The 140,112-nt window shown below is 32.8% G+C and overlaps 17 protein-coding genes, 1 long non-coding RNA gene and 1 pseudogene across 20 annotated transcripts; 9 read left to right on the top strand and 10 right to left on the bottom strand.

Moving 5' to 3' along the window:
• Positions 1–12,246: 12,246 nt before the first annotated feature.
• On the top strand, positions 12,247–14,519 carry LOC123909413 (UPF0496 protein 1-like). 2 transcript variants are annotated; one of them, XM_045960248.1, is made up of 3 exons: positions 12,247–12,496; positions 12,644–12,704; positions 13,162–14,519. In XM_045960248.1, exon 3 carries the CDS (start codon positions 13,188–13,190, stop codon positions 14,337–14,339), a length of 1,152 nt encoding a protein of 383 aa, XP_045816204.1. In that variant the 5' UTR covers positions 12,247–12,496; positions 12,644–12,704; positions 13,162–13,187; the 3' UTR covers positions 14,340–14,519. The 2 variants fall into 2 exon arrangements, with proteins under 2 accessions (XP_045816204.1, XP_045816203.1); XM_045960247.1 differs by having other exon boundaries at positions 12,263–12,496; positions 13,007–14,519.
• Positions 14,520–19,402: 4,883 nt separating this feature from the next.
• LOC123911328 (calcium uniporter protein 2, mitochondrial-like) lies at positions 19,403–22,576 on the top strand. The gene is made up of 2 exons (XM_045962733.1): positions 19,403–20,071; positions 21,803–22,576. The coding sequence occupies exons 1-2, from the start codon at positions 19,484–19,486 to the stop codon at positions 22,274–22,276; spliced, it is 1,062 nt and encodes a 353-aa protein (XP_045818689.1). The 5' UTR covers positions 19,403–19,483; the 3' UTR covers positions 22,277–22,576.
• A 1,980-nt stretch (positions 22,577–24,556) lies between these two features.
• On the bottom strand, positions 24,557–25,726 carry LOC123909940 (elongation of fatty acids protein 3-like). Its single transcript, XM_045960884.1, has one exon. It carries the CDS (start codon positions 25,680–25,682, stop codon positions 24,795–24,797), a length of 888 nt encoding a protein of 295 aa, XP_045816840.1. The 5' UTR covers positions 25,683–25,726; the 3' UTR covers positions 24,557–24,794.
• A 1,679-nt stretch (positions 25,727–27,405) lies between these two features.
• Positions 27,406–28,776, top strand: LOC123908822 (E3 ubiquitin-protein ligase RNF185-like). 2 transcript variants are annotated; one of them, XM_045959551.1, is made up of 2 exons: positions 27,406–27,593; positions 27,853–28,776. In XM_045959551.1, exon 2 carries the CDS (start codon positions 27,873–27,875, stop codon positions 28,569–28,571), a length of 699 nt encoding a protein of 232 aa, XP_045815507.1. In that variant the 5' UTR covers positions 27,406–27,593; positions 27,853–27,872; the 3' UTR covers positions 28,572–28,776. The 2 variants fall into 2 exon arrangements, with proteins under 2 accessions (XP_045815507.1, XP_045815506.1); XM_045959550.1 differs by having other exon boundaries at positions 27,809–28,776.
• Positions 28,777–34,704: 5,928 nt separating this feature from the next.
• Positions 34,705–36,604, top strand: LOC123908821 (probable galacturonosyltransferase-like 1). The gene is given in 2 exon segments (XM_045959549.1): positions 34,705–35,022; positions 35,025–36,604. Coding segments are annotated over 2 exon segments (987 nt in total). The 5' UTR covers positions 34,705–34,982; the 3' UTR covers positions 35,972–36,604.
• Positions 36,605–41,001: 4,397 nt separating this feature from the next.
• Positions 41,002–47,463, top strand: LOC123904167. Its single transcript, XM_045953858.1, has 5 exons — positions 41,002–42,107; positions 42,805–43,462; positions 44,081–44,472; positions 44,632–45,685; positions 46,442–47,463. Exons 1-5 carry the CDS (start codon positions 41,058–41,060, stop codon positions 47,461–47,463), a joined length of 4,176 nt encoding a protein of 1,391 aa, XP_045809814.1. The 5' UTR covers positions 41,002–41,057.
• Positions 47,464–56,060: 8,597 nt separating this feature from the next.
• LOC123908309 lies at positions 56,061–56,777 on the bottom strand. Its single transcript, XR_006809600.1, has 2 exons — positions 56,670–56,777; positions 56,061–56,397 (listed from the first exon to the last, which is right to left on the bottom strand). It is a non-coding gene; the product is annotated as an uncharacterized LOC123908309 (long non-coding RNA).
• Positions 56,778–60,162: 3,385 nt separating this feature from the next.
• On the bottom strand, positions 60,163–65,415 carry LOC123908308 (seven transmembrane protein 1-like). Its single transcript, XM_045958912.1, has 12 exons — positions 65,130–65,415; positions 64,985–65,027; positions 62,959–62,985; positions 62,664–62,762; positions 62,440–62,552; positions 62,178–62,343; positions 61,575–61,679; positions 61,374–61,466; positions 61,241–61,261; positions 61,093–61,151; positions 60,757–60,847; positions 60,163–60,484 (listed from the first exon to the last, which is right to left on the bottom strand). Exons 1-12 carry the CDS (start codon positions 65,351–65,353, stop codon positions 60,380–60,382), a joined length of 1,146 nt encoding a protein of 381 aa, XP_045814868.1. The 5' UTR covers positions 65,354–65,415; the 3' UTR covers positions 60,163–60,379.
• A 7,694-nt stretch (positions 65,416–73,109) lies between these two features.
• LOC123904166 lies at positions 73,110–76,534 on the top strand. The gene is made up of 6 exons (XM_045953857.1): positions 73,110–73,118; positions 73,278–74,789; positions 74,997–75,172; positions 75,262–75,511; positions 75,607–76,352; positions 76,501–76,534. The coding sequence occupies exons 1-6, from the start codon at positions 73,110–73,112 to the stop codon at positions 76,532–76,534; spliced, it is 2,727 nt and encodes a 908-aa protein (XP_045809813.1).
• Positions 76,535–79,361: 2,827 nt separating this feature from the next.
• LOC123904165 (probable pectate lyase 4) lies at positions 79,362–81,086 on the top strand. Its single transcript, XM_045953856.1, is given in 6 exon segments — positions 79,362–79,505; positions 79,508–79,843; positions 80,056–80,327; positions 80,368–80,451; positions 80,543–80,678; positions 80,841–81,086. Coding segments are annotated over 6 exon segments (1,218 nt in total).
• A 5,450-nt stretch (positions 81,087–86,536) lies between these two features.
• On the top strand, positions 86,537–89,174 carry LOC123909439 (lysM domain receptor-like kinase 4). Its single transcript, XM_045960280.1, has one exon. The coding sequence runs from the start codon at positions 86,885–86,887 to the stop codon at positions 88,844–88,846; it is 1,962 nt and encodes a 653-aa protein (XP_045816236.1). The 5' UTR covers positions 86,537–86,884; the 3' UTR covers positions 88,847–89,174.
• Positions 89,175–94,621: 5,447 nt separating this feature from the next.
• On the top strand, positions 94,622–96,146 carry LOC123911090 (probable pectate lyase 4). The gene is made up of 4 exons (XM_045962436.1): positions 94,622–95,080; positions 95,197–95,552; positions 95,668–95,803; positions 95,922–96,146. The coding sequence occupies exons 1-4, from the start codon at positions 94,622–94,624 to the stop codon at positions 96,144–96,146; spliced, it is 1,176 nt and encodes a 391-aa protein (XP_045818392.1).
• A 1,658-nt stretch (positions 96,147–97,804) lies between these two features.
• On the bottom strand, positions 97,805–103,381 carry LOC123909502 (pentatricopeptide repeat-containing protein At5g66631). The gene is made up of 2 exons (XM_045960344.1): positions 100,850–103,381; positions 97,805–100,752 (listed from the first exon to the last, which is right to left on the bottom strand). The coding sequence occupies exon 1, from the start codon at positions 103,167–103,169 to the stop codon at positions 101,211–101,213; it is 1,959 nt and encodes a 652-aa protein (XP_045816300.1). The 5' UTR covers positions 103,170–103,381; the 3' UTR covers positions 97,805–100,752; positions 100,850–101,210.
• LOC123904164 (serine/threonine receptor-like kinase NFP) lies at positions 98,105–99,892 on the bottom strand. The gene has a single exon (XM_045953855.1). It carries the CDS (start codon positions 99,890–99,892, stop codon positions 98,105–98,107), a length of 1,788 nt encoding a protein of 595 aa, XP_045809811.1.
• A 447-nt stretch (positions 103,382–103,828) lies between the features above and the next one.
• LOC123909012 (cytochrome P450 71D8-like) lies at positions 103,829–105,957 on the bottom strand. Its single transcript, XM_045959779.1, has 2 exons — positions 104,979–105,957; positions 103,829–104,655 (listed from the first exon to the last, which is right to left on the bottom strand). The coding sequence occupies exons 1-2, from the start codon at positions 105,906–105,908 to the stop codon at positions 104,044–104,046; spliced, it is 1,542 nt and encodes a 513-aa protein (XP_045815735.1). The 5' UTR covers positions 105,909–105,957; the 3' UTR covers positions 103,829–104,043.
• A 3,182-nt stretch (positions 105,958–109,139) lies between these two features.
• On the bottom strand, positions 109,140–111,159 carry LOC123908890 (cytochrome P450 71D8-like). The gene is made up of 2 exons (XM_045959615.1): positions 110,205–111,159; positions 109,140–110,088 (listed from the first exon to the last, which is right to left on the bottom strand). The coding sequence occupies exons 1-2, from the start codon at positions 111,129–111,131 to the stop codon at positions 109,477–109,479; spliced, it is 1,539 nt and encodes a 512-aa protein (XP_045815571.1). The 5' UTR covers positions 111,132–111,159; the 3' UTR covers positions 109,140–109,476.
• A 647-nt stretch (positions 111,160–111,806) lies between these two features.
• On the bottom strand, positions 111,807–112,835 carry LOC123904163 (uncharacterized mitochondrial protein AtMg00810-like). The gene has a single exon (XM_045953854.1). It carries the CDS (start codon positions 112,833–112,835, stop codon positions 111,807–111,809), a length of 1,029 nt encoding a protein of 342 aa, XP_045809810.1.
• Positions 112,836–118,973: 6,138 nt separating this feature from the next.
• LOC123904162 lies at positions 118,974–120,638 on the bottom strand (annotated as a pseudogene).
• An 815-nt stretch (positions 120,639–121,453) lies between these two features.
• On the bottom strand, positions 121,454–124,758 carry LOC123909061. The gene is made up of 4 exons (XM_045959835.1): positions 124,591–124,758; positions 122,811–123,089; positions 122,253–122,357; positions 121,454–122,155 (listed from the first exon to the last, which is right to left on the bottom strand). The coding sequence occupies exons 2-4, from the start codon at positions 123,006–123,008 to the stop codon at positions 121,595–121,597; spliced, it is 864 nt and encodes a 287-aa protein (XP_045815791.1). The 5' UTR covers positions 123,009–123,089; positions 124,591–124,758; the 3' UTR covers positions 121,454–121,594.
• Between the last annotated feature and the right edge of the window lie 15,354 nt (positions 124,759–140,112).

The raw sequence follows: 140,112 nt of genomic DNA, 5'->3' as shown, positions 1-140,112 counted from the left end.
AACAATCTCCCCCTTTTTGATGATGACAAACCTATTGAATAAATCTTATGTTTTATGGATGGATATAATAACAAATGCAAGAATGTTCATAGATATGCAATTAAGCTCCCCCTAAACACATGCAAGAGTTTAATGTTTATCATTTTAATTAAACTCCCCCTAAATACATGCAAGAGGTTAATTCATAACATTCTTCATTGATTAGTTCCATCTCACATTTCTCTCCCATCATATATATCTCTCCCCCTTTTGTCATCTATCAAAAAGTATTAAAAATAGTATGAAATTTGAAGTGCAATGATAGAGATCAAAAGTAAGAATATATTGCATATAGAAATCAGATAATTGGGAAGTTCTTTCACATATCAACTTATCAAGTTTGCATTTAAGCATTAAAGCACATATCATGTACGATGATTAATAATAATTTCAATCAATATTTCAATCATAACTTGAATAATGATTATATTATATGTAAACACATGCAAGCAATTGATTTTAAAAAAAAATAGATGCTATACATTCTCGATTTTTAGAAAAAGTGGTTTTGATCTCAATGACAATGAAAGTTGTAAAGAAACACACATTTTAAAATTTAGAAAACTCCCCCTAAATTTTATGAGATAGATATTCTCTAAATGTTTCAATTTCTTGGGTAGAGGTAACATTTCCTTTAAAACATGATTATTCTAAAAATGATGAACAAGACTATGTTGTAGTTATTTAAAGAATAAAAGATTATTTGAAAATTGTCCATGAACTTTTAAAATTAGAAAGAAAATGACGCATATTAGGAAGCTGTGAAATCAGAGTAAATTGAAAACATGTCAAAAACGATTTCTCTCTTTTTCGAATATTCTCACATTGAAGATGATTATTTTTCAAAGCAAAATATTGAAAGAATGATCATTTGTAAAAAAAAGTTTGTTCACGTGTCAACTTTGACAACATAACACACAAGTCTAGAAATATGATCAAACATTAAAATCAACACTTTGATGTTAAGAAATAGTCAAATTGTGAGTTTAAAAAGATAATGTGTAACAATTTTTCTTCTTAGACCAAATTGTAATCTTATGAAGAGTAGAAACATAAGTTATTCTCATGAAGACCGGTCATTTGGTCTTTTGTTAAAATCCTTCAAAGAAAAATCCAACAAAAAATGGATATTCGTTTAAAATCATTGAAAAATGATCTTTTGATAAAGCCATATCAAAATCTCAATTTTTTGAAAACCATATTCAACAAGTTACACTTGCATCAAGCAATGTATATATATATATTAATCAAGATGTGTAACAAAAATGGTTTCATCCAAAGCTTTATATTGAGATAAGTGTTCATACATAAGACTTGTAGAAATAATATTTTTCATAAAAGGTGTACTATCAGTCAAGCTTATGTAATAACGAAATACGACATATACAATTGATTATCAAAATCATGAGTTTTTGTCATTTTTATTGTTTTAAAATTTTTGGCCTATCATGAAGGATAATTAAGAGACTAACTCCAAAAATTATTCATTGATCATTAAGAATAAGTTTTCATTAAGCACATAACATGTCTTGCACTTAAAAAAATATTAATCAACGATGTAATTAATGCACCAATTTTTTAAAACATTTTTCTCAAGACAAAGAAAAAAAGAAATTAGACAAGTGTTAATTTAATTGTCTTTTGGCAAGTCAAAATAAAAACTGATCATTTAAAAAAATGACCAAGTATATGGAGAAAATCTAACTTGGTAAAACAACAAAATTTAGATAGCAATATAAGTATAATCTTTTTGAAATAGTATTGCTTATAAGGGTTTAAAAGGTGATTTTGCACAACAATGATGTTTATTCATTTCTCACTTATCATGATAATTTAAAGAGATAATTTTGCAATGTGTGAACAGAAATCATAGTATGTATGAATCAAGATTGCAAAACTTATTGCATTTAAGCTATGAATTTAGCATATGCATATACAAATCATGACAAAAAATGATGTATCATTTAAGCTTTAAAGTTATATATATATGCATGGAGAAAATTCATGATGCATTATAGATATCAAGATTATCCAATCAATCACATACTAACATTGCATAAAGATATTCAAGCTTATTATGATGCAACTGTTATAAGATTCAAAAGTGTACCTCATTAGATGGATTTCCTCAAGTGAGATTCAATAATGAGAGAATCTTTAATTATTTTGTAATTCCACCATATGCTAATAGAGGACCCTTGATTGATGATTGAGGAGAGAAGATTTATCCTTTAATGCATTCTCCAATGTTGAGTAAATTCATCCTCTTAGATATTCTCTAAGAAATATCATCCTTGTAGAGTAACTTTAGGTAATATGGATGACTAGGACCTTAATTTTTAGAACAATTTACTCATGACACAATGTTGTAGCCAGAAACATTGTGATTTCATCACCATTTGATTTTCCTTAAGAACGTTGTGATTTTTCAAGAATGACATCCATATGTATATTCATCTTTTACTTTATTCAAAAGAAAATTTAGTTCTCATTCCATCAATAGTGTTTTTAACCAATTCCTTTAAAAGTTCAAAATTGAAAAAAAAGATTCTAAAGATTCTTGGGTAGAATTCACCAATGGTGAAAAGAGTGATTGGTTAATCGGGTAGGTTGTAAAAGTAAAACCTTCAAATGTCATAGCAAAGATTTGAAAAGAGATTAATCCAAGATTAATGTCAATGGTAAAATCAATGAGATGCAAAGGTAAAAGAATGGTAGGAATGAAATTGGTTATCTTCAAGTAAAACTTCTTTGTTTTGGTAGGGAGAACATTCTTAGAATGATCTGCTGGAACACAACTTCAAGTGACTCATTCAAGTTACTTTCTTTTTCAAATTATTCTCCTTTTTATATATATGTATATATATGAAAAACATTTTCAAAGTCAAAGATAATGCAAGATTTGATCATTTCCTTCTTGAGAGTTGACGAGGAAGATTCTTTCATTTAAGTACCAAAAGCATTAAACATTTCCATGATTAATTAATTTCTTCAAAATTTCAAAGTGTTGTACCAATACCATTTCCAATGGAGAAGGTTATTAAAATATGGAGATATGATATTATAATATATTAACACCATTAACATGTCTTATCTTATTGTTTGACTCATCAAAAATAATATGCATTTGTTTTTCAAATATGAGTTTTGAGATTGTATATTCTATAATCTTTAGTGAATGTAAAGAGGGTAGTATCCCTAAAACTATGCTTTTGTTATGTTAAAACAATTTTCTCAATGTTTTCTTTACTATGTAAAAAATATAATTACATCAAAAATATAAAATTATGATATGATTGAATTTCTATATTTTTAAAATGGCATGGATTTTACTCAAGATAGAAACATGATTCAAAAACATAGCATGCAATATATATGGTTTCTTTCAAAAGTGTTTTTCAAGTCTAGATTAAAAATATTTCAATCAATTATTTTTTATCTATAACAACTATACTTTTGTAGAGTTTTAAAGCAAGAAAAATAAAGTGAAATACTTATTTTGATCAAAACATGTTTTGAAAGAAGGTTTTTCAAAATCTCCTCATGATCACTATTTATACAAAATGACTTTTGAGATTAAAATTTGAATCATTTTTCAAAGAGCTCAAAAGGTATAGAAGACATCACTCTTATGCGTTAAAAATAAATTCCAAGTGAATCTTTGAATAAATTCTCAAGTATTACAAAGTCATAAGACTTGTAGTTTAGAAAAGACAAGATAAAGTAGTATAAAGTAGTTTCAAGAATTTATGGTTGAAAACGAATTTTTGAAATGAACACTACTCTTGTCATAATAAATACAAGTTTCATAAACTTAATCCTTTTCTCAATCAGTTTGTTTGAAAAATATCTTACTAGACCAAATTTGAATAAATTTGCTATAGTTTTCATACTTACTTGACAAACTCTTTTTATGCCAAAATCGTTTGTCTTTTTCAAAACACATGAAAACATGATTTGGTTTTAAAATTCATCTAATTATATAAACAAAGATTTTTAAAAGAAAGATCATGATCAGAAGAATGAATGTGAAATAACTTCAATTTTAATTTTGATAACATGTAGAGAAGTTATGTGTTTGAGTTTTAACCATATCAATCATCTTTAATTTATGCAAAAATAATTTTACTAATGATACATGTACCTTTGGTTTGATTTTGGTCAATGATTCCAAAGGCCGCAGATTCACCGTTACTCCTTTTTAAATATGAGGAAATATTGTCTTTCTAAAGTCATACTCATTGAGTATTACTTTTCCAAGCTTCAAAGTTTTTTCTTGATTACTTGGAAACATTCCTGCAACACAAGTTAGTAATGATTTTGGTACCCATAATGATTTGGGTCCTTGGAGGTTAGTGTTATTCTTCTTATAAGATTTCTTCTTATGATAATAAGTTGATCTCTTATAGGAAGTTTTGGAGTAAGAATGTCTTTGTAGAATGTTCTGAGAATGTTCTTTTCTTTTGAATTTTTTCTTAAAACAAAAGGATTTAATATGACCATATTTCCAACAATATGATCATTTGTATATTTGTATTTTTTGATCTTTATGATGAGCAATAAAATTCTCAGATGGCTCTTGTTTTTGAAAAGTTCAACAACCTAAACTAGTTTTTCCAAAAGTTACTACTTGTAATTCCTTTATGTTTTAAAAAGTTCGTATAGAATTTATAAACCTTGTTGTGTCATTTTTCAAATCTAAAACATTTTCTTTCAAAACAACAATCTCTTCATGGATTTTAGAACATTTTGGAAGTTGATTTGAGAATTGTTTCTCATTACTAATATTTTGTTGTTCAAACATTTTCAAATGAGAGTATTGCAATTCTTGAATAGTTTTAAAATATTTATCATTCAAGATTTGTAGTTTCTCAATTTCTTTCTTTATCTTAAACAATTGATTTTCTAAAAATGTACATTTTTTTTTTTTATAAACAGATTGAGTCTTTTAGAAGACTATCAAATTCAACATCCCTTTCTATACATAAAAAACAAGGTTTAGAATTTGTTACCTCTTCATTTACCATTAGACACGTGCTTTCTTTTTCCTCTTGATTTGCAGGTTTAGACATTACTTCCTTCCTGAATCTTTTCCTCAAGCACTTGTTAGATGCTTAGCTTTTAGAGGCAGTGCTCTGATGCCAATTGAAGTAACAATGTTTGTCACAAGAAAGGGGGGTTTGAATTGTGACCTTTTAAAATTTAACTGCAAAACAATTAAGCACAATAACACACTATGATAGTAAATGGTTAGACTAACCGGAGAACGTTCTCCTTGAATGTAAGTGCAATAAAGTGATTTGTGTGAGTTAGTGTTTGCACAAATAAAAGAGTAAGGGAAGAGAGAATCACACAAAAAATTTATCCTGGTTCACCCCTTAATAGTATGGGCTACTCCAGTCCCCACTTGCGTGAGATTATCCACTATAATCTAGACCAAGATTACAGAAACTTCCCTTTGATCTAAGCCCAGATCAAAGACCCTTTATGATCTAAACCAAGATCACAAAGTAACCAGCTATAACCAGCTGCTCTACCTTTACAAGGTAACCTCAATCAATTATACCCAATTGATTTGAGAGAATCCTAAGGATTTATCAATGGTTTCTTGGATCTAAGCTTTTAATCACACCTAACCGGTTGTGAAGCTTACAAATGAATTACACTCAAAATACTCATGAAATATAGATCCTATTTTTCTAGAGAGCTTGGAGTATGAGTGAAAAAGAAGAGACAAAGATACAACCACTTAAAAGTGAGTTGTGTACCAAAGTGGTCTCTTAAGATATTTGCTTTGTTGAAACTCAAAGGTTAGTTTGAGAAGCAAATAAAAACACTCAATATACCAGAAGTATAGATGAGAATGAAGATCTTTGAGTGTAGAAGAGTTTTATGACTTGTAGACAAAAACAAGTGTTTTATGATTTGTAGCTTGAACTCTTTCTCTTCTTGTGCAACCAACCATGCTATTTATAGATGGAGATGTCCCTCTGTAATTTGAACATCAATTATAACCGTTGAGAGTATAGAAATAGCTGTTGTGAGAGAAACAAAACAGTCCATGTGAATCTGTCCTTTAGATGCTTCAGGAGATCATTCTTCCAATGGTCTCTGACTGTCACATTGTACTTGTTGGTCAGAAATATTCTTCCACCAACTGTCAATGAGTTGTCTCTGAGTGTATATCCTTTGCAAATGTATTTCCCATGTGGGAAAATAAGATTTGAATTCATTTGGATAAGATTGCCACCTAAGTGCAGAAACTGGGAGATCATTCTCCAGGACGTTGGAGACCATTCTCTGAGATGGTGTGGATAAGGTCCAACGAAAATATAGCTGTTGCAAGTTGTTGCAAGTTGTCAAACAGCTGTAAACTCTTCATCAAAGGCATAGAGTAGCCACTGTTCACTTGTCCTTCAAAGGACACATGAATAGTGAGATAAGTACTCTTTTATGGGAGAATGTAGCCACCCATGTCATAAGCTTGTACTTGGATCAGATGTGAAACTTCTATGCAAGCTGTATGTACTTGTTGCTGAGTTCTCATTGGTCTAGATTAACTTCTTTAATGATGTTCTTGGAGAACATAAAGCCTTGTTGCAAGATGTGAAGTTATTATTCCTTAAAGAAGCTTATTCGAGTAAGCTCAAGAACCAAAATTAATTCCTTGCCTTAAATGACTTATTTGCACTGTTATGATCCTTTAATAAGTCCAACTTAAAAGTTCTTTCTTGTCTTGTACCAAGTTGACTTATGAAAAGTGATTATCCTTGAACACGCAAACTTGGGAGACCGTTCTGAGAACGTTCTACTGACTTATAAATAATTCAACCTTTGAAATGATTTCTTCTTCAAAGTTGATTCTTGTAATTGTGCTGAACTGATATGAATGCTCTTGAGGAAAATAAACATGTTCATGATGAGAACATTGTTTCATAAGAGTTGATAATATTTCTTTTCTTTATGAGAAGATAATATCTTCTTTGGTCAATCAACTTTGAATTCTTTTGTTGTTGCAAACTTCCCATAATTCCTCTTTGACGTTTTGCACACATTGTTGTTTGTTCAATGAGTATCTTTAAGATTATTTAGTGGAGGCGTGAGTGTACTCATCATTGAGAATGATTGAACTTTTATGCATTGTGCATAAGCTCTTTTGAAAACATCGTGGAAGATTATTCTCAAACATTGTCATCTTGACAAGCTTTGGTAGGATGATACTTTGAGTAGCTTTTGACGATCTTTCGTACATGCATCATTCCTTTTGACATTAATTGCAATTGTAATTCTTCAAAGCATGTAGTACAAAACTCAATGTAAGTTTTGTCACACAACATCAAATATATTCTTTTGTAGTTTGTGATGCAGGTTTTTCCATCTTGATTCTTCAACTACGATCCTCTCAATCTTCCTTGAATATTTAATTCTCATTGTAAACCTTGTGGTGAAGATGAAGACTATTAACCATGAAGTTCACTTTCTTGCTTGAACGTTCGATGAATCCTCGTATGATTCAAACAACAGTCTTTAAAAATCTTCATGAAGCTTGTGATACTATTGTTGTAATTATCTGATGATACTCCAATTCTTTCATTGTTTGAGTATATAAAATGCACTTGTTGATGTGAGTGGCATCTAGCTCGTCCACTTTTATCATTATCTGTCTTTAAACAAAAACTCAAGTGCAACCATCAGTAGATCACCATTCATAAAACTTAACATTTATTCCATAAGGTTTGTTGTCATTAAAACACATATCAAAAAGGATTTTGCTTCAACAACCACCTCAGAGCTTGAATGATTTTGTTACAGGAGAGGAGCTTGACCAGCTGCATAATCTTGCAGTCTATGTAGCTACTGAAGATCCAACATCATTCAGTGAGGCTGTTAAGTCTAAGGTATGGATAGAAGCTATGAATCAAGAAATGCAATCCATAGAGAAGAATCAGACCTGGGAGCTCACTAGTTTACCTGATGGAGCCAATGTAATTGGTGTGAAATGGATTTTCAAGACTAAACACAATGAAAAGGGAGAAATTGATAAACAGAAGGCAAGACTGGTGGCAAAAGGGTACAATCAGAAGCATGGTATTGACTATGATGAGGTATTTGCTCCTGTGGCAATTGGGACACAATTAGATCAATACTAGCTATAGCAGCAAGAGAAAGTTGGAAAGTGTTTCAGTTGGATGTAAAAAGTGCATTCTTACATGGAGAATTAAGTGAAGATATCTATGTTGAACAGCCACCAGGTTATCAGAGAGAAAAGAACAAGGTGTACAAACTTAAGAAAGCATTGTATGGCTTAAAACAAGCACCAAGGGCCTGGTACAGTAAAATTGAAGCCTACTTCAACTCTGAGGAATTTGAGAAATGTCCTTCAGAGCATACATTGTTCATAAAGCACAAGCCAAATGGTAAGATTCTGATAGTCAGTCTATATGTTGATGATCTTATATACACTGGGAATGATTTGTCTTTGATGAATGAGTTTAAATCATCAATGCAAAAAGAATTTTCAATGACTGATTTGGGCAAAATGAAGTTTTTTCTTGGAGTAGAAGTAATCCAGTCTGAGGAAGGTATATACATCAGTCAACAGAAATATGCAGCTGAGATCTTAGGGAGGTTTGGTATGGAAAATTGCAACAGTGTATGTAGCCCTATAGTGCCTGGTTGTAAGCTTGACAAAGATGAAGATAGTGATGCTACAGATGCAAGAGAGTATAAGCAGATAGTTGGGAGCCTAATGTACCTGTTGGCTACAAGGCCTGACTTGGCTTATTCAGTGTGTCTGGTAGCTAGATATATGGAAAGGCCTACAAACATGCACCTTACAGCAGTCAAAAGGATATTGAGGTACTTGAAGGGTACAATTACAAATGGAATCATGTATAGGTGTGACACAGATAAGGGTTTTGAGCTAGTTGGATGGTCAGATTCAGACTATGCTGGTGATGTGAATGACAGAAAAAGCACCACAGGGTTTGTATTCATGCTTGGATCAGGAGCCATATCTTGGTCTTCTAAGAAGCAACCTATTGTCACTTTGTCCACCACAGAGGCAGAATATGTTGCAGCTGCTGCATGTGCTTGCCAAGCTGTTTGGTTGAGAAGTATACTAAGCTACTTGCTTAAGAATCAGAAGATTTGCACTCAGATTTACTGTGATAACAGCTCTTCCATCAAGCTGTCTAAAAATCCTATTATGCACGGTCGTTGTAAGCACATTGATGTGAGGTTTCACTTCTTGAGAGATCTCACAAAGGATGGTACAATTGAGCTCAAACATTGCAAATCACAAGACCAGTTGGCTGACATTATGACTAAACCTTTGAAGTTGGATGCTTTTCTGAAATTGAGAAGTGGCTTAGGAATGGTGATGAAATGAATGCTTGATCAAGGCTTGGTGCTGCTGAGCCAAGTATCTTGCTGCAGATTGCTTGGATTGGCTGCAGAATTCCTTCAGTTTTTTGCTTTGCTTATTTCAGTTTTTGTGTGAATATTGTTTAGCTTGTTTGTCAAGTATCCTTTAATTGAACTCTTAGGATTGTTCAATTAGGGGAGAGTTTGTTGTGTATAGTGTGTTTGTAATATTGGGCCTTGATTAGCTTAAGCCCAATATAGTTGTGTTAGGCCCAATTATAATGACTTGCTATATAAGCAAGGTTTGTGTGATCAATAAAATTGACTTGGCCATTTGTTCATAACAGTTAGCTCTAACATTGACATGAGCGTGGGAGGTTGGCATATTGAGCACATCTGTGACTGTTTCAACTTTCAATGACAGAGTTGTTAAAAATTTCAATTATTAATCTTGGAGGAAATTTCAATTATTATATTTGGTGAAAAGTATTTATCATTTTTGTGGATACTTTGATTATGAGTGTTTGAAGAGTTGATGGCGATTGGAATAAATTATAGACACTACTTATTTTTTTCAAAGTGAAGCATTTTATCCCAAGGTTGGGTATAGGCATTGCAATGAGGCAGGGCGGGGACGGGTTTTGCCCTCTCAAACTCAAACTCATAAAATTTGGGTTTTCCCAAACCCATCTCAAATTCGAGCGGGGATGAAAAGTATAACCCCAAACCCATATCCAACGGGGATCGGGTATCCCAACGGGTTTCAGGTATCCCGTTACGTCTTTTTCCACATGAATTTATATTGTATTTTAGTATTTTTTTATTAAAAAAAAGAGTTAAATGTACAAAATTATATTCTCTCAACAATATTTTTTTAAATAAAGAAAGAAATAGAGAAAATGGTTTGTTTAATACTCAAATTAAAAATAAAAAATAAACATATGAATGTAATTTAAGAGATTGTTTAAGCGATTCTAATTTAAAAGAGATGAAATATAATTTTTAATATAAGTGGGGGCGGGTTCGAGGACGGGTTCGGGTTGGGTATCAATGTACCCATTACCCGCCCCAACCCTATCTTTTGAAATTGGGGAAAACCCAAACCCGAACTCAAACTCAGTCAACTCGAGTTTTCCCCGTAAAAACGGGTATAGTTTGGGCGAGTACCCGCGAGTATGAGTTTTATTGTCATGCCTAGTTGGGTAGGAATTGTATACAATGACTCAAAAAAAAAAAGGTGTTAGATTGTCACAAAAAATTGTGTTGGTTGTCGAATATATTTCGAATATAATTGGCATTTATTCCTCAGTTGTGTGGATTGTCTAACTTGTTGGAGGAAAAAGAACATCCGACCTAATTAATGTTTAATGCAGAAAGTTTCCGACAGTTTTTTTATATCTTTTTATTGCATAAACTTGATGAATATATTTTGGTGATTTTTGCCATGACAACTTGAGCCTTAACACAACGCAAATGCAACCTATAACTTGGCAACATTGATGTAGCAGGGTTCATGTTGGAGTAGAAAGTGAGAATGGGTGTCTGGCAGGAGATTTTATTGCAATGTTTTCTTGCTATAACAATGTTGTTATGACGCCAGCCGAAGCGGAAGCACGAGGCTTCGTTAGTTCTTTTAGAGTTTGCACATAAATTAAAAAAATAATAAATATTGATAACTTAAGTTTTTTTTACCCTTGCTTTATTACGAAAGAGAAAATTTTATTTGATAAATGTTTTAGTTTTTGTAAGGGTGTAAATGCATTGGTAAAACATCATTAGTTGTATCTTGATTTATTAAAAGAAGCAAAATTTTGGGACCAAAATAAAAAGTTAAAATGACCAAAGATTAAGGACGTAACGGAAGCAATAATATATATTTTGCCATTAAAAAGAAAACAACACAACACATTGTAATTATAGAAGACCAGCCCAATTTATCGTTTTTGTTTAGTGAATTACGTGAACTACAAATGAAGGACATTCAACTAAGATATTGAACTCAAGTGATTATTATTAAACTTTTAAAGGATGAATTGTTCGGGAAAACTCGATATAAATTTTTAGTAAAAATAGTTTTTGACTAGACTTTACTTATCTTACGATGAACTTTTAATTACCAGAACATCCTAATAAAAAAGTTAACACACAAAAAATGAAGGATACTCACAAAATTGAGAGAACATATTCCCTCTTCCTAAAAACTCATGTATTCGATATTCTACGTTTGTCATCCATGTATTGGTGTTTGTTGGCCTTTTGTGCCCAACCTTAATTGTTTATAACCTCTTTTTTTTCCTAATTTTTTATTTATTTTTACAAATATATTTAATAACAAGCAAAATTAAAATGCTAAATGTTATTCAATATAAGTTAATATATATCAATTCAATAAACAAAATATAAATTATTTATTTTGACATGTCTCAATAAAAGACTTTAAATTTTTATAAAAATATACAAGAATAATCTATATGTTATAAACTTTTAATTCAACACAAATTTTATAAAATTTATATTCGTTAAAGCGTTATTGAGTGTGTAATATTACTCAAATGTTCTAAATATATATTCCGTCCCAAAATAAGTGATCTATTTTGACTATATACACTATTCACATATCTTATTTTGACTCTATTTTTTTATTAATAAATAAAAACAAATATTTTCATATAAGATGTTGTTGGATTCATCTTGATAAGTATTTTTCAAAATATCATATTTTTATAATTTTTACTATTATACAATTAAAAATATTAATCGTTATAATTATGTAATGGCATGCGTGACGCAGGTCAAACGGTAAACCAAACTAAACTACCCCGTGTGGCTGCGGAGGGGTAAATTTAAAAAAAAAAAGAAAAAAAAAGAAAAAAACAGAACCAAAGAGAACATGTTCACCTTTTCCGATTGCGAATGTTGTTGATTTTTGACGAAACACGTTTTGGTTGGGACCATAAAAAATCTCAACCCAAAACATAACTCACTCACTGTTCCATTGTTTACTCACTTTCCGAACAATTTCCTTAACTCACTGTTCATTACTTCATTTGTTTGCTTTGAATTGAATCCATAGCACAATCTTAGCACACATGTAATTTTCTTCCTCTTTTAGTCAATGCTTCTATTAAAGCTCTAATTAATAATTACTACTAATTGTGATTACTTTTCTATTATTAGTCATAGATCTCTATCTAAGATTCTATTAATTCATCTTCTCCTTTTACTTCAATTTTTGCAGTTCTGTTCTCTTGGAGAACAAATTCAAGTGACCCAGTTCTCAAATTCTGGCTGAAACCAAGGTAATCAAATCTTTTAGGCTAACCCCATTTGTATTTAGATACATAAAAATTGAAACTTTAATTTTGGGATTTTTTGTAATTTATATTCATCGACACCTTTTGTGTTTTCTCAATTTAAGAAATGAACATTGTACATGAATATTTTTATTTATTTCATAATTGATTAGAAATGAACTTATTCATTCATTCATAGATACCCTAGTAGCCTAGTACTTAAAAATTGAAACTTTGATTTTGGGATTTTTTTTTATTTTTTTTGTAATTTATATTCATACATACTTTTTTTGTCTTATCAATTGAAGGATTTCTCTATGGATGAAAATCAGCATAATGTTGTGAAATTTTGAGACTTTACATTTTATGGGGTTTGAGGTTTGAGAGTTGAGACTCGTTGCTGATTAATTGAGAAAAAACCATTGCAATTTGAAATTAGTATAATATTTTTTGTGTTTCTTAGCTCTCTGTTGGGACTGTGAAGTTGAGATGGGATGTCAGCCCAGCAAGGAGACTGGTTCCAGTACTGATGTCCCAACACCGATTAAAATGGGCGCGCATTCTCTTTATGCGGCCGATTTAAGCTCTTATGAAGCTGCGTGTGTTGATGATCCGAACTTGCGATCCTTCGATATTACCATTCAGGAGCGTACTAACAGGGTGATCAACTCTCTTGCTCAAGGGATTGAGGTTCGTTCTATATCGCTTGAGTCACTAGGTGAAGTTACCGGCAGTCTTCTTGACATGAACCAGGAAGTTGTTAAAGTAATTTTGGAGTGCAAGCAAGATATATGGAACAAGAAGGATCGCGACTTGTTTGCCTTGGTGGAGGATTTTTTCGATAATAGTCTCCAGACATTGGAGTTTTGTAATGCTCTTGAGAAATGCTTGAAAAGAGCGCGAGAAAAACTTGTTGCAGTTAATTCTGTAATGACTTGTTTTGAGGAAGAGGTTCAAAATGGAGTTGAAGGGTCGACTTATTTGAAGACATTGAAAGGGCTTAAAGATTTTAAGGAAACCGGGGACCCTTTTACCGAAGAGTTTAATTCTTTGTTTCAGAAGGTTTCTACTCAACAATCATCAATGCTGATGAAATTGCTGATTAGAAAGCAAAAACTTGATAAGAAACTGAAATCTCTCAAGACATTGAAGAGGGTATCAAGTGTTATTTTCGTAGCTGCTTTTGTGGCTGTGTTAATTTTCTCGGTGGTCGCAGCTGCAATTGCTGCACCACCTGTTGTAACGGCTTTGGCCGGAGCGTTGGCTGTTCCAATAGGCTCAGTTGGAAAATGGTGTAACTCACTTTTTAAGAAATACGAAACAGCTTTAAAAGGCCAAAGAGAAGTAATCAGTTCAATGCATGCTGGTACTTATATTGCATTGGTGGATATGAATAACATTAAGGTACGTATCGATCAATTGGAAATAAAGATCGAATCCATGGTGCAAGTTGCTGACTTTGCTCTTGGAAATGAGGATGCTGTAAAGCTTGCGATCGATGAGATTAAGAATAAAATAGAAACTTTTGCGGATATTATCGAGAGTTTGAGTATGCAAGCTGATAAATGTAGTCGACAGACTATGAAAGCAAGGACAGTAGTTGTACAAAAGATAATTAAATACTCTATAGTTAACAGTTGATTGATTAATTTTATGTAGCTGGTATGTACCTGTGTTCTTACTACAAGGTACTTATTAATCAACTAGCTTATATGTATGATGTACTTTATGATTTTGAAGAAAGAGAAAAGTATTCATGTGTATAACATTTGTAGATCTTTGTATTTTATCAATAATTATACAACCAATTTTCCTGCTTAAGATTCTTTTATACTCTTGCTAGATGAAATTGAACATAACCTGTAGCTATAGTTATTATGGCATCATTGGAGGCCTAATCAAAGCTGGAACCAAGTTAGGGCAAGTTGATAGTAAAAACATGAAATGTATATATGCATTGATGCTCCCTAAACTTCTTTAAGATTGCAGTAAATAAACTTTTGCAGCATTGATTGAACAGAAATGACATTTTGATACATAAATTTGACATCGGAAACTGACCATAATTTTGATGGTTAATGTCATTCTGCGGTAATTATATTTTTAAAACCTGCAGAATTTATCTCCCTGTTTACCATCAATTCATACACCGCAAGCCCATCATGAATACACACCAGCAAGTATGCATGATTGTACTGCAATTTGGCACTCCGAATCAAATATGAGAGTTGACAACAGCAATAGTGTAAGATCTTGCAGTGGAAGAGATAGATGACCATTGATCCCTAAACGACGCCATTTTGACAACTGCTTCAAATCGTATTGCTCTCCAAAGTCTGAGCACGGGCGATGGAGGTCAGGAAGAGATTTTGGGGGTTCGAATAGGTGGTTGTTTAAGAAGACGATGGTTCTGAAGGTTTTGAGTTGTGGAATAGAGCATTGGTGAGGCTGAGCACATGTTTTGCCGTTAAAATGAAAACGACCACTGACCTTTCTCATAAGTTGATGTTTCTTCGTCGTTTATATGCAACTAAAGTTCGGGGGTTCATCATTTGTTTTATTTATTCTCAATTGCTGGATTAACTCAAGGATTAAGATATTTATCATAGACATTGCAGCACATAACTCCGCTCTTAGGATTCGAATACAGACTAGAGTGTTATATCATATACACAAGATCAATGTATGTCCAATACCAAACGAATTTCCTTTCCATGATATTCTCCCACACTGTGTTGCATGAGTTCTTAATCATAGTATAAGATACAATTAAACTTTGGGTTTGGTGCAGTCTTGACTGCAGATAATCACACACATCTCGACTGTCTTATCAAGATAAGAATTTGCTTTAAAATTTAGACCATACAATTTTAATCGGACAACTAAAATGCACGTGAGTGTATTTAGTTATAAGGTTGTGGTTGCACATAACTCGAAGTTTTAAACTTTGTAGCACAAAGATACAAATTTGAATTGGGTGCAATGCGACTGCACACATACACATATCTTAATTAATCATTAGCTTAGGACCAAACGAGTCAAATTTTAAAGCTCGTTTTAATTTCTTTTTCAATGTAAAATATCAGGTTTCAAATCCAAACTATTACTAGATCTTAATCAAAAAATTGAAATACCACCAGAAGAAAAGTTGTAAATACCTGATCTAACCTGTTGATCAGAGTAGGTGATGGCCAATCCGTTGAGCAATTCGTCCACCGGAGGGGGGGTTGTACCTGCAGGTGCTCCGATGCTTAAGTCAGCAAAGAGTACAAGAGACACTAGAGAGAAGAGAGAGAGAGAGAGTAAAGAATTGAATCCCTGGTTCTCCTGTATAGGAGAGCTTATATAGTTGCCCCTGACGCTGGGCCAAAGACTGGTCTAACAGGCTATAATGAACCGGCCCAATAGACTCAACTGCCAAGATAGTCCCTGTATCGTAGGGGAGGCGGTTATTCGCCCCTATCTTGGTTGGAGCCGTTCTGCTATTAGTGGATAACAGATAAGCTCCCTGGATGAAGTCGTGGCTGGATGGAATAGCACGCGTTTATCGTGTACGAATCCGTTACGTTGAGGAGGACGCGTCATGGGCTGACGTGTCGGGAAGACCTCCCTTAATTGGGTTGTGACCCAAATTTCGGGCAGGAGGGTAATTGGGCCAGCTCTTGGCCCAGTCCAGAACAATACTCAAGACATTAACACTCATAATTCTATTTTTAGTCCCTAACTTATTTTTTAAGTGCATGTTGTTGTTGTTGATATGTCAACTTTCAAATGTGTTAGTTTGATTTGATCCATTAACTGGACAAAGTTACTACACTCTACAAGTCATTTTCTGTTAAAATACACATAACGACATTAGTTTGGTTGATGTGGCGAATCCAATCTCACATGAGAAAAAGGGTTAATTAGTCTCCCTTTCTTCTTTCACGTGAGAGTAATATTATATCAATAAAATGTTCTATGAATTTAATCTACATACTATTGGTATAAAGACTTTTTTATGTATGTGTTTCACTTGGGGTGGCAAAACGGGACAGGCCAGTCGGGTCAGCCCGTTTAACACATCATTTCTAGTGGGGCGGATTTAAGTTTTTGGCTCGGTGTCTTAAGTTGGTCCGTCCTGACTAATTCGCTAAAAGAATAGGACAGGCAAGTTGGCTCGCAAGCATTTTTGTTTCCCGTTTTTTCTAGGACTTGACTCTTGAGATGAAAATGGAGGAAAGAGTTAAACTTTGCATATGAGTTTAATCCAATTTTTCTTTTTACATTTTTAGACCCAAAAAAAGAAAGGGTTAAACTAAACTTTACTTGCATTGTTTTTATTCCTAATCCAATTCATTTTTATTTTGATACTTATTTAGGTGATTGAGGGCTCGTTTGATGGTCAGGATATGATAGAAACAATATATAATATGAAGCTGGATGGAGACAAAATATGATATAAGGATAAACACGTATTATATCATGTGTTTTATTGCCACAAGAATTAAAAAAGGGAATAATTTATCCTATAACATTGGTGCATCAAACACGAGATTAAAATAGGATAGAAAATATTTATCATATCCCGACTCTCTATCCTGGCCATCAAACGGGCTCTGAATTTATTTTGAGTCTTGTTTATTGTTGTTGGATTTTTTTTTGGTGTTTTATTTTATTGAGTCTTCTTTATTTTAATAGTTTACATAAAGCAATTTGGTGTTCCATGTTGAATTATTAATATTTACTACATGATTTGAGTTTGTTAATTTTTTAAGTTATTTTCTATTACGCGTTGTTGAAAAATATACATTTTTTCATTAAAAAAAGTAAATAATACTGGTACTATAGTAAATCTATAATTAGAAATAAAAAAGAAGTATGATGGGCCGGCCCACAAGCTGTCAACTCGTTAGGAAACGGCGGTGGACTTGACATTTAAACTCGGATGCCTAAAGTGGCCCGCCCCGCCCCGTTTTTTTACGGGCTTTAAGCGGATCAACCTAAACGGGACGGGCCGCCCGCTTTGCCATCTTTCACCACATAAAATATTTATATATATTTTTTTAAGAAAGTACTATAAATTTGGTCTAAGAAAAAAAAAGAGTTAAATAGTCAGATGAATTTGGTCTAAGATTTAGACCAAATACATTCGATTTTTTTTAATTATATTTTGAATGGAGTACTCCATATGTGCCAAAATATATTAAAAAAAATTTGATCTAAGTTATAATGTATTTGACTCAAATTGTTAACTAAATACATCTATTTTCTTAGACAAAAAATTTCTTATATTTTTGGACATAGTAACATTAGTGAAATTTATTAAATAAGCACTTTTGTTTTTTTGGTTACAGCACTTTTTGAATTTTTTTTTTTGTTGTACAATTGTATAAAACTTTTTTATATATGCATTTAATTAGATCTTATCACATATACTATTTAGTCAATCACTATTACAAATAAAAGTAATTTTTTAATTTATTGAATAATGTATTTGATCTATATTATAGACTAAATACATTGATATTTAATAAAATTTAAAATAATTTTTGTTTATAATAATAATAATCATTTGTCAAAAAAATAAAATAATAATCAAAGAGCATAATTACTTATTTAATGATTTTTATTTATAAATTGAAATCATTTCAATATGAGATATTTATATGTCTTTGAGAAGTATTTTTGTCTCATATATATATATATATATATATATATATATATATATATATATATATATATATATATATATATATATATATATATATATATATATATATAAAAGACAATTATACTCGAATTCTTATTTCATTTGATCTCAAATATAAGAAATTATTTTTTATTTCTAAATTCATTGAATGATTTTAATTTATTTGGGCTATTTTTCTAAGTTTATTGAATGATTAATGTATTTGGTTTAAATTTAAACCAAATACATCAAAATCATTCGATGAATTTTAAAATTCAATGAATTTTTTTTTAAAAAATTGTTGCTTATACTTGAAACAGAATCGAGTATATTATATAACATCGTGTATGTGGCGACACGTTTTTGTGTTTTAAGAGATGATTTAATAAAATAACATTTTAAGATAATTTCATTCAATGTTTGTAAAAAAAAAAAGAGATAATTTCATTCAAATCAAAGAAATTTAAAATCTCAATATATATTAGTAGTAATTAATATCATATTGTACATTTTATAATACTAGTTTTTGTTATTATCCTTTTATGTAAAAAAAGCACATTCCAAGTACCAAAAATAAAAAGCACATTCACATTCACATTCCAAGTTTCCATATATGGCAACGAATAAAACCTAGTCTTGATTAGGTGTATGTGGCGACACGTTTCTCGTAGACGCAGCAACCAGTAATCGCAACGCAACAACTCTTTCCCACTTTTCTCGCTTTCTTCTCACTTCTCATTACACGCTAAATTCACATTTCTATATTTAATTTCAAACTTATCTGTTAATGAGATTTTCATATCTCAATTATAAATTTATAAACCAATCCTTGTCATAACCAACACATCACAACACAACTTACACGTTTTTCATTCACTCCTCAAATCCAATCCATCGGTTAAAACTCCGCCACGTGTCCGATTATCTTTTTCTCGTTGATTATTAATTATTAATATATACTATTATCATATCATCTCGTGTGTTAATATTAATTAGTACACGATAAATTGAAATTATCACGTGTGTGTCTTATCCATTTGTTTCGGAGAACTATAAATATCGTTTCTATTATATCCATCATTTTCAATCTCTTTATTCAATTTCATTTTCTTCTATGAATTTATCATCATCAACAATGGCGTTCAAGAAAACCCTTGCTCAACGGTTATTCAATATAACCAAATTATCATCACAAAATCTCACGAATTGTCGCATTTCGTCTTCCTCCGTTCGCGGTGGTGTTTCATCGAAGTCGACGGAGTCCGACATTTCACCGGAACCGGGAGATAAAACTGGAATATTCCGGAGATTTTTTCACAAACGAACCGGTTTTGAACCGAAACAAACCGGGTTCAAATCGGAGCTTCATAATGGAAATCTGGTGGAGAAGCTGAGGGAAATGGATATTGGTCGGAGTAGGATTAGTTTGGAAGGACTGAAACCACCACCGGTGACGGAGAGGACGGCGGAGGACGGTGTTAGTGTCGGTGATGTGAAGAAATTGTTGAAGGTTGCGCAGTTGGAGTTGGTTAAATCGAAGCTGAGAGATACCGGGAAAAGTTGCATAACGGTTTCGGAGTTTATTCGGATCTGCTCCGAATATTGTTCGGATCATGATCAAGCGGTTAAGATTGCAAAGATGCTTGATGATTCTGCGGCTGTGATTGTCTTAGGAGATGTTGTGTTTCTTAGACCTGAACAGGTTAGTTACTTTATTTTATTTATTTATTTCAGTCAATTCAATTTAATTTTGAGCAAGAATTACTATATGTTTATTATTGACTTATTGTTATTATTATAATATTATTATTATTGGGTATTTTTTATTTTAATTTGTGGGTTGATACAGAGGGGTTAATGATTAATCATTAGTTAATGTAATGATGGGAATGAATGGTGGAGATCAAAGATAGGTTCATACATTTTTCATCAAGTGATTTTAGTTATTTGGAGGATTTGGATACTATACCGAAAACTGATAATCTTTTTTTATGATTATTTTTCGTTTTTTTTGTTTCACAGGAAATTGAAACATTGTTGTTAAAGGATTCATTCCACATTTGAGATGGTGAATTAGGGCTTTAATGGATTGCTAAAAGCCCACCTGCTTTCATTCATTACTATCATTCCGGGACTTAATTAATGGGAAATTTTACTTAAGAAAACTAAGATTTTTTTTAGAGTAGGATTAGAACTAGAATTAGGTTCAATGAGGCGTTAGCTTAGCTTAGTTGGAAAGAACATCACATTTTATATGCAGGGGCCGGGGTTCAAACCCCGGACTCTCCACTTATCCATCTTAAGGGTGAAATTTCTTACCATTAGACAAAAAAAAGAACTAGAATTAGATTACCAAATGGGGTTGAGTCTAGTACTCTAGTAGAAGATGTTAGACTCCCGCAATGCGACAAATTAAAGTTCAAACTCAACTGAAGGGGGGCGTGTTTAGTGTCTTAAAGTGTTTCGGATAGAATTATATTCAGCAAGAGAGAACTTGTGAGAAAAATAATGAGTTAGAATGTTATACGATTATTATTAGTTATTTACCTTTAGTTGAATGTTGGGTCCTAAGTTCAAGCAAGGAGGATTGATGATTGGGGTTTAATTTTACAATCATGTCTTGGACAACCTTGTTAAGAATATAGTACATTGTCACATCACATGCCTTGGGCAAAAGGTTATGGCATGCTTGTCCTTTCAAATGGACTTTATCGAGTACCTTCTCCTTAGTTAAATTCAAAGTTTCCCATGAGTAAGAAAGTTTGGGGTGTAGTGTAGTATTGAGTTCAGTTTTCTTAATAAATTAATTGATTATCGCATAATATATGCAAGAGTCGGAGTTCGAACCCCGAACACCCCATTTATTCACCTTAAGGATGAAATTTATAACCTCTAGGCTATTTGACCAAAAACAAAATTGATTAGATAAGTTATTATGAGAGTGGATGAAGGTGTGGCATTTGGTTCTTAGGCTTTAGTCATTTTGTTCTCCTATGTTCCTTTTGGGTACATTGCTAAGTGTTTCAATTTCACTACAAGGGTATGTTTGAATCGACTTATTTGAACTTATATACCGACATAAGCGTTTGTGATAATGTTTGGAAGAGCTTATGAAAACAATTTATAACATGATCATAAGTTGTTTTCAACTTCTTTTCATGATCTCTCTAGGGTAGATTGAGAAAACAACTTATATTTTATACAAAAACAGTTTGATTTGATTTTTTCTCTTTTTTATTTTATTTATAGAAATAGCTTATACATAAGTACTTATATGATAAGTGTTTATGCTATAAGCACTTAATTGAATTGTTATTCAAATAGGGTTTTATAGTTTGTGTGATTCCTAGGGGAAAAACCAAAAGTAGAAAGGAAGAGGAAAAAAAAAAAAAAGATAAGTTTTACCCAAACTCTGTAAAATTTTGTGTTACAGGTAGCAAAAACAATTCAAAGTCTGTTTCCTACACAAGCAGCGAAGGTGCCAGATTCAATAAGAAAAGAATACGAAGAAATGCAGAAAAAGAAGCTAGCTATTGACAAAAAAGCCGACACCTTGGTTCGCCGCGAGCTTTGGGGAGGTCTAGGTTTCATGATAGTGCAAACAGTGGGATTCATGAGACTCACCTTTTGGGAGCTTAATTGGGATGTTATGGAACCCATTTGCTTCTATTTAACATCCATGTACTTCATGGCTGGTTACACATTCTTCCTCCGCACCGCTAAAGAACCTTCGTTCGAAGGTTTTTATGAAGCCCGTTTCAACTCGAAGCAGAAGCGTCTCATGAAGCTTCACAATTTTAACCTTGAAAAGTACAATAAGCTTAAGGATGTTTGTTCTCCCAACATTCCTCCAATGTTTGATTCATCCATTGCTCTCACATTTGGAAATAACTCACAATTTAATTGATATAAAGGTAATTGGCTTAAAACAAATTAAGATGTAGAAGGTTACAAGACCTCGGCTACATATTTTTATTCATGAAAACACAAAAAAAAGTTGCCCCATTATGCAACAAATTTTGGGTTTTTTTTTTACTGAAAAATTGGGTTTAAAATTCCCATCATTTTGTATTAGACGCGGTCATTAAGAAACATGCTAAAGATGTGTTAGACTTAGATGCGGCTTTGTGTAAAACGAATGCAGAGTGTTCATTACCATTTTTCTTTTGTAAAATCACATTATTTACATTATATTTTGACTCATATACCATTTTTGAGAAATCAAAGTTTGATTACAAATTGAGGGTGAAGGTATAGGAAATGCTAATTTAATTATGCTGGAGCTATTCAAAGTTGAATCTGATTCATATGAGAAAAAAAAAGTGAACATAGTGGAAATGTTGATTTTTCATTTCAAGAAAAAACTTTTTTTTTGTGACTAATTACAAGAAAAAACTTAGATACCATACTAGCTAGAGTGAGTCGCACTCTACTAAAAATTTGTATATTTAATACATTAAAAACTAAAAAATTATCTTTCTAACAATTATTTTATCTTTTAATTCCTTTTAAGTATACTTAACAATAACAAGTGCTCTGACACTGTTTAGTATAATCCTATTTTTATCGGTAGGGACTGAAATCGGTACAACAAATGTTCATCAACCACTTATGGTAAACTCGAGTGCGGTGGTGGTCACATTTTCCTAATTAGTCATTTCATTTCCTAAGAAAAAAAAAATAAGTGAAAAACAAAAACTAAATGTTTGGACAATTACATGATGTATGATACACATTTAAATTGTTGTAAATAGCTTTTAAAAACCCTATTCTTTAAATTAAATTGTATATTTTAATCAATAGAAAAAAAGTTAATCAATTTCATAATTTAAAACAATCCACACATCACATCTACTCTTATTCTTATTATTTTAAAAAACCGATTGAAATTTATTCTATACATGACTTTGTCTAATGTGCAAGAGTGCACTATCTGATACATGGTGCACAAGTAAATATTAACCCTTTTATAAAAAAAATTATGTTGATGGATCACACGAGAAAATGTACAGGGGAGAAAATCTTCCCATGATAGAAAATATGGATGATGATTTAGAGATTGAGAGCATGAATAGGAAGCACTCCTAGTCCTGTCATACCACATTCACATTGACGGACACTAATATTACTTCTCTCTTTAAATATAGACCTTTTTGATAAATTTTGTTGTATTTTTTAGGATTTAAGTTTGTTCTATTTATCTATATTAATATAAGACCTCTTTTTGGGTTTAAGTTCAACAAAACACTCATTTATCACGAATAAAACTGTTAAATATGTTGAGAAGAACGACGATATTGTCAATTACTCGTTAGAGTCGTTAGACTTTAGATTGTGAAATATTACACTCTAATATAATCAATCCCATAATACTCTTGAAATGGTTCTTATGCATTTTGAAGTATATCATTTGCAAATTGTTTCAAATTCATTTTGTGGTAACGTTGGAGCTAAATATCCCAACTCTGACCAAAATTGTGAAAACTATAACCCTCGAATTGTCTGCCGTCACAAGAATATGAACAATTATATTAGTTTATTTTTTAACAATTTTTACCTTAAAATTGACATAAAATGACATAATTTGAATAACATATATCATAAACAATTAAACTAAATTTAGAATTTTCACCACAATTTAATTTAATTACTTCCACCACCATTTATGAATCGCACTCAAACATCACTCCATCAAAGCCCTTTATCAGAGGCCATATGCATTGCTTTGAGAAGATCATACGCCTCACCTTCCAAAAAATTTAGGTGTTGGTATATAAGGTTGCTTATACAAATTAAAGAAAACAATTAATATAATTATTTGAAGTTTTCATAAAATTATTTGTCTTTTTTAGTAATACTATTGATTGTTCATGTATCCCATGCCATGATACAATTTTTTCCACAACAAGTAGTACATGTCATATTACCCTATCAAACATTTATGAGTTATATAACATGTACTAAAATATAAATCCATCATTGTTTAATTTTTCATAAAAACAAATTAGGGAAAGAATTATGAAATTTTTTGTTGTAAAGAATGTCATGCTGCTGTAAACTTTATTTTTATGTGTCATGAATTTTGAAGCAAAATTTTTCATGCTAGCAACAACATATAAAAGCTCCTTCAATGTAATACACTCATAATGCAATGTAACTTAAATTAAAAGGTAGAACAAACTGCGGTAATTGAAAAAACTATGTTTCATGATAGAGATCAATAGTGATTATACAACAATCTCTCACAATATTATGTACTATATTATTAAGCACTCAGCCAAAATTCTGACTTCGTTTTCCTATCAATATATACCATTTCCTTATAAACTTTACACAACTTTTTTTTCAAATAAATAAAGTTGTCCAACACCAACAAAATCTAATTACATACATTTTTTTTTTAATGTAAGCACTTTTTTGTTGCTTCAATTAGACTTCAATTTGTTGGCATCTGCTTCCTTATTGACACCGTTAATCTTCTTTCTTTTGCCAAGATAAGCCCTCACATAAAAATTAACAAATAACAACAAAATGGCCCCATTCAAAATAGAATTGAAAACCCAAGCACCAATTCCATTACACCCACCATTAAAAAAATGCAACAAAAGAACTCCAACATGACAAACAATGTTACATCCCAACAACACCATTTGAAAGTTCAACACAACTGGGAAGAAACATGCGCCGCGCAACCCAAACGCAGTCCAAAATCTATAACCATACATAACGGAATATGCAAGAGTGGTGAAAAGAATCGCAAGCACTTGAAATGATTGCGAGAATTCTAGCCACAAGAAAGACATGAAAGTGGAAATGCAATGATAAAAGAGTTGAAAGAAAACTAGTTTACGACGTCTTAGAATGACGAAAAATGTTATAAACATATGAAGGAAACGAGATAGGTAGAAAATATAAGACCAAAAGAAAACGCGGCCTGAAGGACGAGTACCTAGTGGAAAACAAAGGAGCCATTGAAGAGGAGTTTTTGACCGATGCCAAAACCAACGTGTTTCTTTGATTTCAACAACGGTGGAGAATAATATTCCAAAAAATATGATGGTGGATACGATGGAGACGGTGAGATAATGAAGTGCAGGTAAAGGACCAAGAGGAACGGGTTTGGTATGGCGAAGAAGAAGAGTTAATAAAAGGTGGAGAAAAAGAGATGTTATAATGTAAATTGTTATGGCGGTAATGAGGAAACACCATGTGGAACCCCAACGTTGTGTGTCGCTCCATCGGAATCCAACGATGGAAGGGTGTTCGGAAAGGTAGAAATTAAGGGTTTGAATAACCTTTGAAGAATTATCCATGGTGGCGGAGAGGGTTCCGCCGGAGGTGAACCTCTCCTTGTTTTCCAGTTATTATTACTTCATAGAATTTTCTATTTTCTGATTTTATTTTATTTTTTTGTTTCATTTTTGTCGCCATAAGTTTAAATAGATAGTTAGATAGATAGAAAAAGAGAAAGAGAGAGACTAAATCTGTGGCCAAAAAAACATGTAATTATATTGTTGGTACTATCTGTTGGTGGTAAAATATTGTTTACCTAAAGGATGCAAATTTGAGAGTAGTTTGTTTGTCAAATTGCCACGACAAAACGTAAAATAAAGAGCCGATAGATAAAATAATTCTACAAAACATTTCGTCAAAAAAATATAAAATAATTCTACAAAACATAAAAATATTTTTTCTTTTTATTTTTCTAAACACTTGATTAAATAATAATATCAACTAATATAACTCCAAACTCTAAGGCTCACATTTTCTTCTCAAAGATGACAACAATATTAAAAAATTTAAAATTAAATTACCCATCAAAAGAAAAAAGAAAAGAAAATATGATTAAATCAATTATAGTTTAATCACGTTTTAACATTAGATATTATTTTTTTACATGGTAACTAGCATCACCATATCCTACTTAATTCTTTACTCTAAAAAGGGCAATGATAGAACAACTCGAAGAACTTTTTCTTCTTTCGAATTATAGGGTCAGATATCTCCTTCAAAGGTTCACAGTTCCAGATACAAAATCAGAAGTAAAATCTTCTCCTATTTTAACCTCTAGAAGAGAGTAAACCTGGTTACTCGAGGTGTTTTATCTCCTAGAGCTCACACTTATGTTTTTGGATGCTGAGCGGCCGAGTCGGCCCATCATTTATTATCTCCTGTAGCATTGTTGGACCTCTGTGGGATTTAGTTCGTTCGTGTGGTTTGGCATTCATTTGGTGGAGTTTACTACATTGCGTGATCACTTTGTCCACTTTACATCTTCAGCAGGTGGATCTCGAGCGAGTCGATCTTTTTTGCATGTCATTTGGCTTACTTGTGTTTGGGTTGTTTGAACGGAGAGAAATTATTGTTTGTTCATTGGCTCAACATGCACATGCCATCTTTTGTTTGAGCTTTTCTCATTCAGGTGGTTGAAGACGACGAGTACTACGTTAGCTTTAAACTACCATAGTTGGCGGTCTAGTCCTTTACTTTGTTTGAGCCTTGTATGATTTGACTTTGGTTTCGACTTTTTGACTTTTTGTAAACTTTTGTAGTCTACCTCGGTACGTCTTGTGCTAGGCTATTTGTGTTAATATATCTTATTTTAGCTTGTTATAAAAAAAAAAAACCTCTAGAAGAGAACGATCTACATCATCCGTTGTCAAATGTGGAGATCCAAACTCTAAATCCACGACTACGGGTTTAACTTGGTTCACTACATCCCTTCCATGGTTTATTATATTTACTACTAACTTGTGATCAATAATTAGTGAGTTCAATGAAAAGATTTGATGATATTACATAACCTATATTTTTATCTAAAAGAACAATGAAAACTTTATGCTCGAAGCCAAAAAGGAAAAAAAAATAGATTCTTTGATTTATCCCTTTTTTTTTTTTATTTTAAGGATTGATATATTCCTTTAAAATTTATCTTATTTAATTGATTTTTTAAAAAAAACAAAAATCATTTATTTAATTGAAATAAAGATAAGGAACGGACTTTTTGTAGATTAAAAATATATATTATTTTTTTCTTTCAAAGAAGATAAAAAAACAACCTAAGAACTTTGACCTGTTTAGGGGCCTAAAATTCTAGAAAAAACCTGGAAACTTCCACGAGCTTTCTCTTACCATCATCATCAATTTTAGGGCTTTTCTTCACTCCAAATCAACCATCACATGTCCAATCGAACATTTCCAATTGCATCTTCCTCAACGCAATCGTAAGTTTCTTTCTCAGCTTTTTTTTCCAATGTTTTAATATATTTTTTATCGCTTACTACAAATTTCCACTTTCAATAGCTAGATTTTTTCATAGATTCGTCAATTGAACAATTCTGCTTACGATTATGCGATAATAGATTAATAGTTTCCATGAATTTTTGTTTTTAATTGATTTATTCTATTTTTTCAAAAAAAAAATTTGGTGAAATTTTAGGGTTTCGTGATTATACCTTATAATAATTTTTGTTACATCTGAAGATCTGAGGAATCAGACAAAAATGTCGAGTGGTTTTGGAGAATCGACACGAGCGTCTCAACCGAATCCATTGAATCCATCATGTTCTTCAGGGAACAGTTCCAACAATGATGCTGGTGATTTTGAATGTAACATATGTTTTGATTTGGCTCAGGATCCTGTGATTACACTTTGTGGTCATTTGTTTTGTTGGCCATGTCTTTATAAATGGTTACATTATCATTCTCAATGTCAAGAATGTCCTGTTTGTAAAGCACTTGTTCAAGAAGAGAAATTGGTTCCTCTTTATGGTAGAGGAAAATCACAAACTGATCCGAGGAATAAATCGTATCCTGGAATGGAGATTCCTCGTCGTCCTTCTGGACAGAGACCACAAACAGCGGATTCGGCTCCTCCTCCTCCTGATGCGAATTATCACACTGGACTGGCTGGAATTGGATTGATGGGTGGGTTTATTCCGATGGCAACTGCTAGATTTGGAAATGTTGCGCTTTCGACAGGTTTTGGTGGGTTTATCCCGTCTCTCCTCAATATTCACTTTCATGGTTTTCAGGATGCTACTGTTTATGGGACAACGTCTGGTTATCCCTTAGGGTTTAACGCATATCAGGGTGGGAATACTAGAGCTTTTATTTCGGAGCAAGTGCTGCGTAATGTTATGAAGAATTTGCTTCTGTTGATTGGATTTCTTGTCCTTCTTACGGTTATTTTTGTTATGTAATGTCGTTACTCATTGAACTTTCACTACTTTTAGTTAGTTTTTAATCTTCAATGATAAATGGAGTTATTTTGTTTGTAAATATTTTAGTTAGTTTCAACGTTTCAAACGGAAGTTGTATGCTTGAGAATGTTGCCTTTTAGGCTTTTTTTATCAACTGTATTATATACATCTGCAGTGAACTTGAATGTTCCATATTCGATCTTTATTCACGGCGTCAATCTCACAACAGGGGAATAGGTTCCTAGAGTGAGGGTTTAGTTAGATTTATAGTTTTAAGTTTTAACCATTCATTACATATAAGTGAAGATCGTGATAAGATGTATGCTTATGATTAGTAAATATAGGTTTTCAAGTTGCAACTGATTATAACTCTGCATTTTGCAACACATTCATTCCGAGGAGCCAAAGAGTTGATTTTCTAGTATCTTAATTGTTAGTAGCTTTACAAAGATTAGAATACTAAGCTCATCAGCAGCATAAGTTTTGGTATGACAATTTGTTTCTAATATTTAGAGACTTATTGTGAATCTGTGATCGATAGGTGACTATCTTATTTGGTCTCCCATTGGCTAAAAAGATATCTGTTTTTACAATTGGCAAAGTTGTCTAAGCTTATACTCATTAAAGCCTAAAAAGATGTTAGGAGTAGAAGGCTTGATAGCGCTTTTAGCCAACGCATGTTTTTTGTGACAATTTGATTCACTACCGTTGTTTATTACGGATTATTCTCTTCTCCTCTGCAAAGTTCTCAATATTTTACAGTTCCCTCTGCTCAATCGTCTTCAACTCTTTACCATCCTTGTATCTTAGATGAAGACGATTGAGCAGAGGGTACTGTAAAATATTGAGAATTCTGTAGAGGTAGTTGTTATGAACAAGAACTCGCATAAGAACTATATCACAGATGGTAACAATTACTTCATCGAGGGAGTTGTTATGAACTTATGATGCTTCAGATTTCAGATGGGACGAGGTTGTTTTGATTTCAGTAGCTGTTGTTTTGCCGTAGCTAATCCTTTTCTGCATCCCGAGGCACCACAAGCGAAAAGCTACTACTGTTAGCTTTGGATTCAATGCACGGTAGGTGTTGCGGATTCAGTGCACGCCATTGTTCAATGCACGGTGGCGTTGCAGATTCGATGTACAACGGTGCAGAAACGCATAAACAAACACAGGCTTAGACTTTTTGTTTTTGATTTGATGTATCGAGTTGGATTCTGTGATCATGTGGGAGAATTATATGCTTTGCTTAGTTTCTACAACATCTATCTCTCTTTTTGGTAGGGTGATCTGCAATTTTTAACTAATCAACCTTATTAAATGTCATTCAATTATTTAATGCAGGAATTGACATCCAATTATCTATAAATATAATTCAATCAATGTAAGCCACTTAACTAAGCATAGCATTACATATTCACATGTTGTGGGGTTATTTTCCTCTAAATAATTAGATATGGAATATTGACATTTGGAATCCACATGTTCTAACAACACAAATGTATACCAAAGCACATGCAACTAGAGCTGTCAAAATGGGCTAGCCCGAATGGACCGGCCCGCCAAGCCCGATTTTTTTCCGGGTTTGGACTTTGAAAATCCTAGCCCGAATTATTTCCGGGCTTTTTAGCCCAGTCCGATAAAGCCCGATTAAAATATGGGCTAGCCCGAATGGGCCGCGGGCGGCCCCAAGCCCGAAAAAATTAAAAAAATAAAATAAAAATAAAAATAATTTGTTTTGGATGATTTGAAATTAGTTTGTAATATAAATTATAAAACACCGTCCGCCACTTAAGTATAGCAGATGAGTAAAAATAGGGCACCCAAGAAACTCGTAGGTAGCGGATGAGTAAAAATAGGACGCGCGAGAAACTCATACGTAGTGGATGAATAAAAATACGGCACACGAGAAACTCGTACGTAGCGGATGAGTAAAATAGGGCACGCGAGAAAGTCGTAGGTAGCGGATGAGTAAAAATATGACGCACGAGAAACTCGTAGGTAGTGGTTGAGTAAAAATAGAGCGCGCGAGAAACTCGTAGATAGGGGATGAGTAAAAATACGGCATGCGAGAATTATTATATATATATATATAGCGGATGAGTAAAAAATAGAACGCGCGAGAGTTATTAATGCTATTTACATGATTGAATTTGAGCATTAGAAATAAAATTTTTTTTTTAAAAAAACCGGGCCGGCCCGAAAGCCCGACTACCCGTACCGGGCCGGGCTCGGACACTAATTTTGGTAGCCCATTTTTTATCCGGGCTTTTTAGCCCGGCCCGATGAAGTCCGAAGCCCGACCGAGCCAGCCCGAAATTGGTAGGGCCGCCCGTTTTGACAGCTCTACATGCAGCATAATAAAAGCAATAGCATTGGACATAGTATCAAGGGAAAAATACAACTAGAAAGAATATCTAGTAAGAAATAAGAATACACATTGACTAATGATCTATAAAAATATATACTGTATTTCATATATTATTTTTTTTACATGATGGTGAAACGAAATATTGGTGCTATAAGGAGTATAAGCTACAAGTCCTTTAGACACTTAACCTTGACTGAAGGTAAACTATTCCTGTACACTTAAAAAGTGTCAATAGGCATAGCTTGAAATCAAGGCCGAAGTTCAATGGTAATTTATATACAACACTCACATACACAATCTTCAATTTAATGAAACGTCTTTTAAAAAAAATAAAATTGTGAGACTCACAAAGTTTAAAACCAATTTGTTGTCATTGTGTCTGATATACTAGTATTTTTTCTAAAAAGTTCTCCTTAAGTCACCAATATGCTCTAAGGCCACTCAACATATTTTGAAAATTTGGATGGCCTTAATATGGAAAATATTATCTTGTGCCCTTAAGACATATGTTAAGAAGATAAATGTGAAAAATATTTATTGAACTTGTGTTGTATTCAATTATCTAAACATTAAATTCTTTGTATCATTAAATGTTATATATTTCTATTTTTAGGTAACTTAACATATGCCCTTAGGGCACAAGTTAACATCACCCAATATATATTAGGGACTCAAAAGAGTTTTTTTTTTGATAATTTTTTTTGTATTTTTTTACAGTAGGTGTATAAGGCCAATTTGTTGAAGTTAACCGACACCTTTTCTTACCCTTTTTATTCTTTTATGGAAAATGTTAACTTGTGCCCTAAGAGCACATGTTAAGGAGATAAATATGAAAATATTTTCTTGAAAATTGTGTATTCAACTTCTTAAACATTAAATATCTTATAACATTAAATGTTAAATTTCTATATTTAGTTATCTTATCATGTACTCTAAAGGCACATGTTAACTAGACCCTTCTTTTATTACATGATATGATATTATATTTCATGTTTAGGTGGCACCATTTTAGGGGTCTTATTTCTTCAAAGTTCAAACAACGTCACTATTCATTGCAACTATTTTGCAACCGTCCAATTAAATAAAGATGTATGTTTTGGCCAATTTTGTACTCACAAAATCTGTGCAACTGAACTACCAAGTGCTGATTCATCACTGCCTTCACAGTGTTTTAATTAATGACTCCTTTGTATCTTAGATCCTCAATCAAAGGGATTCTTCATTCTTTTAGTATTTTTTTACCCCTAAATTAGTGTGTGTTTAATTTGTTATAGTAGTATAGTATACCCTTTCATGATATCCAAACTAACTTTTCAGAACCAAATCCTATGTTTGTGTTACTTCTCCGGTAACCAACATTGGAATTTGTCCTAACGCAAACCCTTGGTTAAGTATTAAGTAATGTTATTTAATTTTTGTAAAATGTGTTTTATTGAATCAAAAGGATAAATTTTAAGCCACTAAAATTGTTTTAGTGTTGACAGATTTTAGTGGGTTCGACTTTTATCTTCATTGTATAAAAAAAAGAAAAGAGATTAAGTTTTATCGGTCTTAATTATAATTAAAAAAAAAGTGAGAATTTAAAATATACTGAAACAAAAATATATTTTATCTATGAAGCATAGACTCCGACACGGACACCGTGACACGACACAGACATCGCGACACTGCTAATGTAAAAAATATAAGACACTGCTAATGTAAAAAATATAAGACACCGACACCGCTACATAGTTATGAAACTATATAATTGAGAATTAAAATATATTCATGTAAATTTAATTTGAGCAAGTTATTTTTTTAAAAAACTTTTAAAACAAGATATGATAGTATTTTACCTTTATTTATCGATTTACGATCGAAAAAACTAAAAATATTGTAATCTAAATGTAATGTCTTCAATCCTTCATTGATCAATATTGTTGTTTCTACACATCTTTAATCTTGTAGATATGTCTGATATGTGCATAAGGAGAGTATACGCAAAGAAAAAATAATTATTTTTGGGACACTTGTCCGACACGTGTCATATGAGAGTCTTACAGGTGTCGGACATCGGTCAAAGGAGTGTCAAACTAAAGGAAAAATTGAATTCTTTCCGACGCCGATATGAGTTATCCGACACGTGTCGAACAAATGTCATATAAGTATCGGACACCAACACATGCCTAAACAATGAGGTGTCGGTACTTTCTAGTATTTTATTGATATAAATGAATTAAAATATAGTTATGATGATAAACGAAACTATCAGTTTGATGTGTATATATATGATTTTCGTCATATGTTTGTTGTATGATAGGAAGTTGAAAATTGATTTTCCTTGCTAAAGTTATATTTGTAAACACTTCACTGATCTTTCAAGATATGGACGGATGACCTAAATTAAAAGATAATAAAATGAAAAAGAAGGAAACTGACCATAAAAAGAGGGAAAATGTGTTCGTATTTACATTTGATTATATTAACAAGTACTACTAATATACTACTAGTAGTAATATACAATATGACCGACGTTTCGGTCAGATCATGAAGTAAAACGAGTTCCACATTGTCTGACGATATCATCACCTCATAAAAGTGTAATTATTCTTTTTGACTTTGTTAGAAAAGAAGAAACAAGTCCCCGTGAGCTTAGCTCAGTTGGTAGGGACATCGCACTATATGTGCAGGAGCCCGGGTTCGAACCCGGGACACTCCACTTATTCACCTTTAAGGTGGATTTTCTAGCCATCAGGCTACTTGACCAAAAAAAAGAAAAGAAGAAACAAGGAAAAATCCATATGCTTTCAAGTTTCATCGATCATTATGGATGGATATATACTCCATATGGTCCTATACATAAGAAAAAATTTACTTTTTAAATTTATTATAAAGTTGATAAAAAATAAATTTTTTCTTAAATATAGGACATCAGATGGAGTATATATTATTTAAGGAGAAAGAAAGCATTTTTTCTTGACCCAAAAATAAAGAAAAAGCATTTTCTAAGTGAAAAAAATTGAGAAAATAATATGGACATTTACACTATTTAATTATAAATTACAGTAATATTTAAATTTACAAAAAATAGAGAAAAGTTAATTAACGGTTAATACGTAAAAATTCAGAGTTTTTTTTTTTAGATGGCCCATTCTCATATTTAAGGCATACCTAATTACCATGCTTTTGACTTTCTTAAATTTTTTAAAAGCTGCATAATTTTAAATTGCTGAAGTTAAAAGTATATAAGTCGCATAAATATGACATAATATTATAAGGACTTTGTCAATATAAAACTCTCAAAGTAAGTTTTTTTGCAAAATGATCATTAAAATTTTAAGCACAGACACCTGTATGATTAGGCGTGTCGCGGTGTCCTTGATATTTGTATAACACATGTCAGATAGCTTAAATCAATATTCAAAAAATTCAATTTTTACTTTAATTTGACATATCGATGTCCGACACGTGTAAAACACTCTTACTACACGATATTAAATCGATTTTTATATTCAATGAATCTAATATAAAGAAGAGAAAGTGCTAATTAATACCAGTATCATACATGCCACAGTTTCATAATATGAAATCCAAATAATAAGGACGTAGTAGTACACACTGTAAAAATCCAATTTCCGTGCAAACATTATTACTAAGCAGAATGAATTTCCGTGCAAACATTATTACTAAGCAGAATGAGAAACATCATACGTTGAAGAAAATATCATTGACTAATGACTTTATGCATAGATCATACAGTCACCTGTTTTTGAATTCCAACCAAAGATACATACTTACTTACTACTTCCTAGCATCTCTCTCTCTCTCTCAAACTCAACAAAATTAATCTCTCCCTTCCTTCTCATGAAATGCTCTTATAGATCAATCAAATAACCAAACCAACCATAACATCAAATCATCACTTATATATATACCAACCATAACATAACCCATTAAATATATTACCATTACCATGCTAACATTAAAATCCATACTCTTCACCATTTCTCATTTCTATCTTCAAACTCTCTTATTCTTATTTCTCTTCTCTACTAATCATGTCACATGCACCACCACCACCGCCGCCACCACCACACAACGCTTCAAACAAGCACCAAAATTCTACAACTCACCAAACTGCCCCACCATAACCTCCCTCACATGCTCCGACGAAGCAGTCCACGTAGCAATGACACTAGACATCAAATACCTCCGTGGCTCCATGGCCGCAATTCTCTCCGTTCTCCAACACTCTTCCTGTCCAGAAAACACCATCTTCCACTTCGTAACCGCCGCATCAAAAACAACCTCCACCATCATCCTCAACACTACACTCACTAACTCATTCCCTTATCTAAAATTCCAAATCTACCCCTTCCAAGACGACGTCGTATTAGGTCTAATCTCAACTTCAATCCGTTCCGCACTCGATTGTCCTCTCAACTACGCGCGAAATTACATGTCTAACCTTCTGCCGAATTGTGTTCGCAAAATCGTTTACCTTGATTCCGATCTTATTCTCGTTGACGACATTGCAAAACTTGCGAAAACGAATCTCGGAAACGACGCCGTTTTAGCTGCGCCGGAATATTGTAACGCGAATTTCAGTAACTATTTTACACCTACGTTTTGGTCCAATCCGTCGTTATCGTTAACGTTTGCGACCCGGAAGGCTTGTTATTTTAACACCGGAGTTATGGTGATTGATTTGGAGCGGTGGAGGATCGGAGAATATACGATGAAGATTACTGAATGGATGGAGCTTCAGAAGAGAATGAGGATCTATGAGCTTGGTTCTTTGCCGCCGTTTTTGCTTGTTTTCGCCGGGAAAATTGTTCCGGTTGATCATCGGTGGAATCAGCATGGGCTTGGCGGTGATAATTTTCGTGGGCTTTGTAGAGACTTGCATCCGGGCCCGGTGAGTTTATTGCATTGGAGTGGGAAAGGTAAACCGTGGGCCAGGCTTGATTCTAACCGTCCTTGCCCATTGGATGCTTTGTGGGCCCCATATGATCTTCTTGAAACACCCTTTGCTCTTGAGGCCTAAGCCCAAGCCCAAACCCGTATCATAATTTACAGTTTTTTTTATCTCCATTTTCTATTCAAAAAATTAAGTTATCTCTTATTTTTTTATTGGAGTATATTTGATATCACGATGGATTTATCAAAATCACATATCAAAGTTTTTTCAAAATTCCAGTAACTTGCTGTGATTTTGCAAAATTTACTATTATAACAAACAAGGGTATGTATTACGGCAGCTTGTCATTGAGGAGTTGGCGCTAAAGTCACTCACGGCTTAGTTTGCTATTTATGACTAGTGTTGTATTTTGACACTATAATATATATTCAAAATTACCGTGGTTCAATGTGATTTCGCATAACTCATGATGATAATTGGTATAAACATGTGTATGTAATGTGGCGGTTTGCGATTGGGGTGTGGCGGCTTGCAATTGCGGAGTTGGCGCTTGAGTCGCTCGTGGCTTGGCTTGCTATATATGGCTAGTGTTGTATTACAGTAGTACTGTACATTCAGTTAGTTGAACTGTGGTACGTTTTTCTTCTTTCCTCTTTTGATGAAGTGAGTAATTGTTGTTAGCCTTACAATGAATATAATGGAAGGGATTTTTATGTATTACTATATCAGAAATTAATTTTGTTTTTGCATTGTCCTTTATGTTCCAGTACAGTTCATACATATTGAGAAACATTTTCTTTATGGAATTAATTAAGTGGTTGCTTCGAACAAAATGTTTCATGCAAAATTATAGTAGTCAAGTTAGTGGTTAATTAATTTAGTAATATAGATGATTAATTCAATTATTTTGTTGACAATCCGAATTATGTTTGAACCTATAAAATTGTAACTAAGAAATAATTGAGCTCAAATGGTTAATGAGTTTTCTTTTGGACGGATCGTTCGGAGTTCGATTTTTGGTGGAAATAATTTTTTGTCAGACTTTTTTAACCCCGCGATCAAACTTTGGATTACGCCATTTCCCATGAGAACCGGAAGACTAATGAAGAAAAAAAAGTTATACAATCTTGGTTAATTATATAATTAAATAAGTTACAGTTTGACTGTAAGTCAAATTAATCTATCTGATGTAACGCATTTTTAACCTCATGTCAAAATGTCTAGGCAAAAATGAATATATTTTTTCTTACTAAAGGCAAAAGTGAATATATGAATATGCCAAGAAATGTACTGCGTCGGTGACTTGGGTTTCTTATTGTAGGCACATGGATCTTGAAAAGGATAGTATGTGTATATGTCAAAGTAAGACTTTAAGTTTATCTCCATTCATGCTTCTTTTGTCTAGCCAAAGCCAAACATTACTGTTGAATATTTAATTATAATGATGATGATTGTTACTTATGTCTTCTTTTTTGTAATATGCATATAAATTTTGTTGGTTATTTGAATATGACCCTCTCTCACTTTTAAATTTAAATACAAATGTTGCACAAGTTACGTGTCTATGTGATAGGAATTTCAATCTCTTATCATTACTTAAACTTTCTCTAATCACTATCCTAATAGTATTAGTTTCAAACAATTTTAGAAATTATTAACCCATTTTTTCAAAAATTAATTTAAAGCAAGAAAAAATGTATAAAAATGGGATGCCTTGTTGAACAGAAAAATTATAAAAATATATGTAGCAGCCATGTAGTTACAGAAAATAAAACAAAACCAATCAAAATTAGTTGATTTACATTGGGAAATAATTTTTGTGGTTACATGATCAAAATATTATATTTGGTCACGACCAAACAAAACATGAGAATAAATAAAAAGTAATTAAAATAATATAATAAAAAACAATTTTGAAGTCCACAATTAATCGGATGAGTGTGTGACCAAATGCAAATTTTTAGTCTAAAAACCATGCAAGAATATCTCTTAGTGTGGTTTGATATTTGTGTCCGAACCAAATCAAGCTTATAAAAAATTACTGTAATTGGTTTGGTTCCTTACTGTCAGATAGAGTAACTAATTAACCGTGTGTCTCAACTTTTTCTACCTCACACGTTTAAAATCCCTACATGGTGAAATGTACATTTGAAAATTAAATAATAGAAGAAGCATGAGTCAAGCTTTGAATGAATGAAAAACCAAAAAATGTGCTGTATTAGGAGCCTTTGTTTGAACTTTGAATGCAGATATTTTGAGTAGTCTATGTCAAAATGTACGTTGTCGTACTCATTAATTCTACGCATCCTCCAATTTCCACTTACCAGTATGATTTTCTTTTGTCATTTTATTGAACATGTCAGATTTATTTAAACCTCCATATGTAAACACAATACACAAGATATTTAGTGGACCAAATTAAAACAACAAGTACATCATGTACATGTATGATTTTATTACTTCTGTAAATCATTAGTTGTGATTTTCCATGGCAAACAGTAATTAGTTTTTATCTTGTTTAAATTATTTATTTTTTAAAAAAATAACTCTATAAAAAAAAAAAAAATGCTCATTTTATTCTAAAATATGAGTAAAAAATAGGTTAACAAAAGTTAATGTATTTGATATAAATTTTTTTTTGACACATTGATATAAAAATTTTGTTTACATATTTTTATTTATATTTTAGAAAAAAAAGAGCAAACAACATAGTTTACTATAGTAAATTCGAAAAGCTTATATGGTAGCTACAAACATTAATGAAAGTAATAAAAGCTAACAACAAATGTGCCAAGTTTGGCATTGGGTGCATGCTGTATAGGTGTGTTGTTGTTTGTGTTTTTCAAACTGGTTAGTACTGTGTTGTAGGTATATGTAGGTATATGTAATGTATTCTTTTTGTGATAAAATATAAACAAAATTTAATTTTTAGGTTCATTGTATATTATCTATATAAATTAGATATATTAATTATTCAATAAATCTAAAAAAAGTAAATTTTGATTATTTTTATCATAGAGAGAGTAAGTAATTTCATGAATACACGGATTGTTATTTACTCGTATCTTTATCATTTTCATGATTCTTATAGTTGTGCTCTTGTTGAATTTATCGAGCTGGATTGAAAAAATACAACATTTATTTTGAATTTATTAATCCGAACTTGATAAAAATATAATTTTCGATTCAAGTTGACAAATCAAAGAATGTGAGTTTTAATTAGAAAACAGTAAAGAATAAAAATAGTTGTAAAAAATTATTATAATATCTAAAAAAAAAGGTTTAAACTACTACAAGGTTCCAATTAATACATGGCCATCTTCACGCCCAAACACAAATATAATACAAGTTTGTTAAGCACAGCACTACAGGCAATACTGAAAACTAACCTGAACATTGTTGAGGCAAAATGCAAAATCCCAATTTGATGTTTTAAAGATAACAAACATCTTAATTATATTTTAAATGTAATTCTGATCTCATTGTTATCTAACAAGTGCTCTTGAGTGTTTTAATTAGTCAGGAACAATTAAGCTTCTAATCTCAATGATATTCATTATGTTTTGGCAAAAAGAGAAGCTTCAGGATCAGTCTGAGAATGATCTCTGGTTTAATTGCAATATTCTCCTCATGAACAAGAATAAATGCAAAAGCACTTATTTCATTAAGTCAACCATATACAAGACAAAGAAGCACTTTATCTTGGTTTTAACTCACAAGATCACAACAGTTCATGAACAATTAAGGCAAGGAATAATTGGAAGAAAAGTGACTTTCCTCTTTTGACAAAGTTAATGATCAAGCATGTGCAACATGATAATTTCTCAAGGCATCATCTAATCAGGTGTATCAAGAGTGTTTGGACAAGAATTACATAGACCAATAAGGATGAGACAACACACATTCAACTCATAGTTGTCATGTACCTTCAATGTCATTATTTAATGAACATTCTCCAAGAGATTAATTTTTAATCAAGAAAAGGAAGTACATGGAAAGGACAAGTGAATAGTTATGCAAGGACATCACAGCTGCATTCCCTTCACACTACAGCTGGCCACAGTTCTGCATCATTCTCCATTTGAAGATCAAGTGCAAAATTCGCCCAGATTGGAGAACGATCTCAGAATGATGCTGAGAATGACTGTCCTTTGCTTTTGAAGTTGCAAGCTAATCTACAGCTGGCCAAAACGTGCCTAATTAGTCTATAACGGATATACTTGGTGAGGAAGCAATGAACAACTATCTACAGCCCATTGCAAGCTGTCATTTTGGCCCTTTTAAATGAAAATATGAAGAACAGCAGGGAGAACGTTCTGAGAAAGATCAGTTTGAGCTTATCCACTCAACAATTCAGCATGAGCTGTCTATTTTGAATCAACTAGCCGTTGGAGAACTTCCTTTGGGACCAAGGAACTGAAGACTCAAGGTTCAACTATAAAAGGAAGGCTTTGGCAACATTGAAGAGCAAGAGTTCAATTTACAACAATCAATCTACTTGTCTTTGTGACACAAGTTTTTAAGCTCTTCTTTAAAGATCTCTTTCACTCCATATTTTGTAAATTATCATACTAGGATCAGTATCCATTTTGAGTGAACAAAGAGAGATTTTATTGTAACTAGCCTTTCAACTTAGTTTAAGTGAGAAAGCTTTAGATCCAAACCATTATCAAAATTGTAAAGATTGGCTCAAGTCAATACGTAACTATTGATTGAGTGACACCTCATAAAGTCTAGGAAAGACTTAGGTAGATCAAGCAAGTGAAGCTTGGAAGATTGTGATCTTGGATTAGATCAAAGAAGAAGTGTATCTTGAGATCGGTAGAATCTCTTAGTGGACAATCTCACAGGAGCGTGGGGACTGGAGTAGCCCATACTATTAAGGGGTGAACCAGGATAAAATTATTGTGTCTCTTCTCTCCTTTAAACTCATATTAATTTTGTGCAAACACTAACACACACAAATCACTTATTGTTTTTGTTTGCAACTCAGAGATTGTTCTAAGATCATTCTCCTAACTTATATTATTTATTCTGAGATCATTCTAACGTATGTTTTGATATCTAATTTTTAAAAGGACAATTTTTAAAGGTTCACAATTCAAACCCCCCTTTCTTGTGAAAAACTTTGCTACTTCAATTGGCATCAGAGCTCTGCCTCTAAGGTTGAGCATCTAACAAGTGCTAGAGGAAAAGATTCAGGAAGGAAGTAATGAATAAAAGCGCAAAGTTTATATCAGAAGGAGGATCTTCACATAGGCCACCACTATTTGAAGGAGATGACTACTACTATTGGAAAGACAAGATGGAACTATTTCTTAGATCACAAGATACGCACATGTGGACAGTGATTGAAGTTGGTGACTATACTCCATTAGTAAAAGACTCTACTACTCCAAAGACAAAAGATGAAATGACAACTCAAGAAGCAGATAGGGTACTTCTAAATACTAAAGCTCAATTATTTATTAAAAGTGCTTTGTGTAGGGAAGAATATGACAGGATCATGGAATGCAAAACGGCCAAAGAAATGTGGACAACACTCCAAACTCACCATGAAGGAACAAGTCGTGTCAAGGAAACAAGAATTGACATTGGTGTTAGAAAATTTGAGCTATTTGAAATGAAGGAAGATGAATCAATTGATCAGATGTATGGAAGATTCACAATTATCATAAATGAACTTAACTCATTAGGGAAGAAATTCTCTATACATGAAAGAGTGAGAAAAGTGCTTAGATGTTTACCAAAGAGTTGGAGACACATAGTAACAGCAATCACAGAGTCAAAAGATCTCACTGAGGTTAAATTAGAAGATCTCATTGGATCTTTAAAAGCTCATGAGTCCATTCTCCAGGAAGACAAACCTATGAAAAACAAGATGATTGCATTAGATTCACAGACTAAAGAACGTTCTAAGAACAAAGAAGCAGTGGAGGAAGACAACAAGTTTCTTCAAGAAGATGATGAAGAAGAGTTAGCATTTTTATCCAGAAGGATACAAAAGCTAATGATGAGAAGAAATCAGATTAAGAAGAACTTTTCACCAAGAAGAAATGGATCTAAACCAGAAGTAGATATCAGCAAAATACAATGCTATGGATGCAACCAATTTGGACACTACAAGAATGAATGTCCTAAACAAAAGAACTCTCCTTACAAATCCATGATGGCAACCTGGGATGAGTTAGATGAAGTACAAGAAGCAGAAGAAGAACAAGAAGCTAATGTATGTCTCATGACAAATGCAAACATTGAAGAGGTAACTCTAGATCCTTGTTCATCTTGTCAAAAAACTGAACATCTCTTTGATAATCTTTTATATGACTCTCAAATTCTAAATTCTAAAAATGGTCAACTTAGAGATGAAGTCACTAAGTTAACTAAAGAAAGAGATGAATATAAATCTGATAATGATATAATGAAACAGATAATCAAAAATATGCAACTTGCACATGATGGACTTTCTAAGCAAATTAAAGAACTTAGAGACAATAATAAAATGAAAGAATGTTCTATGATTCAAAAAGAGAATATCACTTTAAAACAAAAAGTGTCTAAACTTGAAAAAGATTTAACAAAGTTTGTCAGCACCACAGAAACTTTTGAAAATATATTGGGATCACAAGGTAATTCATATAATAGAACTGGATTGGGATACAAACCTTTTCAAAATAAGAAACTAATTGAAAATATTTTTGTTCCTCATAAAGAAAAAAGATTTCAAAAATATAAATGCTCATTCTGTCACAAGGATGGACATCTTGAACCATTTTGTTTTAAAAAGAAATCTCTTTATAGATCAGAACATTCTCAGAACAATCTAAAAAGAAATTTTTATTCAAAACCTCCTTATAAGAGATCATCTTATCAATATAAGAAGATGCCTTATAAGAGCACTAACCTTCAAGGACCCAAAAAATTATGGGTACCTAAGAATTTATTAAATTCAAATACAGGAATGTCATCTAGCAATGAAGAAAAAGCCTTGGTACTTGGACAGTGGTTGCTCAAGACATATGACAGGAGATAGACAAAGCTTTCTTTCATTTGACAAGAAGGAAGGAGGAACAGTTACCTTTGGAAACAATGAAAAAGCAAGTATAAAAGGTAAAGGTACTATTGGTAAGAATAATTCTGCAAAAATTGAAAATGTTCACTATGTAGAAGGACTTAAACATAACTTAATTAGCATTAGTCAATTATGTGACAATGGTCTTGAAGTTATTTTTAGATCTCATACTTGTGAAATAAAACAATCTGACAAAACTCTTTTCTATGGATCAAGAATAAAGAATGTATATGTCATATACTTAGATGAACTGCCTACTGAATCCTGCTTTGTTTCTCTTGAAAAAGACAAATGGATTTGGCATAAAAGGGCTGGACATATAAGTATGAAGACTATGTCAAAACTCTCTAAACTTGATCTAGTTAGAGGCTTACCTGATATTAGTTTTGACCTAGATAAAGTGTGTGAATCTTGTGCAAAGGGTAAACAAGTTAAAAGTAGTTTTAAACCAAAAGATTTTGTTTCAACAAAAAGACCTCTTGAACTACTTCACATAGATTTATTTGGACCTGTCAAAACTACTAGTCTTGGTGGCAAAAATTATGGTTTTGTCATAGTTGATGACTTTTCAAGGTTCACTTGGGTGTTATTTTTAAAACATAAAGATGAATCTTTTGAAGCTTTTAAAACATTCTGTTTACAAGTTCAAAATGAGAAAGGTACCAATATTGTCTCTATAAGAAGTGATCATGGAGGAGAATTTGAAAACTCTCACTTTGAATCATTCCTAAACAATAATGGTATATCTCATAATTTTTCTTGTCCAAGAACTCCTCAACAAAATGGAGTTGTTGAAAGGAAAAATAGAACTTTACAAGAGATGGCAAGAACTATGATAAATGAATCAAATGTTGAAAAATATTTTTGGGCTGAAGCCATCAATACTTCTTGCTACATCTTGAACAGGGTTACCATAAGAAAATTTTTGAATAAGACACCCTATGAACTTTGGAAAGGAATTAAACCAAATATTTCCTACTTTCATATTTTTGGATGTTATTGTTACATTTTGAATATCAGAGACAACTTAGGTAAGTTTGATTCCAAATCAGATAAGGGAATATTCTTAGGTTACTCTCTAACCTCAAAAGCTTATAGAATATACAATTTGAAAACACAAGCTCTAGAAGAAAGCATGCATGTCAAGTTTGATGAATATGAAGATATATCATATACCAACACCTTTAATGATGAAGAAGAAGTAAGGAATGAACAAAGTAATGATGAGAATCAAGAACCTACAGCTCAAGGACCTCCAAAGACTTGGAGAACTGTTGGTTATCATCCACCAGAACAAATTATAGGAAATACTGAAGATGGTGTAAGAACTAGAAGGGCTTTACTGAACAAGGAGAATAATCTGGCAATGATCTCTCAGATAGAACCAAGATCAATAAATGAAGCTATCACTGATGAATCTTGGACTGAAGCCATGAAAGAAGAACTCCTGCAATTTGAAAAGAATGAGGTTTGGAATCTAGTACCACTTCCACAAAATCACTCAATCATTGGAACAAGGTGGGTCTTCAGAAACAAACTTGATGAAAATGGTAAGGTAATAAGAAATAAAGCAAGACTTGTAGCTCAAGGATATAATCAACAAGAAGGTATTGATTATGATGAGACTTTTGCTCCAGTGGCTAGATTAGAAGCCATTAGAATTTTACTTGCATATGCTTCACATAAATGTTTTAAACTTTTTCAAATGGATGTGAAAAGTGCTTTTTTAAATGGTTTTTTAAATGAAGAAGTTTATGTACATCAACCTCCTGGGTTTATTGATCAACATAAACCTAACCATGTTTTTAAATTAACCAAAGCTCTTTATGGACTAAAACAAGCCCCAAGAGCTTGGTATGAAAGATTAAGCTCATTTTTACTTGAAAATGGTTTTTCTAGAGGAAAAATTGATACTACACTTTTTAAAAAAATTGATAAACATGATTTACTTATTGTACAAGTATATGTTGATGATATTATATTTGGTGCTACTAATGAAAAGTTATGTGAAGAATTTTCTGAACTTATGCAAAGTGAATTTGAGATGAGCATGATGGGAGAGCTTAGTTTCTTTCTTGGCTTGCAAATCAAGCAACATGAAGATGGAATTTTCATCAGTCAAGAAAAATACATAAAAGATCTTCTCAAGAAATACAAGATGAATGAGGCCAAGATAATGTCAACTCCAATGCATCCATCAACAAGTTTAGACAAAGATGAAAAAGGGAAAAATGTATCAGAAAAAGAATATAGGGGAATGATTGGATCACTCCTATATTTAACTGCAAGTAGACCAGACATTGTTTTCTCAGTAGGTCTATGTGCTAGATTTCAAACATCACCAAAGGAATCTCACTTAACTGCAGTAAAAAGGATTTTTAGATATCTAGTTGGTACACCAGATGTTGGTCTTTGGTACCAAAAGAAATCACATTTTGAGTTAAGAGCATTTTGTGATGCTGATTATGCTGGTGACAAAGTTGAGAGGAAAAGCACAAGTGGAGCATGTCAATTTCTTGGGGAAGCTCTTGTAAGTTGGTGTTGCAGAAAACAAAATACCATAGCACTTTCAACAACTGAAGCAGAATATGTATCTGCAGCAACTTGTTGCTCTCAAGTAATATGGATCAAAAATCAACTTGAAGACTTCTCATTAAGGTACACAAAAATCAAAATTTTATGTGATAACACTAGTGCTATTAATCTGTCAAAAAACCCCATTCAACATTCTAGATCAAAACACATTGAAATTAAACATCACTTTATTCGTGATCATGTTAACAAAAATGATGTTGAATTAGTTTTTATTGATACTGAAAATCAGTTAGCTGATATTTTTACTAAGCCTTTAGTTGAGGAACGATTCAATTTTATCAAGGAAAAGTTAAAAATCATCAGAAATCCAAGCCAGACTTGAAATATTAAATTACTTAGTCTTTTTGCAACCTTCTGAGAACGTTCTCAGATCTGCGTTTAAGTAAATTTTTGAATTCACTCTCAAACGGCTTTTTCCTTGGTTTTTGCTTTTTTAAATTTATGATAAGCATTAAAGAAGATATGTTCTCTCTCTCCTCATTGGCTTACCACGATCAATTTCTCTTTCTTCTCTTTCCTTTTCTTTTCTAAAATCAAGTACAATAACTCACTATTCATCTCTACCATCAAGTACACCTAGCCTACTACACTCTTCCTCCTTCCCAAGCTTCCACCTCTTTTTATACTCACCTAAACTCATCATTTCATCACATCACCTTCAATCAATTATTTTTTCTTCTTTCTTCAAAAATGGCACGAACTAAGAATCCATGAAGAAGAAGTACACGAGCTCCATTTCCACCTCTACCTTCATCCTCATCAAACTCTTCATCTTCATCAGAAACCTCTGACTCCTCAAACCCTCAAACCTTTGATCAATCCAATTTCTATGATCCAAATGAACCCTTAGATCTGCAACCTCTTTCTCAGATTTTTCCACCCAAATTAATTGAACCTCCTTCACAAATCAAATGTTAAACCTCCTACAGAACAAGCTGATGAACCTTCTGAGAACGATCCCTCAGAAGAAGAAACCATCCAACTTACCCAAAAACCTAACCCTAAAACGGATGGTACCACCACTCCTAAACCTACCATTGTTGTACCAAGTCAAGCTGAAACTCCACCAATCATTTTCAAATCTAAGAAAGCCAAATCTTATGATTCTTCAAAAATCAGAAGATCATCTCGTATTATGTCTGGAATTGGTACAGGAAAGAAACCTGTTGTTGACAACACTGTACACACCATTCATGATTCAGATTCTGACAAAACCATCTCAGATTCTGAACTTGAAAAAATTGTGCTTGAACCTCTCACCTCATCAAAATCTGTACCTGCAAAACATTCACCTGTTTCAATCAAAAAGAGTTCTGCTACTGCTGTCAAAATTCCGAAGAAGAAGAGCTTACCTAAAAGGAAAAGACCTCAAGGAGAGCTGCTTGAAGTTCCACTCATTCATCCTGAAGAAGAAGCTAAGTTTGATCAATATTGGAAAACCAAACCTGTTGCTTCTGGAAGAATTTATGATTTTGAAGAAATTGCTAAGGGAGGAGTAGACTTGCTAAAATTTGTGGAACCACAAGGATGGACAAAATTTTTTCAGATGAAAGATACCACAATGCCTCTGTTGGTACAAGCATTCTATTTCAATGCCAAGGTGCATCCTGACAAAGACTTGATCATCTCCAACATCAAAGGAGTCGAAATCCATGTTACAGCAGACTCAATTAGTAAGCTACTTGAAGTTAAGAGAAATGGAGAAACTCTGTATGGAAAAGACTGGTATGCAGCTCAAAACATAAGCAAAGATGCTTTGATCGTTGAAATGTTTACTGATGAAGGAGCTCATAGGGAACAACCACCATCATCTCTGCTTAAGAAGGAGTTTAAAATCTTCCACAACATGTGTCAACATTCCTTCTTTCCTAGGACAGGAAGCAAAGATAAGGTAACTGATAATGATCTACTTGTCATGTATCATCTATCTAAAGGTATTCCACTTGATTAACCTTATTTGATTCTTCAACACATGATCACAATTGCAAATTCTGGAATCAAAAAGATAGCCTTACCTTATGGAATGTTACTCACTAGGATTTTTAGAGATAACCATGTAGATGAGTCTAAACAACTCTTTGATAATCAATGGTTTACTTTTGGAACAAAAAATCTAAGTCACATGAAAAAGGAAATCACTCCTGGCAACACCTCTACTGACATTGGAAACAAAAGGAAGAGAATTGATCCTGATAACAACCTGGATATGCTTGCTAGAGCATCTGGAGAACAATCTGAGAATGTTCTCCCAACTGGTGAAAATGTGGATATTCACACTACCATCTCTGATACACAGCCAATCAATTTGAATACATCTTTGAATCTTGGACCAACTTTCTCTAATGAAGTAGAAACTTCATCTCAACAAGCTGGAAAGATTCTCCAAGGATTTCATTCTACAACTGCTCCATTCAATACCTCTGTGTTTTTACCACTTATGTCATCATCTCATGGAAGTCTGCAATCCATGTTTAGCACTGATTTTGTAAGGAATTTAATGACTTCCAACAGCCCTGATCCATCACAAATACCTGTTCCCATCTTCTCTGCTGGTACACTACCATCTTTACCAAATTCTTTTGCAACTTTGGACTCTTTTTGCTCCTCTGCAAATGCTGCTGCTGCTGCTACTTGGTCTATGCCTGCTGGTTTTGAAGGAAATTTTCAACATGAGGCTGGTACATCCACTGATCCCAGGCCTCCCAAACGTACAAAGCTTGAAAAGAGAATGTCTCAGATGAGAAAGGATCTAACTCAGCTGATAAGAGGCATGTCAATGCAAAATGACATGTTAATGTATATTATGCTTGAGTTTCAGATCATGAGAAACTGGTTGAATGAGTGTGTTTGTACTCCTCTTCAGATTGTTCCACCACCTCCCAATCCACCACCACCTGTTGAGCCATTCCCACAACCTGAAAACTCCACATCCTCTGATGATTCCAGCCCCACCATTCCTGAATAACTTCTGCTGCAACCCTCTTTTTCTACCCTTTTCAATGATGACAAAGGGGGAGAATGATTTGAGAAAATGAGGGGGAGATTGAACTTGTCTTTTTGAATGCTTAATCATGTTTTAATTTACCTGTTTAGAGGATTAGATATTTTGGGAAGTTCCTTTTGCTGCTATAAGAACTTCTCCTACTATGTTTTTATTTTCTAAACTAGGATTTATGTTTTATCTTTTGCTTGAATCATTATGTGTTAATCATGAACTAGAAATCATGTTGGATTCTCACTTTGTGAGCTTGATGATTAATGAAATCTATTTTGATTCATATTATGTGTTTTTGCTCAATTCTTTATGCTTAAGCAATTATGAAAATTGGATGCTTGAATTGAGGGGGAGCTTGAAAATTAAAACACTAAACAATTTATTTGTGTTTACTGAATTGATTATATCAGAATCCCATTTTTAAAACATAATTCAAGAAGTTTGTCATCATCAAAAAGGGGGAGATTGTTGAGGCAAAATGCAAAATCCCAATTTGATGTTTTAAAGATAACAAACATCTTAATTATATTTTAAATGTAATTCTGATCTCATTGTTATCTAACAAGTGCTCTTGAGTGTTTTAATTAGTCAGGAACAATTAAGCTTCTAATCTCAATGATATTCATTATGTTTTGGCAAAAAGAGAAGCTTCAGGATCAGTCTGAGAATGATCTCTGGTTTAATTGCAATATTCTCCTCATGAACAAGAATAAATGCAAAAGCACTTATTTCATTAAGTCAACCATATACAAGACAAAGAAGCACTTTATCTTGGTTTTAACTCACAAGATCACAACAGTTCATGAACAATTAAGGCAAGGAATAATTGGAAGAAAAGTGACTTTCCTCTTTGGACAAAGTTAATGATCAAGCATGTGCAACACGATAATTTCTCAAGGCATCATCTAATCAGGTGTATCAAGAGTGTTTGGACAAGAATTACATAGACCAATAAGGATGAGACAACACACATTCAACTCATAGTTGTCATGTACCTTCAATGTCATTATTTAATGAACATTCTCCAAGAGATTAATTTTTAATCAAGAAAAGGAAGTACATGGAAAGGACAAGTGAATAGTTATGCAAGGACATCACAGCTGCATTCCCTTCACACTACAGCTGGCCACAGTTCTGCATCATTCTCCATTTGAAGATCAAGTGCAAAATTCGCCCAGATTGGAGAACGATCTCAGAATGATGCTGAGAATGACTGTCCTTTGCTTTTGAAGTTGCAAGCTAATCTACAGCTGGCCAAAACGTGCCTAATTAGTCTATAACGGATATACTTGGTGAGGAAGCAATGAACAACTATCTACAGCCCATTGCAAGCTGTCATTTTGGCCCTTTTAAATGAAAATATGAAGAACAGCAGGGAGAACGTTCTGAGAAAGATCAGTTTGAGCTTATCCACTCAACAATTCAGCATGAGCTGTCTATTTTGAATCAACTAGCCGTTGGAGAACTTCCTTTGGGACCAAGGAACTGAAGACTCAAGGTTCAACTATAAAAGGAAGGCTTTGGCAACATTGAAGAGCAAGAGTTCAATTTACAACAATCAATTTACTTGTCTTTGTGACACAAGTTTTTAAGCTCTTCTTTAAAGATCTCTTTCACTCCATATTTTGTAAATTATCATACTAGGATCAGTATCCATTTTGAGTGAACAAAGAGAGATTTTATTGTAACTAGCCTTTCAACTTAGTTTAAGTGAGAAAGCTTTAGATCCAAACCATTATCAAAATTGTAAAGATTGGCTCAAGTCAATACGTAACTATTGATTGAGTGACACCTCATAAAGTCTAGGAAAGACTTAGGTAGATCAAGCAAGTGAAGCTTGGAAGATTGTGATCTTGGATTAGATCAAAGAAGAAGTGTATCTTGAGATCGGTAGAATCTCTTAGTGGACAATCTCACAGGAGCGTGGGGACTGGAGTAGCCCATACTATTAAGGGGTGAACCAGGATAAAATTATTGTGTCTCTTCTCTCCTTTAAACTCATATTAATTTTGTGCAAACACTAACACACACAAATCACTTATTGTTTTTGTTTGCAACTCAGAGATTGTTCTAAGATCATTCTCCTAACTTATATTATTTATTCTGAGATCATTCTAACGTATGTTTTGATATCTAATTTTTAAAAGGACAATTTTTAAAGGTTCACAATTCAAACCCCCCTTTCTTGTGAAAAACTTTGCTACTTCAAACATGATACATTAATTATTTAATCATCTCATCACACAAATATAGATCTAGTCACATTTATGATATGATACTAGCTAGATCCTTAGATGTGTTTCTAATTTCCATACTAGTAGCTAGCTTGTCGGTTTCAGCAAACGCATAGAATAAAAAAACTAGAAAGTTGAGACATCAAAATCGCCATGTTGTTATTATTGTTAACATCAACTAGGCCTTCATTACCAATAGTCAACTTATATGTATCAAATTTTCTACGTAATATACGTACAAATAGGGTTATAGAAGAACGTCATGATAGACGGATTACTAAGCATGCTTTCGTAAATTAAAATATAAATATTAGAATGATACTTATAATAATGGTGAATAACTGAATATACCTTGAATTAATCATTTTGATAAATAATTTACGTTAACCGACGACACTTGAAAAATACTCTCTCTGATCCTTACTATAAATGAAAAATATTTTTTAAATTTATTGAGAATCTAATATATATAAATTATATGGTGTATATTTAGTTGCTCGACTACATCTCCAAATGCATCTCCTGATCTCCACCTTTTCTTCTATGGTGATTTTTAAGAAGTTTTTTTGCGTTGACATATTTTTGCAAATGTGCCACACATCTAAACATATACGCATATAATACCAACATAATTGATGTCGTTTGAAACTTGAAAGTAGAAGTTCTCGACTGTCAATATTTTTATAAGTTATGTGATGATTTAGTTGTCCCCGTTCGATAAAATTAAAAGAATATGAAACTCATCTTTTTTAATCCAAACTGACTTGCCCCTAAAATAGAATATATTCAAACATAAATCACTTTATCTTCAATTTAATTTGACCAGAATCAATTTTACATAATTAATTCTGTAAAATCAATTTTTCTCACCTCAAAATCAAACATACATCTAAATTATGATTTTAAGACCAAATATTACTCACATTTTCTCGCAAAGAAACATTAGAAACTACAAATATATTCCCAAAAAGAAAATCTTATTATCTGACAAAAAAAATTAAATTTTAAATATTCTCCAATCTGTTTCATCTTTTGAATTTTCATTTAATTATTTGTTGGGTTGGGGCTAAGATTTCCTTATTTTCAACTAAAAGCAACAACGATAGGTGTTACTATCCATTTTAGTTGTGCTGGAATATTTGAGTTTTAAGCAACTTCAACTTAGAAGGTGACTCAAGATTCAATCGAAGAGGAAGAAATTAGTTGAAGATTCCCATACATTACCTAACACTACAAATGAAGTACACGGTTATCTATTTGATAATACAAAAAAATGGGGCCCAAATATTATGTATTATTTTTACTACTCACTCCGTTCCATTTTACTTATCATTTTAGAAAAAAAATATTTGTTTCAAATTACTTGTCGTTTTGATAGTTCTTTTTATTTTGTCTATTATACCCTCATGTAAATTCTAAATATTTATGAGTAATTGTTGAAACCAAAAAAGATTTAATATATATTTGAAAAACTAAAGTTTTTTTAAAATTTTTTTTTTGGTACATAACATATTAAATTTATTGAAAAGAGAAAGTGTGTGAAAAAAAAAATTGGTGAATTAAAATAAGGGTATAATAGGAAAAACAAAACAAAATTATAGATGAGAACAAAACATAAGAACAATCTATAATCTATACTTCTATACTTATCTATACTATATATCAATACTTCAATACTATATATAAAGAGAATACATGGGTTTTGGTGTGGACTTTTCATAATACCAACAATACCCTTGATTTTTTTAGTAGCAACAAATTTTTTTTTATTAACAAACTTACCATAACATAAGACACATCTTTTTTTTTGGACATAAGTTAGTCACAGGCAGGCGCGGAACGCACTTGACCTGCCAGTACTTCTATATCTATACTATATATAAAGGATACATGAATTTTTGTGTGGACTTTTCATAATACCAACAATACCCTTATTTTTTTTAGTAGCAATAAAAAAAATTATTAACAAACTCACCATAACATAAAGCACATATTTTTTTTAGCAACAAAAATCTTTTATTAACAAACTCAACATAACATAAGACATATTTTTTTTTAATTGGACATAAGTTAGACACAGGCAGGCGTGGAACGCGCTTGCCTGACCCGCTAGTAAATATAAAGAGGATACAAAAATTTTTGGTGTGGACTTTTTATAATACCAACAATACCCTTGATTTTTTTTAGAACAAAAAATCTTTTATTAACAAACTCACCATAACATAAAACATTTTTTTAGCGGCAAAAATCTTTTATTAATAAACTCACCATAACATAAGGCACACCTTTTTTTATTTTATTTTTGACATGATTTTACATAATAGACACAGACAGACGCAAAACGCGCCCTGTCTGGCCGCTAGTACTCATAAAAATAACAACAAAATAGATTAATACAATCAATTCAATATCATCTATTAAAAGAAAAAAAGAATAAAATAGTCGATAAAAAATTTATAGAAAAAATAAGGTGAATATGCGTAAAATTCGGAATATAGAAATAGAAACATAAACAATATTTTTCATAAAAAAAGAATATATATATACTATTAACGGAACTATTATTTGTGATGAACAGAACTATCAAATTTACTAAATTATCCAAAATATTCCTAATCAAATTTTTAATTTTTTATTAAAAAATATACACACGACTATTATTTGTGACTAATACATAAAAAATTAGATAATTTATTATGAGTAAATAGAGTTGTACCCCTACAAAATAGGCGAGATTTGCTTTACCTGAAAAACAAAATTGCGTAAAATGCCTAAAAAAGCTTATGACTTTTCTTTTTTTAGTTCAAACTTTGCTTTGGGCCTTAGACAAATGCCTAAAAACTTTACACTCGACCTAATCACTCAAAAACAGATATTGCTTCTGTCCTTGGCAAAAAGAAAAGTAAAGCAAAATAGACTATAAGTCCATAAAATTATTATTTTTTAAGAATCATACACTTAGGCACTAGCTACATTTGTAACAACTTAATCATTTTTTTTACGAAACTTATTTATTTCTTAAAATAGTATCATAGTTCGAAGCCTAATCCATGTATATTACCTATAATGTTCTTACCAACCGAAATATACTTACAAGACAAACGATGGATTTTAACCACGTACACAAAACATCAACTTATTTAGTGTAAACCCTTGTAGCAATAGCCCACGACTTACATTATTTCAGAATCCTAGTATCCGAAGTGAAATTTCATTTTGCAACGCAGGATAGAATCGAACTTCAGTCTAAATTAAGGGTATTTTGAGAATTTTGAGGACCTAGAAGCAATTCAAGGGGTCTAAAGAGCAATAATCATATTGCTGCTGTTGTTTGGCATACCCTACCTGGCTAATAAAAGGCCCATTACCTTTAGCGGAACTAATTTAATTCACGGCTCATTATTTATGATAATTTCTTTTCCGACCTCCCGTGATTCTTTTTAACCCTCCAATATTTCAATTTTACCTTTGTAGAAAAACTCGGTTCGCAGAAATCGAATTTTTTTTGGTGCAAATTTAGAGAAAACTTCGGTTTCTAGAAACCGAAATTTTTTATAGCACAATTGTAAGAGGGAAAATTACCCCTCTAAGGAGTCCATTACACCCCCTCTTTGTGAGCAACATATACTATATTTTCCACATATAATATAGTATTATTGTTACTCAAAGATTACACAGTTGATAAATTAACATGTTTTTAGCTATTATAATGGTCTCTTAGTGGGAAATAATCACTCACTCACTCACCCAACAATTAAGATGTTTTTCAGGTTGGTCTTATAGAAGGCCTCCGAAGCTATTAATTTTATTGTCTCATCCCTAATTTTGTGATGTTACATTCATTTATATTTTCAACTAAAATTGCACATACTAGATCTCCTATCATTATTTGTGTGTCCTTCAATTTGATAACTAACAAAAATACATATATATGAGACTCTTCCTTTAATTTGTTTAGTACGATATGTGGTTACACAAAAAATTGAATAGTCAAATCATGTATAACATAGATTTGAAGAAGTCAAAAGTCATATACCATTTTCACAGGGTCGTGGTAATGTGCAATGAGAACCCAAGAGACTATAACATAGATTTGAAGAAGTAAAAAGTCATATACGACTTTACTACATATGTGACATCATAAATGAAATGGTTATGGACAACGAAAAGAAGATAAAACTAATTTCAAGGTCAATTTGATGACAAAAATATGGTCAAATATCCGCTTCTTCAAAAATAGGAATGTGGCGAACATGAATGAACAGTTAGGCATACAAGTACTATTTTGCCTTCAACTTAGTCGTATGAGTGAAATATTAGCTAATTAAGTCCAAAATGTGCATGGAAACCTATTCCTATAAAAATAGGGTAGTGGAGGAGGACATGAATGGCTGATATGGAAGAAATAACTTGGTCAATAAAATTGTTTTGGACCGTCAAAATTGTTTTGGACCGTAACTCGGCCGACAGATATTATCTACATCAGTACTCTATTAGTCTCATGTTTATATGATATATTATGCGAATTAGTAGGCCTAAAACGTGGCAAATAGTTTTCTTTGCTTTAAATGAAAATAAAATTGCTGGAGTTTATGGAAATTTTATTTTTCTTCAGAAATGCAATTTGTTGTCATTATGTACAGTTTGGTGAGGTTATAGCCAACAACAACAGGGATGACATAAACATAACAAGCTAAATAAAAGAATTACTTTTGCCACCTTACCGGTTACTCGCGCTCTACGACTTTTCAATTTTACCCTGCCGCTACTTAAGTAGCGGACGTTATAAAAATCAGAAATTTTGAAAAATAACTTTCGCTGACTAAGGTAGGGGACATGTGTATTTTGATAATTTCGTAGAGTGTGTCTTAGAATCAATAGGGTTGCAAAAGGAGGTCTCGGCGACAAACTTTGTGGGACTTTGCACCAACCCCTATCGTTGGTCCCATAACATTTTGGCAAAGTTCTATCTCTCCACAATTCTACATACATGAGTGTGACAAATCCATGAATCTCATATCTTTCTATATTTTTATTGATAATGACATAAAGTTCAAGGTTTTCAAATCAATTTGTAGATCTTAGCAATATAATTATACATTTTTCAGAAATGTAAATGAACGGTTATGGTACTATCAATAGATGTAATTCTTATAATGATATATATAAGTAAAGATGCTTTTTTCAGTTTCAAGTATCTACTTCATTGAATAACTGATGTATGTGATCCATATTATCGACTAGATACATCAGTTATACAATTAACCTGGAATTTTTTTTGCTTATATATGAGACCAGAAAGTATTAATCAACCCCATCTATGTTAACACATGGTTATAATTAATCATTTGATTTGATAGAGCTTAATACAAATAAGGTATAATTAAGAACCATGAACGGTTCAAATTTCATAAGCTTGACATTGTTAACTTTGATTGGTAGTTACTCATATAGTCCACAGCATACTATAGTTGAATGTTATAGTGGACTAGTAGAAAGTACTATATACTAATATTAGTTCAATTCAAAATTAATGTTACATCTCTAGAAATCAAGAAACAATAGTTTTTCTGGCTTCTTTGTAGTCTTCACAATTACCATATTCACTTGGACTTGTCTTTCGATGGTATCTGTAATTGATGTACTGCAATATTATCTGTGTCACTGTTAAGGTTTTGCAACTTTAGCACATATATAATTAAGACTTAAGGGTAGGCCAATTAAAAATAAGTACTCACTCTGGTCTCAAACATAAGCAAAGATTTTCTTTCTAGGTTCATTGAAAGATTTTTTGTATTCGGTCAATAATATAGAACAAATACATAGATCATTTAATGAACTGAGAAAGAGAAACTTTGCTTATATTTTAGATCGGAGGGAGTAACCGTAAATCAAAAGCTGCATAAAAAAACTGCATATAAAGGATACAAATAGGTCCAATGCCACACAAACAATGGCATCCAACAACCATGGCATATTAGCTTTGATGCTTTCCCATTCTGTAGTTCGTACAAGAATACTGCGCGCACACACACAATTAAGATAAAGGTAACAAATATTTTGACCTAAAAATCAAATTTTGAGCTCCTTATTTTTGGAGAAACTTCTTATAATGTTCTATATTTGCAAAATAATCATAAATACACATCAACTTAACAACATCACTATAATTGCATGCATAAAAATTTAGTAGGGATAAAAATATGATATTTTATTATGAAGATGAAAAATTAAATTTAATAATTTTCCAGAGGCTAAAAATTGATTTAACCCTATAAAATATTATGAACCACTAAAAATTAATAGTATTACAATAAAATATATACACATATTAAAAATTATAATTTTTTTTTTTTTGTAAAAAAAGTAAATATATGGTTAAACGATAAATAAATATGTAAACAAAAAAAAAATGATAAATAAATATTAAACTTTATAAACTAATAATATTCAAAAAAGTATTCAAAAAAAATCCAAGGATACACATTTTATATGACCCATGAATTTAATCAAACGGTGAAAATATTGAAGGATTAAAATATTTAAATCTTGTTAAAAAAAAAAACTAGGTTGAAAGATTTGATATGCTTTGATTTATTGTGGAACATGATTGATGAATATATTAATATGAAGGATACATTTGTAAATATTAAAAAGTAGTGTTTAAAATAGAAAACTTAATAAAGAAATAAAATATGCATTAAATGCTTGCCACCTCAGAAGTGTACCGGTACACGTCCACATAATACGTGTACCGAAGAATTCACCAAATAGAATTGTTGGAGTTTATGGAAATTTTATTTTTCTTCAGAAATGCAATTTGTTGTCATTATGTACAGTTTGGTGAGGTTATAGCCAACAACAACAGGGATGACATAAACATAACAAGCTGAATAAAAGAATTACTTTTGCCACCTTACCGGTAGGGGTGTGCAAAATATCCGGTCATATGGATATTAACCAGACCATTCTAAAAATGGTTGGGTATCCATTATGTAAATCCGATTTTTTAATTAAATGTCCATATCCATGTCCAAATCCATTGGATTAGACATTTTGTGCATTTCTTCATTTTTTTGATAAGAAACTTTTGACTATTTTTTTTAATTAAATGCCCATATACATGTCCAAATTCCAAAAATTGACTATAATCCCTAAAATAGGATGAAAACCCAAAAAATCGGCCGAAAAACCAAAAATCGACCGAAAAACCCAAAAAATTGGCCGAAAACCTAAAATTGGCCAAAATCCAAAAAATCGACTATAAATCCTAAAATCGGCCGGCAACCCGAAAAATCAGCAGAAAAAACCTAAAATCGGTCAAAATTCCAAAAATCGACTATAAACCCTAAAATCGGCTGAAAACCCAAAAAATCGGCCGAAAAACCAAAAATCGACCGAAAACCCAAAAAATCGGCCGAAAACCCAAAAAATCGGCCGAAAACCTAAAATCGGCCAAAATCCAAAAAATCGACTCTACACCCTAAAATCGGCCGGCAACCCGAAAAATTGGCAGAAAAAACCTAAAATCGGTCAAAATTCCAAAAATCGACTATAAACCCTAAAATCGGCTGAAAACCCAAAAAATCGGCCGAAAAACCAAAAATTGACCGAAAACCCAAAAAATCGGCCGAAAACCTAAAATCGGCCAAAATCCAAAAAATCGACTATAAACCCTAAAATCGGCCGGCAACCCGAAAAATCGGCAGAAAAAACCTAAAATCGGTCAAAATTCCAAAAATCAACTATAAACCCTAAAATCGGCTGAAAACCCAAAAAATCGGCCGAAAAACCAAAAATCGACCGAAAACCCAAAAAATCGGCCAAAATCCAAAAAATCGACTATAAACCCTAAAACCGGCCGAAAACCCAAAAAATCGGCTGAAAAACCAAAAATCGACCGAAAACCCAAAATCGGCCAACATCCAAAAAATCGGCCGAAGAATCTAAAATCGTCCCTAAACCCAAAAAACTCGGCCGAAAACCTAAAATCGACCCAAAATCCTGAAATCGGCTATAAACCTCAAAATCGGCCGAAAAACCTAAAATTGACTATAAACCCATTTTTCGGCCGATATTAGGGTTTAGAGTCGAATTTTTCATTTTTTGGTCGATTTTTTGTTTTTTGGTCGATTTTAGGGTTTATAGTAGATTTTTGGGTTTTTTGCCGATTTTAGGTTTTTCGGCCGATTTTTTGGGTTTAGGGTTGATTTTTGGGTTTTCGATTAATTTTTCGGTTTTCAGCCGATTTTAGAGTTTATAGTCGATTTTAGGGCTTTTGGTCGATTTTAGGTTTTTCAGCCGAGTTATGGTTTTTGACCGATTTTAGGTTTTTCAGTCGATTTTTTCGGTTTTTCGGTCAATTTTTGGGTTTATGGTCAATTTTATTAAAATAAATAAAATTAAATGAAGAAAATTCAATTACATTATCCAAATAAAATATTGGAATTTATTCTATGTATAAAATTCTGATTTCTTTACTATTTTGTTTACGCAAGTTTTACTAAATTTAGATTTTTTTCAAAAAAAAAAAATGATTTTTTTAAATTGTCTTAAAACCAGTTTTTAAAAGGAAATAACTGATTTTTTTTTATCAGATTTAAAAATAACCGGTTAAAAATTGGATTTAAAAAATGACCGCTTTTAAATTTGGTTTGGTTAAAATAACTGGTTATATATCCATAACCAAATTTATAACCAGTTTTATAACCGGTTTATAATAAAATATGGTTATGGTTATGAATCCAAATCCAATTAAATGGTTTCGGTTTGGATATGGTTTGGTTTGTCAAATTATCCGACCATGCACACCCCTATTTACTGGTTACTCGCGCTCTATGACTTTCCAATTTTACCTTTCCGCTACTTAAGCAGCAGACGTTATAAAAATCAGAAATTTTGAAAAATAACTTCCGCTGGCTAAGGTAGGGGACATGTGTATTTTAATAATTTCGTAGAGTGTGTCTCAGAATCAATAGGGTTGCAAAAGGAGGTCTCGGCAACAAACTTTGTGGGACTTTGCACCAACCCCCATCGTTGGTCCCATAACATTTTGGCAAAGTTCTATCTCTCCACAATTCTACATACATGAGTGTGACAAATCCATGAATCTCATATCTTTTTATTGATAATGACATAAAGTTCAAGGTTTTCAAATCAATTTGTAGATCTTAGCAATATAATTATACATTTTTCAGAAATGTAAATGAACGGTTCATGGTACTATCAATAGATGTAATTTTTATAATGATATATAAGTAAAGATGCTTTTTTAAGTTTCAAGTATCTACTTCATTGAATAACTGATGTATGTGATCTATATTGTCGACCAGATACATTGGTTATACAATTAACCTGGAATTTTTTTGCTTATATATGAGACTAGAAAGTATTAATCAACCTCATCTATGTTAACACATGGTTATAACTAATCATTTGATTTGATAGAGCTTAATACAAATAAGGTATAATTAAGAACCATGAACGGTTCAAATTTCATAAGCTTGACATTGTTAACTTTGATTGCTAGTTACTTATATAGTCCACAGCATACTATAGTTGAATGTTATAGTGGACTAGTAGAAAGTACTATATACTAATATTAGTTCAATTCAAAATTAATGTTACATCTCTAGAAATCAAGAAACAATAGTTTTTCTGGCTTCTTTGTAGTCTTCACAATTACCATATTCACTTGGACTTGTCTTTCGATGGTATCTGTAATTGATGTACTGCAATATTATCTGTGTCACTGTTAAGGTTTTGCAACTTTAGCACATATATAATTAAGACTTAAGGGTAGGCCAATTAAAAATAACTACTCACTCTGGTCTCAAACATAAGCAAAGATTTTCTTTCTAGGTTCATTGAAAGATTTTTTGTATTCGGTCAATAATATAGAACAAATACATAGATCATTCAATGAACTGAGAAAGAGAAACTTTGCTTATATTTTAGATCGGAGGGAGTAACCGTAAATCAAAAGCTGCATAAAAAAACTGCATATAAAGGATACAAATAGGTCCAATGCCACACAAACAATGGCATCCAACAACCATGGCATATTAGCTTTGATGCTTTCCCATTCTGTAGTTCGTACAAGAATACTGCGCGCACACACACAATTAAGTTAGAATTTTAAATTATAGTCTTTTTCCAAACAATAAGAACTCTATGAAGCATAGACACAAAGGAAGACTGGCACATCGACATCAATAATAGTTTAAATGTTACAATATGTGTCGGTATGGTGCTAGTGTTGAACACCGACTCGTGTGGGATACTGAACACGTCTTTAGTCTGAAATGTCAGTGTTAGATATATGTAAGATAAAGTGAGTATGAATTATAACCTTCCCACATAAGCGGAATTGGCAATCAGCGCAAAGATGAACATGAAAGGATTTAATCCCTACATCATAAAGAGAAAGCATCTAAAGTTAGAGTAAATATAGATGATGATAATAATATGTACATTTGTGAATTCTGATTCAATATTACCTCAACACTCCCTCTTTTGATCTGCACAATAATCATGTAGCAAGAAGATTAACGATTAGAATAACATACAAAAATATAGAATACAACTATAAAATCATATAAGGAAAATGTAAAATAAAAGTTTGATACATACATTTAACCATATTTGAGGTATGCGACCGCCGGTATAGATAGCAGCCATGAGCCATCCCAACCATTGACCCAATGCACTGTGTGTTACATGTTCCTGTGATGAATTCTAGTTAGCAGCAACAAGCAAATGCAATTATGCAAATTGAACGCAACCAAACAATGATGAAATTATTATAGGACTAGAAATGTTCGAGTAACATACTTGGGAGAGTAGTTTTCTTCCACTCAGTCTCATGTATCCCACTTTCAAAGCGTTACCCTGCATAGGCAAGTTAATCGATGCAGCTAGAAATGTTCCATAGGCTCCCTGTAAAAGTATACAATGAATTAAAAAGATAGAAGTGTAACCGAATCATCTATAAAATTGTGACACACCATCAAATTAGTTCAAAGACTAGTTTAGAAATTAGTACAAAAACATGTTAGCGAATAAATTCACATCGAATGAGATTAGTTAAACTAGTTAGTAGTTCTTCTGATTAGCTAGCCTATGTTTGGTATCACATTCGATATATCAGAATCACAGTGACTCACCATGATTTTTCAAAAGCTACACTTAGTAGCTTCTACACAATCACGTTGAGTCACAATGATTCTGGCATACTGACCATGATACCAAACATACACTACATAAATTTACCGAATGAGATTTTTAGATATAAAAGTTAGTTACACAAGTCAGTTGTTCTTCTCACTGACTATATAAGTTTAACGTATCCGTTGATGTAATAACGATTCTGTCATATTCAATATAATTTCGATTTTATTTTCTTGTATGAATGACTTCTATCGAAAGATAACTCACCGCAGAACGAGGGATTTGTCTCGGCTGTGTTGCAGGAACTGAATGTGCCTCATCATCAGAAGACGATGAATCTTCGTTCAATCCCATAGCAGAAGGTCCACTTTTAGCAACTCTCATGTAAGAGCGAGATGGTGGAGTAACATTACCAGCCAATGATCTTGCTGAGCTGTTAATTTTTTCAATTAACTGAATAATTACTATTCAAAACTTATTAACAAAACATCTTAATCTAATAATTAACAACTTAAATATGAGTACTTACCCATAGTAGTACTCTGGTCTAGGTATTACTCTGTGTTTTCCACTTCTTATTGGAATTCCTGACTCATAAATCCCTTGTTTTGGTTTCAATGGTTTTTTCTCTTCTTCATAAGTCTATAATATAAGAATAATGTAAATGTAAATGACAACATTATAATATTTTTTTTTCAATTTGATTAGCAGAAAGGGGCTTATATAATAATAAATTGGCAATTGCAAAAGAACCTCTTCGGGTTTGATCTTTTGACGACGCTTGCACCATTTGTAGATGTAGTCATAATAGAAGCTTTGCAATACTAACACGATCGTAGTGATCGTGTAAAGCTGTTAATAATCAAAATAACATGCCATTAATATGAAGTTAAGGTCGCAATTATTTATATCGAATTTCTAGCTACTAGACTACTAGATAAAAAAAATATCTGTGGTAAATTGTATTTATAAGACTAGTGCAGCATAAGAAACAAAAAAAGAAAAATAATATATATAGGAAATTACGAGGAGATTGTGTTTTAATTACCAGAGCTGTGTAGTATTGGGTTGGCAACTGCAATTCCAGCCATCCAAAAAGCAGAAAGAAAAAGTTAGTCAATAATTACAATAATCTTATGTGCATGCATGTGTTAAGTCAGGAAAAATATAAATAAATATTAACAAGTGTTTATTATTTAAAAAAACATAAATAAAAAATCATTAATATAAAGCAAGAAAGAACTGATGATGATGGAAAAGAGTAGATAACTATTGACAACAAAGAGACAAAATGTCATGTAAGGGACATAGAAAGGCAAGGAATTCTACATTCTTCCAACCATTTCAATTTAATTGAATTATTATTATAATATTTTTATTTTCTTAAATAATTTTTTGAATGAATTTGTTACTCTTAACAATTCATAAAATTAAATTTTATTATGTTTTATTTAAAATATATCAGATTTCATTGGTTTATTTTTAAATAAAAAAATTCAAAACTTTACTAAATTTCCAACAACTTCTAAATTTTAAAAATTATTTTATACACACTTTTCTTAAAGGCAGGGGAAAGCATTCTCAACTCGGTTAGCACTTGGCCACATCGTGACACGCCACGTATTATGAATATTACTTGTTTAGATGACTTATTTTTAAATTTATGAAAATAATGTATGCAAATAAATATTTTTTTTTTAAATCGGGTATCCACGCCCTCCCAAAAAGAATTGAGTATCTACTGCGCGCAACTGTAAAGACTAACCCCTCCAGTCTCGTAGTATCCAAATGGGTCACAAACTCTCCCTATGAGTTTTAACACTGCTGCATGCCTAAACCAAGGATCGAACTCAGGAGCTTGGTTAAGTTAGAAGAGACCCGCGTCATCTCATCTAAGTGCTCTTGGGTAAATAAATATGTTTTTTGTTAATTCATAAATTTTTATTAATAAAAATTATATTTTTATAAATTGTTTTTTCAAAAACTAACTTGACAAACTTATAATAATATAATGGAACTTATTTAAGACCTGTTTGGATTGACCTATTTTTTAGCTTATGCGAAACAACTTATGTAAATAAATAAGCTTTTCAAGGTAATTTATGATGAAAACAACTTATAAATATACAATTTTTGTTAGTGAAAACTTATGAATTAACATAAAAGTTTATTTATTTGCATAAGCTATTTTCATAAGCTCAAATATAAGTAAAATCCAAACTGACCCTTACTTGCATAAGTTGTTTTACATAAGTTAAAAAATAAGTCAATTTAAAAAAAAAAGTAAATTTAAAAGGACTTAAATGAATACTATAAAGAAAGAAAAAAAAAATAAAACAAAGAATTATTTCACAAAATCTATCATTAACTCACAAATATTTTGATTTAAGGAGTTATTAAAACAAAATTGGCAATTAGAACAAAATACAAACTGAGAATGGGAAAATAATCTTTGATATTTAAAACATAGATTTGATCATTGCTGTTTTTGGCATAAGCTTTTTTTCCATTTGAGGTAATCTTATTCGAGGTACCTCTATTGATTACGTTGTGGTTGTGTGAGTATTCTAGTATCTTCTAGTAAACTAGTTAAAAACCCGTGCGTGCGCACGGGATGTGCCGAATGCGCGTTATATTATATCAATCAACCCTTCCTAGGTTAGGTTTGGTCTAGTGAGGGATTTGAGTAGTACCTAGGAAATTCTAGGTTCGATCCTCTCTGACTTCATCGTAAAAAAAAAAAAGCTCAACCCTTTGAAAACAAAATTGGGTTATTGATTGATATACTTAAAACCAAAATGTACTTGAGAAAAAAATGAACTAAAATATAATTTCATTTTGTTTTATATTTAATTTCAGAACAAAATTGGACTCGTTAATGGTTGATCAAGAGTCTGTCTCCCGCGAGGTCTTGGTCTTGGTTGAGGAGCGAATCTTCAATTGGAGGAACTCGCTTCGAAACCCAACACCCAGATAAAATTGGACTCTAAGAACATAGAAAACAGAACAAAACAGAAACTCACACAAGCAGCATTTTACAATGTATATATATTTCAGAAATTAGAATCACATACCGTAGCTGGTTCTAGAAGACAACCCACCAGGTTAAATATGTCTCTGCAACCAAAAAGTAACAAATTTAATTAAAAAAATTAGTAAGTTTAAATAAAAAAATAATTAATTAAATAAAAAAATAAATAACATAATAAAATGACTAACCCAGCAACCCAAGTGAGGAGAAAAACAAGAGAAACACCATGGCTAGACTTAGCACGAAAATTAGTGATAATCTGAGGAATTTCAGCAACACCCCAACAAATTAAACTTATGAAGCCAAAAGCAAATGAAATTTCATCATTAATATTACATAAACAGTCACTGAAGTAATTTTGAACCCAACCAACACAGGGTTTATTTTCCTTCAAGCAATATGAAGGTTGCATCTTTGTTTGTTTTTTTGTTTTTTCAGCTGCAGAAGAAAGAGGTTTAAGGTGGTTTTAAAGGTGGTGTAGTGTGTGTGTGTGGGTTTGGGAAATTACAAAACAAACCGCAATCGTGTAAAGTCCTTTTCGTATACATTTGTCCTTTTGTGGGATATCAATTGTGAATAAAAGAAAATAAATTTTTAAGAGAAAAAACCAAAACTTTTTTCCTAGAAAAGTGTTAAAAAGAAAAGTTTTCTTCTAACCCACTTTTCCTATTAAATTAAATTTTTTGTTTCTTGTACCAAATAAGATTCTGTTGAAGAAAATCAGCATAGTGTGTCTTGATTAAAAAGAATCACCTAAAACTGATAAAATATAACAAAATTTCTTGACCAAATTTTTCCCCACAATTTTAGGTCTTTATATGATTAATGTATCTGGTATAAAATATAGACCATGTACAATAAACTCAAAAAGATAAATTTTTGTTTAATAACACTTTCTTTTTAACAATCTCCTTAAGATTCGTTCTCTAATTAATTGAATTTGATTTGATGTCAATTAAATAATCTAATCACTAGAAATTCACTCCTTTAGATAAAAAAGATGAAAATTTTGGGGTCGAACTTCAACTCCTATATATACAATGTGATATTCCTATCAACTGAATTATGTTCACGAGACAAAAAAAAATGAATCTCTTTCAACTTAATAAGTATTCTAGACCGACACAAGGTCCAATCTCTCATTACCTTGAGGCCATTTATAAGGGCTTAATCCAACGATCCAACGTGGTTAGTCTTTCAATATTGGATTCCCTTCGATTCATAATGTCTTGTCGGCTTGTAACACCTACCAATGGCTACCGATTCAGGACATTGAATGGCGTCGTTTGTAACGACCCCTCCATTAATCTCATATAGCTTCTCTTAGAGACTATAGATATGTCTTTTCAACTAGGCCGTCTCACTTTTACTCTATTACTGAATTAAGTGTCAGAATATTTGCATGTACCGCGCTCAACATGACCCCTTCATTAATCTCATATAGCTTCTCTTAGAGACTATAGATATGTCTTTTCAACTAGGCCGTCTCACTTTTACTCTATTACTGAATTAAGTGTCAGAATATTTGCATGTACCGCGCTCAACATGTAACCCAATGGAACACCACTCCAGATCGGCCAACTATCTTGATAGTTTAGATCGGTACATTCAAGAATATTTTAACTGATACATTAAAGCTATAGTCACATTCATTTAGCCAATGTTATCCTACTTATTTTTTTGATAATATGGGTGAGGTCTTTCACCAATAGGAATCCTTAGAATTGATTTTGCTACAATATGTGTCGCATATTCTCTAATGCGATGCTGAGTCCAAACCCTTAAGTCAAATGAACTCCATGTGAGTCTATTTATGCATATTCCAAATTGCATAATTAATTTGAGACAAAAGTGTATGAATAATGCTGAATATTTTGAAAAGTGTTGGCTAGAATCCATGCCCTCACTCCTTGTACCAAAATTGACGATTTTAAAAACTATCCAAATGATCATAGTCATGTGACACATGAGAACACAAAATATGATATGATGTTGAAATCAATCTTGACATTTTACCAAATTTCAGAAATTTTTACTGCATCACATTTTGTTTTTAAAAATTGAATACTCTTGTTTTATTTTGTTTTCCTTGTTTTCTAAGGTTCATCATCCATAGGAGGTACTAGCATTTGAGGCGTGTCAGATGCTATATGGAGACACTTTTTTTTACCCTAGATTCGAAAATTAGTTTTATATATATTTTTTTAATGTTAGTTTTTTTCTCTTTAACTTCTCTTCTATGCTTCACTGGTAAGGTTCACCGGTCTTCTGGTCAGACATATAATCGACTCTTTGACCGGCTTTCAGAAAGCACCTTTAGGCGCCGACTTTTCACACTTAATGATAGAATCATTCTTCTTGCTAGACGCAATTTCTTTTTTTAGTAAGACAGTACATGAACTTTGGACGTCCAACTGCTTAACATTTGACTCAATCAACTTAACTAGTTGAGCCTTCCATCTCAGCTTTATATTGTGAGTTAACTTTTTCCATTAAACCCAACTTCATTCGGACCAACAAAAATGTTATTTTTTACTTGAAAACAATGTTATTTTTTACTTGAAAAAAAAAAAAAAGAGAGAGAATGTGTCATTAGAGTGTTGACATAATGTACATTATCGTACAATCACAATATTTCCGTACTATATAGTTATGGTTTTTGTATAATTCTCAGTATAATTGTACCGAATAAATCAAAGTCCCTTTCCTAATTGCAATATTTTACAAAAATCACGTTCATTTCATCGTTCTCTAGTCTCAACTTTATGAGAACAATTAAATTTGATTTATAATATCGTTGGTACAATCTTTTATGCCTCAGCTCATTGATATGTATAATAAACAAAATGTCACTCTCACTTTACAGTACCATATATTATGAGAGTGTAACTGGGTTCCAACAAGAAATTTAATGGCATGTACGTAGTGAATATTCTTTAGCATCTTGTGTACTATCATTTTGAGTGGGAAAATCTTCAACAGAAAATAATTCTGATGAGTAGGTCCTGAACACAAAATAATATTCGCAGCATTAACAGGATATACTAAAAATCTTCACTAGTGGAAAACTAAAATTTGAAACATTTATGATGTATCTCAATTTATGATCCCTTAATCATTTTTTTTTAACAAAACTTCCCTAAAATTTTATTTAAAGTAATAAAAAACAACGTTTGTGTTGCTTATATATATGCTTATATATTAATCATGTGACTCATGAAGTACAGAATGTACGAGTGTTTGGCAAATGACAATAAATGAGTTATGCCTCTATGAACCATTCCATTATAATGACCAGGTTCAACCAAGGGACAAAATGACAAATCGAATAAATTTTGTTTAAAAAAGCATAGTACAAAAAAACCGTTTATAAAACATTAATTTATTTATTTTTTTTACAATAAAACCATTAGTAACATTTTAGTGGCACTAGTATTTCCTTTTAGAAAGCTGTGAACCTAGCCTCCAAATGTATTGGTTAGTCCAAATTAATTGGATTACCTCATGATAATTTGGATTACCCGGTACAAACATAGACTCAAACAGATAATCAATTGTTGTGTTTCTCATTGTCCACTCGAATTTGATCATGTTAAGAAGTTTCATATCAGTTGCAAGATGACTTGAACAATTGTTTATAAAGTAGAGGTAATCTTAACTTTACGAGTCGGTTTTGTAGGGTTGATTTATGATGGTATCAGAGTCTCTCCACGATCCACCGAACCACATGCTATCAGGTTTCTTATCAGACCATCCATTATTTATATTCGTGCCTCAAGCCAAATAGCGCTAGGCGCGAGGTTAGAGACAATCCTCAATTTACAAACCGATTTTGTAGGATTGAGTTAAGTCCTACACTAAATTCTAAATTCTAGGAGATCACCACACCAATCAACATATAAATATCGTAGAACACATACACTGCACATGCACCCTTTTACGCATCTTTAATGCCATGTTAACTTAAAACTCCTTGCAAGTATATATTAGGATTTTGCAGCAACAAGACGAGATTTCCTTGGATTATATCCATAAATCTACATACAACTCCAACTCCATAACAAATGGTTGGCATGTTATTACACGAGATACAAGGATCAATCCCACAATTTGCTTCAAAAGAGTAGTTTCCATCCTCTTCCTCTTCTTTCTTTAGTTTCAAATTTGTTTCAAATGGTGTTGTGGCTGGACAGTCAGTCAGAATGGGGACCAAATACTCAATTCGAACAAGCTCACAATTGCAAAATTTTAGGTGGAAATATGACGTCTTGCCATTCCAACATTCTTGATTCAATCTGGCCAAGGACAGATACATGTGTATCATATTGGTGGCAGCCGTCTCCACATAGCTAACTAGTAATAGACCCGTGCTATCACACAAGTCGTAAGGTTACGTCGGTATTTTGAGAAGTTACACTTTATTCTCCTTATTATTTAAATTTAGTGTTGCCTCCATTAAATTATCGATATTTTAAGTATTTGATAGAAATAAAAGCAATATAACTATTTATTTTTGAAGTTAACTTTGATTTTGTGTGACAACTAATTGAAAATATCTTTTCTTCGATAAATATTGTGAAAATCAAATATTCATATAGAAGATGAAATATCTTTTTGTTTTTCTATCTTTGTTTTTATTGTATTTTTTCTTTTCATCGGGGATTTAGTACTTCTTATATACCTTTTTATAGACTCTCTTTAGTGTATCATTTCTCTCCTTTTATATATATAATTATAATTATAATTATATTTTCTATTAAAGAAAATAAAAAATGAAATATTGTTGAGTGACTATTTAAATATTAATGCATTTTTGTATAATTTTTTTTATAGTATATATAATCTTTCACCCCACTAAGAAGAAGTTCTGGATCTGGCGACTTAAGTTACTCCAGCCTTAAGTTGGATTAATACATTGGATTAAGAACAACAACAACAACACAGGGTAAATTCACACCATACATTTTCACCAAATTAAAAAACTTTAAAATATTAAATTTATGGATTCTCTCACTTTTAAATTGTTCAATATCATTTTTTTATCAAAGGTAAAATTTTAAATCACATTTAATATACTCAACACCGCATGACTAAATGCAATCCAAATTTCCGTGGTGTTTGACAGTGAGGGGAGTCTCATTGGGTTGGAACGATACATTGAGCCTTGAGCAATAACACAAGTGACTTTTGACACTACAATTCTATCTAAAACTTAAGATCATTGGGTGTGAGGAGGAACCTCGCTGAATTGGATCGACAAAACTAAACCTTAAGCAACCACACAAGTGATTTTTGACATCACATTTTCCCTCAAAATTTTAAAAATTAAATTTGTGGGTTCTCTCATATATATATATATATATATATATATATATATATATATATATATATATATTTGTTGGGTTATCACGAGGGGGCAGCCGGGGAATCATCCACATTGGGCTTAAGAACAATTCTACAAGTGAGTTGGACACCACACTCTTACCCAAAACCTTAAGGTGTTAGGTTTATGGGTCATCTCAGTTATAAAGTGTTCAACCTCCACTTTTCTAAGCAATGTGAGACTTAACCACTCACGTACACTTGCCATAACAATCTCCCCCTCAAGTGTGAGTTCATCCACTCTTGGATATACTCCCCCTCAAGTGGAAGCTTTCTTCATCCTACACTTGTACCACCGTAAGCCACACTGCTCCAGTGGACTCGCCGCCTGACCACCTTTGTCAGGAAGACTTTAATTACAAGGAGCCAGTTCAACCCTTCGTCGAACCATCGACTCTGATACCACTGTTGGGTCATCACGAGAGAGGAGCCGATGGATCATCCATATTGGGCTTAAGAACAACTCTATAAGTGAGTTGGACGCCACACTCTTACTTAAAACCTTAAGGTGTTAGGTTTATGGGTCCTCTCCCTTATAAAGTGTTCAATCTCCACTTTTCTAAGCAATGTGAGACTTAACCACTCACACTTGCCACAACAATATTGCTCAACTTTAACTTTTTGGTCATGTATGGTCAATATATAACTTAACTCTATTTGATATCAACTATGCATTGCATATTGAATTTTATTTGATCCACAAATCCAGCCAAGAAAAGGACAAAAACGGCGACGATGCGTTACAATTTTGTGACAATGATATTGATCCGCACAAGTACGTGTGCAGATGATTCTTATCATCATGCTGGATTTCATCGCTATCCTTTATTAATTGTAAGCACAAAAAATCAATAGGGCTCTCTTCAAGATATCTATCAAACACGACGATGCCAATTCTTATACAAATTCTAGGGTTGCCAACGAGGATATACAAATGTAGTCTTGTAAGTTACTCGTATTAATTTTTTTATTTTATTTTATTTTTGTCAATATTATTTTTCGTATTTTTAAAACTTAATTTCAAGTGATGTTTTTTTATTATCAAGTAATTTAGTGGCCAGAAATTTCACTCTTAAGGTGTATAAGTGGGATGACCAGGATTCAAATCCCAACCCTTGCATTGTATAATCCTTTATATTTTTTTTTTCTTCATAATATGTAGTCATTTTTTAAATTTTTATCTTTCATCATGTTTGTTTATGATTTTCAAGTTTTAAATTTATGATTTTTTTAAGACATAACATATATTTATGATCCAGAGAATTAATACACCGAAAAAAAAACTACAATTTTAATGCTTAAATTTCATATCCGAATATAAAAAAAAAAAGAGATTAAATATGTCGTAAAAAATTGATAAAAGATTAAATATCTCTATTTAAAATTAAGATAACGATCACAAGTGTCATTTTACCTTAATTTTTTTAATTTGTTTATACTGATATGGTTTTTTGTGTTTTTGTATTGCGGAATTTGGTGAGATATAAATTTAGGGAGAAAACTCTCCTCAAATATAGGGTTATATGAAGAATACTAAAGTTCTTATTTTATTCATTATGCTTATGGCTCTATATATAGAGCTACATGAAAACAAATCATATATTTTTTAAAACAAAACTAATCCTATAATAAATTCTAAACAAATCTTAAATATTCTAAACAGAAATATAAATCATAAAACCTAATATTATCATATTTTAAATATAAATCTAAATAATATTTAAATCTAAGATCTTTCAAAAAAGATATTTAGGCATTATTCCCAACATATACTGCATACATGCATAAATATTACAACTTTGGAACGCACCGAGTTGATGAAACAGTATGGAACATGCATGCTTGTTGTATTGTTGGCTTGTTTTTTTATTGCCATGTTGTTGTAGTGATCATGATAACTCTGTGTTATCATCTACATTGTGTTTCATGTTAGTAATAGTGCCTTAGTGGCACAATATAATTTAGAGTGGGGACATTGCCAGTGTTAACGTTAACCTGAGCTGCCCAGTCGCCGCATCTTGGTTTTCCTACGTGTTGTAATATTCTGTTGCCTCAAAATTTGTTAGGTAGGACAAAATTAATTTTAAATAATAATTAAATATAAAAAATGACAAGACATTAAATAATTTGATTTAATTAATTTATTAAATTTGGATCCCATTTTCATTTGGCTTGTCTTACCCAGAGGAGGTTGTGGAAAATTTCTTAACTTTTAGTGAAAGGGAAAAATGGAAAAAAAAGTGTCTCATCTAATATGACAAGCAACTTGGTGCATATAAATGGTTAAATGACATCAATGTTAATAGGAATGGGGCAAATTTGAAGAATGTGGTCATAATATCAAAGAATACTCACTTCAGACACAATTATAAGCAAAAAAATAATTTTTTAGGTTTATTGAAAAAATAACGTATCTGGTCAATAATATAGACTATATACATTATTTTTTCAATGAATCTAAAAAGTGTTTTTTACTTATAATTATAACCAGAGAGAGTATATCATTAATTTGTATTGACGCGCGGTATTTTAAACACGAATTCTCTTTGTTTTGGTGAATGCAACATTGATGAAACTGCTAAACATTTGCTTATTGAATGTGAGTCTTTTGCTAGTTTGTGGAGTGTTGTTCTTGTTTGGCTAGCTAATGATATCATGTGTTTTTTTTTTTTACAGATATCATGTGTTTTATCTAATGATATTAAGGCTCATGTTATTCAATTTTGTAGTTCTCATCATTTCAACAAAGATATCAGTCAATCTATATATACTCACTCCGTATCACAATGAGTGGGGTAGTTGACTGCGCCACATAATGCAATGCATAACTTTGATGATTAATATTTTTAATTGTATAATAGTAAAAATTATAAAAATGCGATATTTTGAAAATACTCGTTGAGATGAATCCAACAACATCTTATATGCTAATATTTGTTTTTATTTATTAGTAGAAAAACAGGGTCAAAGTAAGATATATAAATAGTGTATATAATCAAAATGACTCACTCATTGTTAGATTTCTCCTCTCTGAGGAATGGTGTTTAGTCTGGCCTAATTGTAGGCAGGTAGCCAGGTTGAGAGGGCTATCTGATCACTGTCCGCTGGTCTTATCTGCGGATGAGGATGATTGGGGACCTCGCCCGTCTAGGATGCTTAAGTGTTGGAAGGATGTGCCCGGATATCACTCGTTCGTGAGAGAGAAGTGGCACTCGCTTCAGGTCGATGGCTGGGCCGGCCATGTGCTTAAGGAAAAATTTAAGTTGATTAAGGCAGAACTGAAAGAGTGGCATATGGCTCATGCGTATAACCTTCCTAGTCGTATTGAAACGTTGAAAGCTAGGCTTTCTGCCCTAGATGAGAAAGGTGAGGAAGAGGCTCTTTCTGAGGAGGAGTTAGAGGAGCTTCATGGGGTTTCGTTGGATATACAATCGCTCTCGCGGTTGCATGCTAGTATCAGTTGGCAACAATCCCGGTCTTTGTGGCTTAAGGATGGAGATGCTAATTCGAAGTATTTTCATTCGGTCTTGACGAGTCGCGGTCGAAGGAATGCTATGTCAACTATTCAGGTGGATGGGGTTCCTATTGAGGGTGTCGAACCGATTAGACAGGCAGTGTTTTCGCATTTTGAGTCTCACTTTAAGGATTCTAACGTGGATCGGCCCAGGGTGGATGATCTTCCGTTTAAAAGATTGAACCATGTGGAGATTGGTAGTCTAATCAAACCTTTTACGGAGGCAGAAGTGAAATCCGCAGTGTGGGATTGTGATAGTTTTAAAAGCCCTGGTCCCGACGGGATTAATTTTGGTTTCATTAAAGATTTCTGGGCTAAGCTGCGGGGTGATATTATGCGTTTTCTCTCCGAATTTCACCGGAACGGCAAGCTTGCCAAGGGTATAAATTCTACTTTCATAGCTTTGATTCCTAAAGTGGATAGTCCCCAAAGGTTGAATGATTTTCGGCCTATTTCGCTTGTGGAATGCCTTTACAAAATTTTGGCAAAGGTTTTAGCGAATAGGTTACGCCTGGTGATCGGAAGCGTGATTTCTGAGGCTCAGACAGCGTTCGTCAAGGACAGGCAAATCCTTGATGGCATCCTGGTTGCCAATGAGATAGTGGACGAGGCGCGAAAGTCTAGAAAAGATCTTCTGATGTTTAAGGTTGATTTTGAGAAAGCTTACGATTCGGTGGACTGGGGTTATCTGGATGATGTTATGGGGAGAATGTCTTTTCCTACCCTTTGGAGAAAGTGGATTAGAGAGTGTGTTTGTACGGCTACGGCATCTGTTTTAGTTAATGGCAGTCCGACTGATGAATTCCCCCTTAGACGTGGTCTTAGGCAAGGTGACCCGTTGTCTCCTTTTTTGTTTCTCTTGGCTGCTGAGGGGCTAAATGTGTTGATGGAGGCTATGGTAGCGCGTAATTTGTTTACAGGATATAGCATTGGGGAGCAGGGTACGGTTTCGGTATCGCATCTTCAGTTTGCGGATGACACTCTTCTGTTAGGGGTTAAAAGTTGGGCAAATGTTCGGGCTTTGCGAGCTGTTCTTGTGCTATTTGAGACTATGTCGGGATTGAAAGTTAATTTTAATAAAAGCATGTTGGTTGGGGTTAATATATCAGATTCCTGGTTGGGCGAAGCTGCGTCTGTTCTGTGCTGTAAGGTGGGAAAGATCCCTTTCCTTTATTTGGGGCTTCAGATCGGGGGTGATCCGAGGCGTTTGAGTTTTTGGGACCCGGTGTTGCATCGAATAAAGAATAGATTATCTAGGTGGAAGAGTCGCTTCTTGTCTTTTGGTGGTCGTTTGGTTATATTGAGATCTGTTTTGACCTCTCTACCTGTCTATGCTCTTTCCTTCTTCAAAGCTCCTTTAGGTATCATTTCCTCTATTGAATCTCTTTTCATTAAATTTTTTTTTGGGGGGGGGGGGGGGGGGGGGGGGGTTGTGAGGATTCTAGGAAAATTTCTTGGGTTAGTTGGAATTCGGTTAGCTTACCTAAGGAGAGTGGAGGTCTGGGGGTCAGGAGGTTACGGGAGTTTAATCAGGCCCTATTGGGCAAGTGGTGTTGGAGGTTGTTGGTTGATAGCGGGGGTTTGTGGTTTAGAGTGTTGGCAGCTAGGTATGGGGTTGAGGGAGGCAGAATTCGGGATGGAGGTCGGAGGGGGTCCCTGTGGTGGAGGGAGATAGTGCGTATTAGGGAGGGAGGCGGCGAGCTAGGTGGTAGGTGGTTCGGGGACATGTGGTGAGGAGAGTGGGGGACGGATCAGATACTTTTTTCTAGACCGATCCCTGTGTGGATGGTATTCCGTTGTGTGAGCGTTTTGGGCGTCTGTTTGCTTTAACGGCAAACAAATATTGTTCGGTAGCTGAGATGAGTGCTTTAGGGTGGGGCGCAGATGGAGGAGCGTGGGTGTGGCAGAGGCAGTTGAGGGCGTGGGAGGAGGAGATGTTGGGGGAGTGTCAGACTTTACTTTCTAACATTTCCTTGCAGGCTATTTCTTTGGACAGGTGGCAGTTGCAGCCTGATCCTGACACAGGTTATACTGTTAGGGGGGCTTATCAGCTCCTGATATCTCATGCTTTGGTTACTGTGGATGATGCGGATAATCTTATTTGGCACCCTCAGGTTCCATTGAAGGTTTCCATTCTTGCGTGGCGTTTATTGCGTGACAGGTTGCCCACGAGAGTGAATCTGGTTACTCGACAGGTTTTATCTCCTACAGCTCACATGTGTGTTTTTGGTTGTGGCGAGGCTGAATCGGCTCGTCATTTATTCATATCTTGCGGTTTTGTTGGCTCTCTTTGGGATTTAGTGCGGTTATGGATTGACATTCCTGTGGTGGATTTTGTTTCTATGCGGGATCACTTTATTCAGTTCACATCTTCAGCAGGTGGATCTCGAGCGCGTCGTTCTTTCCTTCAGCTCATCTGGCTTGCTTGCATTTGGGTCGTATGGACAGAGAGAAATCACCGATTGTTCAGAGGATCATTAGATATGCCCCATGTTTTGTTGGACAAGATCAAGCTGTTTTCATTTAGGTGGTTGAAGTCGACGAACATTACGTTAGCTTTAAACTATCATAGCTGGTGGTCTAGTCCCCGACTTTGTTTGGGCTTTGTATGACTTTTGTATATGTTTTTTCATTGTTTTGACTATTCTTGTAAACTTCTGTAGTCTGCCATGGTACGTCTTGTGCCAGGGAGGCTGATTTGGTTAATATATCTCATTTTGGCTTGTTCAAAAAAAAAATGACTCACTCATTTTGGGATGGAGGGAGTATGCAAGTTCTCTGATTACCTTGTTGTTAAAGTACTTGAAAGGAAAAAAATAAAAAAATTGTTTGGTAATAAGGTAATATTGATAGATAAATTATTAAATATGGGTAGATAAATTATTAAATAAGCTTAAATTTTTTTTTTACATCTTGTGATTAAGTACTTGTTATTTAATAAAGGCACGTTTGGAATAACTTATTTTTTAGCTTATGCAAAACTGCAAATAAATAAGTTTTTATGTTAATTTATAAGCTTCCACTAACGAAAACTGTATTTTTACTAGTTATTTTTTTCATAAACTATCTCGACAAATTTAGGATAATACATAAAAACTTATTTATTTAAATCAGCTATTTTGTATAAGCTCAAAAATAAGCTATTCCAAACGGGTCCTAAATATATTTTTTATTTAGCTTTTTCAAAAGATATATCAAAGAATATCATGATTTTGGTTTATTAAATGGTATATCAAAATTATGTTTTTAAGATTGGTGAAATAATTGCTTATCCCATCTTTGAAGTGTATATGAAATCAATCAATTTATTTTCAGTACCCTTATACTCATCATATAATTAATATATGTTGTTTATAAAAAGAGACTAACAGTTTCCTTAAAAAAAAAGAAAAGAGTATTTAAAGGGGAAAAAATACCCGTTTATGGGAAAAAAAAAGGTGAGGTTTTTAAAAATTAAGGGGGGTGTTAGTTAAAAAATAATTCAAGGGGGGTGGGTAAGAATAGCCATTTCTACAATACTTATATGAGTTTGTTCTCCTTTCGCTTAAAAATTTAAAAGCCCTAGTTAGTAGGTCCAATCCATTGCAGATTCGTGCAGTCGTGCTGCATAGATTTGTGGTACTTTAAAGTTTAAACTAGAAAAATTCTCGTTTGGTGAAAATTGACGCACCTCCCCATGAGTTGTTTAACCTGCTCTCCGCCGATGCCTAGGGTGTAGTGTTTATTATGGAGTAATTTCCTTTGTTTCCTCTTTTTTTTCCCTCTCATGTAATAAAAAAAAAATTAGAAAAATTCTCTACCCACCCCTTGAATTTCTCTTTTCGCACAGAAAAATTCGGAAAACGTTTTCCGAATTTTTTTAGTGTAAATTTCAGTAAAATTTACACTAAAAAACACTTCGAAATGTATTTTCTGAATTTTTTTGCATGCTAGGGGGTGAAAAAGAAACATGAGGGGTGGGTTGAGAATTTTTCTTTAAACTATACATATACAAAGTTTGTTTTCACTATTTGATCATTAATTCTCACGATTTGATCCCATGAGAAATGATCTGTCATATTGATCCAATAGTGAGACTTATTGATTGCATGATGAAAGACTATCTTATTTGTATTTATTAGACAAAGCCATCACCATGCACATAGGAAATTATGGATATTAGTAACTTTTTTTTTTGGTACAAGGTATATTAGTAACTTTTTATCAAGTAGTTTAGTGACTAAAAATTTCATCATTTAGGTGAATAAGTAGAAGCTTCGGGGTTCGAACTCCAACTCATAGATGACAGTATATAAAATGTGATGTCCTTACCAACTGAAATACTTTTTGGTTCATAAAATCTTTTGTGAATTAAGACGACTCACCATTTTTATCGACAATTAAAACTGTCAATACACTTCCGAATTTGACACGAGACATGGTGATTTATATTTGATCATCCGTAAAATCTGGCCCTGGTAAAAAATAATTCATGTCTTTAGTATAAATACAAACCAACCATGTCCAAAATAAAGTATGAATTGTTATTATTCAACTTGGCACAAAAAAATAAGCTCAAAATTCAAAGATGATTTTTTTAAAAAAAAAATTTAAAATTTGGTACTATAATTTTTAACTTAGATATTGGACGACCAAAATCACAAGTCATCAAATAGAGGAACTACAATTACATTTAAGAACAAAATATTTTACGAATGAGTATAATTTAAAATAAATTGATTTAATTGATTGAATTAAATACAATTAAAGAGTTTTAAATTCATATAATTGTATATACTGCATAAATAAATTTAGAAGAAAACTAACTTTGACGATAATATAAATATTTATATTTAATTTATATTGGTTTTAATTTAGCTTCTTCAAAAAAAATATATAAATATTTATATTGGTTTTTAATTTAAAGGATATTTATGTCCTTTTAAAATATAACAATATTTTTTTATTTTCAAGTTAATTCTATCATATATTAAATAAAGTTAGAGGGAAAAACACATTTTTCTCTCTTTTATTTATCTTACACTATATATATAACATCTACTCAATTTGTTTTACCTAATTTATATTCTCGCGTCGTTTGTCACCCATATAATATATAATCATGCAATCCATTAAATTCGTTTTAAAATAATTTTTTATATTATTTATGTTAAATGTCAGCCGATGAAAATGTTGTTGTTTGTTTATTTGGGTGTACTTGAAAATATTGTTGTAGTATGTTAGAGTTACTAATTTCACTTATAGTTATTACCTAAATTTAGGTAACTATTACAAGAGGTTAATATTTTGAACTAAATAAATTTTCTTATTTATTTCGGTTCATATCTTTTGTTTAGCACGTAACGATCATTTATTAGCCGCAACTTCTCAAAACAACATTAAACAACTCGAAGATAAATTTTTACCTATATAATCACTTAAATACTACTACTTTTCCAATATAAACAAGCAATCATTATAATTTCTCACATCTCTCTTTTTTCTTTTATCATTCAATTATCTGTCAAGAAAATTATACTACACTATGGTATCTCAAGGTACCAATTTCATCATATGGCGTTTTGTTTTGGCCATTGTGATTGTAATATTTTTCACACCGAAACTTAGTTCTGCCAAACAATCCAAGTTAATGGGCATGAAAATGAATACAATTGATAGTTGCTGGAGGCCATAATTGATAGTTGCTGGAGGCCAAATCCTGAATGGAGGAGGCATAGACAACAACTAGCGACTTGCTCTGTAGGCTATGTTGGAAAGATGACAAACAACATTGGTAACGACCTCATACATTATAAAGTTACTGACCCAAATGACGATCCCACAAATCCCAAACCTGGTACGTTGAGATATGGAGCTTCTGTAATTCAAAGTAAAGTGTGGATCACATTCGAAAAAGACATGAATATTCAACTCATGAAACCCCTTCTCATTAGTAGTTTCACTACCATTGATGGTCGCGGCGTCAATGTCCACATTGCTAATAATGCATGCTTGATGATATCCAAGGTAATTACCAAATACTAAGAAATCACTAAAAAAAAAAAAAAAAATAACATTTGCAATAAAAATTAGTGATGTTCAAAATAAAATCACTCTCTAATTCTTCGGTCACCATTTTTTAGAGGATTTTAACATTTTCCTCTCTAAATTACCCTTTCTAACATTTTAGGAAATTTTTTATTTTTCATGAATTCTAACAATTTTGTATTATTTTCTAGGCCACGGACATAATAATTCATAGCATTAGAATCCATCACTGCAAAGCTCAAGCACCGGGGATGGTCATGGGACCTAATGGAAAGGTAATTCATATTGGTCCAGTAGATGGAGATGCAATTAGATTGGTCACGGCTTCAAAAATTTGGATAGATCATAATACAATTTATGAATGTGAAGATGGTCTTCTTGATGTCACGAGAGGTTCTACTAATGTCACTATATCCAATAATTGGTTTAGAGAACAAGATAAAGTTATGCTTCTTGGCCACGATGATTTTAAATTTTGTTTGTAAATCAAGGTTTTCTTGTAGTGATGGATATGTGAGAGACAAAAACATGAAAGTTACCGTTGTGTACAATCATTTTGGACCTAACTGCAACCAACGGATGCCTAGGTAATCAAAGACTTGATTATGCTATTTTTTTATACAAATGTAAATTTATTTGATAATATTGATTTTTTTTTATTGGTAAAAAATATTTCAGGATTCGCTATGGATATGCACATGTAGCCAACAATCTTTACTTTGGGTGGATGCAATATGCCATCGGTGGAAGTATGAGGCCTAGTCTCAAAAGTGAGGCTAACCTCTTCATAGCACCAAAAGTTGGGAGTAAAGAGGTATATCATTATGTTTAACAAATTCATTTCAACTAGTTATTGACCAATAGAAATACATTTATCCAACTAATAATAGATCACACGACAGATAAAATGCATTTTTGTATGAATAAAATGATTTCACTTTTACTAAATGTTTTGCTAATTATATAATGTTTGTAGGTTACATGGAGAAAAATTGGTAACACAAGTGGGGATAAATGGAAATTTCATTCTGTAAGGGATGCATTTGAAAATGGAGCCTATTTTACGGTAACAAAAGGAGGACGTGTGCCAAAGCCGAATTATAGAAAAGAGCAGGGTTTTAAAGTTGTTGATGTCAAATTTGTTAGATCATTAACAAGATCAGCAGGTGCACTTCAATGCAGTAGAACATCTATATATGTTAAAAAAAAACATAGAAAATAAATCTCGAAGCAAAGCGTGTCCACCATTATTGATAATAGTTTGTACTAAATATGTTTTGATTTAAAATATAATAATATGAACTTATATACCAAGTTAATTGGTGAATAATTTTATTTTCTATTTTATAATTTTTTGATAAGTCATATAAACACGAGATAACAATACAAGTTGAATCTGTCGGGTCAACCCACTTAAATCGTCTTATTTTAGCATAGTGAATTGAGATTTAAGACCCGCCACTACTAGTTGTCATATTTAGGGATGGCAGAAAAACCCAAACCCGTGAGACCCACCCGAACCCAAACCCAAGTCAACGGGCGAAACCCGAATTGACTGGGTTTGGGTTTGGGTTTGGGTGGCACCCGAAAATATGGGTGTGGGTTTGGTATCACTCAAACCCACACCCGAAACCCATACACCCACCCGAAACATGTTAAAATTACCTAAATACCCCCACATATATGTATAAGTGTAAAAGTAAAATTAGGTTTTTCACAAACCACAAACCAAAATTGTGTTTGAATTTTGCTTGAAAGTTGGAAGAACTTAATTTTGGTTTAGTTGTAATTTAATTTTTTGAAAGACTATTTTGTAATTTTAAATTCCCTTGTAATTTTAAACCTATGTTTTTGCTAAGTGATTGACAATATGTTTAAATTCCATTGTTTTTGCTTAAATTTACCTTGTTTTGCTTAAATTTGCAAAGTAGTACAAAATGCGTTGTGGGTTTGGGTTTGGGTGTAAAAAACCCGAACCCAATGGGTGTGGGCGTGGGTGTGGTTTTGCCACCCGAACAGATTTGGGTTTGGGTTTGGGTTTGGGTGTTGATTTCGGGTGTGGGTTTGGTATCACTCAAACCCGCACCCATGGGCGCCCGTTGCCATCCCTAGTCATATTCAGCCTATCCTGCTAAAAAATGTAGTGGTGGCAGGGTGGGGTGGATTGACCTTTCAGCCTTCAGGTTAAAATTATAAAGAAACTCACTTTTTACGCTTCTTATCTACAATTCTCAAATTATTTTTCAGTTTTTATAATTTTAACCTCTATGTTTATAATATTTTGTAAATTGTGAACTCGTGGACTTTTTATAGTTTTGTTTGGGTACACTTATTATAGATGTTAAGATGTTAAAACATTTGAACAATAATTTTTATATTTTTAGTGGCCTCGTTAGTTGTATATTTTATATTTCAATTTTCTTAAATTGGTTTTTTTATATTTTTTCCACTTTCAACATTTTTTGGATATATTTTAATTAATCTATTATTTATATGTTTAGGAGTTTCTCTCTCATAGTCTTATTCCTATGTGACACCATTTCATTGATCCATGTCTTATGTGGCATTCTAATATTTCTCCAATTCCTATGTGGCTAACTATGAAGGCCTTTGCAATTTCTCTAATACATGATGATATCATTTTACTTAGAATCTTTGGCTAATTTGGAAATTCAATCATTTCTCAATTATTGTTTATAAATCGTATTTAATGCACCTATTAAAAATAATTTTAAAAGGAAATAACTCAAATTCAAATATAAATAATTATATCTCATTAATATATATATATATATACATATAAAATACAAAATATTATACATGAATTTTTTTTTATGAAAGTATTATATATGAAATTTTATATATACCAAACAATGGAGTTTTTTTACGTAATATTTTTTTTATATATCCCACAAGAGTTTTTTTTTTTTTTATAGAAATTGCTCAATCAGGTTTTATGAACAAATGTCTATATATTAATATTTTGATACAATTGAAATTTTACGTATGGAAACTTTTGATTATTGACCAACTCATTTTTAGAATATATATTGATTAAATTAAATCAATGCTGAAATGGATGGAAATTTCAAAAATTAAGGACCAAAAACCTACTATAGTTTCTATATATACGGGTCAACATGTAAGAGTGAGAGTCATTGAGTGTCTCAGCGCCCCTTCTCTATTTTCAATCTATTGCTATTGTTGGTTATTTCTTATTTATTTGTTCAATATAATTTTTGTTGCTCTCAAGTGGAATGAAATCTAAATTTTATTTGTTTTTCTTTGCAGGTATTTTGTTTATTTGTGCTAGGCTACAATAAGAGGATTCAACATAAAAAAGAGAAATCATTTTCTTTTCTAAAGTCAATAATATTTTGTAAACTTTTTTTTTTTTGGTAGAAATTGTAAACTTCTTTTTAAGAAGCCAAAATATTATTCATCTATCTTTGTAACTTTTATTTACTATTTGGATTCTTGCAGAGACTGATGAAGATGACTACGAGGGATAAATAACATCTGGATTGGGAACAGAGGAGTGGATAAAATATTCAAGTTTAATTCTACAATCAGAAAATTGTACTAATTTTGAGTTATAAATCTTTATTTGCAGGTCCATATACGGAAGAACAACATTGTTTGTTATTCAAATTAGGATTAAGTATTATCAATTGATGTTAGAGTTTTAAGTATTTATTTATATTTTTTATATTTTATTGTCATTTTTTTTAATCATATGTTTACTTATTAAAAAAGAATTGTTGTTCATATTATTTTTTATTGGATTTAAATCATGCTTATAAATGTTTTTTTTACTATTATTTATAAATAAATGTTGTACTCTATTTTTTTACTCATTATTTTTTTATTTGTCTAATTTTTCATATGATATTTAACAAATACACTGATAAAATAATAGAAACTCCTCGAATGACTATACTATAGAATGAATTGGAAAAATGTGGAATTGAGAAATTGAGATGCTTAAAAAAAATTATTCTTAAACTTCATACTTATAAAGTAGAGAAAAATGTGTCATTGTCTGAAATATAAAAGGAATGAAGTAATTGACTTCATAGATTATTTTTCTATTTCATTTTATTATTCTATTAATTATGATTTACCTTAATGTGGTTTTTCTAATAAAAAAAAATACATAGTGATTTGTACCAAACAAAATATTAAAATACGGGGGTATTGATAAAAAAAATATAACCTACATGGAGGTATTAAGCAAAAAATAACTTACACGGGGTGAGACATACATTTGTAGATTTTATTATATAAAAAATACGATATCAATTGAAAGCAGGGCAAGTAACAATGATTTTATATATATAAAAAAAAAGAATTAAAAGCAATAATATCATGTATTACTTTATTTTTATTCTCCATACATCACTGTAAAATAAACAAATAAAAATAAAAACAAATAGATACATTTTTTAAAATTTGCACATTAACAAATGAGATATGCTTAAAAAAATTATATAATTTTTTTTTTGTGTCAAGCAAATGACAAACAATTCTACTGTTCATTACTTTTAAATAAATAATATTAAAATTAAAATCGTCCCATTTTGCTTCTCAAATGTGAAATTTTTTCACACGGGGACATGAGATAAAATACTCCTGAAGAAAACAAATGTCTAAAGGAGAGAGATGACGATTAAGAACAAATATATTAACCGTTAAATTAGTTTTTGCATAATGACATTTTTTTTATGAAAATAAAAGAACAAATATATGAACATGTGAGTTGGGAACGAGGAGTGAAGTATCACTCTCCATTATGCCATTTCTCCTTAAAATCTCCAAAATTTGGATCTTTTATCATATTTAAATAAACTATTACATTAAATATAAAATTAATTTTACAAATAATTAAAAAAATTACAATATTAAAAATTTAATAATCCATATTTTTCATGTGTGAAAAAAAATGATCTATATTTTTCATAGAACATTAACCCGGGCTATAGCACGGGAATGTAAGTTATACTAGTATAGTAAAAATGAAGGGATAACCCGCCATAAATCGGAGCAGAGTGGAATTTTCAACTCTACACATCTAGTTGGTCCGTTTTTCCTCTTTTTAAACGGGTTAATGACGAGGTGGAGTGGATTGGTCCATTTTGCCATGTCTATATAAACACCTATCACAATTTATGAAAAAAAAAATAAAATAAAAAAGTATAGATATTTTTTATATGTCACGGATTGTTATACCAGTAGAGAGTGAGTGTAGCACACAAGGTGTGAATGTGACACAGTATTCAGCATCAAGTAACAAGGAAGGTTGAAAGAAGTTTCCTACAACACAACAAAATGATTGACATAAAAATATCGTACCACATAGACATAGACATGTGTGTGCTGCTAGCTATGAATCACGAATACAGACACGGACACCGGACACGACACAGACACTGACACATCGACACGGATAAAAATTTGGAAAAGTAACATAATTTAGTGTAATTATAAGTGTCGGTGTCAGACACAGACACCGACACGTGTCCGACACGCCTAATCTGAGGAGTGTCGGTGCTTCGTAAGTTGCTGGTGCTAGAGTAGTGTGTTCTGCTTCAATATTGTGAGTTGCTTGTCACCAAACTAATTTTATGTCTATGGGGTGCTGCCAATATACTACTTAGTCAAATATTGTGACGTTTTTCTCTATCAAAGGAAGTGGGTTGAAATATTGTGGTTTTTCTTAACCTTTTTGTCGAGTTCATTTGTCAACACAATTGCTTGACTTTGAATGTTTGCAAATTTTAGGTGCATTGTGGTGAGAAAGTGAAATAAGAATTTACCATTTTAAGGGTGAAAGATGCATTTAAGGAAAAAGAAAGATAATTAATGTTAACCGAAATTATTTCACGAAACGAACGGTTTTGATTGGCCGGTAAAAACACTGACCCGGCCTATATTTTTTTTCTCTTTTTTCTTTTAGGTAAGATGGATTATCCAAGTTTAGTATTTTGATTTGCCATATCAATTACTATTATTGAATAACAACTTTGAGGTCAAGTTTATTAAGCAATAATCGAATATGGTTGCTCATTCTTTAGCAAGGACGACATATTCTATAATATGCATTGAGTTTATTTTTGTTAAAAAAAATTAGATTAAATCGTGAAGATGAGTGTTATTAATTAGAGGGAAAAAAATCAACATTTTATGAAATATGCTAGATATGAGTGTGTATTTTTTTTTAATGACAATATATTATATAATATAAAAACAAAAAAATACAAAAAAAATAAATTAAAATAACAAATAGGTATTAGGTATTAGAAGTACACTCCAACATAATTTATTTATACTTGAAAGATATGACATAACTCATAGTTACATTGATGCTGATTTTTGTGTCGACTTAACATTTGTGAATAATGAAATATATATAATAGAAGTGAGATAAGATTGAAATAGAGAAAAAAAAAATTCAATAAAGTTGACTCTCGGTATTTTTTTCTCCTGTAATTTGAAAGGTACTCTGTGATGAAATCAACTTTTGTATTTTTTTTCTTGGCTATAAAACGTTTGTATTATTTTCATAAGCTAATTATTATTTAAAATATAGATAAGGCAGATAGTCAAGTAAACGGAGTATCATCCAAGCAATGATAAATATTATTATTTGGAATGCTTTCGTAGAATTTTTTTTATAATACTATTAGTCAATAACAATTCAAGCCTAACCCTATTTTGCTAATATTTTAACCACCAATTCAACTTCAATAATCAAATCACCACACTCCAGGTTTCTTCTCAGAAATTTTCTTTTATTTCCAAAACTCTAACCTATGAATCACTCATAGTCTCATATAATTAAGCAATACGAAATATCGGCACACAGACACCAACACTGTACTGACACATCAATAATAATTAAATATAACATGTGTCTGTGTCAGACATCAACACACACGCCTTCAATATATAAGGCGTCGATCTACCAAAAGACTTCATTTATATACATTACATGACATTAATTCTCTCTACAACCAAGCAATGACAATGCATCTCTTTCCCTTCACCCCTCTCTTCATTTTCACTCTCTTCTTTATCACCAACATCTCCATCATCCTAGGACAACAACCATACATTGGTTTAGGAACAACAGCATGTCCTCGAAAAGGCGATGCAAAATCAATCCGAGGCTACACATGTAACGGCGAAACTCAAACATGCCAAGCATACCTCACCTTCAGAACTCAACCAATTTACTCCTCAGTTTCAACAATATCATCTTTACTAGGCTCAAATCCATCTCAACTCGCCGAAATAAACTCCGTTTCTTTAAACGAAACATTCGAAACAAACAAAATGGTAATTGTTCCTGTTAATTGTTCTTGTTCAGGTAACTATTATCAAGCAAATACAACCTATGTTTTTCAAAACACAGACACTTATTTTTTAGTAGCTAATAACACTTTTGAAGGTCTTTCAACTTGTCAAGCTTTGATGCATGAAAATCATAATCCTAGTGATATATATCCTGGTAGAAAATTACTTGTTCCTCTTAGATGTGCTTGTCCTACAAAGAATCAAACTGAAAAAAACATAAAATATCTTTTAAGTTATTTGGTTAATTGGGGTGATTCTGTTTCACTAATTAGTGAAAAATTTGGTGTTAACTTCAAAACCACTCTTGTAGCTAATTCACTTACTTTAACACAAGCTACAATTTATCCTTTTACAACACTTCTTGTTCCTCTTTTTGATAAGCCTTCAAGTTCTCAAATTCAAACAGTTTCGGTTTCGCCACCTCAACAACCTTCTCCTTCATCGTCCTCGCCTTCTTCAACCGATAAAACATCGAATAAAACTTGGGTTTATGTTGTGATTGGAGTACTTGGAGGAGTTGTAGTTTTAGCTTTAGCATTGGTTCTATATGGTTTTATTTTCTTCAAAAAGGGTAAAAAGAAAAATAATTTTTTGGCAAATGTTTCCGAGAGTACTAGTTATGAGGCGAAAGAGAAACCGGTGAAGAAAGAAGAAGAAAAATTGTTAGAGATTATTATATCTGGTATAGCTCAATCTTTCAAAGTGTATGATTTTGATGAAATTAAGGTTGCCACAGACGATTTTAGTCCGAGTTGTTTGATTAAAGGAAATGTTTATCGCGGTGTTATTAACGGCGATTTAGCTGCAATTAAGAAAACAGAAGGAGATGTTTCGAAAGAGATACAAATTCTTAACAAAGTTAATCATTCTAATGTTATTCGGCTTTCGGGTTTAAGCTTCAATGAAGGACATTGGTATCTTGTTTATGAGTATGCTACAAATGGAGCATTGAATGAATGGATATTTTCTAACAAAATGAATGATGAAAAAAAGTTTCTAAGTTGGATTCAAAGAATAAAGATTGCATTAGATGTTGCTATAGGAGTTGAATATCTTCATAGTTTTAATTCTAATCCATATATTCATAAGGATCTAAAGTGTAGTAACATTCTTCTTGACAATGATTTCAAAGCAAAGGTTTCAAATTTAAGGCTTGCAAGATGTGTTCAAGGAGTTGAAAATGATGAAGAATTTGTTGCTACAAGACATATTGTTGGAACAAGAGGTTGCATGGCACCAGAGTATTTAGAAAATGGTATTGTTTCTACTAAGATTGATGTTTATGCATTTGGTGTGTTGATGTTGGAAATGATTACAGGAAAGGAGGTTGGTTTTATTTTATCAAAAGATGGTGGGAATTTGTTTGATGTTTTGAGTGGAATAGTTGGTAAGGAAAGTTGTGATGAGAAGTTGAAGGAGTTTATGGATTCTTCATTGGAAGGAAATTATCCAATTGAACTTGCTATGTTTGTGATTGAAATTATTGATCATTGTTTGAAGAAGGATCCGGTTGATCGTCCTGAAATGGATGAGATTGTACCAATTTTGTCAAGAACTTTGAACTCTTCATTGAGTTGGGAAATGTCAGTGAATGTTCCTATGAAGCACGGACACTCCTTGGATTAGGGGTGTTTCGGTGTCAGATACGTGTCGGTGTCTGACATTGATAAAATATTATCAGTGTCGACGTGTCAGTATTCATGTTCAATGTCAGTGTATGTATCGTGCTTCATAGGAATGTTCCTAGATTGAAGCAGTCGAAAAGGGATACTTAGATTACTCATATGTTAGTACTAATGTGTTTGTTAACTTCTGGTTTTGTTTTTCATTAAGTCATATGTTAGTACTAATGTGTTTGTTAAGTACTTAAGTTAGTAAGCTTATATATTTATATTTGGGGATGTATATGGTGTGAAGATGAATGAATAAGAATTTTATCTGTCTTCAGGTGTAATGGGATAGTAAGTCTTCTAGGATTTGTTAGTTTGATATATTGAAAAAAATAACATTGAAAAAAAAAGTAAAATTAATCTCATATTTTTTTGGGTGAATTATTTTATTTTTTATCATCTCCTCTTAAACTTAAAAGTGCTCATGATAGTAACATTACAATATGAAAGTTTTTGTGCCCACCCTTCAAGTTTCTTTTCTCACGCAAATAACGCAGAAAACTCCGGTAAATAGAAATCGAAGTTTTTTGTCTGTTTTTGTGTGAGAAGAGAAACTTGGAAGTGGGAACAAAAACTTTCTTACAATATTCATAAGTTAAGTTGAACTTTAAATTTAGAAATATTCATTTATTCATTTAAAGAGTGAAATTCTAAAAAAAGAAAAAAAGCTTGGGCGTGCGCTTAATGGTGGCCTCATGATTCTATTTTCAGATCAGATCTGCTGCTATAGCAATAGGACACAATTACACATAATAATTGATCACACCAGTTGATTTGTGATCAGACAATTCAAATTAAATTTTAATATTGTTCAACGATTTCAGCCGTTAGTTTAGATCGGGCGGTTGAAAACAATAACTGCATTGGCGTAGTAACCATGGGAAATCCGATTCCCATATTTTTAGGCCTAAGACTTTTTTTTTTTTGTGTGAATATATTTCTCCTAGATTGAAGGGCCTTTAAGAATTTTATTTCTTACTTTGATTCCAAAATGATGTTTTCTCTTCCCACCCCCGTGTTTCTTTTATACCCCATGAATTTCCAATTTTGCCCTTGCAAAAAACTTCGGTTTCTAGAAACCGAAATTTTTTTTGCCTTGAAAAAAAGTTTCGATTTCTAAAAACCGAAATTTACTTTGAATTTGCACTAGAAAAAATTCAGTTTCTGCGAACTGAATTTTTCTACAAGGACAAAATTAGAATATTGAGAGTATAAAAAAATCACAGGGTCGAAAGAGAAAAGATATTCCAAAATTCTTCACTTGCTATTTGTCCATAAGCACCTCCCATGTCCAATAACATGGCCCATTTAAGCAAACAATCATGTGTCCATCTAGTCTTGTTTGACTATTAATTTGGCAAAAAAAAAAAAAAAAGAGACTATTAATTTGGCTGTCAATTAAGATGTGTTAAATCCTTTAATATGCTCCAAGGTCCTCAAATTTTTAAAGCATGTTGAATAGTTTTAGGATATATTAAGGAGTCTAAAGAAAATTCTTCGTTAATTCTCCGGAATATTTGGGGCCCAATTTTTCATGCCCCAGATACACTTCATATAAGGGAAGATCATATAATGATGGAGCATAAAAAACGGGCCTCTAATTTGTAAAGATGTCAATTTGTATTTGTAAGAAAGTTTTTTGTAATATTGAGACTTATGGGACAAGGATCATAATCCTCATAATAATTCAGGAGAAAGTCCAATCCAACCATTGGAAACCTGTTAAGATTTCTAGAAATGGACCTGCTATCTCCCATTTATTTTTTGCAGATGATTGTCTCCTTTTCACTGAAGCAAAGTCCTCCCAAGCACACATGGTTAAAGAGGTTCTCCAATCCTTTTGTCATGCTTCAGGCCTTAAAGTGAACATTCAAAAATCTAGATTCATGACATCTCACAACATTTCAAGGGTCAAGGTGGCTAAGTTTGAATCTATTGTACATTTTAACCACAATTCGCAGCTTGGAAAATATCTTGGCTTCCCTATGCTTTCAGGAAGAATTAAGAATTCTGACTTTTCTTTTATCATGGATAAAATTAATGGTAGACTTGATGGTTGGAAGAGTAAACTTCTCAGTAGAGCAGGCAGGGTTACTTTAGCTCAATCTGTCTTAACTTCTATTCCCATTTATACAATGCAAAACCTTTGGCTTCCTCAGGGAGTGTGTGACAAAATTGATGCCTCAGTTAGAAATTTTATTTGGGGCAGCAAACATTGCCATTGGGTGAATTGGAATACTATTAGTCAGCCAAAATCTAAGGGAGGTCTTGGTATTCGTTTTGCTAGACATTCCAATACTAGTCTTCTTGGCAAACTTATTTGGGATCTCTTACACCAGTCAGATAAGTTGTGGGTGAAGCTACTTACTGGAAAATACTTACATCAAGACCACATACTTAGTGTCCCTAAACGTCAAGGAGCCTCTTGCATTTGGAATTCTATAATCAAAGCAGTGGAAGTTTTGAAGCCGGGTTTTAAGTTTAGAATTGGCAAAGGTGCAGTGTCGCTTTGGTATGACAACTGGCTTGACGATGGTTGTCTTTGTAATTTGGTGCCTTATGTTCATATTAGTGAGTCTACTATGCTGCTTCAAGATATATATCATCAGGGTTCCTGGATGTTTAATTCTTTAACAACTGATATTCCCATTCATATTCAATTGAAAATTCAAAGCCTTTTTATCGATACAGAATCCTCTGACATCATCATTTGGGGTCATTCTAATTCTGGTACTTATTCAGCTAAGTCGGGATATCATTGGATTTCTCAAATTTCTAACTTGTCTTCAGCCTCCTCTTCTACTTATAGTTGGACTTGGCTTTGGAAATCTAAGCTTCCAGAAAATATTAAGCACTTTTGTTGGTTGGTTCTTCACAATTGCCTTCCCACTAATGCCTTCAGGTTTATGCGGCACATGACCACAGATTCTTCATGTAAAAGGTGTCATTCATCTGATGAGAATCTTTTACATTTATTCAGGGATTGTCCCGATTCTACTTCTATTTGGGTTGCTCTTCTTTTCTCTTCACCATCTTTTTATTCAACAACTGAATTTACGAATTGGTTTACCATACATGCCACTTCTTCCAATGGGGTTCTATTTATGGTAACTTGTTGGTTTATTTGGAAGTCTAGGAATGACTTTGTGTTTAATAATAACAGGTGGATCAAGTGGCATTGTCTTAGCCAAATCCACTGCTCTGTTGACACTTTTTTGCAGGTTTTTGAATCATCGCATTTGCAGAAGCCGTTACGTCATGTATCTTGGATTTCTCCCTTAGGAAACACTATCAAAGTCAATGTGGATGGCAGCTCCCTCAATAATCCTGGTAGAGCCGGCTTCGGAGGTATCATGCGCAATAGTATGGGTAATTGGCTACTCGGATTTTCTGGATTTATTGGGATTGCTACTAGCTTACAAGCCGAGCTTCATGCCATTTACAACGGTCTTTGCTTAGCAATGGACCGAGGTTTCAACAATGTGATTATTGAATCAGATTCTACAATTGCAATTGGTTTGGTGGAACATGATATCTCTCCTCTTCATCCTTATGCTCCTCTCATCAAGAAAATTAGACAATTCCAAAACATGGATTGGACTATTGCTTTCCATCATACTCTTAGAGAAGGCAACGAGTGTGCAGATTGGCTTGCCAAGAAGGGCGCTACCTCAGATGTCTCCCTAAAGATTTGACATAGTTGTCCTCCTCAGCTTAGTAATGTTTTGATAGCTGATGCTTCAGGTGTTGCTCGCCTGCGAGCCTAGTTTGCTTTCTGTTTTTTGCTTTTTATTTTCTGATGTATCAAAAAAAAAAAAATCCTCATAATAATATCTCAATATTTTATTTGCTTTATTTATGGTTTAATTTTATTATTATTTTTGATTTTCATAATAAATTGCAAGTCAAGTATACTTAATTATAGAGTTGTTATCGTATAAACTAAAAAAAGAAAAATAAATCATATGTAACTATAGTATCAATTAACTCTTATAAGTCATCTTCAACCATATAGTTTTATACATACACACTCAAACCATCTCCATTGGTGATACTTATATTTTTAAGTACTAGTACTTAATAGGTATTCCGATTAGAGCAAAAACAAAATAATACCTAATAGGTACTAATTCTATAATAAGACATAGTACTTATATAATTTTTGTGGGACTCATTTATAATGATGTAAAGTTATTGGAGATATGTGTTATTAGTGGGACAAATTTAGAACTTTTTAAGAGGTTATGAGTTGGAGAGATTGAATACTTATTAAGTACTATTATTAAAAAAGTATAAATGAGTGATGTGTATACGTAGGACACTTAAGTACTAAAAAATGAGTAGCTCCATTGTGTATGCTCTCACCGTCACAATTATGAATTTAAAATTTGAATTGAAAGGATAAAAAAGTATTTTATTGTAGTACAGTAAATTGATTAATGTGCATGATAAATAATGACAGGAGAACAAATGTGGGAGGCTGGTTTTGTTTTTTTGTATTTACCCGAATTTGTTTTAGAGAGCACTTATTAATCACTTGAGTTTAATATTTTGGTTATTCATTTTACTTTTTTTTCTTTCATAAATTATTTCTTTTCATAATATATATATATATATATATATATATATATATATATATATATATATATATATATATATATATGTGAGTCAGGATCAAATGACACCAACTAGTTTGACATCAAATGTTACACCTTTCAATAACGTTTTAACCGATATAAATTTTATAAAATCCACCGTTGGATTGAAAGTTTATATCATATAGATCATTTGTGTAAAAATTCAGACAAATCCAAAATCATTTGATATGCTATTGCGACATATAAAGATTAACATATAAAAAAAGACGCAAACCGTTAATTTTGATGTATCTCAATAACATATCAAATGATTTTGGATTTGTCTGAAGTATTACATAAATGATCTATATGATATAAATTTTTAATCCAATGGTAGATTTTATAAAATTTATATCGGTTAAAACGTTATTAAGAGATGTAACATTTGGTGTCAAACTAGTTGGTGTCATTTGATCCTGACCCTATATATATGGATTAAATGTGTTTTTATAATATAAAATTATATGTTGGTTTTAAATTAAAGGTTGTTTTTATTCCTTTTTAAATATACTGATATTTCTTTATTTTTACTTTAATTAATTTTATCAAATCAAACAAAAAGGCAGAGTTAAACCAAAAAAAAAAAAGGCAGAGTAAAAAACACAATTCTCTCTATTCTATTATCTTATGCAAAACATTATATCAAATCAATTACTATTATTTTTCATTCATATTCTATATAATCATGTATGGCATTAAATTGGTTTTAAAATGTTATTTAATTTTTTTATGTTAAATGCCAACCAAGGAAAATAATGTCGTTGTTCAGTTTTTTGGTGTAAATTGATAATATCGTTGTAGCATATGTTCGGTTTACTAATTCCGCTTATGGTTATTACCTAAATTCAGGTAACTATCATAATATGAGGTTAAGATTTTGAAGTTGCTCAATCTTCCTATTTTTTAACATGACACACTCATTTAACCATAGCTTCACAAAACAACTTTAACCAACTCGAAGATCATATTTGTCTATATAATCATTTCCTTTTACTTCTAATTCTCCAATATAAACCAACAAATATTCTTATTTGTAATATATATCTTTTTCTTCAAACATTTGAATATTTTTTCAAGAATATTTGTATTACATCATGGTATCTAACGGTACCAATTCTGTCCCATGGAGCTTTGTTTTCGCCATTTTAATTGCCATAGTTTTCACTCCAAAATTTAGTTTCGCCAAACAATCCAAGTTAATGGGCATGAAAATGAACACGATTGATCGATGTTGGAGACCAAATCCTGAATGGAGGAAGCATAGACAACAGCTAGCAACTTGCTCCGTAGGTTATGTTGGAAAGATGACAAACAACATTGGTAACGACCTCATACATTATAAAGTTATTGACCCAAATGACGATCCCATAAATCCAAAACCTGGTATGTTGAGATATGGAGCTTCTGTAATTCAAGGTAAAGTGTGGATCACATTCCAAAAAGACATGAACATTAAGCTAATGAAACCACTTCTCATTAGTAGTTTCACTACCATTGATGGTCGTGGCGTTAATGTACACATTGCTGATAATGCATGCTTGATGATATCCAAGGTAATCACTAAATATTTTTTTAATGTTTTTTCTCTCTAAATTTCCCTCGATAATTGTAGATTTTTTAGTATAAATTTTATTTCATGCATTCGTAACAATTTTGTATTGATTTTTAGGCCACCAACATAATCATTCATAGCCTTCGAATCCATCACTGCAAAGCTCAAGCACCGGGGAAGGTGATGGGGCCTAATGGAAAGGTAATTCATATTGGTCCAGTAGATGGAGATGCAATTAGATTGGTCACGGCTTCAAAAATCTGGATTGACCATAATACACTTTATGAATGTGAAGATGGTCTTCTTGATGTCACAAGAGGTTCTACTAATGTCACTATATCCAATAATTGGTTTAGAGAACAAGATAAGGTTATGCTTCTTGGTCATGATGATGGATATTTGAGGGACATAAACATGAAGGTTACTGTTGTCTACAATCATTTTGGACCTAACTGCAACCAACGAATGCCAAGGTAATTGATTACTAAATTATGATAATTTTTACAAGAAATTTTTGAAGTTATACAATATATAAATATATAGTTTATTAGATAATATTGATTTTTTATGGAAAAAATAACATTTCAGAATTCGACATGGATATGCACATGTAGCCAACAATCTTTACTTAGGGTGGATGCAATACGCCATCGGTGGAAGCATGGGGCCTAGCCTTAAAAGTGAATCTAATCTCTTCATAGCACCAAAAGTTGGGAGTAAAGAGGTAATTAAATTTAGCATATCCATTAATTTAAACTATTTAAAGTCTAATGAAACCTCATTTACTAAATGGGTTTTATACACTTTTATTAAAGGCTTTGTTAATTATATAATGTGTGTAGGTAATATGGAGAAAAATTGGCAATACGAATGGAGACAAATGGGAATTTTATTCGGTTAGGGATGCATTTGAAAATGGAGCCTCTTTCATGGTAACAAAAGGAGGACGTGTGCTGAAGCCTAATTATAGCAAAGAACAAAGTTTTGAAGTTGTTGATGTCAAATCTATTAGATCATTGACAAGATCATCAGGTGCATTTAAATGCAGTAGTACCTCTATATGTTGAACAAAATAATGATCGGGAGGCAAAATGTGCAACATTATTATGAAATTTGAAAAGAAAAAAAAAAAGAAGAAGAGAATTTTCCTCCTATTGTATGAAAACTCGATTGTATCATAAATTTTCATTCTCCACTCATGTAATTTAAATAAAGCAGTGTGCTTATTAATAATCAAAATTAATGTATTTGCTTAAGTGATGCACAAATTAAAAGTCGACAGACATACTAATTTTATAAGCAACACCCTAATAAATATATCAAATAAAAGTGGAAAAATATATCAGAGACTAGACCAAAATCCAAACAAAATAAACATGAGTTTACACCACAACTGCATTGTTAAAAATGTTACCAGAAACATTCAATTGGATAAAATGATTACAGTGTGATAACACAAGTAAACTCATAAAAATAAATAAAAATAAGGCCAATAAAAACAAGCTAATCCAAAACCTAATAAAATTAGCCAAAATGAAAAGAAGACTAAATCTAAGACAATTTCTGTTCTCATTCCCACGTTTTTTTTTACACAAAACATGCAAAAAAATTTGAAAAATGTTTTCCGAAGTTTTCTGCATGTTTTCGGGTTAGAAAAGAAACGTGGGGAGTGGAAAGAGAAAAATTTTAAACATAATAGAATTAAAAGAATAAAAAACATCTCTAATTAAAAAAAGAACGACATTCCACCATATGAATCTCGAAATGTGGAGTCAGTAAGTTTGATATTCGAACAAGAAGTTCTTTACTTATAGTTAGGAATGACACAATAAAAGAAAAAACCTAATATGATTTTTGGAAACTTTATTTTCATATGTTATTTTGTTGTTTGAAAACTTCACAAAATGCATAGTTATCTAAACATAATATTATACTTAATAATATTATCATACATAAATAAAAATAAATACTAATGTAAGCCACTAGATTTGGTCTAGTGGTGAGGGGTTTTGGTAGTATGTTATAGGTCATGAGTTCGATTCTCACTCATTGTAAACCAAAAATAAATACTAATGTTATTATTATTATTTTAATATAAAAAATACCAATATTGATTCATCACTTATAATTTTCAAATTTCAATCCCTTTGGCCTTTAGTAGCAGGTCAATGAACTTTTGATGCTCATGAAAGATTCTCTACATATATAGACGTGATTTGTCAACTCAACCATCAAAGGGTACCTCCATCAATTATTGAAACATTAAAGACGACTTTTGCAATTATTTATATGTAGGTTTCATATTTATAAATAGTACTATGTTTTATAATTATAACTTTAAGTGCCTTTAGCGTTACATGAATATCCATCTACCCAATAATGGGTGCCAAATTTATCTATTTTCAAATCATGCATGCATTTGCAAAGATCAATTATGGAACACTTGCAATATAAATATTAATAGAGCAAAGCTGATTGAATTTAAATATTAATAGAGCAAAGCTGATTGAATTTAAGTAGTAAATGAACTTCATCGAAGGATAAATTATTTGGGAGAATCCAAATTTGATTCATGTTAGAAATAATTCTTGCCAAACTTACCATTTGGCCGAACTCCACAGAACCACCGGAGGATTAACACCATAATGATACTTATGTACCAATAGGATAAATTCTCATCAAATGTTGGTATAAAATTAATTTACACGGCCACAATACATCTCCATTAAACTCAAACCTATTGTTATGATACTTGGAAAAAAAACAAGTGTAAATCTTAATTGTCTGATTAACAAAGACTATGAAATAAGCAAATTTATTGAGTTCAATAGCAGCTTACAATTCACTTTGCTAAAACTCATGCATTAAAGAATAACAGATAGAAAAATGGAATTTAGAACACTCCCTTTAATTAAACTAAAATTAAACTAACCATATACTTCCACACATAAAGAAGTAATAATCATAATGTAAACAAAGTAACATCTAGAATATGAGAAACTGAATCATTAGTACCTTCACTTGATCAACGAGCTGCGATAGAAGTAACAACATGAGTAGCTTCAACATCTAAACCAGATGTCAAAGATCTTTCCAACATTGGTTCAGATGATGGTTGATTGAGAAGAGAAAGACAAAGAACAATTTCTGCAATACTTGGTCTTGACAATGATTTATCTGCGGTACAATTCACTGCCAAAGAAGCCAAACTAAGAGCATTATCAATAGGATAAAAGTTCTCTAACTTAGGATCCATCCATTTTCTTAACCTCTCTTCTCTATTCCCTTCTATATCAAAAATTTTCCAAAAATCCTTCCACAAGATAACAACCTCCCCGTTTTCTTTCGTTGTTACCGCTTTCTTGCCGGTAAGCAACTCTATCAGAACAACCCCGAAAGCAAAAACATCTATTTTCGGCATCATGTTGTTTGTTGAAGTTCTAGCCATCGAAAAATTTGCTATCTTGGCCTTAAAGTTTGAGTCGAGAAGGATGTTACTGGTTGTGATGTCTCTGTGGATTATTCTTGGATAAGTATGTTCATGCATGTATTGCAGACCTACTGCAACATCCATTGCTATGGTTATTCTCTGAGACCATGTAAGCGAGACGACCGAGTTTGAAGCTTTCGAAGATTCCGAGAACAGCCACTCATCAAGTGATCCATTTTCAGCATACTCATAAACAAGGAAACAGTTTCCATCATTGTCAGAAGACACACCCATTAGTTTCACAAGATTTCCATGATTTACCTTCTGCAGAATTTTCAGCTCCTCAGAAGCATCTTTCTTGATATTTTTCACTGCTAAAACTCTACCATCTATCTTAGCCTTGTAGACTGTTTCACCAATCTTACAATCCTCACTCAGGTTCATTGTAGCTTCCATGATCACATCCATTTCATACATTGTTGGCTTGCTTACGTAACCCGAAACACCTGAAAGTAACTTATCCGCAGTCTCGGCCAACGAAGCAGTCCTATTCAATCTCTTCCTTTTGAGACAATATACATACACAAGTGATAGTGTTAAAACTACAATGAAAAAAACACTTCCTAAGCTAATACCAATTATAACTGGAAGTTTTTGAATGCTGCTTTTTCCTCCATTTGAAGACGGTTGATCGAGTTCCGGTAACTTTGTCACTGGGATCAAAATTGGAACATTGGTTTCAGCAGTGAACTTTTGACTGTTCTCGGCAAACATGTCCGCTTGTGATGCACCAAACTTCGAACTTACAAGGGTAATATTATCATTAGCTTGCCACACATAAGTAATCAGATACTTTATTCCTTTGTTCAACTGATTCTTTGAAGGGCACTTGCAGAATAAAGGGACTACAATTTTGATATCTTGTGGCAATAGATTTGGACTTAGATTTGGGTTGAAATCTTCCATTTCCTTATAATTGGTGAGATTCTGATATTGAGTGGTTGAAACTATGAAGTAGTTGTCACCTAGCTTGATTGTATAAGTGAAATTTGCAAAATGGCGATTTCTAGCGCAACCGCAAGTTACAGGTACCAGTAAGGCTTGGCCTGGAATCAGCTTTTTATCTTCATCTTCTATGTTACTGGCTTTTGCAATGGATAAAGGACTCATATCAAATATATCAGATATGTTTGTTAGGCTCAAGAAATTCGGAGATTTGGCAAAGTATGTCACATAAGTTTCGCATGAAGGAGGTGAATCGGCCTTGCATGAAAAGTTTGTTTCACTGATTTGTAGAGGTTGAGCTGAGATATTAGTGAGAAAAAACAACATAAATGCAAGAAAAAGAGCATGAGAACTAGACGGAAGAAAGAAGATAGCCATTGTTGTGAAGTTGTGAAAAAACGCAGGTTAAGAGGGAAGGAAAAAGTAGAGTTTCTTATGGCATGTAACAACCAAGACTTATTGCCATACCTCTAACTTTATATTTATCTCTTCTTTGGACATAAAGTATTTTCTGGCATGATAATAAAAATATGCTGCTGTCTGTGTCAATAGTTCTACTATTTATCCTTTCAAATCTTAGGCACTGTGGACAAATCCTAATTAAGTATGAAATCATGCGCATAGTATAATAAAGAAGGTATTAAGTATTATAATCCAATTTGGTGTCCATACACAATGTCAGCTAGCTGGCTGGTACCTAAAGACCAACTAACTTGATGCCTTTACCAAAATTTTAAGGGACAAACTCAAGCAAAAAATATGGTTTGCCATTTAACAAAAGCCAAGATCATATATAATAACAGGCAATGAACAGCTATAATGTTGACACTTCCAGTTGCATAGGTTTCAATATATTAAAATACCTTAACAAACTCACCATCATTTATATGTTTCCTATTTCTAATACATAGCTAATTCGGATTAAAACGACATATACATCACCGCATAAACTTGACTTCTCCCAAATTAAATAGAATAAGATGTCCTTCTTACCCTACCATCCTTTGCTTGACTGTAGCTTTTTGTACTTTATGATCATCTAAGCCAAAAATGCTTGAATAAAATGACATAAGTCTTTTCAAGCTTAACCAGCAGTCTTGGGTTCAAATTGTACCCTAAAAATATAGGGAGTGTTAAAACTGTTCGGGAACAACATTACCTCTCATGTGGTCCTATCGAATTTGAGGGATTAGTCTCCAGAGTTGAACACGAAGATACTCTTTTTAAACCAAAAATAACTGCAAACAATATATTAGAAGAGATTTTGTAACCAACTCTTTTTGTAACAAAATTTAAATTAATTTCAATAAGCAAGAATAATAAAAAAAAAATTACAATCATTAGATTCCCCTCATGTTGCAGAAGTCAGCAGAAGACTGAGGGTAGCTCTCAACACATCAACCAAAGGTTAATTCATTCTGTGATTGTGCAAAGATGATTTCGAGCACTTGACCAAGTGAATACAATGAAGCATTAAGTATCCAAAGAACAAGAGCTAATTCCTTAGTATGAAGTCATGTCCTGCCAACAGTACATTTTTTTAACTCATATTTACTGCAACTTACACAATATTTTGCAACCCTTCCCAAAAAAAATATCACAGGTTAAGGAACTTGGTTATTGTTATCCACTTGTTATACTTCTATGCATGGAGAAGTACACCTCTATCATAATTCACATATCCCAATGGATAACTCTAGCCACCTTTTGAAGCAAAACAATTCGAATAAATGTTATAAACTCTTGTGAGATCTGCAGAGCTGACGGTCCAAACATGACCAGGTAATGCAAGTGGAAGGACCACATTCACTTCCTCACAGCTCTCTTCAACTGCTGCGGCTTCTCTCCGTCTCCCTTCTCTCCAAAGGCTCTTCACAAGCAACTCTTTGGTGGAAGAATCAGGCATCAAACCTGCATTCTTCATGTCTTCAAATAGCTTCCAAGCCAGTGCAGCTCTTTTCGACTGGCAATAACCTTCGATTAGCACCTTAAACAGATACGCGTCTGGCTTAAAACCACTCTGCTTGACCATCGTAAAGAGTTTGTGCACAGTTTTAATGTCTCCACTTTGTGAAAAATATTGCATTAGACCTGAAAATGTTTGGATATCAGGGCAAATACCATTTAAAATCATCTCATCAACCATTTCCAGGGCATCAGAATCCCTACCACACTTAGTTAATGTTCTTAAAAGAGAAGAATACAGAAGCATCAAGTTAACTTTCGATATAGACCCACAAAGTATTCTATCATCGTTGAAAACCTTCAGAGCAGCATCAGCATTTTTTGAAATCCCATAAAAGTCGATGATTAACCTTATGGTACTGAATGGTAGTCTCATTCCCTCTATTCTGATCTTATATATGAGTTTATCAACTAATTCAGTACGTCCATGGCGAGCTAGAAGCGTCATGATTCTTTGCACCGTGTATATATTATGAGTAAATCCAGGTTGATCTGCAACCCAGCAGAAGAAATTCCACACAGTATCCGGTGACTTGAAACTTCTAAGTATCTTGCACACCAACCTAGTTGTCCACACAAAGTTTGCACCCTCTAGTGCTGATACCTCATCAGGACTCCAATTCTGCAAGGCACTAGCCAAAGACCGCGGATCTATCCACGGTTTTAAGCAGACCCCATCTATATGATCACATTGCGAAGCATCATTCTCATTCTCACCCTCATCCTCGTCACTGTCATCAATAGAAAAACTTACATTCTTGATTCTCTCATCCGGGCAAATTTCTCCAAACAATTCATCTACATCCTTAAGAAATCCTTCATCCTTTACCTGCTGCAACAACAAACTCACCGTTCGACTAGGTAAAATTCCATCAACTTGCATCTCATTAACCAAAACACCAACTTCTTCAAACATTTTACTACCAACCAAACCTTCAATTAAAACCGAATACTGCTTCAAAGTACGTTTAATCCTCATCAAAGGCATCAAATTAAAAACCTCAATAGCTTCCAAAAACTTCCTACATTTCACAAGATGCTCAATTATTATACTATAACTTCTACAATTCGGAACCGACCCATCATCAACCATCTTACAAAAAACTCCAACAGCCTCAAAATCCTTTCCCATTTCAACATAAAGAGCCATAACAATGTTATAAGATTCAGTACATACTATTTTACTTTCAACTCTATACCGATCCCAAACCTCGAGAACAGAATCAATATCCTTAGCTTCAGCATACCACTTAATTAAATTCATAAAACTAATCTTAACATTGCCAAACCGTTTACTTCGGATATCATCGATAAGCGATTTGAGCTCAACACATCGACCGGATTTGGCAAGAACAGTGGCAAGGGCATGTAGGGTATTCTGGGTATGTGAAAAATTGGAACTTTTTGCATTCTCAATGGTGTTAATGAGAGAAAGTGCAGAATCTGCACCAGGTGCAGAACGAAGTGCATGAGTGAGAACAAAAGAGTCAAATAAACGGTGGTTTATGAGATTAGGGAGTGTGAAATTAGGGTTTTTGGAGCGAAGTGAAAGTCGAATTGAATCGATGAGTTTTGCACGGTTTAAGTAGTGGCAAATTTTGGTGGGAAAAGGGTCACGACGACGAGTATAGAAACGAATTTGTTGCAAGGTTAATGTGTTGAAATTGCGGAAAAATGGAGTCAAATGCATTGAGATTTAGCAGTGTTTAGAATGGTGGTGTTAAAAGATCATAAACACGATGAAATGTTTTGTTCTTTGTTCAGTGACGCAAATAATCAAACACTTGGTGGGTGAACGCGCGCGTAAACGGAAACGCAACGAAATTTTTTTGGGCTAATTCGGATTTATGGACTTTGGATAATTGCTCTTGGCCCCTCCTTATTGGAAGTTAAATATCGGAAGATAGAATCTGTCTGGTTGCGGTTCGATCCCCGTAACTACGATCGGAAGGGGCTGAAACTACTTGATGCCAGAATTGACCCCCGAACCAGATTCAACTGCTGGTGAAAAACAAACAAAAAAAATTAAAAAATGTAACCCCTTAAATTTTGGATTTTTAAAACCTACATGTATCTAAAAACCGTTAGCTACATAACATTCATGCCTACCGATAAATAGAACTCAATATAGTCTCGTGAGCTTAGCTCAGTTGATGGGGATATCACATTATATGTGCAGGAGCCAAAATTCGAATTCCGGATACTCTTCCCAACCGATATCAATTAAAATTGAATGGCTTAATCAAAGCATGGGAGATTGTAGGATCGAAGAAAAACTTATATAATAGTAATATATAAAAAGGCAAAGAGGTTACCGTAGGAAGCTAGATTACGTGCTCAGGGATGAAATTTAAGAAGAAGAAAAAAAACTTGTATATTCATATGCTTGAAAATATGAACTAGCTTAGTGATCACAAAGCCTTTAAAGGCCAAATATTACAACAACATTTATTTTTCTATTTGTATCATTGTATGCAATGATTAGGTTTTGTTCTAATTTTATTTCTGAAATTAGATAATGACACAGCTGAAATAAAAAATAAAAGACCATGAGTATTATAGAGTTAGACATCATAAACGGTTGGAATCAAACACAACTCATATTTCCTTCCAACAGTGAGTCCAAAATCTTCGGTCATATCCAAATCCTCCGATTTCATCTTATTTGGGAGTTCCCAATTAAAGTAATAGAGCAATAGAGCCACCGGAAACATAACACTAGCTAAACCAAATGTCATACCCGGGCACATTCTTCTTCCAGCTCCGAAAGGAATATACTCAAAGTTATTTCCTTTGAAATCAATTAAATTGCCATCAAACCTCTCTGGAACGAACATCTCAGCATCTTTCCAATATTGTGGATCTCTTCCTATTGCCCATGCATTTATCAAAACCATAGTCTTTATTGGTATTTCATACCCATCAATGATGGTTTGTTCGGTGCATTCTCTTGGAACCAACAAAGGAGAAGGTGGATGTAACCTCAATGTCTCTTTGACAATTAATTTTAAGTAAGTGAGTTCCTCTAAATCAATTTCAAATAATTGTTCCATTCCTTTGAATGCTTGTCTTAACTCAGCTTGTGCCTTTTCTCTAACTCTCGGATTTTTCATCAATTCTGACATAACCCACCCTATTGTTGTTGCTGATGTATCAGTTCCAGCAGCAAATACATCCTGCATCAACATATATAAATTTTAAAATATAAATAAAATAAAAATTATAATTGTAGAAGGAATATACTCAAAGTTATTTCGTTTGAAATCAATTAAGTTCGCCATCAAACCTCTCTAGAATGAAATTGAAACTCTCAGCATCACTCCAATAATTTTTAAATATAGTTGTACCGATGGCTATTTTACCTTCATCTACGAGAGATTTAATCTCTATTTTTTAAAGTTAATTATAAAGTGAAACAGTTATCACTAAACCGACACCTAAGATACAGATATCTTATTTTTTGTAGAATAAAACAAATTACGAGTTAATTGTTACTAACCCAAATGACAGATTTGATGTTGTTGATAGTCAATTGAATATCAAGGCTTCCACTTTGTTGAACTCTCAAAAGAACATCCACAAGATCTTCATTCTCAATTTCACTCTTGTTACCATCATTTCCTCCTCCTGCTCTCTTTTCTTGATGTTTTCTCACAACATTATCTAAGATTTTGTCTACCCTTTTGTGAATTTTCTCAATTTTTCCTTTATACCCCGTTAGCATATGAAGAATTTTCGACGAAGGAAACAAATCATCAAGATCAAGTCCAGTTGAAAGCGCTATTGCTTGTCTAATCAAAGACACAAATTCAACCTGATCATCTGATTTATCACCAAACGCTGATCTCGAAATAATAGAATTTATCAATGAAAAAATTCTAGTAGTGAGGTTGATTTTTGAGCCTGCAGATGACATAATTGATTGTATAAATTTTTTTGTCTCATCTTCTCTAATGTAAGAAAAAGATTGAACCCTTTTAGCACTTAGAATTTCTGTGACACATATTTTTCTCATTTGTCTCCAATAATCACCATATGGAGCAAATAGAATATCTTTGTTTCCATATGCTAAAATTTCAGATGCAACAATTTGTGGTCTATTAGCAAAAGACACATCATGTGTTTTCATTACTTCTTTGGCTAAGTTTGAGGAGGAAACAACAATTGTATTAATTTCACCAAGTTTTATGTGCATTAAAGGTCCATGTTTTATAGAAAGATTTTTGAGACTATGATGTGGTAGTTTTCCTCCTAATGCTAGTTGATGCAAGTTACCAATGATAGGTAATTTTCTTGGACCAGGTGGCAATTTGTAGTTGTAATTGGCTACGGTTTTTGGTTTGTAATATTTTGATGCAAGCCATTGCAAAAGTATGAAAACAGAGAAGGGAATAAGAACAAAGGAAATTAGAACTTCCATGGCATGCATTAAGGAGAGACTAGTTAATTAACTCTAAATGGATTTGTGTTGTTTAATCAAATATTAGTGCTTGTTCTTATTTATAGAGTTTTGAATCTGTTTAGGATATAATTTATACATATTTTTTCTACAAATGAAATGATTGAAATGAAAAGAAACTGAGGGAGTATTTAACTTCAATTATTTTCATATTATTTTCATGTGACATATAATGATCATATAGCAAAAAAAAATGTGTATGTTATATCTCTCATGCACACACTACTTGTTTTCACCATATATGACACACATATATGTATGCTGTAACATGTATTATTATTATTATTTTTTTTTTGTATAAATCATATATTTTTTGCGCGCAACTGCAGAGACTAATCTCTCAAGCCTTGTGAGATTCAAATGGATGATAAATTCTCCCTAAGAGTTTTAACATTATAACTGCTCTAATTTTATTGAATACAGAATTACTCTTAATTACCCCCCTCCCTCGTATTTAATAGATTTATGCATGAGTCCCCTACATACAACTTCAATTTTTCTTTTGCACATAATTGCCTTGTTCTCAAAGCCTAAATAGCAATAAGGCAAAAACAGCTCTTCTCTCATCTTTATTTTTCTTTATATTTTTTTATTAGTAGAAATCAAATTTAGTTCCCATGAAAATAGTTCAGTTTGTAGAAACATTACATATAATATATAGGATTGGAGTTCAAACTCTAATACATCCACTTATTCGCGTGATGAAATTCTAATTACTAAAATACTTGACAAAAATCAAATTCAATACTTCCTGGTCTACAACTTTCATTCAAACAAGTGTCTACAACTTGAGACTCTAGAATAAGTCGTTATCAATTACAGCCATCATATAGTTTGAAGGTCACATATAGTGTGGAGTACAAAATAAATTATAAAAATGTTCGAAAAAAGATAAGTGTCATGGACTTCAACACACAAGTCAGAAATATCCTTCAAAGGCATGCAAATAAGCATGAATGCAGCAGCTAGTACAAACCTTTAAGGTATCATTGTCATTTCGTATGGGTCAACTCTCTAAGTCCATGATCACACATTGTAGTACTCCCATTTATTTATGATTTAATAAGTCGATCTCGATCGTAAATAAATGTTCGTAAGGTCAAACCACTATGTTTGGTCTAGTGGTGAGGGGTTTGACTAATATACACTAGAGGTTTTGAGTTTGATCCTCGGTTCCATTGTAAAAAAAATCGTAAAGTCTATAGCTCCAATCGACAAATACTGGAATTGTTCGGTTGAATATTTTTACTCGAATTTAAATTCAGAACCTCATTTATGTGAGAATTTTATGTGGTAATGGTCACTTTATCTGGTAACTAAAAAATATTTCATAAATAAAAATATATCATATACATTAAAGGAGATTAAATTGAACAAGAAAAGATAGGAAATAAAAAAACACTGTCTTATTCTACCAAAAAAAAAAAAAAAAAACACTGTCTTGTTAATTTTTTAAAAGTCAGTCATAATAATTAATTGTATAGTATTAAAATTTTCAATTGAAGATGACATAACTTGTTCTTTGATAAATGATTCCAGCTGCTGCTGCATCATATGGATCCATGATTCCACACACCAACCAAAAAAAATAAAACGCTGATGCATCATGCTTATTTGCATGCCTTGAGGAGGGATATTTCTTCTATTTTTGGGTATTAATGCTGCTATATACTGATGGTAAAAAAAAAAATTATGTATAATATGTTGAATTCAAATTAGAAAATATGTCTGTAAAAAAAAATAGAAAATATGTCTTAATACCAAATACTACTTTCGCCTTAGATTATAATTTTTTTTTTTATATTTTGGTTTTCATCACAGTATTCGGCTCATTAGACCGTCTAATCTGGTTCGAGTATTAATTTTGGCATCAAGTGATTCTAGCTCTCTCTCGATAATATGAATTATTTTATAAAATTATTCCTCTTTAATGTTATGAAAAAGATAAATTAAAAAATATAAAAGAGATATTTTATTTTATTTTTAAAAAATAAAAAATAAATAAAAATATAATAGAAAAAATAATATTTGATATTTCATTGATATTATAAAGTGGCTTATAATTTGAGACAATTTTTTTCTCTCAAATTTACTTATAATCTAGAAAGGAGGAAGTATTATAACTCAAAGCTACTAATGCCATTTTTAAGTCAAAACATTTTGCTTGGAAAACAAAATTCAAAACATTTTGGTTCTTGCACTCCACATTCTTAATGAGGCGAAGATGGACGAATTCAAAAATAGACAAAATGCTTATGGAACGAATGGAGTACAGTGCAGCCATTAGAAACAGCAACAACAACCGGGAGCAGCAGGTTATGGCATGGCAGAAACCGCAGCTGAACTAGTATAAATGCAATATAGATGCGGAGTTCCATCATGAAACTGGAAAAACTAGCGCAAGCTGGTGCGTAAGGAACTACATGGGTCGGTTTGTAGCAGCTGGTAGCTCATGGACTAGTGGCAGATGTTCGATCAATGAAGGAGAGGCCATAGCAGTGCTGAGAGCCATGAAGGAGCTAGATTCTCTAGATCAGTTTCTTTAACAACAAACTTTAAATAAGTTAGTTGTTAAATAAAAGGTTAAATTACACTTTTGACCCCTAAGTTTCAGAAAGTTGTAATTTTAGCCCCCTATGTTTCAAAATAGTATTTTTGACCCTCTATCTTTACCCCTTTTGTAAAAGGTCAATTTTGACCAAGTCAACGTTGATGTGACATGTCATTAAGTGACTCAGCTGCGACATCAGCTTTTTTTGTCACTTATAATTTCTTTTTTTAAAAAAAAAGAAAGAAAAGAAAGGAAGCATTAAAATCATATCATAGCATTTTAATTTTTTCATGATTCTAATGTTCCTCTTTAATGTTATGAAAAAGATAAATTAAAAAAATATAAAAGAGATATCCTTTAACAACTAACTTTAGATAAGTTAGATTCTCTAGATCAGTTGTCAAATCATTGCGACTTTGAGGTGAAGTCTATTAAGCGACAAATAAATATGGTTGCTCACACACTTGCTAGAACGGTCATTTCTTGACTTAGTATGTCGCTGCATCTTTGAATTAATACCTCCTTATATTGAACATTTACTTTATAGTGAAATGATATAAATTTCCTTTTGTAAAAAAAAAAAAAAGACAAAAAGTACAAAATTACCAATATGCTAACACCTTTTAAGAACTCATTTCTAAATAAAAATCTTTTATTTTTTATTTTTTTGAAGACTTCTAAATAAAAATCTTATCATTTGATTTGATTTATAGATCAGATCTCGTACATATAACATTTATTTTCATTTTTAGACAATGTGGTCACTCAATTGAATTTCCAATATGCACCTCATAATATCAAACTGCAAAGGAAAAATAAAATCTAGCAAAACAAAACAAAACAAATTTATTTTAAGATAGTAGCATTAACATTCCTTATAACCCTCCTCTAAGAGATTAGGCTGAGTAAGGGTCGTTCAAATTTTATTTCTGGAATTATATATGACATAATTAAAATAAAAATAGAAACACTATAGGTAATATGGAGTTAGACATCATGAATGGTTGGAATCAAACACAATCCATTTTTCCTTCCGACCGTCAATCCATAAACTTCGATCATATCCAAATCCTCAGGTTTCATCTGATTTGGAAGTTCCCAATTAAAGTGATAGAGTAATATGGCCAAAGAAAACATAACACTTGCTAAACCAAATGTCATACCCGGACACATTCTTCTTCCTGCTCCAAAAGGAATATACTCGAAGTTATTTCCTTTGAAATCAACAAAACTACCATCAAATCTCTCTGGAATGAACATCTCAGCATCACCCCAATATTGTGGGTCTCTTCCAATTGCCCACGCATTTATCAAGACCATAGTCTTTTTTTGTATATCATACTTATCTATTTTGGTTAGTTCAGTGGATTCTCTTGGAATCAACAAAGGAGATGGTGGGTGTAACCTTAATGTTTCTTTAATAACTAACTTTAAATAAGTTAGATTCTCTAGATCAGTTTCAGATATTAGTTTTTTTCCTTTGAATGTTTGTCTTAATTCCGCCTGTGCCTTCTCCCTGACTCTGGGATTTTTCATCATTTCTGACATAGCCCATTCTATTGTTGTTGATGATGTATCGGTTCCAGCAACAAATACATCCTAAAATATCAACAATCAACATACATTAATTTTTTAGTTTATATAAATTATAGAATAAAATATCTAGAATTATATAACATCTAGAGTTTTTTGGTTTATATAAGTTATATACTAACCCAAATTACAGCTTTGATGTTGTTGATTGTCAATTGGATATCAAGGCTTCCACTTTGTTGGACTCTCAAAAGAACATCCATAAGATCCTCCTTGTCAATATCACAATTGTTACCTTCATTAACTCTTGCTCTCTTTTCTTGATGTTTTCTAACAACATTATCTAAGATTTTGTCTACCCTTTTGTGAATTTTCTCAATTTTTGCTTTCACCCCGATTAGCATATGAATAAATTTCATCGAAGGAAACAGATCATCAAACTCAAATCCACCAGAAACTACTATTGCTTCTCGAATCAGAGACACAAATGCATCTTGATCTTCTGACTTATCACCGAACGCTGCTCTAGAAATAATAGAATTTACCATTGAAAAAATTCTACTAGTGAGATTAATTTGTGATCCGGCTAATGACTTAATTGATTGTATTAATTTTTGTGTTTCATCCTCTCTAATGTAAGAAAAAGATTGAACCCTTTTAGCGCTTAGAATCTCTAAGACACATATTTTTCTCATTTGTCTCCAATAATCACCATATGGAGAAAATACAATATCTTTAAAACCATAGGCTAAAATTTGAGGAGAAAGAAGTTGTGGCCTATTAGCAAAAACAACATCATGTGTTTTCATTATTTCTTTGGCTATGTTTGAGGAGGAAACAACCACAGCATTAATTTCACCTAGTTTAAGGTGCATTAAAGGTCCATATTTTTGAGAAAGTTTTTGGAGGCCATGGTGTGGAAGTGATCCTGCAAATGCTAGTTGATGCAAGTTACCAATGATTGGTAATTTTCTTGGACCAGGTGGCAATTTGTAATTGGATATGGTTTTTGGTTTGTAATATTTTGTTGCAAGCCAATGCAAAAGTATGACTATGAAAACAGAGAAGGGAATAAGAACAAAGAAAAGTTGAACTTCCATGGCATGCATACAAGTAGAGACTCTAAATGAAGTTGTGTTGTTTACTGAAATATTAATGCTGGTTCTTATTTATAGACTTTTGAATTTAATTAGAATATAGTTTTAAAAATATGCTAAAAATTGTTCTTACAACTCATGTTTTCCATATAAAAAATTTATTTTTAATTTAATTTATATAAGAGTGCATATTAGTAAGACCGAATAATTTATACGTATTTTGGTGACAACTTATACATATGTAAATAATTGAATAAATGGAGTATCCAGAGTTTGAATCTCGATCCCTATATATATATATATATATATATATATATATATATATATATATATATATATATATATATATATATATATATCTTTTATATCATCTCTTTATTAATATAGTATATGTGGAGGCAAATGGAATCTCTGATGTTATTAGAATAGTCTTAGGCATTATATAGCCAAAGATCAAAGAGTAAAAACGGTTACAACAAACTAACAACAAAGCTAACTAACTAACTTGGCCCACACGCAAGCCACACGCGCGCGCCCAACCTCAGGCCAGCCAAGCCAGGCCTGCCAGCTTAGGCCTACTGCACAACATTCAAGCCTGCACATATACAAGATCAAGCCTACTACCAACATATGTCTAACATTGCCTCTCCTAAACTGAACTTACACAACACAAACACACAATCAAATTCAGTTTACATCCTCAAGTTTGCACAATCCAAGTAGCTCCCTAATTCTGCAGAAATTGTCAAGGCTTAATGCTTTGGTCATTATGTCTCCAATTTGCTCAAAGAATGAGCAATGCTGCAACTGTATCTTACCATCTTTGGTTAGATCTCTGAGGAAATGAAACCTAACATCTATATGTTTGCTTCTTCCATGCATAACTGGGTTTCTTGACAGCTTAATTGATGAGCTATTGTCACAGAAAATGGTGATGCATTCCTTTATATCTGAACTGATGTGAGCAATCAACCTTGACAGCCAAATAGCTTGGCAAGCACAGTTAGCTGCTGCTATGAACTCAGCTTCAGTTGTGGACAGAGTAACAATAGGCTGTTTCTTTGAGGACCATGACACAGCTTTTGATCCAATCATAAAGACATAACCTGATGTGCTCTTCCTGTCATCAAGATCTCCTGCATAATCTGAATCTGACCAACCAATGAGTTCATCCTTCTCTTGTTTCTTGTACCACAAGCCATAACTGATAGTGCCTTTCAAATATCTGAGAATTCTTTTGACTGCAGCAACATGTATTTCTGTAGGCCTCTCCATGAATCTAGCAACCAAGCATACTGAGAAGGCTAGATCAGGCCTAGTGGCAAGCAAATACATCAGACAACCAACCATCTGCTTATAGTTAGTTGCATCACAGGATGTTCCATTTTCATCTTTCTTTAGTTTGTTCCCAGGTACAATTGGATTACACACACTATTGCAGTTTTCCATCTTGAATCTTTTCAGAATTTCACTAGCATACTTTTGCTGAAACATAAAGATACCTTCCTTTGTCTGCTTTACTTCAACTCCAAGGAAAAATCTCATTTTGCCTAGATCAGTCATAGCAAAGTTCTTTTCCATTGAAGTCTTAAACTTCTCAAACAACTCTTGATCATTACCTGTGAATATCAGATCATCAACATATAGACTTACAATGATTACTTTGTTTCCTGCTTCCTTCTTTACAAACAATGTATGTTCATGAGCACATTTCATGAAGCCTTCACTGTAGAAGTATGCTTCTATTTTACTATACCAAGCTCTGGGAGCTTGCTTCAAACCAGAGAGATTTCTTCAATCTATACACCATATCTTTCCCTTCCTTCTGGTACCCTAAAGGTTGTTCCACATAGACTTCCTCTTCCAGCTCACCATGTAGGAAAGCACTTTTCACATCAAGCTGATACACATACCAGCTTCTAGCTGCAGCTATTGCTAACATGGTTCTTATGGTATCCCATCTGGCCACAGGAGCATATACCTCATTATAGTCAATGCCATACTGCTGAGAATATCCTTTAGCAACTAATCTTGCTTTGTATTTATCTATCTTTCCCTGTTCATTGTATTTTGTTTTATCAACCCATTTGACACCTATTTTCTTGGCCCCAGGAGGAAGGCTAGTAAGTTCCCAGGTGTCATTGCTCTCAATGGCTGCAATTTCAGTGTCCATGGCTTGCTTCCATACATCATGTTTGGCTGCCTCATTGTATGAGATGGGGTCATCACTAGGGCTAAAGAAAGCTTGACTGGCACTGCTCTCTCCAACCTCAACATCTCCTGTTTCATAATCATTTAGGTAATTAGGTTTCTTAGACACTCTTTTACCTAAATGATTGCCAATGTGGTATTCTTCATCTTCTGAATCTGGTACACTAAGATCCATCTCTTCACTGTGTGAATTACTTGCCTGATCCTCATTCATGTCCTCATTGATAGTTTCATTTCCAGCTGAAACTGCAGAAGTTTCTATCTCATCACAGTCAACTATCAAATTGGTTTTCTCAGCAGTTTTACTCTCCCAGTTCCATTGTTTAAATTCATCAAACATCACATCCTTGCTGACAATAATCCTTCTTCTAATTGGATCATAGAGTTTATATGCTTTAGACTCCTCACTGAGCCCTAAATGTACACACACTACACTCTTGTCATCTAGCTTTTTCCTCAAGTTATCTGGCACATGTGCATAAGCTATACAACCAAATATTCTGAAGTGACTTACAGATGGTTTGATTCCACTCCAAGCTTCTTCAGGTGTTATATCTTTCACTGCAAAAGTGGGGCATCTGTTGAGTATGTGCACAGCCCAATTCACTGCTTCAGGCCAAAATGTCTTTGGAATATTCTTTTCATTAATCATACACCTAACCATATTCAGAATAGTTCTATTCTTCCTCTCAGAAACACCATTCTGATGTGGGGTGTATGGTGCTGTAAGCTGTCTCTTTAAGCCATGGAGATCACAGAACTCATTGAACTCATTAGAAGTGTACTCTCCTCCTCTATCAGTTCTGAAGCATTGAATCACCTGATTTGATTCATTTTCAACCAATGCTTTGAATCTTTTGAACATGCTCAAGGCCTCAGATTTTTCATTCATAAAATAAGTCCATGTCTTCCTGCTCAAGTCATCTGTGAAAGTAATGAAGTATCTTTTCTTTCCATTTGACTCAGGATTGATTGGTCCACATATATCAGAGTGAACCAATTGCAATTTTGAGATAGCTCTCCATGAACTTATCTTAGGTGCTGATAGTTTCTGCTGCTTGCCTTTCATACAATTTGAACATTTGTCATCTGGTTCTTTCAATTTTGGTAAGCCAATAACCATTTCTTTCTGATGTAAAGCATTCATACCTTTGAAGCTTAAGTGACCATACCTCTGGTGCCATAGAACAGTGTCACTTGCTTTTGAGGCTTTCATGCAATGGGGAACTATTACAGGTGCTTTGATTACAAACATTCTATTCTGAGTCATATGTGTGGCCATGATTAAACCCTTTTCTTCATGATACACCTTGCAGGTATCATTCTTGAAGATGACAGTCAGATTCTTCTGTTGTAATTGACCAATGCTCAACAAATTGTTCTTTAAACCAGGCAAGAAATATACATTTGTAAGAATCTGAGTAAAACCTTCAATGTACAATTTCAGGTTACCTTTTCCTTCAACACTCATCTTTGAATCATCACCCAATTTCACTGAGTCCTTGAATGAATCATCATAGTCAAACAGCCAATTCTTGTTTCCCACCATGTGATTGCTACAGCCTGAATCTAAGAACCACAGTTCAAGCTTTTCACTAGAATCTTGAGACTCATTGATCACTGTATCTTGTGCCATCAGAAGAATTTCTTGCCCTTCATTAAACTCAGCATAATTGACATTGTCTTCATCCCAACTTGGACAATCAGACTGATAATGCCCAAGCTTGTGACATCTGAAGCATTCTACTGATTCTTTATTGATCTTAGCACCTCTTCCACCTCTTCCCCTACCTCTGCCACGACCTCTGGCATTGGAATTGTCTCCTCTACCACCATAACCTCTTCCCCCATTAGACACCTTTAGAATTTGTTCTTGTTCCTCTTTCTGACTTTTCATTCTCTGTTCTTGAACTAGCAAGCTGCTTTGCAGTTCATCAACTGTCATACTGGTTGTATCATTAGATTCCTCTATTGAACAAGCAACATAGTTGAATCTTGGTGTCAAAGATCTTAAGATCTTTTCAACAATCATGCTCTGTGTCACAGTCTCGCCATGACTACTCATTTTATTAGCAATAGACAAAGTTCTTGAAAAATACTCTTCAATGGACTCACCAATTTTCATATTGAGGGTTTCAAAATCCTTCCTCAATGCTTGAAGCTGTGCTCTCTTCACCTTGGTGGATCCTTGATACTTTTGTCTCATTGATTCCCAAATCTCTTTGGCCGTTCCTCTAGCAAGAATCGTTTCAAGTATGGATCTGTCAATTGCTTGAAACAAAAAGTTTTTAGCTTTCAAATCTTTCAATTTGCTTTCATTTGCAAGTTGAATTTGTTCTTGCGATGCTCCTGCAGGAGCTACAACAATGCCATCTTCTATGAGACTCCAATACTCTTTGGATCTCAGTAAATTCTCCATAAGCATTGACCAGTGATCGTAATGACCATCAAATCGAGGGATTGATGGTTGCAGGTAGTTGCTTGAATCCGCCATGGATGCTTCAAGCAAGAAAGAAAACGAGCGATGAATCTTTTGTAACTAACTTCTGTTACAAACTGAATGGATCGTTTAAACCGGTAACTGATACCAAATGTGGAGGCAAATGGAATCTCTGATGTTATTAGAATAGTCTTAGGCATTATATAGCCAAAGATCAAAGAGTAAAAACGGTTACAACAAACTAACAACAAAGCTAACTAACTAACTTGGCCCACACGCAAGCCACACGCGCGCGCCCAACCTCAGGCCAGCCAAGCCAGGCCTGCCAGCTTAGGCCTACTGCACAACATTCAAGCCTGCACATATACAAGATCAAGCCTACTACCAACATATGTCTAACAGTATAGAGAGTATTAACCATTTGGTCCTGGATTTGATCTTCGATCGGTGCATGTGAAAAAATATTTGTTGGAAGAGATCAATCCCTTAAATGGATTTAAGTTACCTCGAGGAAATTAGTTTTCGCAGATGTGCATAGAAGATACTTTTGCTTTTAAAAAAACGAATGTATTATAGCAAAATTTATGATAATTAACATGGTTACTTTGCAATTTTCTAACACAAAATTTCTATACTTATTTCTTTAACCAATGTTCTAAAGCTCATTAGCGTTTTCTTTTTCTTTTTATAAAATCATTAGCATTTTCTTTAAATAAATATGATCTCCTTAACAAATATAAAATTGACCATTTTTTTCTATTTGCCTCACGAGTCACGACGCTTTGAAATTCAGTGGAGATATAATCCGAAAGTTATTTTATGTTACTAAAAAACAAATAAACAACAACATTTAAAATTATTTCAAACTTCTTTGATGTTATTTGAAAAATAAAATAAAATAGTCAACCAGCTATGAGTTGTATTATATTCAGCTCTAAAACAACATCACATATAACACCAAAAAAAACTATAAAAAAATAAATAACGTCACATGCCTAGAGTATAAATTTCTAATTATTATTTGGTTTTTCATTGTTATATACCTCAAGATCATTTGAACAATATAAAGGGGGGAAAATTGCACATTAATGATGTATATGATGATGTACATGATGAGCTATCATTATGTGAGAAGCATTTATGATGTTTGATCTTTTAATTTAAACGTTGAGGCATGTCATGTAAGCAAGCATTTGAAATAAGTGGTAAGGGTCTTAGACTTGTGAGGCAAATAGAAAAAAATGAGAAGAAATCATGATCTAAGTGGTAAGGGTCTTGATCCTCTTAAGTATGCAGTTAGATGTTCGATTTTTAACTCATGCATATGGTCGATTCTTCTATTTCAAACCAATATGTTTTTTAGTAGTGTATTTCTTCTATTTTATACTTTTTTTTTACTCGCCTTCTATTTTACTATGTTAGCTTTTTTTAATAGTTACTTCATACTATATTGATAGCATTATTTCTTCTATTTCAAGACTAAACCCTTTCCAATGAAGAAGATTAGATCCAAATGAGGTAAATACATTCTTCCAACCCTACTCTTCTCAAAACCGATTTCTATTTATTTAGAATCAAGTTGAATGGCTTATAATCGAAGAAGAAAATAGTGTAGGGTTAAAAAACTTATACAATAATAGATGCAAAGGCAAAGATATATGTTAGTGTAGGAAGCTATAACTAATATATATGTTACTGAATTTAGGGATGTTCATGGATACGGGTCAACCCGTGAACCCGCCGATCCAACCCAACCCATTATTTATCTGAACCCGTTCATATACTGGTAGAACCCGATCCAACACGTCATGCCCGCATGTAATTGGTTCGGGTATTGGATCTGGCTTTTTGAATCCGTGTACCCACATATATGAAAAGTTTTAGTGAGGTTATCGTACTACTGTACATCTGTAAATGTACTATTATTGTTGACTTTTCTCAACAAATTTCTCAATTCCTTTCCTTATTCATATTTGCATAATCAATTTCCCACAAATCACTCAATCAAGCTTCAAAGTTTCACACAATTCTTCCTCTTCCTCTTATAAAACCCCTCACTCTAAAACCTAATTTCTATCTTCATCAATCGTCATCGTTATTCATCTTTTCTGCCACCACCATCAGGTTTGTTGATTCATCTCCCCTTATTTCAAATTCTATTTTTTTTCTTCTTCTTTGTATTTCATGTCTATTTTAAATTTCATTTATATCATTGTATTTCATGTCTTTTTATTTTTTCATTTCCATCAAAAAAATATTTATAATTTTATGTACAATCCGTGAACTCAACCCAACCCGTTAATAATCGGGTTGGTTCGGTTCGGATTTAATATATAGTGAAAGTGTGGGTTTGATGATAAATCCAACTCAATGTACATTAAACGGGTTGGGTAATGGGTTAGGCCAAATTCGGCCCAACCCAACCCGCGTACACCCCAAACTGTATTTATCATTCATGATTCTGAGATCCTTCCAATAACCTTCTTGTATTGACTAGAGTATGTGATGTAGGAGGATTTCTTCTGTATATTATTATTTTAGTTAGATTTAGTTTTATTATATTTTAGGTTGATTTCTTATACAGAAGAAATCCTCCTACATCAGTCTCCTCTACCTCAAAAGAACTCGACCCCGAGTTCTCGTTTTGATAAAGAGCTTCCTTTGCAGGTTGACTCCTCCAATGAACAAGAGACCACCCTCTTGGATCCCATTGAATGAAGTGATTTCAAATAAGTTTAATTTTCAAATCACCAATTTAAGTTCTGAATCAATTTTAACTTCAAAATTGATTTTATACAGAACGTGTCTGTGCACAGTAAACCATTATACATGTGTCTCAAAGAAAAATTCATACTGCATGTTAACAGGCAGGGAAAATACAAAAGTTAACATTGAAAAGAAAAATCTTGTCGACACGTATTGAGGAATAAATCAAAAATTCAAATACTTGAAACTACATATTTTTGATCAATTACCGAAAGTTGCACATAGGGAAAATATGAATTACGCAGCATAAATAATTCTTAATTTTAATTAATTGATATGAAGACCTGCTCTGATACCAATTGATAGTTTTTAATAATTAATTTACCAATTAATTACATACAAGTCATGCTCTTATACAAATAGTGCGGAAGCTAGATAGAACAAAAGGAGCATGCATATGTAAACTGAATCTACGACATGTCAATCGATTAAAGATATCAGGAATACCTGGATCCATTGAGAAAGTCTTTTAGCAATAGTCCTGAAACACGAAAGGTTAGACGAGCAACACGTACTCGTTGGCTAGTGCGGTTCTTCCTCAACCGGTACTCCTTATGCCTTGAATTCTCTTCAGATGGGGAGAAAAGGTTATTTGCTTGTGTGTTGGGGACCATAGCCTATATATAGAGTGATGCCCAGTTAGGGTTCCCATTATCTGATCACTTATCAACTAAGGCTCTTATTATGATAAATAGCTAATATAATTAATTTAAATATAAATGCCCACATAACAATTATTGGAATATAATATAAAATATTCCAACATTTTCATCATTTCTGACATAGCCCACCCTATTGTTGTTGCTGATGTATATATCAGTTCCGACAACAAATACATCCTGGTTCAACATATATAAGATTTTTATATATACCGGTAAATTAGACAAATGAAAATTATAACTATCTTTAAAAAAAATTAACGATTGAATACTAGCTATAAATTGATTTATTTTAAATAAAATGTAGATGATCAAAATTATTATTAATTAAAGTGATATTATGATTATTTTACCATCGTCCACAAGAAAAATTTAATCTCGATATTTTAATTAATGTTATCAAATCAAACGCTTACTATTGAACCGAAACAATAACATAAATGTTAATTAGGCTCTTTTTTTTTTGGTTACTAATTAGGCTTATTTCTTGTAGAATAAAACAAATTATGAGTTAAGTGTTATATATACTAACCCAAATCACAGCTTTGATGTTGTTGATTGTCAATTGAATATCAAGGCTTCCACTTTGTTGGACTCTCAAAAGAACATCCATAAGATCTTCCTTGTCAATATCACAATTGTTACCTTCAATAACTCTTGCTCTCTTTTCTTGATGTTTTTTCACAACATTATCTAAGATTTTGTCTACCCTTTTGTGAATTTTCTCAACTTTTGATTTCAACCCCGTTAGTTTATGAATAAGTTTCATTGAAGGAAACAAATCATCAAGATCAAGTCCACTTGAAACCTCTACCGCATCTCTAATCAAAGACACAAATTCATCTTGATCATCTGTTTTATCACCAAACGCCGCTCTCGAAATAATAGAATTTATCACCGAAAATATTCCAGTATTGAGGTTGATTTTTGAGCCTGTAGATGACTTAATCGATTGTTTAAATTTTTGTGACTCATCTTCTCTAATGTAAGAAAAAGATTGAACCTTTTTAGCACTAAGAATCTTTAAGACACATATTTTCCTCATTTGTCTCCAATAATCACCATATGGAGAAAATAAAATATCATTAGATCCGTAGCATATAATTTCAGAAGCTACAATGTGTGGCCTATTAGCAAAAACAACATCATGTGTTTTCATTACTTCTTTGGCTAATTTTGAGGAAGAAACAACCACTACATTATTTTCTCCAAGTTTTAGGTGCATTATATAGGTCCATATTTATTAGAAATATTTTTGAAACTATGATATGGAAGATTTCCTAATAATGCTAGTTGATGCAAGTTGCCATTGAGAGGTAATTTTCTTGGACCAGGTGGCAATTTGTAAGCAATGGTTTTTGACTTGTAATATTTTGTTACAAGCCAATGCAAAAGTATAAAAACCGAGAAGGGAATAAGAATAAAGGAAAGTTGAACTTCCATGGCATGCATTAAGGAGAGACTAGCTAGTTATGCTTAGTTAACTCTTATTAACTTTTGTTGTTTTGTGAAATATTAATGTGTTGGTTCTTATTTATAGACTCTTGAATCTAGTGATTAACTTAGTAATACATATTTTTCATTTTTGTTGAACAAGTCATTGGTATATTCGGTAGTCTTTTCTACAGTCTAATCAGAAAATTATTTTTCCCAAATTTAATTTATAAAAGTACCTAGCCGTTTTTTTACAAACATATAAATATAAGGAAAACTAGGATTTTTTCACTTCAAGAAAAACAGTGTATACCCACGGCCATTTTTATCATTACCCACGGCTTAGCCTTGAGTATATGAAAGTTACCCACGGCATACCCACGGCATCGGTCCGTGGCATTTTGCTTCGTTGGTAATTCGCTATCCAGGAAAATGCCATGGGTAAAGTTATCCACGCATTACCCACGGCCTAGTCCACGTTATTACTCGAGACTTAGCCGTGACTAATACCCACGGCATTACCATCAATGTCTCTTTCCCACGGCTTTACCATCAGAACCTAGAAAAGGTTTAGACCAGCATTTCTACGGTATTGCCGTGGGTAATGTCAATTTTTTTTTTTTTTTACTTTCTTAACCTGTTCCAAAAAAACTAAACAACTGAAACAATTGTCAAGAGTTGCTTACTCCAATTTCATCCAACATCAGAACCAATTCCAAACAAACTAAACCATAACTAAATTTAAAATTAATCAAATTGTGTTATCAAAAGATCACTTCATCAAACTAAAATGTATTGTTAACAAATATTGACACTATAACAAGTGTCAAAATAAACAAATTAGAAACTAGCAATTTCGACAAAAGATGTAGCCACAAGTCTAAGCTTAATCGGTCATAATAACAAAATGCACCGTTAATAATCTAAGCATAAGATGAAGTCATAATAACAACACAAACTAAATATCAATTTTCCTCGTTATCCTCGGATTCATCCTCAGACCCTTCCTCGGATCCATCCTCGGATCCATCCTCGGAACCATCCTCAGACTCATCCTCATCATAATCTGGATGACGACGTCGACGACGGGAGGGCTCGGCCTGCATGGCAGCTACACTTTTTGTCAACGCTATCAGCTGCATTTGGAACTCTGCAGCACGCTGTTCTGACTGCTGAGCTTCCTTTTGTCGCTTAAGCTCTGCTTGCCTAAGCTCCTCCCTTGTATTCCGAACCTCATCCTCTGCTGCCTTTGCTCGCTCCTCAAGTGTGGCCAACTGTGTTGCCATCTCATGAGAATAATGGGATGAAACTTGGCTGCAACCCATAGATGGAACAGTGTCTGGGGCGAGACTTGAAACACCTGGTCTATAATTCGAGGACCTATCTCCTACACCATATAGACGTCCTCGATTTTTCCCCCTAACAGATTTGGCCCACAGTTTTAAACGAGTCGCAGAGTCGACCATTTGGGAGCCACTCTCATCTGCACCTTCTGAGGCCTGATTCAAATTACTTTGGAAACTACCCTGTTCAAAATTTTAAAAAAACAATGTAAATGCCACAGTACTAATATTAAAACCTAAAACAAAAAAAATAACGAATCAATGCTTTAATTTTTCTTACATAAGTGTTTTGAGATCTAAGATCAACCCAAGTTGAGTCCTTCTTACGAATGTGAGTTCTTAAAAAGACCTCATCCACTGTGGGTTCTCTACCCAACTCTTCAGCCTTTCATAAAGCATAAAAACAAGTTCAGAATTCATAACAGTTCATCCTATAACAAGTTCAGCCTATCACAAGTTCAACCTATCATAACAGTTCAGCATTTTAATGGCAGACAAGTTCAGCCTATCACAACAATAATAACAGTTCAGCCTATCACAAGTTCAGCCTATCATAACAGTTCAGCATTTTAATGGCTGGCAAGTTCAGCCTATCACAACAATAATAACAATAATAACAGTTCAGCCTATCATAACAAGTTCAGCCTATCACAAGTTCAGCCTATCATAACAGTTCAGCATTTTAATGCCAGGCAAGTTCAGCCTATCACAACAATAATAACAATAATAACAGTTCAGCCTATCACAAGTTCAGCCTATCATAACAGTTCAGCATTTTAATGGCAGGCAAATCGGTTCAGGCAAATCAGTTTTAGAATATGTAGAAGGAAAAACATACCATCCGTAAGGTATGCTCGGTGAAAGTTATGGATCCGCCAGTATGGACAGACCCACCTTTAGCAGAATTACGATTTTTCTTATTTCGCTGTGATATCGCTTTATAGGCTGGCTTCTTCCACGCAATATCAAGCTCTTTCCAAGCATCCTCACCTATCCAAGATGGGCGTTCACGCTTGTTCCTCGCTTCCATGTACATCTCAGAAAGACGCCTCGAGCCTTTGGATTCAAAGATTTTCTTAATCTGATAATCATGCTCAGGCAGCCAAGCAACATAACTCTACAATATTACATTTTGAAAAAATTAGAATATATTCATTAATATTCACTATAAATGAACTTAGTTAACGAGAAATATAATCTTACACCAAATTTTTGATACCATAAGTTCACAATAACTGGTGGAATATCTGACCATTTGGCGTATGCATCTTGATATTTTTCTTGAATTGCTTTGGTGAGGGCCCTGGAGGCCACCCTACAAGGTTCCCACCTACAAACAATTTATAAGCAATATGTAAAATATATCATCGAAGTATACAATGAAACAATGACAAGTTAAAATAAATTAGTTCCATACCCTCGGCCATCTGGATGAATCATTGGCCTCCCATCGCTCGCCTTCTCATGGATAGGACGAGAGTATCGTGACCCCTGCGTCCTATCGCCACTACCAACGGGTATTGAAGGTGGTAGATTTGTTGAAAGAGAAGTATGTCGGGACGAAACAGAAGTCAACGGCTGTGATGGAGAATGATTAGTAGTCGGGTTTCAACCCCCCTCTACGAGGGTTAAGTCTATCATATACCCAATTACGATCAGGTGGGTAGCCATTCATTTTCAAAAGAAGCTCCTAAATAGGAAAACAACTCACAAGGCTGAAGTTATAAGATGTCAAGAAAGAAGAGCTACCAATTCTAAGGCCTAAAAGAAAAAAACCAGAACTTTTTTTCCCAATATCATTACCTCATAAACACACACACATAAACATATAAACACAATTACACAAAAACAAACAAACACACACAAATAAAAGAAAAAATAGATGTAAAAATCGAAGATTTACATGAGAAAGTATCTAGAAATTTCATAAAGCCTTCAAATCATAGAGATTCCAAAATCTCAGTTTAGATTTAAGGGAAAGTTCTACATTATGTAACATACAAACACACAACTATTTTTATACTTTTACAGTAACATACATTAAGTTTGCTTAATAATTAAACTACTTTAGTGGCTCTATGCTGATCTACTAGAAAATTTAGCAGCTTTTGTCAAAATATTCAGCATAATAACTAAGCAAATCCTTAATAACAAACCCACTTGAAAAAAGAATCTAATCCCTCAATTTTTACTCAGCAAATCCTTAATAACTTAGTTTTGAATTACTCAACAATATTACTAATTCATGTGACTGTGTTGGTTATTTTGGGACATAGTGTTTTTGGGACATAGTGAAATTAAGTTACTAAAAAAAGGATTCAAAGAGCTAAAAACAACCTAGACAGCAGCAAAAAGCTAGACCATCATCTTTCTCCATCAATTGAAACATGGATCAAATCTTATTGTATGAAACCAAGACCAAATCACAAAACAATGCAGGAAAATGCTAAAAAAAACCTAAACAACAGATTATAAAATTCCAACAAAGTAACTAAGAGCAAATCCCATAAAATTTCATGTCTACCAACAACAACAAAGTTGATTCTAAGCTTCACAGAACAACATTATATCATTCAAGTAGAAGAATAAGAAGATTGAGAAGTAAGGATTAAACTCACTGTTCGAATTGAGAGGGAAGAAAACGGCGCTGCTGGGTCTTTGTAGTAGCTGAGACGGTCGCGCCGACTGAGTGGGTCGTCGGAGATGAGAGCGAGACGGTGCTTGAGCTGGGTTATCGCCGTAGTAGCTGAGAGGGAGACGGTGCTTGAGCTGTGTTGCAATGGGAAAGTGAAAAGAAAGGAAAGGAAAGGGTATAAAGTAATAACTTTAAGATAAAAATTAATTATAATTATATTTTATAATTTTATATACGAAAATTCCGTGGGAAACCAAAATTATTTTTTATCAATACAGACGGATATGCCGTGGGAACAGTTAAAAGATAGATAAAATTATATTTTATACATACATACGGAAATGCCGTGGATACCAAAAATTATATTTTATACTTACATACGGATATGCCGTGGGTAACAAAAAGTCTATTTTCGCGCCAATCTTTTTTAGGTGGGAACAACATTTTCGTGAAAAAAAGTTAGAGGGAAAGAATAGTTTTCTTATTTTTACCTTATCCATGGCCAAGCCGTGGGTATTATCCACGGAAAACAGCCCTGGGTAAAAAAGCCGTGGGTATATGCAATTTTTCTTGTAGTGTTTATTTTTTGGTACACTTGCTGATTTTGAAATTATGCTGAATTGGTTTTAAGTGATTTTAATGCTATCCTATAGCAAATTTTTTGAATTGGTAGAGGATGTGTTTGGACAAGTCCATCTTATGAGTTGGATTTTTGTAGATTTCACTTAACAACTTTCATCGGTTCCAAATTTTTGAATTAATGAAAAATTTGGGACACATTCACATATTTTGGTTAGTGGAGGCAATATCATATATTACAATAAAATCACAATGTTTTTATCCCTACAATAATTTCTGTTTTGTTTATAGTTCTTAATAGACAAAATTTTAATATTTTTTTGACATTTTTTTTAGTATAATATGAACTTGTGTAATATATACATTGAACCAACATAGTGTGGCACAACTGATAGATACTTGGGTTACTTAACCATTTGGTTCTGGATTCGACCACTGATCAGTACGTATGGGGAAGCATTTGTTGGGAAATGTCAACCCCTTAAATGGATATCAGTTACCTCGAGATGATTAGTCTTTGCAATTGCGCGCGAAGAATACTTTTTTGTCCCCTTCACTCTTCTCTCGTCTACCATGAAATAATTTTGAATGAAACACAGTTCGCAAGTTAAAATGGGAACCATTCATTCGCATAATTTTCTATTTTCTGTCAAACTTATCAACTCTTGTAGCCTTGATACATGTCTATTGCAAGTATAAATGTAAACTTTGTCATATCAAATAAAGTAACAATTCAATATAGCTATATTTATGGTGTGTTTGATTGGTCGATAATGTCACAACTGCACTAGTGACAAATTAAAATATAATATAAGATAATGACCACATTTTTATAAGGTACACTAGTTAAAGTGTAAAAGTGTAAACTGAGTTCGCACTCTAAATAGTGAAAGCGAGAACTATTCGTACTCTACATAGCGAGTGACAATATTTTATACTCAAACGCAACGTCTGCACCCCATGAATGGAAAAAATCATGAAAAACGAGTTCGCTTTCTAGAATATGAACTCCTTTTTTCATGATGTTTTTCATTCTAGGTGGTGCATACATTGGGTTTAAGCTAAAAATATTGTCACTCGCTACTTAGAGTGCGAAAAGTGCTCGCATCCTAGAAAGCGGGAGGATTAGTTTGGTCATTTCAGGAGGTGACCGAGGAATTTCAGGGAGTGCGAAAAGTAAAATTTTCTTTAAAAAAAGTAAAACTCATTTAAGAATTACAAGGGAGAGATTTGGACCGTGCAACAAAACAGACTTGTCCAGCCTATAGTAGAACACATAAAAAAAAAAACTACCCTATATTTATCTCTTTACCCCCAACATATTTTAAAATATTTTCATTTTACCCTTATATTAAAGTATGTTGGTATGTTAAAAGTTTGTTGTACGTTTTTTTTTTTTAAGGTAAACACAATTCATTAGATAGCAGCAAAGAAAGGTACAGGAAGAGGGTCAGGTTGAAGCTAATGTGGGAGAGATCCCATCCAAGTTTTGGAGCCAATACTCCTAGATAAACCTACTATAACTTATGAGCTATAACATTAGAGCTCCTTCTAACATAATAAACAGATAATTAAAGTGTACTGGTATGTTAAAAGTGTGTTGGTATGTTAATTAAAGTGTGCTATTATGTTAAAAGTGTGCTGATATGTTAATTAAAATGTGCTAGTAACTGGGTCTTTTGAATTGGGTTGATGAGTTGATCATAAACGTGGTGGTAATTGAACCGTGGTGATAAAAATGCTAAAAGAGAAATTAAAATTGAATTGGGAAAAAGGTAGAAGATGAAGAAGACTAACGATAATTTCTTTGATTGTATGGAGCTGATAGTGTTCATGAGGTTGAATTGATGAATGATAAGGATGCTCGTAAACTTCTAGGTAGAAGATGAAGAAGACTACTTACTTTGGAAAAAGTTCCGGTAGGTGAAAATTAGATCTATCTATCTTATACTTTTAGTGACAGTGTTCTTGTCTGTCACTGTAAGTTAAATTTTTGAAAAACTTTTCTCCTACCCCAACAACATTTTAAGATTAGAATTGAAACATGAGATAAAGTCATTTTTACTATATGTGTAATATAATAATTGCACACATAAAGTATTATTTTAAAATATGAAGCTTGATTTATTGATAATCAATTTTTTGTATACAATATAATTTTGGTATTTAATTTATATACTATATTTTTTAGTGGCTCCCAAGAAAAAAATCTTGGTTCCGCCACTGCTTAGAGGTGAAGTGAAACACTAAAAGGACAAAATGGAAATATTGAATTATTTGTAAGGATAAAGAGTTAAATATAGGAGTAGGAAAAAAAAATTACAGACGGATCATACGTGGGGCACGGGATGTGTTCGTCTAACCACTAGTAAACAATAATCATAATAGAAGGAAGACGTGTGATATACATATACTTCCTCTATAATTAAAAAATACAAAAATTAGCTTCAAAGAGTTTGAGAGTAAACTTTAATTTCTACTATTTTCTTTTTCTCTCAACTCTCAAAGATTTTCACTCTATAAGGCTTAATTAGTAAAATGGTCCCTTAAGGATATTTTTGGTTTCACGTTGTTCCCTTAAAGAAAAAAAGAACCGAATAGGTCCCTTAAAGAAAAAAATGTTCGGATAGGTCCCTTAAAGACATCTCCATTAGTCAGTTTGATCCTTGAAAAAATGGATGGAAAGGACCAAACTGATTAACGGAGATGTCTTTAAGGGACCTATTCAGACCTTTTTTTTCTTTAAGGAACCTATTCGAACATTTTTTTTTAAGAGACCAATGTAAAACAAAAAATATCTTTAAGGGACTATTTTACTAATTAAGCCCTCTATAATATGATGAAGAAGGTTCAAATTCTTGACAAAAAAAATAAATAGAGAGAGAAGGTTCAAATTATTTTCCTAATGATTTCTAACTGTTCAAGGTGTTTAGACCATCTCCAATCGTGGTTTTTATTGTTTTTTAAGTACTAGTACCTAATAGGTACTCCCATTAGAGCAAAATCAAACTAGTACCTAATAGATACTAGTTCTAAAATAAGACTTGGTACCTATATCATTTTTTGTGGAACCCAATTATAATTATGTAGAGTTATTGGTTAGATGTGTTATTGGTGAGACCTATTTAAAACTTTTTAAGAATTGTTGGGTTGGAGTGATTGAGTACTTATTAGGTACTACTATTATAAAAATTATAAATTATAAATGAGTAATGTGTACAAGTAGGGCCCGATTAAGTACCAACAAATGGGAAGCTCCATTTCCTACCACAAATTAGACACCCGTAGACTCTCAACACTAAAACCCGAGCACAACATCGTGTTCCCTCTTTTATATTCTCCCACATTAAATATGTCATATTCTCTATAGTTGAAATCTACCAATATTGATTAAATTTAATGCAGCATTAACTGTCCCTTGAAATCTTCATGCTTTTGGAGACAAGTAGTACCATATGGAAGACGTAATGAATTTTTCATGTCCAGTTTTGAGGAGTGGATGTGTGAAAATATTAGCAATAATGATAAGGGGAGCAATGGAATTGTTTGGTGTGATCTTATGGTAAGATAAGAAAACAAATGGACAAATAAAATTGCAATGAAAAGAAGGAGACACACTACCAACAAACTAGTATCCCTCAAATGCGTCACCACGAAAAGAAGAAAATCTCTCGTGGAGAGAGAGGCAAGGATCAACCGACAAAGCAACAAGAGGGCCTTCAATTCCACTGGTTTATCGAGATCTAAGACGACACCCAACAAATTCTACCGGTTTCAGCATGAAGTATGGTGAATATCCCACTCATAAAATGAACAGAGGAGTCAGAGTTTTTACCTAAAAACGACTTCCAAGAGATTAAAGTTTCACTCTATCAACCAGACACTCAACAAAAAATGTCTCTTCCGAAAAGAAGACGTCATTTTGAGATTTCTAAATAATTCACACAATAATATGTCAAATTAATAATCACTCCGATCAATCTTTTATACTCATGCTCATGTCCAAAAAAGGCTAAAGAAACCCTAAAAGGCTAAAAAGCACGTGTAGACACCACCAAAGAATATCATACCAAACTTGTAAGAACGAGATTTGGTTACAAAAACCGAATAAGTGATCGGCTGTGACAGACCTTAATCTACCACATAACACATATGTAGAAAACTGTCGTGTATGAATGAAATTTAGTTTGAAGGATATAGTAAACCCACTTTATTTGTCCAACGGATTTTCCGAAAAAATTAGTTGTTGCAACTGTAAAAACTTTGTATCTAACTTGATAACGAAAAACAAAAAAAGAACATGACGTTCTTCTGTTTATCTGGATAATGACAAAATATTTAGTCTTGATCTTGACTTTGTTCAAAGATAAAATGCACAATTCAAGTGATGACGAGAGATGGAATTGGCTTCATTACTATTCTAATCTGTAATGTTTGTAATATGTTTGCTTGCTGCATGGTGCATTCTTGTTTCATAATCTACAATGATATCAAATAGTAAACTAATTAAATACCAAAATAAAATATCCAAACAATTTGGACAAAGTATACAAAAACTAGCTAGCTAAGCTAACCGTTTTTTTATTTCTTCTATTCAATGTTCTACTCAGTCAAAGCATGATATATTAATTGTACAATTTTCATGCTGAAACCGTCAGTAACGGGGGGTGCAAATCTTAATACAGTGGCTTAAATTTTCCCATCGGGGACCAATAATATACACATAATATATGTATGTGTGTATTTTTTTTATTTACACACATTGTTATGATTAAGGGACCTTTCTTATTGATTACTAATGATCACCACACACACTTTATATAGGCAATGTGCCATATACAAGCAATGGGCTTAAAGTACAAAACACTTGATATTGGGCTTGCATAATTCTAGGCCCAATATACAATATCCAACATATCCTCCCCTAATTGTATAACCCTACAATTACAAAAACAAACAACAAACTATACAAAAACTAGAGGAAATTGCTAGGCCAAGCTAAGGCAAACACACTAGCAAGCCAAAACAAGAAAAACTGCGCGCGCGCCTAGGCCAACAGGCAGGCCTGCAAGCTGGTTAGGCCAGTCAAGCACACAGCCAACTGCTGCAGGCAACACAGTCGACCTGACCAATCCACAAGCACACTTCACACTATCATTTCACTGCATTCTTCATCCCTAAACCAGCCTTCAATTTGTAGAATGCATCAATCTTCAATGGTTTTGTCATTATATCTGCAAGCTGCTCCTGAGATGGACAGTGCTTGAGCTCAATTGTGCCTTCCTTTGCAAGATTCCTCAAGAAGTGAAATCTAACATCAATATGTTTGCATCTACCATGCATAATTGGATTCTTGGACAACTTTATGGATGAACTATTATCACAGTAGACAACAGTTACCTCTCTTTGTTCAACCTTCAAATGGCTCATGACATTTCTTAACCATAACCCTTGGCAAGCACATAGTGAAGCTGCAACATACTCAGCCTCAGTGGTGGACAAAGTTACAATGGGCTGCTTCTTTGAAGACCAAGAGACTGCACCAGTTCCAATCATGAACACATATCCAGAAGTACTCTTCCTATCATCTAAATCTCCAGCATAATCAGAGTCAGACCATCCAACCAATTTGGCTTCATCTGAGTTATGACTGTACATTATTCCATCAGCAAGAGTACCCTTCAAATACCTCATTATTCTTTTAACAGCTGTGACATGAAGCTCAGTAGGTCTATCCATAAATCTAGCAACCAAGCACACAGAGAAAGCTAAGTCAGGCCTGGTAGCTAGCAGATACATCAAGCTACCCACCATCTGCTTGTATTCTCTAGCATCTGCAGCACTTTCATTTTCATTTTTGACAAGCTTGGATCCAGGCACTATAGGACTACAAACCTCATTACAATGTTCCATGCCAAACCTCTTCAATATCTCAACTGCATATTTGTGCTGATTTATGAATATTCCTTCCTTAGATTGAATAACTTCCACTCCAAGAAAGTACTTCATCTTTCCTAAGTCAGTCATTGCAAACCTCTTTTTCATAGATTCTTTGAATGCTTGTATCATGTGCAAGTCATTTCCAGTGCATATCAAATCATCAACATATAAGCTAACAATCAGAATCTTACCATATCTATCATACTTCACAAATAAAGTATGTTCATGAGGGCATTTTTCAAACTTCTCATCATTGAAGTACCCTTCAATTTTGCTGTACCATGCTCTTGGAGCCTGTTTCAAACCATAGAGGGCCTTCTTCAATTTATACACACTATTTTTATTTCCCATCTGATATCCAAGAGGTTGCTCAACATAGATGTCCTCAGCTAAATCACCATGTAAAAAAGCACTTTTTACATCCAATTGAAACACATTCCAGCTCTCTTTTGCAGCAAGAGCAAGAATTGTTCTTATAGTATCCCATCTAGCTACAGGAGCAAAAACCTCATTGTAATCTATTCCATGTTTCTGAGTATATCCCTTAGCAACCAGTCTAGCTTTATGCTTCTCAATTTCACCCTTTTCATTGTACTTAGTCTTGAAAATCCATTTGACTCCAATTGCATTGGATCCTGCAGGTAGGGTTGTCAATTCCCAAGTGTTATTACTTTTAATGGACTACATCTCCTGATCCATTGCAGTTCTCCACACATCTTGTTTCTCAGCTTCTGCATATGTCTTTGGATCTTCAGCTTGTGTATAAGTAGCCAAATTGTGCAGATCATCATTATCTAACTCACTGATGACCTCTCGTCAAATGTAGCTTTTAGAGTCTTTTTGGTTAATCTTTAGTTTATCTTTATTAGTTTATTAATTAATTTATAGTCAATTTGAATAAATTGCAGTTTTTAAATTTATAAGTCAATTGCATATTTTTACTTTTATTTCTTTATTAATCAGATATTTGGTGTAGTTTTGCTTTATTTTATTGTTCAGCTTAGATATATCATTAGAGTGGAGGATACACTTAAAGTTGGGAAGGATTTCAAATAGTATTCTATTTACACATATGTCATGTGTAATGGGCCAAAGATGGAAACAAGATAAAGAGCGTTGTTTGCGTGGAAGAAAGAAAATAATTTAGGTTTGGCAGTGGCTATATAAATAGCATAAGACACACTCAACAGGAGGAGGAGGCACGCCGAGAGAAGAAGAAACGCAGTCACGCACCTGACGGCTTGCACATTGAAAGATCAATTATTTGGTGATTCAACCGGACACCATTCAACTGTGTAATTCTTTATTATCTCTAATCAATATTATGAGTAGCTAATTTCTCAATTGTTAGGGATGAGTAAACCTAGATGGTTATTCTTGTTCTATGATTTGATTTATGGTTATTGAAGAAGTTTATTGAATTATTTTACTTATCTCCGCGCTTAATGCTTTTATCGCTTGGCCGCCGTTAAATTGATTTGTGGTTCATATTGTGATACGGGAGTTGAATTTATGAATGCTTTGAGATAAGAAATTTTTGCCTTTGTAGTCTAGGAATAGATGCAAACCCTTGAAACCAATTAAGAATTCTTGTTCACTCATGCTTAATTCTAATCTTAAATTCACTAAGGAATTAGGGGTTATTTTAGAATTAACGATTCTGTCACTAAGGAATTAGGGCACGAATAATTTAGAGAATTCGGTAATAATTTGATAAATAGATTCAATTGTTATAGTCAAGTCAGAAACTCAAAATAGGAGTCTAGTGAAACTCATCCCTGACATTTTTATTATTATCAAATACAAAGGAATTTTCGTTGTCATTATTATTATTGCTATTGCAACCAATTAAACTAAAACCTTTTGTTCAATCGAGTAAAAATCACAATTCAACAGTATAACGCGATCCTTGAGTTCGACACTCGGTCTTACCGTTTTAAATATATTACTTGCACGATTCAGTACACTTGCTGAATTCGCCATCAAGTTTTTGGCGCCGTTGCCGGGGATTGCCAAATCACTGTTGAATTTTTGTTTTTGCTTAAGTGAAATTTTTTGCTCTGCAACAAAATTCTAGTTTTTCTTTTATTGTTATATTTATTTTTTTATTTGTTGAGTTTACTAATGTTGTGTGCTAGTGGTGTTTTTCTTTTGTTTGAGATAATTATCCACCATATAGCATGAAAGACTTTGATGATTCTGTCCTACGACAAATATTGGAAGAGCTTGATACTTGTCTTCTAACTGCTCAATGTCGGATACTTGAGGGACAAATCACAAGAGATGAACTTGAACAAGAGCTTCTTCAGGTGCGATTTCTTAGGGATGATGTTTATGAAGAAGAATATAAGGATGAAACTTTTGAGTATAATTTTCCACCACCAGAAGAAGAGGAATGTTACATGAAAAAGATCAATTGGGAACAAATGTTACCTCCTCAAGTGTTATCGAAAGATTCATATGACAAGAACTCTCACATCAAAGATGTTTTGATTGAATTCATGAATATTAATCAAGGTTCAATTGAAAAATTTGAAAGCCAATGCGAAAAGTTATATGAACAAATAGTGGAATTTGAAAAGATGAATGAGAAGTTCAAGATTGGAGATGACCTCATTGATGTGAAAAAGAAAGATGAGGAGGAAGAATTAATAAAAGTTGAGGATGATCTAGTGGAAACTCAAAAGTCTCAACTTTTGAGTAGTGAATATGTCGACCAAGAAATTTCTCAACATAAAAACATTCCTCAAATTGTTTTTAGCAACAAGGTAGAGAAAAGAGAGGAGATTGATGAAGTTTTGGATGCCATTTATGCTTTGTTCATTAATTTCCACTTGAAAAAGTTATGGAAGAAACATCATCTATATCTCAAGTTCATGGAGTTCCTACCCAACAAAATGAAGAAGAAGGATGATGTGTTCTTTGTGTCATATATGCCACCTTAATAGTGGTTGATGTGTCAAGCTAATGACATTAAAGAAGCGCTGCATGGGAGGCAACCCATGAGAGGTAACTTAGCTTTAATTTCAATTTTATTTTCTTGTTTATGTTAGTTCTAAAACTTCATGTTGAGTCTGAATAAATACTTTTGAGAGAATTAGTCACGTCCCGAATTTGATCTGTTTGAAATATTAATTTTCTTGTGTGGTTTGATTTTGAACACTTGACTTGATTCAACTGTTAGTTTGTCTCTATCTTAGAAAAAACTGTTAGCTTGCACAATTGATTGCTTTTTGATTATACTAGTCTGCCGATGATTTTGATGGAATAATATCTTTTGTTTGACATGATGCCAAATGCTCTTATTTCTCTCTATTATCCCAACTATGAGCTTTTGAGCCTAAACACTTGAATTTTTTTCTTGATGTGTGAATTGTCCAGACATGTGTTTTTACTTCAGAACTTGCATTTATTCTTAATGGCATTGCATATGATTTTTGCATTACACTGAGGCATGTTGTTTGGTACTTTTAGCCTTTTCTGACCACCCTATGAATAATATTATCCTTTGCTAAACCCCTTTGAGCCTTGGACCCTTTTATTGTGTTACTGAGCCACATTACAAGCCAAAGACCGAAAAAAAAAAAAAAAATACCCACCTTACTTGGGGAGTTAGTTAGGGACTTCTCATTGAGTCTTGGTAAAATTTTAAGTTTGGGGTTGCTCATGGGATAGCAACCTTTAAGTTTGGGGTGTCAATTGAAAGAAGAATGAATGATTTTGGGGAAAAGAGAGCAAACACAAAAAATTGAAGAACTGTGAAAGAGAAAAAAGAAAAAAAAAATGAATTGAAAAAAAATGAAAGAAAGAAAGAAAGAAAAATTGGAAAAGAAAAAAGAAAAGAAAAAGCCAAATATATGCATTTAAATTTTTGTGCTAAAGGTTGTGATTAGACAACAGTTCTCTAAGCTCTCAAGTTTTATCTTATTAAAGGTTTTGGTGTGAATTGTAACAAGTGGGCATATTGAGATAGTCTATCTAACTCCAAGTCTTTAGCCTACTATCCAAAAATATATATCTCACTTTCACCTAAGCCCCGTTATAACCTGAAAAGTCCTCTAAAAGTGTATGCATAATTATTTTGTGATTGCCATATAGAATTTTTTCAAGCCTATGGTAGGCGGATGCATGATCTAGGATTTGAGTGATATTCTTAACCCTTAAACACTTGAGAGAATTTTGTGAGATTGTGTGAAGAGAGAGATATGAGTTTGATGGATAAGTGTTGAATGAATTGCATTGTGTTCTTGATCGATTGTTTGTGGATGAAAGTGATCTTGAGTATGATATTTTTGTTTGCTGACATGTTTGCTAATATTGATTATGAAGATAGATTGACAGGAAAGTTTGGTCATATGTTTGAAGTTGAATTGCACACTCACTTTTTGAAGTTTTGTTCCTTGAGGACAAGTAACAGATTAAGTTTGGGGTTGTGATGACCTCTCGTCAAATGTAGCTTTTAGAGTCTTTTTGGTTAATCTTTAGTTTATCTTTATTAGTTTATTAATTAATTTATAGTCAATTTGAATAAATTGCAGTTTTTAAATTTATAAGTCAATTGCATATTTTTACTTTTATTTCTTTATTAATCAGATATTTGGTGTAGTTTTGCTTTATTTTATTGTTCAGCTTAGATATATCATTAGAGTGGAGGGTACACTTAAAGTTGGGAAGGATTTCAAATAGTATTCTATTTACACATATGTCATGTGTAATGGGCCAAAGATGGAAACAAGATAAAGAGCGTTGCTTGCGTGGAAAAAAGAAAATAATTTAGGTTTGGCAGTGGCTATATAAATAGCATAAGACACACTCAACAGGAGGAGGAGGCACGCCGAGAGAAGAAGAAACGCAGTCACGCACCTGACGGCTTGCACATTGAAAGATCAATTATTTGGTGATTCAACCGGACACCATTCAACTGTGTAATTCTTTATTATCTCTAATCAATATTATGAGTAGCTAATTTCTCAATTGTTAGGGATGAGTAAACCTAGATGGTTATTCTTGTTCTATGATTTGATTTATGGTTATTGAAGAAGTTTATTGAATTATTTTACTTATCTCCGCGCTTAATGCTTTTATCGCTTGGCCGCCGTTAAATTGATTTGTGGTTCATATTGTGATACGAGAGTTGAATTTATGAATGCTTTGAGATAAGAAATTTTTGCCTTTGTAGTCTAGGAATAGATGCAAACCCTTGAAACCAATTAAGAATTCTTGTTCACTCATGCTTAATTCTAATCTTAAATTCACTAAGGAATTAGGGGTTATTTTAGAATTAACGATTCTGTCACTAAGGAATTAGGGCACGAATAATTTAGAGAATTCGGTAATAATTTGATAAATAGATTCAATTGTTATAGTCAAGTCAGAAACTCAAAATAGGAGTCTAGTGAAACTCATCCCTGACATTTTTATTATTATCAAATACAAAGGAATTTTCGTTGTCATTATTATTATTGCTATTGCAACCAATTAAACTAAAACCTTTTGTTCAATCGAGTAAAAATCACAATTCAACAGTATAACGCGATCCTTGAGTTCGACACTCGGTCTTACCGTTTTAAATATATTACTTGCACGATTCAGTACACTTGCTGAATTCGCCATCACTCACTACCAGATACATAGTCATTGTGACTAACTGGTGGTCTTCTATTTCTTGGACCCAATGAGGTTGAGGCTTGCACATCAAGATCATCATCTTCTGAGTCATTTGGAGTTTGAATAGGGTTTGAAGGGAGACTTGCATCTGAATCACTTCCACCATCTTCTACATTGTTGTCTAAACCATTGACTGGTTCATTATTCTCTTCTTCAGGCTCATCAACAAACTCACTATGTCTCTTGTCTTCTAATTTTTTCCAATCCCACCCTTTCTTTTCTTCAAAAATTACATCTCTGCTGACTAGAATTTTCTTTTTCTCTGGATCATACAGCTTGTAGGCTTTGGATTCATCACTTATTCCATGATGTATGCATTTAACACTCTTGTTATCCAGCTTAATCCTCTGACTGTCTGGTACATGAACAAATGCCAAGCACCCAAAGACCCTAAAGTGCTGCACATTAGGCTTCTTCCCACTCCAAGCTTCCTGAGGAGTCATGTTTTTAACAGATAGGGTAGGGCTTCTATTCATGACATAAGTAGCCCATTTCACAGCTTCAGGCCAAAAAACTTTAGGTACTTTCTTACCAGCTAGCATGCTTCTAACCATATTCATCAATGTTCTATTTTTTCTTTCAGAAACTCCATTTTGTTGTGGAGTGTAAGCAGCAGTTAATTGTCTTTTGATGCCTTGATTGCTACAAAAATCATTGAAAGCAGTGGAGACATATTCCCCACCTCTATCAGTTCTCAGACATTGGATAGCACAACCTGATTCTTTTTCAACTAGCACTTTAAATGTTTTGAAAGTATCTAATGCACTAGACTTTTCTTTCAAAAAATAAATCCAAGTCTTCCTTGAGAAATCATCTGTGAAAGTAATGAAGTACCTGTTGCCTCCATTGCTTGTAGGGTTTATGGGACCACATATGTCAGAGTGTACCAGCTCCAACCTCTCATTTGCCCTCCACACAGCTTGCTTAGGAATGACTTCTCTGTGTTGCTTGTCAGTCAAGCAATCTTCACATTTGTACTCAATTTCTTTCAATACTGGTAATCCATCTACCATATTCTTTTTAGCTAGCACATTTAGGCCTTTAACACTCAAATGTGCATATCTATCATGCCATAACTGTGACCAATCCTCTTTTGAAACTGTTAAGCATTTGGGTGAGATAACTGTAGCAGTCAAAGTGTACATCCTGTTACCTGACATCTGAGAGGTGAACAGCAAACCCTTGTCATCATGAAAGATCTTGCAGGTATCATTCTTAAAGATGATTGTGACATTCTTCTGTTGAATTTGACCAATGCTTAGAAGGTTGGTCTTTAGGCCTGGGATATAGTACACTTCAGTTATAACATGTACCCTACCATTGATTCTTAGCTTGATATTTCCCTTGCCTACAACATTCATCTTTGAATCATCTCCAAGTTTCACAGTGTCTCTATAATTTTCATCAAATTCATAGAGCCAATTCTTGTTGCCAACCATATGGTTGCTGCAACCTGAATCAAGATACCATCTTTCAGTCTCAAATTCCTCACAATCTTTGCCTGTCATAAGAAGAAACTCTTCTTCATAGTCTGCTTCAGCATATTTTGCTTCCTCCCAAGTAGGACATTCATTCTTGTAGTGGCCTAACTGATGACACTTGTAACATTCAACAGTTTCTTTGCTTATTCTTCCTCTGCCACGCCCTCTTGATGAACCATTCCTTCCTCTCCCTCTCCCTGCACCAGAGACTGTGAGAGCTTGTTCATCATAGTTCACCACTTTCTTGCTTTTCATCTTTTGCTCATGCACTATCAGGCTGGATTGAAGTGCATCTAGAGACATTGTAGTCACATCATTGGACTCTTCTATTGAACAAGTGACATAGTTGAATTTCTCTGGCATAGACCTCAAGATTTTATCAACAATGGTTGCTTGCTCCATTCTTTCACCTTGAGAAGTCATCTTGTTCGCAATTGCCATGATTCTTGCAAAATACTCAGTCACAGTTTCACTTTCACCCATCTCAATTACCTCAAATTCTCTGCGAGAAACTTGAAGCTGAGCTCTCTTCACCTTTGTAGATCCCTTATACTTCAATCTCATTGACTCCCAAATATCCTTTGCAGTATCTTTGGCAAGAATTGTTTCTAAAATGGCACGATCAATAGATTGAAACAGGTAATTCTTTACCTTAATATCTGTAATCTTGCTTGCAGCTGCAGCTTTGACTTGCTCTTCTGTTGCATTTGCAGGCGCAATTGTAACTCCATTCTCTATCAATGACCAATACTCCTTTGATCTCAGCAGGTTTTCCATCAACATTGCCCAGTGATCATAAAATCCATCAAACCTAGGGATTGAAGGTTTCAGAAAATCTGAATTCTCTGTCATGGCTTGATGCGCAAGAAAGACAAAGAACTGATGAATTTGCAGAAAGATGCAGATTGAAGCTGCAAGATCGGTGAAAAACTGAAGAAGAAAGTAGTTTGATGAAGAAGAAACACTTTGAAAAACGGTTGTAACAAACTTTTTGATGGTGGTTTTGCAAAACCACCACTAGGTCCTTGGAACTTTGGTGATGATACCACTTGTTATGATTAAGGGACCTTTCTCATTGATTACTAATGATCACCACACACACTTTATATAGGCAATGTGCCATATACAAGCAATGGGCTTAAAGTACAAAACACTTGATATTGGGCTTGCATAATTCTAGGCCCAATATACAATATCCAACACACATAATATATGTTTGCCAATTTAATTTTAGGTGTTTTTATGATAGTAAAGTCTACGAGCATTGACTAAACTAAAAAAAAAAAGTCTACGATTATCCATGTTCAAACTCAATTATTCAAATTTAGCAAAACAAAATTTGACCGGGGTGTGGTGAATAAAAGTCAAAGCCTTAAAATGCACAAAAGTATAGGATAGCACGTGGTCCTTCATAGTACTTAGATTTCTAACAAATTTTAGTTTTATCTGTCAAAAAAAAAACAAATTTTAGTTTTTTAAAAAAACTTTAAAATTATTTGTTCAAAAAAAAAAAAACTTTAAAATTATGGAATTTGAGATCTAAATTTTTTATTGAATGTTGCGCTCAATGGCTATAATCTTGTTCATTTTACATATCGGTGATACCTTTAAATAATATTATAATATCTTCAATGTATCGTAAATTTGAGGAGAGATATTAGATTATATTATTATGCACGTAAATATGTTTCATCTGCTGAAAAATAAGGGATCGGACATGACAACTCCTGTTATACTGTGTTTGATTTTAAAATTGTTTCTGTTATTAGACAAACTGAGGATAAAGGGACAAGATAAAAACTAAAATTTTTGTCCCGCAGATAACCACTGCACAAGTT

The sequence above is a fragment of the Trifolium pratense genome, linkage group LG2 (assembly GCF_020283565.1).
Source record: "Trifolium pratense cultivar HEN17-A07 linkage group LG2, ARS_RC_1.1, whole genome shotgun sequence".
NCBI lineage: Eukaryota > Viridiplantae > Streptophyta > Magnoliopsida > Fabales > Fabaceae > Trifolium > Trifolium pratense.
The sequence above is the reverse complement of the archived record's forward strand: the minus strand, read 5'-3'. Positions and strand labels throughout refer to the sequence as shown.

Excerpts from the sequence above, each read along its gene's own strand:
- LOC123909413 (XM_045960248.1), top strand. The coding sequence starts at position 13,188 with ATGGGATGTCAGCCCAGCAAGGAGACTGGTTCCAGTACTGATGTCCCA.
- LOC123909502 (XM_045960344.1), bottom strand. The coding sequence starts at position 103,169 with ATGCATTTGACTCCATTTTTCCGCAATTTCAACACATTAACCTTGCAA.
- LOC123911090 (XM_045962436.1), top strand. The coding sequence starts at position 94,622 with ATGGTATCTAACGGTACCAATTCTGTCCCATGGAGCTTTGTTTTCGCC. Across the intron at positions 95,081-95,196 it reads CATGCTTGATGATATCCAAG|GCCACCAACATAATCATTCA; the intron begins GTAATCACTAAA and ends ATTGATTTTTAG. Across the intron at positions 95,804-95,921 it reads CAAAAGTTGGGAGTAAAGAG|GTAATATGGAGAAAAATTGG; the intron begins GTAATTAAATTT and ends TAATGTGTGTAG.
- LOC123911328 (XM_045962733.1), top strand. The coding sequence starts at position 19,484 with ATGAATTTATCATCATCAACAATGGCGTTCAAGAAAACCCTTGCTCAA. Across the intron at positions 20,072-21,802 it reads TGTTTCTTAGACCTGAACAG|GTAGCAAAAACAATTCAAAG; the intron begins GTTAGTTACTTT and ends TTTGTGTTACAG.
- LOC123908890 (XM_045959615.1), bottom strand. The coding sequence starts at position 111,131 with ATGCATGCCATGGAAGTTCAACTTTTCTTTGTTCTTATTCCCTTCTCT. Across the intron at positions 110,089-110,204 it reads ACATCAAAGCTGTAATTTGG|GATGTATTTGTTGCTGGAAC; the intron begins GTTAGTATATAA and ends TTGATATTTTAG.
- LOC123904167 (XM_045953858.1), top strand. The coding sequence starts at position 41,058 with ATGAATAAAAGCGCAAAGTTTATATCAGAAGGAGGATCTTCACATAGG. Across the intron at positions 43,463-44,080 it reads TCTTGGTGGCAAAAATTATG|ATATATCATATACCAACACC; the intron begins GTTTTGTCATAG and ends ATGAATATGAAG. Across the intron at positions 45,686-46,441 it reads AATTAAACATCACTTTATTC|AACAAGCTGATGAACCTTCT; the intron begins GTGATCATGTTA and ends AACCTCCTACAG.
- LOC123908822 (XM_045959551.1), top strand. The coding sequence starts at position 27,873 with ATGTCGAGTGGTTTTGGAGAATCGACACGAGCGTCTCAACCGAATCCA.
- LOC123909012 (XM_045959779.1), bottom strand. The coding sequence starts at position 105,908 with ATGCATGCCATGGAAGTTCTAATTTCCTTTGTTCTTATTCCCTTCTCT. Across the intron at positions 104,656-104,978 it reads ACATCAAATCTGTCATTTGG|GATGTATTTGCTGCTGGAAC; the intron begins GTTAGTAACAAT and ends ATGTTGATGCAG.
- LOC123909061 (XM_045959835.1), bottom strand. The coding sequence starts at position 123,008 with ATGTACATGGAAGCGAGGAACAAGCGTGAACGCCCATCTTGGATAGGT. Across the intron at positions 122,358-122,810 it reads CCGAGCATACCTTACGGATG|GCTGAAGAGTTGGGTAGAGA; the intron begins GTATGTTTTTCC and ends GCTTTATGAAAG. Across the intron at positions 122,156-122,252 it reads TTAGATCTCAAAACACTTAT|GGTAGTTTCCAAAGTAATTT; the intron begins GTAAGAAAAATT and ends AATTTTGAACAG.
- LOC123909439 (XM_045960280.1), top strand. The coding sequence starts at position 86,885 with ATGACAATGCATCTCTTTCCCTTCACCCCTCTCTTCATTTTCACTCTC.
- LOC123909940 (XM_045960884.1), bottom strand. The coding sequence starts at position 25,682 with ATGGATAATTCTTCAAAGGTTATTCAAACCCTTAATTTCTACCTTTCC.
- LOC123908308 (XM_045958912.1), bottom strand. The coding sequence starts at position 65,353 with ATGCAACCTTCATATTGCTTGAAGGAAAATAAACCCTGTGTTGGTTGG. Across the intron at positions 62,553-62,663 it reads AAAAGATCAAACCCGAAGAG|ACTTATGAAGAAGAGAAAAA; the intron begins GTTCTTTTGCAA and ends CTTATATTATAG. Across the intron at positions 61,680-62,177 it reads GACAAATCCCTCGTTCTGCG|GGAGCCTATGGAACATTTCT; the intron begins GTGAGTTATCTT and ends ATACTTTTACAG.
- LOC123904163 (XM_045953854.1), bottom strand. The coding sequence starts at position 112,835 with ATGAAATGTGCTCATGAACATACATTGTTTGTAAAGAAGGAAGCAGGA.
- LOC123904164 (XM_045953855.1), bottom strand. The coding sequence starts at position 99,892 with ATGGCTATCTTCTTTCTTCCGTCTAGTTCTCATGCTCTTTTTCTTGCA.
- LOC123904166 (XM_045953857.1), top strand. Across the intron at positions 74,790-74,996 it reads GGGAGCAGGGTACGGTTTCG|ATCCCTTTCCTTTATTTGGG; the intron begins GTATCGCATCTT and ends AAGGTGGGAAAG. Across the intron at positions 75,512-75,606 it reads CCCTGTGGTGGAGGGAGATA|ACCGATCCCTGTGTGGATGG; the intron begins GTGCGTATTAGG and ends ACTTTTTTCTAG.